Source organism: Schistocerca gregaria, chromosome 4 (assembly GCF_023897955.1).
Source record: "Schistocerca gregaria isolate iqSchGreg1 chromosome 4, iqSchGreg1.2, whole genome shotgun sequence".
NCBI classification, from domain to species: domain Eukaryota; kingdom Metazoa; phylum Arthropoda; class Insecta; order Orthoptera; family Acrididae; genus Schistocerca; species Schistocerca gregaria.
Window position 1 is genome coordinate 131,623,311 of NC_064923.1, and position 144,179 is coordinate 131,767,489.

At 40.9% G+C, this 144,179-nt stretch overlaps 1 protein-coding gene across 2 annotated transcripts; it reads right to left on the reverse strand.

The window, feature by feature from the left end:
• Positions 1-48,694: 48,694 nt before the first annotated feature.
• LOC126266874 (maternal protein exuperantia) lies at positions 48,695-115,547 on the reverse strand. Of its 2 annotated transcripts, none has more exons than XM_049971521.1 (4): positions 115,266-115,547; positions 59,878-60,163; positions 59,243-59,572; positions 48,695-49,901 (listed from the first exon to the last, which is right to left on the reverse strand). In XM_049971521.1, the coding sequence occupies exons 1-4, from the start codon at positions 115,292-115,294 to the stop codon at positions 49,281-49,283; spliced, it is 1,266 nt and encodes a 421-aa protein (XP_049827478.1). In that variant the 5' UTR covers positions 115,295-115,547; the 3' UTR covers positions 48,695-49,280. The 2 variants fall into 2 exon arrangements, with proteins under 2 accessions (XP_049827478.1, XP_049827479.1); XM_049971522.1 differs by lacking the exon at positions 115,266-115,547 and adding an exon at positions 60,736-60,748.
• Between the last annotated feature and the right edge of the window lie 28,632 nt (positions 115,548-144,179).

Here is a 144,179-nt window from a genome sequence, read left to right on the forward strand (position 1 = left end):
GTTCCTAAATTTCTGTCTTACCATTATGTAATCTATCTGATACCTTCTAGTATCTCCAGGATTCTTCCATGTATACAACCTTCTTTTATGATTCTTGAACCAGGTGTTAGCTATGATTAAGTTAAGTCTACCAGACAGCTTCCTCTTTCATTTCTGTCCCCCAATCCATATTCACCCACTATGTTTTCTTCTCTCCCTTTTCCTACTCTCGAATTCCAGTCACCCATGACTATGACATTTTCATCTCCCTTCACTACCTGCATAATTTCTTTTATCTCATCATACATTTCACCAATTTCTTCATCATCTGCAGAGTTAGTTGGCATATAAACTTGTACTACTGTAGTAGGCATGGGCTTCGTGTCTATCTTGGCCACAATAATGCGTTCACTATGCTGTTGGTAGTAGCTTACCCGCACTCCTATTTTTTTATTCATTATTAAACCTACTCCTGCATTACCCCTATTTGATTTTGTATTTATAACCCTGTATTCACCTGACCACAAGTCTTGTCCCTCCTGCCACCGAACTTCACTAATTCCCACTATATCAAACTTGAACCTATCCATTTCCTTTTTTAAATTTTCTAATCTACCTGCCCAGTTAAGGGATCTGACATTCCCCGCTCTGATCCATAGAACGCCAGTTTTCTTTCTCCTGATAACGCTGTCCTCTTGAGTAGCCCTGCCCGGAGATCCGAATGGGGGACTATTTTACGTCCTGAATATTTTACTCAAGAGGACGCTATCATCATTAACCATACAGTAAAGCTGCATGCCCTCGGAAAAAATTACAGCTGTAGTTTCCCCTTGCTTTCAGCTGTTCACAGTACCAGCACAGCAAGGCCGTTTTGGTTAGTGTTGCAAGGCCAGATCAGTCAATCATGCAGACTGTTGCCCCTGCAACTACTGAAAAGGCTGCTGCCCCTCTTCAGGGACCACACGTTTGTCTGGCCCCTCTGTTGTGGTAGCACCTACGGTACGGCTATCTGTATCTTTGAGACACGTAAGCCTCCCCACCAACGGCAAGGTCCATGGTTCATGGGGGTAGGGATATTAAGTAGGTACATCAAAATATGGTTTTGATGTAATGGAATATCTAAGGAAAAAGAAGAAACAATCTGGTACTATACATGCAACTCATGGTGGTTTTAAGAGAAAGTTGAAGGAAACTGTACCATCTGGTGAGTAAGATGTATGAAACAGGCGAAATACCCTCAGACTTCAAGAAGAATATAATAATTCCAATCCCAAAGAAAGCAGGTGTTCACATATGTGAAAATTACCAAACTATCAGTTTAATAAGTCACAGCTGCAAAATACTGACACAAATTCTTTACAGACGAATGGAAAAACTGGTAGAAGCTGACTGCGGGGAAGATCAGCTTGGATTCCATAGAAATGTTGGAACATGTGAGGCAATACTAACCCTACGACTTATTTTAGAAGAAAGATTAAGGAAAGGCAAACCTACATTTCTAGCATTTGTAGACTTACAGAAAGCTTTTGACAATGTTGATTGGAATACTATCTTTCTAATTATGAAGGTGGCAGGGGTAAAATACAGGGAGCGAAAGGCTGCTTACAATTTGTAGAGAAACCAGAAGGCAGTTAAAAGAGTCGAGGGGCATGAAAGGGAAGTAGTGGTTGGGAAGGGAGTGAGACAGGGTTGTAGCCTGTCCCCGATGTTATTCAATCTGTATATTGAGCAAGCAGTAAAGGAAACAAAAGAAAAATTCGGAGTAGGTATTAAAGTCTATGGAGACGCAATAAAAACGTTGAGGTTTGCCGATGACATTATAATTCTTTCAGAGACAGCAAAGGACTTGGAAGAGCAGTTGAATGGAATGGACAGTATCTTGAAAGTAGGATATAAGATGAACATCAACAAAAGCAAAACAACGATAATGGAATGTAGTTGAATTAAGTCAGGTGATGCTGAGGAATTAGATTAGGAAATGAGACATTTAAACTAGTAAAAGAGATTTGGTATTTGGGGAGCAAAATAACTGATGATGGTCGAAGTAGGGAGGATATAAAATGTAAACTGGCAATGGCAAGGGAGGTGTTTCTGAAGAAGAGAAATTTGTTAACATCAAGTATTGATTTAAGTGTCAGGAAGTCGTTTCTGAAAGTATTTGTATGGAGTGTAGCCATGTATGGAAGTGAAACATGGACAATAAGTAGTTTAGACAAGAAGAGAATAGAAGCTTTCGAAATGTGGTGCTACAGAAGAATGCTGAAGATTAGAGGGGTAGATCGCATAACTAATGAGGAGGTGTTGAAGAGATTTGGGGAGAAGAGGAGTTTGTGGCACAACTTGACCAGAAGAAGAGATCAATTGGTAGGACATGTTCTGAGGCATCAAGGGATCACCAATTTAGCATTTGAGGGCAGCGTGGAGGGTAAAAATCGTAGAGGGAGACCAAGAGACGAATACACTAAGCAGATTCAGATGGATGTAGGCTGCAGTAGGTACTGGGAGATGAAGAAGCTTGCACAGGATAGAGTAGCATGGAGAGCTGCATCAAACCAGTCTCAGGACTGAAGACCACAACAACAACAACAACTTAATAACTCATTTTTTATTTCAGTCTGTCCCCCGCCCCCCCCCCCCCCCCCCCAATTCTTTTCCTTTATAAACTTGTTACCTGAAGATGTGCATTCGCAAAACAAATTACAACAAAGACAGGTTCCAAGTTTTGCTTCTTCATATATACTGCGTAATACTTCACTAAACTTATGACTTCCTATACCTCATTATATTTTGTCACTTCACTACCAAACACTTCTCAATTTCGTAATATGTCACTGCTCCATATAATTCATTACTTCATAATGGTATCTAATTAATTCGAAACCAAAATGTCCACTTTGCTTCATTCACCAAAATGACTGCTGAGTGACACTAAACAGCAATAAATAATATTACTGACAAACTTCACTCTATATCATATAACAGAGAAACTAGCAGTTATTGAATACTTACTTCTCTTTAAATCAACACAGTTTTCTGAATTCAAATTTGAAGAGTAATACACCAAAATCCTTCTTTTTCCATATATATTGTTAAAAGCATGTTTATCCATTTTCATTTTTCTTTACTTAGGCCTGAAGGGTTGTAATATGGTGTTTAACCCAGAGCAAAGAGGGTTAGTTTACTTGAAACATATGCCTTTCAGTATACTCCTGCTGCCCTCACATTAATATGTTTTTATGTTATTATTTTTGCATTTTACTAATCTAAAAGGGAATTCTGCAGTTACTCTACAAAAATATCCATTACCAATTTACAAAATATTTTTACCCCAATTTTCATCATTATTATCTTCAAGAGCAGGACAAGATACCTTTCATGAAAATTTAGATGAAATATTATTTTAACAAGGTATACTTCCATCCACTTCACATATGTCATTATAAATTAATGATCATAAGCTCATATAAAAATTGGATTACTAGAGTCTTACGTCTCTCTGCATACTTGTAGATAGTAGAAGATAATTGACCTTTCCTCTAACAAACTCTGTATAGGATAGTTAAAGAATCAGGTGGTTCCAGAAAAGGAAGAGTAGAATCACACAGTTTGGGGAAGCATTATTCACCATGTAATGAAATCACTAATGAGTAGTGAACCCCCACCCCCTAATTCTCAGTGGATGCACAAAGCATCTGACCCACTATTACACCATTTAGTTTTATTACAACAATTGAGACATTACTCTTATTATTCAGTACATTTCCTAAACCAGTTCAAAACACAACAAAACTGTTGAATATTTGACAACCAAAAAACACATGCATTGTAGGTACACTATATTTACCTTGGACATTGTCATTTCTTCATTTACATTGTATGTTAATACCTGCAAATTGTTTACTTCACTGTTAACTCCAAAAATTCTTTCTAGCTTTATTTGCAATCAGTACTATTAACAAGTTCTGTAGAGACACTGTAGTCCTAAAGACTGCATACCATGCTCTTTTCTCCTCTCACTTGAACTACGGTATTTTAATTTGGGGGCCAACAACCAAAGCTAATCTAGATAAGCTACTTATTCTTCAAAAAAGGGGTGTGAGAATAATCTGTGGAGCAAAATATAGGGAATCTTGTCGCAAATTGTTTCCAAAAACAGATGTGTTAACTGTTATAAACACATACATTCTAAAAGCCATATTGCTTGTGAAAAGACTGCACCCAAACACTTATTCAGATTTCCACCAGTACAATACTAGAAATAAAGAAAGATTTTACATTGGCAGCCACAGAACAGCGCTTTACGAAAGGGGCCCTCAGTATGCAGGTATAAAATTAGCTAATGCACTGCCTAGTGCAGTCATGGCTCTTCCTACAATTAAACTGAAACATCAACTTAAGAAATTTTTAGTAAAACACCCTTTCTACTCATTAGAAGAGTACCATACTTATATGAAGAACAACAAATGCTTTGTGAAATTATGTGAATAGAAATCAGTAAACATCTTATTGTAATTTTGTTGTAAATTAATGACATATTCAGAAGAATGTGTCTTGCGTATTATACAAATAACTTTAATCATTACTGTTTCTTTGTACATGTGCAGTGTACCATTCGATGTTGAATAAAGCTATTATTATTATTATTATTATTATTATTATTATTATTATTATTATTATTACATGATAATTATTAACTTCTACTATTTTGAGCATAGCTACTGTTGACAACTTATCAAGTTCCTTTGCTATACCAACATTTCTTCTTTTGACAGTACCACATTTCATAATGAAATTACTTAATTAACTTTCACTAATTGATTATTATTTACCTTATTACTAATTTCAGAAGCTTTACTTTCCTCCTTAATAATATCACTAATTTTGTCAAAAATTCCATTTAATAATCGTTCACAGTTTGTTTCAACACCAACAAAGGCATCAATATTTAAAGCAACAGTTTTTTGATAGACCTCCACATTCCGAATATCAATATTATTTTCTTGCTCTGCCTCAGAAATAAAGCCAGTACCATCATTACAAGAATATTTCTCAATTATATCTGACTTGTCTTGACAGGAATAAACAATAGCAACTCCCACCTCCTTCTTTCATAGGTTTTCAATTACATTTCCATTTGACAAATCACAATGGGCATGGGACCATCAGTTCTTCAGCTGAATCATATTTTTGCGACACTAGGTCAATCGTTGTCTCTACAAATGCTGTAATAGTGGTGAAATGAAACTCAAAATGAGCAGCTTTTGAGAGCACTATTACACTATAGGGGACATGGTCCTGTGCTTGCATGGGACCTGTGGTAATAATCAAAGACATGCTGGCAGCTGGGAACAACCTGTATCACTTCATGCCTGATGTCTTTCCCGACAGCAATGTCAACTTTCAGCAGTATAATTGTCCATGTCTTAGAGCCAAAACCATGCTACAATGGTATGAGGAGCGTTATAGTGAATTTTTATTGATGTCTGTGTACCGAGTTCACTTGATGGTAAATCCTATGGAACCCCTCTGTGTTGTTATCCGTTGCCATCACCAGATATGCAAATCAGCAGCTTGTTATTTATGCAAATTACATGAGCTGTAGGTAGACATCTAATGCCATATACCTCCACAAACCTACCAACAAACTGTTGGATCCATGGTACACAGAATCTTTGATACATTTTGTTCCAAAGACACGTAAACAAGCTATTAAGCAGGTGGTCATAATGTTTTGGCTCATCAGTGTATGTGTTTATGTCTACATCTGATATTGAGCCTTGCCCATATAGTCTCACATGCAGCTTCCATTTCTATCTCAAAGGATTTCAGTTTCCTTTCTATATAAAGCTATATTCATGCCAAAAATCCCATTGCAGTCTATTTCAGATTTTAGCCAGCTTCTGTGTTTGCCATTATGTAAACTCCATTGTTTTTTAAGGTTGCTTCATAGTCAAAGACTTGGTTGCAAACATTTCGACAGTTGTTCATTAGGTTTTTAGTAGCACCATTTGTCAGGGATGGGAAGTGCATTTCTTTGGTTCTCTCACTTGTATGGGTCAGTTGTATGAGGTGGTGTGAATTTATCCACTGTTTCAAATACCATATACATTATAGAGCTGCTGAAATAATGATGTAACCACTAAGTTTAAATTTCATGTAGTAGGTGTGGTAACTGGACCACAATAATGGCACAACTACAGAGGGGAGGGGGGGGTGGCTCATTATGGAGAAAAATACTATGGGTCAGTCTGGTATGGCTGATATGAAGACAGCAGAGGATGGTAGATGCCTGCTGCGAGAGGTGGAGGGAAGAATGTCACATGTTGGAAGTCCCATTAATTGCACAGAGTTTATTAGACAGAGGAGTGGCTCCCCAAATGTCAACTGCTGACTGAGTGAAAAGGGATTTGATGTGAAGCCCCAAATCTGGCCCCCAGAGTGGTCATGAAGAATGAGGAGTAGGTGGCCGTCCCCCTAACCAGATGATTGGCAAGCTCATTATGTGGAATACCAATTTCACTGGGAACCCAAGCAAAAATTACTACACTAGCAGCAAGGTCAAGATTAGTGAGAAGGTTGTGGCTTTCAGAGACCAAGGGGTGATGGGAAAAACATCGGGCAACAGCCTGAAGGCCACTCATCAAGTCCTTACATAACAAAACTTGGGTAAGGGAGGATGATTTAATAAAGTATGGGGCCCAGTAAATGGCCATCAGTTCCGCAGTAAACACCTCACACATAACAGTAAGAGATAGTGTTCCATGCCAACAGAAGATGTTAAAACATAACCATGTGAGCAGCAGATTTAGAGTCATCAGTGTAAAAAAACAATAGCACCCTGAAACTCTTGTTAAGAGCGGGTGGATCTAACAATGATACACTGTCAGAGCAATGGGTGCTTTGGGAATCCATAGGTGATGTCCCAAAGCTGTGAAAAGAATAGAATCACAGGTTAAGCCAGGAGAGAGCAGACATCAATGGCATAGAAAACAAGGAGCAGGGACTGCTGAATTGAAAGGGGAGGAATCACAGCATCAACCAGAAGACTATCAACAGGGCTAGTGCAAAAGGCACTGGTGGCGAAACAAATATCACAATTGTGATCAGAGTCCAAGAGGAGCCATGTGGAAGAGGCAGTTGAGCCATAAACTTGACAACCATAGTCCAGACAGAACAGAACTAAGATCCAAAAGAGGCGGAGAAGAGTCAAACAATGTGGACCCCAATAGGTGTGGGCAAGGAAGCAAAGGACATTACGTTTACAGAAACAGACCATCTTTGGAAGGAAGGTATGGCGCAAAAAGCTTGTTGTCAAAAAAAAAAAAAAGCAAGACATAGAATTGGGGGACCACAGTCAGGTGTTGGGTGTCAAAATAGAGCTCTAGCTTGGGATAGACTGTAGTATGGTGAAAGAAATGCACCATCTGCAGTTTAAGGGGGGATAATTGAAAACCATGTGAGAGAGTCCACAGGAAAGCAAGCTGGGTGGCACCTTGGAGCTGTTGCTCTGCAGAGGCCATTATATAGGAACTAGCCCAGATACTGAAATCATCAACAAACAGAACAGGGGAAATCAACGGTCCGACAGAGGCCATGAGTCCATTAATAGTGATGAGGAAAAGAAGGTCACTTAATAGAGAACCTTGTAGAACACCATTGCCCTGGGTCCATGGAGAGATGATAATGGTGCCAACCCAAACTTGGAATGACTGCTGGGATAGACACCGGCTAACAAAAATCAGGACAGGGCCCTCCATGTTATAGGCCTTAAGATGATCAAAGAAAATTCCAATGAGATGTTGGTGCTGAGAAAAGGGCTGGTGAACTGTGGTTTCCAACCAAAGCAGATGATCAATCAGAGACCATCCCTCCCAAAAGGTGCACTGATAAGGAGATGTAAAGTCCTGAGATTTGAGGACTCGGCAGAGCTGATAAGACACCATCTGATCAAATACCTTACAGGCTATGTTGATCAGACTGACTGGCTGGTAACTATCAAAGAAACAATGGATGCTTACCAGACTTAAGAACAGGAACCACAATACTGTCCCTCCACTGAGATGGGAAAACACCTTGGGGTCAAATATGGTGAAACACCTGGAGGAAAGGTGTTGAAGCACAACTGGTTATGGATGGAATCGGTGCCAGAGGCTGAATCATGGGAAGAGGAGATCGCGAGAAGTTCGCATTCAGCAAAAAGTTCATTATAGGATTACGCCTGACAAAGGGTAAAACATAAGTGGGAAGCTTCAGATCACTGTTTCTGTGGGAGGAAGGCAGTTGCATAGGATGCTGATGCTGTCATAAAATGTGCCACAAAGTTTTCTACAAGAACTCGTTCAAAGGCCACCTGGGAGGGCAAAGCCCAGGATGGAAGACAGCTATTGGCAACACTGGAGGGTGTGGAACATAGCCCACACCCATGACACATGGACGTAAGGACCTAGAAAGAGACAAAGTGTTCTCAACTCACTCACTTGCTTTGTTTGATTAACGGGCTTTGGCCCAACAGTGTTTAAAGGTGACAAGGGCAGTGGAGGACTGGTGCTGCTTAAGGCATCGCAAGACTCAACAGTGATCATAGATTGTGTTAGCAATCAATGCACTCCACAATGAGACCAGCTGGCAGTGAAAGGGGTTAGTCAATCTGGGGCGGCACTGCTGCAAGTGCGTAAAAACATATCGAACACGTGAGGGACAATTTCATCAATATAACCTAACAAAGAGGATGTAAACGCGACATGGGAGGTATAAAGAGGCCAGTTGGCATGATGAAAAGCCCAGCAGGGCAACCAGCCATCAGAAGGTGGGAAGGGAACAAGAGAACCAATGGGAAGATGTCACTATCACAGATGTCATTGTGCACTGACCAGTGTAATGAAGGGGAAGGGCAGGGGAAGAGATTGAGAGATCAGTGGCAGAGAAAGGGCCATAAGCAGCACTAAAATGAGTAGGGTAACCATCATTAAGGAGACACAGGTCATGGCCCACAAGAAAATGGTAAAATGGTCTATGAAGAGCCCCGAGTACACAAAAAAGCTCTGCCCAACCCGAGGTGATGGATGTTGAAATCTCCAAGGAGGAGAAAGGGATTTGGGGGGGGGGGGGGGAGTTGTTGAAGGAGGGCAGTTAGGGCATCAGGCACATGTGACCTGTCAAGAGGGACATAGAGATTGCACACCTTGACCACAAGATCCAAGTGGAACTAGATGATGACCGCTTCCAATGTGGTACAAAGAGGGATCCATGTACTAACAATATCCCTACCTATGAACTGCAAATACCATCAAAAGTCCTCAAAATGCTGCTCTTGTTCTGACAGAAAGCACAGAATCAATGAAGGATCAGTGAGTGAACATCAGTAAAATGAGATTCCTGGGAAATGACACAAGCTGTGGAGTAAAAGTAAATATGTGATTGCAACTCCGGAAGACAACGGTAGTTGAGAAAAGGCCACATGCCAGACACACTAAGTAAGGTGTTCTTCCCCAGTTGGCTCACACTAAGGAGACAAAATTTAGAAGGGGAGATCAAACCCTATCCCTAAGAGATAGAAGAAAACAGGAGGATAGCTGGGTCAACATAAGTATTGACACCAAGAGAGGGGAAGGAGGGAGCAGAGGGGACGGAGTGAGACAGGGAGAGAGGGGCAAGAGGAAGGGAATGCAGCCCAAGAAGGAAGATAGGGTTGCAATAGCACAGGTACTATGTGTGCCACACATGAACTTATGAAATAGTTGTGAACCCCCCCCCCCCCCCCCCCCCCGGGGGACTCCCTGAAGCAATGCTGATACAACAAACATGTCAACATGCAAAATATAAATCACCCTCAACAAAGGAGTGAGCTTAGTGATGTGCAATCCAGTGGAACATCAACTAGGACACTTTCCCGATGAAGATATATATGAACAGAGTGCCAGAAGTGGAGGAATAAGATCATTTTTATCGTTATTGCATTCAGATGAAGCACAGCATAGCTTTTTAAATATGACGGACTATATATGTGACAAGTTTGCACAAGGTGATTCATACAAACGAGGCAAGAACAATTGTACACAAATCAGGCAGACAAATAATGAGGCAAATAGGTCTAATATCCAAAGCTGAAGAACATGAATGCGCATTAATGAGGAAACAATATTTGCATGAAAGAACTGCTCAGGAAGCCAGTCATAACTCTCAGGCTCATAAAACGCCAACCAGCTATCATAATGACTGGCACAGTGACCTCTACAGTAACTCATTAAACAAATCAGTAGCCATTGTGCAAAGAGAAGACACTGTAGAGTTATGTTTATGTCCATAACCTTCAGTTCTGTAAATAATTCTTCTTTTTTGACTTTATTTTCCTTTGGCAACAAATGACATTCTTAAATGCACTTTGTAGTAGGTCTAGGTATCAACTGTTTTGTCTGAGAGTGTGATTTTAGTCACGTAAAAAAAAGGAAGTTTCTAAATCATGTTTCTGGATCTAATATACCATGTTTTGTGATTAACTCTCAATAATAACAACAACTGGTCACCCCAGTGTGATCTAAACAAGAAACAAATATAATGGCAGATAGAGGTAATGGTAATATCCCAAACAGTGATGCAAAAATGGAAGTGGTCAAAGTTAGTGTGGAATTTCCTCTGTTCTGGACTGAAATGCCTGGCATATGGTTTTGTCAAGCTGAAGCACAATTTACAATTGCGTGAATACAGACTGAAGCAACCAAATTCAATTACTTGTTATTCCAGTTAGAGCCCCAGTTTGTCAAAAATATCTGGGATCTCATGAACATTGACAAAAACAATAAATACTCATTAGCTAAAGAAAGACTTTTAGTGACTTTTAAGGAAAGTGAAAGCATCTAATTAAGAAACTGATTAACAAATTAGAAATTGGTGATATTAAACCCAATCACTTGCTTCAGGGAATGAAAGGTTATGCAGAAACAAAAGTTTCAGATAAAATTTTAAAGACTCTCTGGTTAGACAATTAGCCTAGAAAATGTGGACAAAGTAGAGCCACTGGCTCATCAGATGACTGAAATGCAAAGCACTCAGGAACTTCAATCATTTTCAACAAAAGTGTTCCATCCAGTGTGTTATTCTTCTGTATCAGTGAAAGATCTTCAGGTAAAGATCAAAGAGCTTGAAAATCCAGATTTAGGGAGTGATAGTATCAATTGTGATGACATTCTTGTAGCAGAGGCAGCAGCATGTTGAGCTACAATAGTTCATAAAAATACTGCTATTTTCATGTTCGTTACAGCTCAAACTGCATACCTGAGAAATGTGTCCAACCTTGCAAACAGAAATGTGAGGGTAACTCAAATCAGCAGACACAGTAGCACCTGCTGTAACAGTTATACAAGGCTGCCAATATTGATAGTTTGTTAGAGATAGAACTTCTGGGTTACAGTTCCTGTTTAATAGCAGCGCTAATGTTTCCACTATGGCAGCATGCCCCAAGGATAAAGTTAAAGAGGCAGACTAAAAACTTATGCTCTACATGACTTTGAGATTAGAATTTATGGATATAAGTTACTGAATCTTGATTCAAGTTTAAAACATAGTTCTGAGTGGCCTTTCATTGTAGCTTACACAACAGAAAGAATAACTGGTGCAGATTTTCTTCATGAGTTTGGCTTACTCACTGACCTGAAAAGAAAATTATTATTTGACAGTAATACTCAGTTACATGTGGCTGCACTACAGTGTGCAGTTCATTTGTCTGATTCTGTTAGTTCACTCTATGTTAACTGTAAATATTCTCAATTACTTAAAAAATTTCCTGACATAACAAAAGGAGAAATTAAGCATTATGTTAAACATTATATTGCAACCAGCAATGACTCACCAGAATACTCAAAAGCCTGCAGTTTAAATCCAAATAAACCGTATTTGCCTAAAAAATGACTTGCAATTCCTAATGAATCATAATATAATACGTTCCTCTAAATCCCAGAGGGCTAGTTCTCCACACATAGTAGAAAATCTGGATGGTCAGTGGCATGTTTGTGGAGACTACTGACATCTTAATGGCCAGACCCTTCCTTACCACTACCCAATTGCTCACATTGTTGTTGTTATTGTTGTTGTTGTTGTTGTTGTTGTGGTCTTCAGTCCTGAGACTGGTTTGATGCAGCTCTCCATGCCACTCTGTCCTGTGCAAGCTTCATCATCTCGCAGTACCTACTGCAGCCCACATCCTTCTGAATCTGCTTAGTGTATTCATCTCTTGATCTCCATCTACGATTTTTACCATCCATGCTGCCCTCCAGTACTAAATTGGTGATCCGTTGATGCCTCAAAACATGTCCTACCAGCCGATCCCTTCTTCTAGTCAAGTTGTGCCACAAACTCCTCTTCTCCCCAATTCTATTCAATACCTCCTCATTAGTTATGTGATCTACCCATCTAATCTTCAGCATTCTTCTGTAGCACCTAATTTCAAAAGCTTCTATTCTCTTCTTGTCTAAACTATTTATCGTCCATGTTTCACATCCATACATGGCTACACTCCATACAAATACTTTCAGAAATGAATTCCTGACACTTAAATCAATACTCGATGTTAACAAATTTCTTTTCTTCAGAAACGCCTTCCTTGCCATTGCCAGTCTACATTTTATATCCTCTCTACTTTGACCATCATCAGTTATTTTGCTCCCCAAATATCAAAACTCCTTTACTACTTCAAGTGTCTCATTTCCTAATCTAATTCCCTCAACATCACACGACTTAATTCGACTACATTCCATTATCCTTGTTTTGCTTTTGTTGATGTTCATCTTATACCCTCCTTTCAAGACACTGTCCATTCCGTTCAACTGCTCTTCCAAGTCCTTTGCTGTCTCTGACAGAATTACAATGTCATTGGCAAACCTAATTCCTCACATATATGATGTAAATTCCTTTCTTGTGAGTAAGAAAATATTCTCTAAAGCTGATCTCCTCAAAGCACATCCAATTAGCTGAAAGCAATAAAGAAAAGAGTGCTATGATCACACCCACTGGACTTTATGAATTCAGTTTCATTCTGCTGGGCCTCAGGAATGCACCAAGTACTTTTCAGAGATTTATTGATGTAGTTTTGAAATATTTAGATTTTTATTTTGCATCTTTGGATACTATACTAATAGCTATCACACGATTCCACACTGTACTTAGTTTATATCCTTCATCCCTGTTGACCAGTTTGTCATGAAAGGAAGAACACACCTTCACCTTTGAAAACAAGAAGGTGCTGTGCCAAGCATCTGGCTTCTGCAAAAGTATTATCAAAGAATCCCTAGAAATAAGGATTCATGACAACCTGGTCTATAGGGATTAAGGATACCAACTAAGCACAACATGATAGCAGAAATCCATCAGGATTTCACACGCCAACATCCTCCATTGCAGACTCAGACAGAACGCCCACACCAAGAGCTGAATGGGACCACCAGGAGCAGCCGCTACCGCCAACTTGGCACGCCCATGGCCAGACCACAACAGCCTGCCAAGGACTAGTGGAGGGGGGAGACTGCACATATTCATATCCTGCTCTCCGTGAATCTCAACACTTCGCCAGAAGAAGGGTAGTATGACACTTCCCGAAACCTCTCAATATGTCAACACTACAACACAGTTGGAGACCCGAGAAACCTTCATCTTTTAACTATCCTGTTTGAACAATTGAACAATTTTGTTTTAAGGATTAATGTTGGAAAATATGTGTTTGGGATTTAAAAAATTAATTTTTTAGGTCATGTGATTACTCCTGAAGGTACTAAACCAGACCCAAAAAGAATACAAGTGATGAATAATTTCGAACTTCCAGGAACTGCTATTTAGGTATTTGATTACTCCTGAAGGTACTAAACCAGACCCAAAAAGAGTGCAAATGATGGCTAATTTCAAACTTCCAGGAACTGTGCCATAATTACATCACTTCTTTGGCATACTGAATTTTTACCAAAGTCGTTTGGAACATGCCACAACACATCAAACTATGTAAACAACAATCTTGCATTATATGTAGATGCTTCAGATTTTGTTTCGAGTGCAGTGCTGCAACAGAAAGAAGAAGGAATATGGAAACCAGTTGGTTTGTACTCCAAAAAGTTCTTGGCATCTCAGAAAAAAATGTTCAACATATGCTAGGGAATTCCTCAGCATGTACATGGCAATAAGGTATCTTAAGTACCTCCTCAAAGGATGTTCATCTGCAATGTATGATAACCATGCTCCCTTGACACATGCTTTTAATAACAAAACAATAAGGCTACCCCTATCCCATCGCTTCATCTGCAATTCAAATCCACAATTTATGATAGATATCATACATTTTACTGACAAAGGAAATAGTGTGGCTGACAAACTATCCTGACTGAAAAAAGTAGTATCAATTGATTATGAGAAAATGACAGATGCTCAAATAGTCCTCATACCTCATTGAATGAAAACCCTGGTGGAAGATTATTGTGACATGATGTATCAACAAATAACATTCATCTTTACATTCTCAGCTATTTAGATAATCAGCTTTTCAATATTACTACAGTATGACACACCCTGGTATTAAGTCTTCTGTGAAATTATTCACATGCAGATTTATTTAATCAAATATCAAACAAGATATCCAAAAATTGATAAAATCATTCATAGCAGGCCAAAAGTATAAAGTGACTAGACATACTAAATCTACTATTGGGTAGTTCTCAAGCACAGATGGATGATTTTATGTGGTACACATTGATCTGATTGGCCCCCTGCCTCTATTAGATGAATTCATATATTGTTTAACATGAATTGACAGGTTCAGTAAGTGGACAGAAGTCATTCTACTACATGATGCTTGAGCAGAAAGAGTGGCATAAGCAGTTTATAATTCCTGGAGCACTACATTTTTAGCACCAAACCAAACAATGACTGACTAAGGAGTACCGTTCCAATCAGAGCTGTTCCATACATCAGCTAAGATTTGAGATTCTAAATTAACTCAAAGTATGCCATATCATCCACAATTAAATGGGAAAACAGATGTAGTACATCAAACACTGAAGGCAGCCATCAGAGAACATGGTAAAAATATTGACATTATTTTTACAGTTATCTTAGGACTGCATTGCTGTGTGGGAAAAAAATAGCTCAACAGCTGCTGAGATGTTGTATGGCACAACTCTACTATTGTCTGGTGATTTCATTGTGAGGTTGAAAAACAAAAAAGAAGTAGATTACCAGCATTCAGTTCTCAGTTATTCCAATGTACAGTACTTCACCTGTGAATGAGTTATGTACAGCTCCAAGAGTCCCACGAAAGAAAGTTATCAATTTGATTGAGTTGTAAAATTCTTGGGAAAGTACAAGTAATAGACTTAGATACTGAGGGGGAAGGTGGGGTGTTGTAGGTTATGTTTATGTTCATAAACTATAGTTCTTTAAATAATTCTTTTTTGTGTTCACTTTATTTATTTTTCTTTGAAAACAAATACATTTTGAAATGCGCAGGTTAAGAGGTCCAGGTATCAAATGTTTTGTCTGAGTGTGTGATTATTGTCTTTTAACAAATGGAAGTTTCCAAATAAAATTTTTAATCTAAAATATAATGTTTTCTGATTAATTGTACAACAAAACCAATGGGCATCACTCAAAGTGCCTCCCCATTAGGGTTTCCCATTGTTCCATCTAATGCATCTACCAGCAACCAAGCTGACACATTACAGGGTGAAGGAAACATCCATAGTGCTAATGCATCCCCTCGCCCCAAGTGCTGTACAACACCTACTCTAGTGCGCGGCTACAATTACCTTCTCCTTCATTGTGGAAAGTGACTCACCAAACAACCAACTATCAGGTGGAATCAGAATTAAACCTGCTCCACAGTAACCTTGACATATTCAGCCAAAGAGCAGGCACTGTCTGTCATCCATTTCATGGAAATAGCAGGACACCAAATATTGCAACAGTAATGTCATAAATTATGATAACATAGACAGAATATGAGACTCAGCAAGCTGGGGACTACAAATGTATCCCAAACTGCCCAAAGACTAATAAATGTGGCTGACACGCCACAATGGAGACACGATCTGCTTTCCTAATATCCAGCAGACAGACCAGCTGACACTATGGACATAGAACTTCCAAATCAACCCACGTGAATTTTGTGACCTCCCAGTGAAGGCCTGCGCAAGGCATATGGAAGGACTACACAAAATTTGTAGGGATTTTGTGAGGCCCTATGGCTGTGTGTACTTTGACAGCACAAGAAGTGGGGTGTGTTGCTATGTAGATACCAAGCACACATACTTATGATCCTATAGTGAAATGCTATGAGGAGCATGCAGACATGGTGTGCCGGCAAGAGCCCTAGACTCAGGATGGGCAGTTAACTTGTTTCCCACTGACAGTCAAGACACTAGTTCATGGCAATAATCCCGAAGGGGCAACTGCCATTCCAAATAACACTTATTATCTGACATGTATATTACATGACTGTGCATAGATCATGTGGTCACTGTAGAAATCATTCACGGAAGGGAAACATGTGTGATTTCCTCCATTTACACCCAATTCTCACAAAATATAGAGCCATAAGTTCATATCATGAAAGAAATAGCACAGTTTGCATCAAACAAGAAACTTATCATGGCAGACATAAATGCCTGCTCAAAATAATGACACACAGACAGAACAGGCAGAATGAGTCAAACAGTTGCGGGCTCAAACAAACTTAGGCAATATATAGTTAACAGAAAGGCGCAATAAAATACTTCATAAAATCAAGCAAGCCCATGTACTACGAAAGACAGCAATGACAAACAATTGAATGTCCATCAGACATAGCAATTGGACGTGGTGGAGAGACTGACCCAGAGCATTCATAATGCAATCCTATTTGAATCCACCAGTGACATGTGGACAGACAACAATGGAAAGATATTTTATGTTATATAAGCCAGACTGGATGAAACGCAGTATTGTTGTTCCCCATAAGTGCAGTTGTAGAAAGGTGGACAACTGGACACACACGTTGACTAATCTTTAGTTTACCACTCAAGAAACTGCCTTCCAATGCACTACTCAAGACAGAATTACATGGAATAGAGACCTGACAAGATTAAGAAAATACTCCAGAGACAAACTGAATCTGTACGTGCATGCTGGTACAGCAGGAGCTAGATCATACTTTAACATTACACACAGGTAAAGCAAGGTACCAAAAAGCACAGTTTCAGAACAAAGAGAAGCATTGGAAGTATTACATACACAAACAGCTAAGATGACGACCACTGGGGACAGCCATATAAACTTCTAATCGAAAGAACAAAGATCCTTTTAGTGTTATTTATGCTAAATCATGACAACAGTGAAATGACCCTGGGATGGAGACACACAGTGGAATATCTGCTACATGAACTCCTCCCTGATGATGATCCACAAAATTAACAACACAGAACACACAGGACTATGGATAAAGCTATATACGCTGTTGTCCACGTTTTGAGGAAGAGTAAATCATTTTAGCAACTAAAATGCTACAGAAAAAGAAGGTTCCTGGACCCTACAGAATTCATTAAAATGTTCTCCAAAAAGTTGCACCAAAGATCATCCCATACATAACTGAACTGTTCAACCACACCTCTGGCTGTGACAAATACCAGTAGCCTGAAAGGTAGCAAACTCAATTATAATCAAATAACCCATGGTCAAAATGCCAATTAAATCTGAATCTGTAGGCCAACATGCCTTCTAAATTAATTGTCTCAGGTCCATAAGCATATCCCACGCAACTGACTCAAGGTGCACAGGGAATTCAGGGATCTTAGCCCATGCAAAGTCAAGTTTATACCTGGAAAACCCACTGATGGCAAGTTCAGTGAGGCTGTCTGATTAGTGCACAGTACAGAAAACTGTGGTATTGCACTGATTTATGCTGCCACTACAAGCATAGAATTCATATTCTGCACCCCTGGTAAGAGACCAATAATGAGAGTGCCTTCTTTGCTCGATGGCAGCAGCACCAACAGCCGAATTGTCCTAGCACCACACTGCAAGTGTGACCTCACTCTCTTCCCTCATCTATGCTTACTGTAGATTCCACTTACTAACTAGAACTGTTCTATGATTTTGTTGCCTATTATTGGATTGTTATTCTACTGTTAATTGTTTGTTGTAACAAAAAACATGATGAGTTTGCTTTGAATCTGTGTAGCAGCAACTTGAACAACAACAGAAGCTGTTATACAGAGTTTTGCAGACAAATTGACCAATTTGGATGTAACTAAACAGACCAAGTCTCTTACTGTAAAACATTTTCAGTCACAACAGTGTGAAACCCTTATGTACTGCCATTTCACGCACTGTTCTTGTTTTGAAAATGATGTCTTGTAGGTGGCCACCACTGTTACATTGACACCAAGACAAACTGAGATATAAATCATTCACAGCACTTTCAACCATAACCTGATTGCATATGTTGATAGAACAGAACCAATCCATCTAAGTTTGAAATGACATGACAGTACTCCCATTTAGCACAAATAGTATCTTTCAGTTCCACAATTGTGTGCAGACATCAAGCTTGCATTGCGTGTTTGAGGAACCCCAAATGAAGTAATCACAGTCTGATAAGTCAGAAGATCTGGGAGACCACTAAATGTCACCATTCCTTGAAATGATGTGGTTGCCAAACACTATGCAGAATGCTGCCATTGAAATTTGAGCACAATGAGATGTAGTGCCATTTTGCTGACACCAGTACTCATTTGCAGGAAACTGTTCAAGTTCAGGTTCAAAACTCCTGCCTAGCTGGAAGAAAGCAGAAGGTCATGTTGAACGACTTTGAGGGATACTCTGTGTCATCTAGCTGAGACTCTATTGGCTGTGGTGTTCCTCAGGGCTCTGTACTTGCCCCCCTTCTCTTCCTCATCTTTATCAATGTCCTTCCTTTGCATACTAGTTTTAAAACTCACTTTACTCTTTTTGCTGATGACACCTCTATCCTCATCAACAAAACTCCCAACCTCAATCTTGAGGAATCGACCAATATTGTCTTTAGTGAAGTATGTAATTGGTTTGTAAATAATGGGTTATTACTAAATGTTAAGAAGACCCAGTCTGTGTATTTCCAAGTAAGGACAAAAGTTGAGGACCAATTAAGTATTACATTGAATGGTAGTGAGTTACTACAAGTTGAGTCAACCCAGTTTCTGGGTGTACATACTGACAACAGTCTAAAATGGTCTGAACATATTTTGCACCTCCACAAAGAACTCAGCTCAGCAACATTTGCTGTTCATATTATTTCCACTGTATGTGACCAAGACACCACAAAAACTGCTTATTTTAGTTATTTCCATGCATTATTGCTGTATGGCATATTTTTCTGGGGTAATCAGCCACTATCTAACAAAAATATTCATTGCCCAAAAGAGAGTTATTAGGATAATGAGTGGAGTCCAGCCTAGACATTCTTGTAGGAACCTTTTCAGAAAATTAGGGATACTGACAACTGCATGCCAATATATCTACTAACTGTTATGTTTCATTGGTAAAAATAGACAATTGTACAAAACCAATGATTCATACCATACCCACAATACCAGGAGGAAAATGGACCTCCATTATGAATCAAAAAACCTTACTACTGTACAAAAAGGAATCCATTACATGAGCTGCAAGGTGCACAATGCTCTCCCACCATCACTGAAATTACTTATCCACCAGCTTCCCGAATTTAAACAACAACTCAAACAGTATTTATTAGATAATTCTTTCTATTCGGTAGTAGAATATTTCAGTAGAGTTAACTGTAATTGATTTTTTCATTTACTAATTTGATGTGCTATTGTGAATTATAATACTCACAATCACTGTTAACATTACTGTGTCTTTCATTTAGCTATTAAGAGCTACCGTATTTTTTAATGTAATTTTTTCTATACCTATTAATGTGTATTTTTTCTTATACCAGATATCCTCTTGCAAGAGGTACTGTTATGTATTCCTTTTGTATTATTTGTAATAATTCTGAGACATCCTACATCCATGCGAATGTCTCGCAGTATTGGATTTATGGGATATAAATAAATACATAAAAAATAAATAAAATAAATAAATAAATAATGTATCAACCTTGACAGCATACTGCTCAGATATGCCTGTAATTGATTTCCCACATGCATCATTAAAAAAAGAAAGGGTCTACTATGCCCATTGAAGAGACAGCACACCACACTGAGACTTTCTGGTTGTGTAAGGGGCATTGGAGTTTGTGAAGATAATCCTCACATCAGTAATGGCAGATTTGTTTGTTGATATAACCACTGAGATGAAAATGTGTCACATCACTTGTCAACAGTTCAACAGGCATAGTCATTCACTATTCATAATCGCTTTCATTTAACTGTTGCACTACATGTATCTTGTACAACTGCAATTTTAAATCATTCCATAAAATTCTGTGCACGGTACAGCTCCATATTACTACTGCTGCCATGATTTGTCTCTCAGAATGCGTTGACTGCTCTATTTGTTTCTGTGGGCAACAGCTTCTACGTCTCCCTAGAAATTTAACCTTAAGTGTGCTTGCTGTTGCTTCGAAGTTTTATTACCCATAACCTGCTTGCATATGCTGATGGTACAGGATCATTCCATCTAAGACTGAAATGACATAACAGTACTCCCATCTAGCAGCACCAATCAAGCCACAATTTTTGTAAAAGGCCTTCACCACCACAGTACATGCAGGCCTGTTCCAGCACTCCATCTCAGCAAATGATGTACCTATCTGAAACACATTACAAACATTCAATGTTGCCAATAATACCATTCCTCTTCTTTTAGAGACCAATTAAAGCAGCCCATTTTTCTGCCACACCCTGTACTTGCTTCATCTGTTGGTTACAATTTCACCGGTTGCCATACAACTGTTCTCTGCAACCCACTCAGTCCCCCAGCTTTCCCACCATTCCAAGAGGCAAAGGAGGATTTGGACTCCGCCATGTGGCATTTGCAACAGCACCTTACATGGATTAAGCCCAAAATATTTCATTTGCTTCAGAAACTTGCTCCATTAACAGACCCAGTGGTGTTGCCATTTCCTGAAATGTGTGAGTTGGTCTGTGTTTATTACCTTAGGCACACCCATATTTTGAGTTTCCTTATGGAGCGTCACCAGCAACAAAAGACACTGGTCTGGTCCTATCAAATGTGGATAGTTAACCTCCAAGATTGAAGTTGGAAGTACATATTTATTTTTGTTCTTGTAATCAATCCCCTGCCAACTCTTTGAGGTACAATGCCATCATCTATTCTGATCTGGACAGAGAGGTGCATCAGGAGACATTGCACTTATAAAATCCTACAGATGAGGAGGTCCTTTCTATTGCTCAGGCCTTCCACGTGTCACAGACTGGGACTAAACAGTCTGAGGAGGTAACGAACATAGTATCGGTACATTAGGTTCCACAGTAACAGCATAATTCACTGACACCCTCTTTGACCTCATCTTGTTCACCCCATTCACAATCACACTTGACTCTTCCCAAAACAGGTTCCCCTTGTACCGGGATTGTTTCCAGGTGCAAACCCATAGGCACTGCCCACACCAGTGGGCACAATGGCCAGTTTGCCATGAACACAGCTAAGTGGCAGCTGTCTGTCCTAGCTGCCCACACAGTCAGTTTTGGGATGCATATGTGGAGTTTATGGAAGGTCATAGTGTCACATCATTAAATGACCAGAAGCTCAATGTTTCCAAAAAGATCTATGTTATGTTGCAAATTCAGTAACAGCCATTACAATTCCAGGTCAACACTGGAGCCTCTGTGTCTCTTGTGAATCCTGAAACCAGTCACTGCAGGAGCCACCCTCCCTTCGCCTATCATTGTTTGGTCAGTTACAGCAGTCAACTGATTGCTGTTCATAGCCAGTTAATGATTGACACTGGGCATCAGCATGTCACAAGGCCAATCAGGTCTTTGGCTGTTGACAGTGCAACACTGGGAAACATTTTTTATCTTGAAGCATTAGTGGATTTTGGGTTTCAAATTTAGAATGCTGTGCGTCTTGTTTCTGACTCCATGCCATTCCACGCATCTTGTTTCTGGCTCCATACCATTCGAGGCATTGGACAACCTCTGCCACAAGTTTGGGTCCATTGTTCTTGCCTGGACTGGGTGCTACAAAACACTATGAAGCTCACATCACTCTTAAATCAAATACCATGCCAAAATTTTGTCATGCATAACTTATTCCTATTGCTCTGCAAGCAGCTTTCACGGACAAAATGGACAGGTTGCATGGCCTGGACATCACTGGGCTACACCTCTGGTTGTTATTTATAAGCCTAGGGCGGCACTTCATTTGTGCAGAGATTTTCTGCTCACCATTAACACCCAATCAATAACAGATTGCTAACCTATTCCCTGCCCGAAGAAATATTCACAAAGCTGGTGGGCAGTGAGCGTTTCTTGAAAACTGATTTCGCAGAGTTGTACCTGCAGCTATGTCTAATTTCTTCCTCTCAACAGATTATGGTCATCTACCTGTCTTTTTGGCTGTAACATGTGCGTGCCTCCCATTTGACAGTGTGAGTGCTCCCACCATTTTCCAGACATTTATTAAAAAGTTAATGCCAGATGCTCCATCTGTGTAAACTATCTTGATAACATTATCATCACATTTTCCTCAAGGCTGAAATATCCCACTAACTCTCAGATTCTGTTCACTATACTGCATGTTGCAGACCTTAAGTGCAGTCTGCAGAAATCGAAGTTTACTTTTAGACAGAAATCAAATATTTGGGCTCCTTCTTTAGGAGGATGGTGCCAAACCTATGAAGCACTACATAGTGGCTACTGACAATCCCCATCCCATGGGACCTGGAGGAACTCCGATTATTTCTGGGTGATGTCAGTTACTGTTCAAAATTTCCTCTCAATGTGGCATATATCATTCATTAATTAAACAATTTGTGTAAAAAGAGGTGTTCCCTTGATTTGGCCGAAAGAGTGTGATAGAGAGCGTTTACCCACATCATGTTGCTACTTAAGTCATCACCATGCTCCGGTACTTTTACACCAAGTGAAGAGCTTATCTTTGCAATAGATGCCTCCCAGTGCAAGGTGGTTGTGGCTCACAGAGATGCTGAGGGCTCTGAACAGTCATTGGCAATGTCTCTGATATTGACAGCCTCACAAAGCAGTTATTCTCAGATAGAAAAAGGAGCTTTGGCCACTGGATACACAGTCCAGAATTTCCTTGTTTTCCTGTACAGGTACAAATTCCATCTCATCACTGATCATAAACTGGTCCCCATTTGCAGCTCCCTAACAGGACTGCATGACTCCAGTGTGGGGCTTTGTTTTTGAGTGTGCATCACTATGAGATTCATCATAGATCAACAATGCAGCACACTAACACAGACACACTGATGTGCTTGCTCATGGGAACCGACAAAGCTGAAGTTGTCGGTTTTCAGATCGAAAATCAGTTGCCTCAGAGTTGGTAAACTCCCAGTGACAGCCCATCATATAGTGCAAGCCACCTGCCAAGGTCCCATACTCTGACAGGTTGTTCATTTTGATTGCAATGGTTGGCTCAAGCAACAGTTCACCAAGGAATCTGGTCTGCTCCACAACTATTTCCTCCTCCATCATTGGCTGGCAGTTATCGATGGCACACTACTCCTTAGCACTGACTGACATGGATGATCCCTCCCTAACCTGCAACCTTGCATCCTTGCTCTTCTGCTTCATGGATGTTGGAGGGTGTGATCCACATGAATATACTGGCATATTTTCTACTCATCTGTCATTAATTCAGCTATTGAGAGAATTGTCTGAACAGCAGGCAGCACTGAGGCAAAAATTTGCTCCATGGCCCATACTGAACCAGTCAAGGGACTATGTTCATACCAACTTTGCTTGCCCCGTCTGTAATTCTGTGTGGTTTTGTGGGGTCAACATGTTTTCCAATTATCCGTATGTCATGCACATCTGTTCCACCATGATAGAAATGAGTGTGCGGACTCTAATCCACGTCTTCAGAAAGGGTTTCCCCAGAAAATCACCTTCGATAATGGTTCACAGTTCACTTCAGCACTGTTTCACAGTTTCTGTGTCCACAATGGTATTACTCACCTAAAGTCTGCACCATTTCGCCTGTAATGAAAAGGGAAGATGGAGTCTGTAGTTTGTACTTTTAAGGTGTAGTTAAAAAAGTGCTTGGTAGATTCATCAGCTGAATCAGTATTGCCTCTGTTTATCAGCATCAACAAGACAGAAGCCTAGTGGAGATTCTCCATCACTGACAGCCCTGGACACTGCTCTGCTGCACCATTTCAGCTCTGCACCATGGCCCAAGGTGTCTTTGTTCCTTCGCAATATGTCCCATTTGTCCCTGTATGGGCTCAAATCTTCGGTTGGTGGCCTGGATGGATGCTGGAGAAACTTCAGGTGATGCACAGTTTCAAAATATTCACCATTGATACTGGTGAGGTGTTGCTCTCTTTCCAGCAGAACCAACAACTTCAGTGGGCCACCATCCCACCATGGCAGCAGCTGCAGCAACTGCTCTTAGGAAGCCTGCCTGCGAACACCACTCCACTCTGAAGGCTGGGCCCCAAGGAATGACTCTGGTTGATGTAATAGATGCAGCTGCCGGCCACAATGAGCACTAAGTTGATGTTTGACAACAACTGCTTGGTCGCCGCCCTCCCACAGGAACACCAAGTAGTCCCTCCACAGTCGTTGCTGGAGCCATAATCCATAACTAACCACACTTTTCATGCTGCCTGTGCGTGCAGGGTCATTTCTGTGCCCAATTCGCCATCATCCTATCCACTTCCAGCCATATATCCTGCCAGGTGGAGACAGGTGAGGGATCAGCCCCCACAATGACAATCCCTCTTTGGATGCAGACAAGCCAATGGATGTGAATATTGACAATGCGCAGCTGCTGTCATGGCACCATTGTGCCTCCCATCATGTCTTCAGCCGCATCAGCCCATCTCCAACAGCAGTCCCACCAGATTCGCCCTTCTCCTTCTTCCACCAATGTCTGTGGTGCTGGCTTCCCAGAGGGGAGGGAGTTGTGTTGACTTACACCACCATTATAACCACAGACTTCTTATTCTGCAGAGAGACTGAAATGAGAGTGCCTGCTTTGTTCACCATCATTGCCACTGCTGGCGGAGTCAATCCAGTGACCTCACTCTCTTGCCTCGGCCATGCTCAGCAAAGGTTCCACTAATTGACCAGGACTGTTTAGTGATTTTGTTATAATGAATGTTGCCTGTTATTAGACTTTGCCTGGGCTCTTATTCTTCTGTTAATGTTCTCATGTGTCTGAGTAATTCTGGTGCTCTCTCACTGCCATTGTACTTCTTGTGCAATTGGTTGTTATAATAAAAAAAATGTGGATACTGCAAAAACAAATATGGAGGAGCTCTATTAACACACATTATGGCTCCATTTGAAAATCTGTGATAGCCAGCAATGTTTGCATGATTTTGAGACCTGTGGGTTCCAGCAGCCTGTGAGTTACTGTCTAGGAGACAACTGTGAGAGAGGTTCACTGAGTAGTGGGGTGGAGATTGTAAACTGATCAATATAATCAAGAAGGGTACCCACAGGGATCAATCTGTGAACACATTTTCAGGTACATTACCGTCAAACCCTCCTGACACTAGTGAATGGGAACAACTGCAAGAAGTGTGATTCTATGTGTTGATTACCTCCTACTTGTGATCTCTGACAACTCAAGAAAGCAGCTAGAAACCAAGGCATGTGTAATCCCCCACACAATGATCAATTGGTGCACAAGAAATAAACGCAATATATACAGAACACTGTATGTACGAAACCAGAACAGAAACCTCATCATCAGACTGAATGTAAGTGCAATAAAAGGAACTCTGTTACAAGGCAATTAGATTTACACCTTGGCCAGAAACTGAGTTTCAATGTGCTTATTAGAATTTCAACAGAAGAATCATGCAAGGTGCTACATAAGTTAGTAAGAATAACACAATCAATTACAGGCTTCCAATGACCATCATCAGACCATATCACTGTGCTCTCTGTAAGTCTAAATTACACTTTGCAGCTAGTGCATGGACACATATAGAGGGTGGTTATAATTAAAGTTAAACTTTCAAAATGCTGTATAAATAACACCACTGGTCAGCATGATGTCAAATTGCAATGGAACATTATTGGAGAAGGGGGAAAACATACGGCAGAAGAAAAAAAATAGTGTGAAAATTGATCAATAGATGGCATTGTATGTGTCAGAATACATAAATGAAAACACCTGTCACACACATGACCCATTGAAGATTGTATAAACACACCAAGTACATAGCTTTTCCTCCTATTGCATCTATGACATTTGCCATAACTGTCTCAGTGCAGGATCACCCTCTGGTTGTAAAGCTGTATTACACGAATGATGACCGTGTACACATCACTCTGCAGAAGTTCTGGACACTGAAGATGTCTGATGACTGCCGTGGGTCTGGAGAAAATGATTTAGAAATTTGAAAAGATGGATTCTTTTGGTGTGCAACCTGGTACAGGGAACAAACGAATTGATTCAATGTCAGTGGAAGCAGCAATGCAGGAGGAGATGAGTAGTGGTGTGCAAACGTGTAGCGCATAGAGAATTGCCCAAACATTGGACATACCCATCAGCACAGTGTGTAAAAATCTATGAAACATCCTTCTTAGCTGTCCATTGAAAATTATCCATGTGCATGAGTTGCTTCCTGTTGACCTACCAGCAAGACAGACCTCTGCTTTAGAATTTCTTGCTCACATGGAAGTGGACAATAATTGGCCATGGAAGATTTTCTAGACAGACAAAGCCCACTTCCATCAAACAGGATATGTCAATACACAGAATTGTCGAATATGGGCAACTGAAAACCCACAAGCAGATCAGCCCATACCACTTCATCCTGAAAAGGTCACTGTGTGGTGTGGGTTTACAGCATCTTTTATATTAGTGTCATATTTCTTCAAGAGACTGGTGCTTATGGTCCTGTTACCTATACCATAACTGGTAAGCGCTGTAAGCGTCTTTTGCGCAACTATGTCATTCCAGCTCTCCAACAGCATGGATATGTGGATGGGGTCATTTTTATGCAAGATGGTGCACCTCTGCACATTGCAAATCTAGTTCAGCAGCTGCTGAAGTACCATTTTGGAAATGATAGAATTATCAGCTGCTATATCCCTACAGCCTGGTCATCCCAGTCACCTGATCTTAATCTGTTTGACTTCTGGCTGTGGGGCTATCTGAAAGATGTTGTGTTCAGTGTTCCAATTGGGAACTTAACTGCATTAAAAGCACACCAACAGATTCTGAACATGACCCCCGAAATACTTCAATCAGTTGTGGAAAATGCTGTTTCTCTCTTTTCAACTTGTTGCAGAAAATGTGGACAGCATATTGAACATGTTTTACACCAGCCACATGTAAATTAATAATCTGATCTGATTTTGATTGATGCAATTTATGTGGTTTTTGGCCTCAGGATAATTAAAAACCGATTTTTCCCATCCAGCATGATATAACCTTGCCATGGTGGATGGGCTTAACAGGATGTATACGTAGACAAGGATTTCCTGGTTAAAAATACACTTTCTCCTGGGCGAAAATACACTTTTTCCGTGTTAAGTGACAGTATACGCTTATTCGGCAAAGTTTTGAAAGACCTTTGATGTGCAGTAACATGTACGCTGCATATTTTCGTATTACGAAGGTATAAATTCGAATTCCACCCAAACATTGCATGTCACTTTCCGAAGCATTGATATCGAGGTTGCGATGTGATTTTGTAAGCCAGTCATAGCTCATGTCACGTGGTCTCTCCAGCTGATGACAGCATAGAACACGCGATGTAGTCAGCCAATTGCAAGATCACTCTTAAGTAGCGCGAACACACAAATAAGTTAGTGGTTTAAATTAGTATACATAGCATTCACATATAATATTGGTCTCGAAGATTAATAAGCTGGAAGAGAAGCTAAGCTTCCACATATCATGGTGATCTTTTTTGCGCTTGCCACACGTTAAGATACATCACACAAACGCCAGTAAATTTCTTTAACAACCACGTTAATGTCTGATCTTCTGGGCTCGAAATAGCTCTAAACGGTCGTCCTCAAAGAGTTGATTTTTAAATGAGAGTCAAACGCTTTGTGATTTAAGAAATTCATCACACATTCTCGCACATAGCTCATCTTACGGAAAAGGAAATCTGCTTTGAATGTAGCGCTTTTCAAATCACCATTCGCAATATTTTCCCGCGACCTGTTAGAAATAGGTTCGTTTCAGTAGTTGCAAGAGAGCGACAGATAAACGTCACCGCGCTTGCGCAGCTACGACGACGCAGGAAAGCCATATGCTCGTACGTGTAAAACATTAAAAGATTTTACATTATGTCATAAAAGAAACAAGACATCAGAGGATTCTTCAAGAGCGTCGGAATTTCGTGAACCATACTAAAACGCATTATTCGGCTTAAAATGCACATTCATGTGTAAATTTTCTAGGAGTACCAGTACTGTGTTATCTAATGTTTGATTCTTTATTATGGCATAATACCATACGTGCTCTGAGGGAATTAGATTAGGAAATGAGACACTTAAAGTAGTAAAGGAGTTTTGCTATTTAGGAAGTAAAATAACTGATGATGGTCGAAGTAGAGAGGATATAAAATGTAGACTGGCAATGGCAAGGAAAGCGTTTCTGAAGAAGAGAAATTTGTTAACATCGAATATAGATTTATGTATCAGGAAGTCGTTTCTGAAAGTATTTGTTTGGAGTGTACCCATGTATGGAAGTGAAACATGGACGATAACTAGTTTGGACAAGAAGAGAATAGAAGCTTTCGAAATGTGGTGCTACAGAAGAATACTGAAGATAAGGTGGATAGATCACGTAACTAATGAGGAGGTATTGAATAGGATTGGGGAGAAGAGAAGTTTGTGGCACAACTTGACTAGAAGAAGGGATCGGTTGGTATGACATGTTTTGAGGCATCAAGGGATCACAAATTTAGCATTGGAGGGCAGCGTGGAGGGTAAAAATCGTAGAGGGAGACCGAGAGATGAGTACACTAAGCAGATTCAGAAGGATTAGGTTGCAGTAGGTACTGGGAGATGAAGCAGCTTGCACAGGATAGAGTAGCATGGAGAGCTGCATCAAACCAGTCTCAGGACTGAAGACAACAACAACAACCATACGTGCACTTGAAATGCAGCAAACAGTTGAAACTAGCCAATAGTGTGAAATTTAACATTTCGTTTCAAATAAATGGACTGCCTCAACAGAAATGATAAATAAAAGCCAAATCTCTTTAGCAAACCGGCAAAAATAACTTCATTGTTCTGTAAGGCGATTAATGTTTTGCTGTCAGAAAGGTGGAAATAAAATCTAAAACTAAAAACATATTTTAGCCTTCCGTAATTACGCGTACGTATTTTAATGCATTTGATAGCTCCAGGCCACAAAAATATGTTTTGTTATCATTTAACATGAGAGTATTAAACGAAGAGGAAACAACAAAATCTCTGAACGTAAACACAGGTCACATGGAGACGGCCCACTCCCCACCACAACTGAGACTGCTCTGTGCATCAGCCCCGGATTTACTAATTTCCAAACCGGGGCAATATTAAGTAGTCCACGCGACTCAACTGCGCATGCGCAAAAGTCCGCCCGCAACTGCTCAAACTAATCTAATTTGAACAGTTGTCACGCCACGCTCATCGTAGGCAATTTGTTGTTACAACACATTGCATAGTCTTCCTAAAGCCTTTGGCACACTTTGCTGTTGGCAGACGCTTGTATAAGCACTGTTTTGTTGTTGTATACGGCGCATTTCATTTGCAACTCAAGTTTTAATTCTTTTTTTTTTCTCTCGCTCATGTTTTATTACTGCTGTATTATTCTGCAGTAGCGGGATACAATAATATCCTTTGTGAGAGAATTGGTTCTTACCAGTTAAAATCACAAAAATTTAACTGAAAACTAAAGCAATGAAAATTTCCCGGAATTCCAAACAATTCCCGGGTTTTTCCCGGTTTTATCCCGGATGGGAAAATTCCCGGCTTTCTCCCAGATCTCCTGATTGTCCCGGGTCGTATACACCCTGGCTTAGGTAGCTAACAGTATCACACCTGTATACCCATGCACACTGAGTAGTACAATTTGTTTAACATCAAATGTACAACTGAGGCATTGTTGTATGATTCATTTGTCATTTGTAGTTGACCACTATTAGATTATGATGCTTACAGCGCCATCAATTGCTACATTTTGCAACTATTTATGTTTCTTCTGTCATACGTTTTCCCACTTCTCCGATAATATTCTGTTGCAATTTGACATCATTCTGATCATAAACAAAACACTGATTAAAACTAAATCACATAGACCAATATGTCTTCTAATTAACTGACTTAGGTTCAGGATCATATCCCACGAAATTGACTTCAGGTTCACAGGAAGCTCATGGGTCTTACGCCACACATTGGCTGACCAGATTTAAAAGAGAAAAAATTGGAACACTTGACTTTGTACTTAACGTATTACTATACTTTAACTTACCTTTCTTGTCAGTTATTGTCACATTTTCAAATCTATAATAGGCCTTATGAAGATGCAACAGCTGTAAATCCTATAGCAAGAATGTATCTTCATTCTGTGAACTGGCAAGACAAATGTAGATACATTACATATAAATAAAATTATTTTCTTCTGAAACAAAAAGACTGACATATGCTTTTTTTATTGTATTTGACTAGATATAGTTTCTGCAATGTACTTAAGTACAATTTTTTAATCCAAATAATTATGTAATATTACTAATCAGTAACCAGATACAAATATGTCATACTAAAATTTAATGTTTCATTTCACTGCAGACTGTTAGGGCAAGCATGCATACAACCCAAACAATATTCAATAAGGATTGCTCTCACACGCTGCATTGCTCACATTCTTCACACAATTAACCTCCATATAGCTGTAGTTCCTTTAGGAGCAACTTCTTTATACCTCCTTTGGTTCAGGTTTTACTTGTCAGAGCCTGTAAAATGGAAGGTCAGCAAGTCATAGGTGGCAGTAGATAATATTTGCTTTTCTTTTGAACGTATCTCTTACTGTTTCTTTAGGCATAAGACTAGTAAACAATATAGTATGCCTGTTGTTGTTGTTGTGGTCTTCAGTCCTGAGACTGGTTTGATGCAGCTCTCCATGCTAATCTATCCTGTGCAAATTCCTTCATCTCCCAGTACCTAATGCAACCTACATCCTTCTGAATCTACTTATTGTATTCATCTCTTCGTCTCCCTGTATGATTTGTACCCTCCACACTGCCCTCCAATACTAAATTGGTGATCCCTCGATGTCTCAGAACATGTCCTACCAACCAATCCCTTCTTCTAGTCAAGTTGTGCCACAAACTTCTCTTCTCCCCAATCCTATTCAATACCTCCTCATTAGTTATGTGATCTACCTACCTAATCTTCAACGTTCTTCTGTAGCACCACATTTCGAAAGCTTCTATTCTCTTCTTGTCCAAACTACTTATTGTCCACGTTTCACTTCCATACATGGCTACACTCCATACAAATACTTTCAGAAACGACTTCCTGACACTTAAATCTATGCTCAATGTTAACAAATTTCTCTTCTTCAGAAACGCTTTCCTTGCCATTGGCAGTCTACATTTTATATCCTCTCTACTTCGACCATCATCAGTTATTTTGCTCCCAAAATAGCAAAACTCCTTTACTACTTTAAGTGTCTCATTTCCTAATCTAATTCCCTCAGCATCATCCGACTTAATTTGACTACATTCCATTATCCTTGTTTTGCTTTTGCTGATGTTCATCTTATATCCTCCCTTCAAGACACTATCCATTCCATTCAACTGCTCTTCCAAGTCCTTTGCTGTCTGTGACAGAATTACAATGTCATCGGCGAACCTCAAAGTTTTTATTTCTTCTCCATGGATGTTAATTCCTACTCCAAATTTTTCTTTTGTTTCCTTCACTGCTTGCTCAATATACAGATTAAATAACATCGGGGAAAGGCTACAACCCTGTCTCACTCCCTTCCCAGCCACTGCTTCTCTTTCATGTCCCTCAGCTCTTATAATTGCCATCTGGTTTCTGTACAAATTGTAAGCCTATACACTGTGAAAATATATGTTCTATTTCCAGGAAACTTGTTTTTCACAAGAGGCCGGCTGTGCTCACACCCATCCCCTCCACACAAGTGCACGCTCCACTGCCGTAAGAGACATGTGACTTTCATGCTACCTTTCCCCACTCACGCTAACGGCTACGCCTCGTCGCGCCCTACTTGTCTGAAGACCCAGCACCAGGATGTTAACCAATCTCACGTGTAGTTCTCAGTTTCTTCCGTCACTGATGGAAAGACACACAAGATAGTTACCACTGCTGGCCCTCCTATTAGGCATAAGGTCTGACACCTCAGCCCTATCAAGTTGTGCATGACCTGGCAGCAGATTAATGAACTTTTGGCGGCATGTGTTCTGCAACCTTCAGACAGCAATTGGTCTTCACCAATCTGTCTCGTCCCCAAACACCAACTATCAACCACAAAACTTAATATCAGTGAACTCTAAGTGCTCTGTTGAGCCTCCATCTTAACTTTACTTTAGCCTGTTCTTTGTTATACTTCATTCTGTACGGATACAGTGTCAGGTGTAAATATACAAGAGCTATGACATATATGGGAATTAAGTTTTCTATATCCTGATTACCAATCCCATTCCTATATGCTCTCCTGCTCCATCAATGAATCGCCTAACTTCATATGAATACCAGAACTGCGCAGACTGTGTTATCTGAAAGTGCTTTTTGTTATTTCTTTGTGTAGCCCTTCATTGGGATTCTATGGAAATAGCATTCTTTCAGTAGAGCTATGGCCACCACTTCTTAAGATTTAGCACCCCATTCATATTTTGGTATTTTCACTTCAAATTTCATCTTTGTACTGGACTCAGTTATCAGTTCTGCATATTCATCCAATAAATATATCCTCTCCACTGTTCTAATTTTCCTTTTTACTATGCTGAAATCTCTCTCACATGTTAGGTACAAGTGGCTTCTTATTCGAAAGTAATGAGTATGAATGTACTGAAAGTAATAAGTATGAACTGAACTCTTCTCTGTACCACAAGCATGAAACAAAATTTCACCATCGCATGGTTTTATTTCGGCCTCCACAAGAGATGGAGAACAAGTAGAGGTGTTTAAAATCTTATCCAACATTTTTAATTGTATGATCAAAAAGAAATGAACATACTCCACTGGGGTTTCTTTGTGCTATTCCTTTATTTCACTCCACAATCCATGCACATTAAAGACATAATGCAAGAAATACCTGTCCTGTATCAGTATCTGAGTTCTGCATAAAATTAAAAGGAAAGGCTGCATTGATAGAATCTGTTTCATTTTTCTGTTTAATTCCTTGTAATTTCTTGAAGGATTTATCAGCATGCCTCTTGGGCACTATGAACTCTTCTGCCGCTGCCCTTGTAGCAATGATAATTAAACCTTAATTTTGATGCAATATTAAGTTTCAGGTTCAAGCTCACCTGCAATCATAAACATGTTGTTTTGGTTGAACACCATTCCCTTTACAATTAATGCAGACTTCAGTTTTTACTCTTGCTTATTTTATGGCTGTATGTTTCGAAAACTCCACTGCATATTTCCTTTTCTTTATTGTCACTGCCATCACCACTAACATTTTACCACCAATAACGACAGAAATTGATTAAACCAAAGAGTAAGAGGGGTGTTGGGTTACTCTCTCTGTTTAAATCAATGCTGCCAACTTAAAATTTTGATAAGGCCCATATCTTTTATACATGTGAGGTTTGTCTGTAGTTTAGGTGATTACAATGGCTACGTAAAACCACAGAAAACATCAGAACACACGGTGTTTCTCTATATCATGATCAGCCTATACATGTAACATACAAAACCACAGGCAACTCAATTTTGTGAAAAAATGAACCTCTGGGGTTTCACAATAATCCTGTTCAACTGGTCTTACATCACAGTGTGTCTTTACCACTATAATTTGTAATTAAAGTATGTTGGTCCACTAATTGCCAAGTTTTTTATTTTGACAAACTTGCCATTCAGTGCAACAATACAGTTTATAAGATTCCATAACAGGTAAAAATATTCGGCAATTTTTTTCCATCTTCTCCTTGTGGAACAGACATTTACATTCCCTAAAGTACATTCTAAAATATTTTTGTGGTTTCTGCTATGATATGTTTAATAGTGGTTTCACTTCATGCATAGTACTATGAAAGTGAAACAAATGCACAGACTGTAAACAAGTATACATCCACAAATGAAAAACTTTGCATAACCTTATACTATTCATTTATGTTGTAATTCTCCCTTTATTATTTACTGGGAGTGAGGTGACATTCCTGCTTAAGTGCAATGATAATAGAGTCACTAACACACTGTCTTTGTTCAGAGTATAAAAGCTTTACTTAAATGCTGTGTGTGTAAATTAAATCAACACTTTCTTTTCTCAGTAGAGTTAATCACCCTCCCCTGTAGTAATGCATTCTCTCATGAGTATATTACATGGTATAACTGTGTGAGAAATCAACTAAACAAAATCATTGTAACAATAATTTAGCCAACCTATAAAAAATACAGCTTCGCAGCTCCTTTGTTGTTACAATTAGCTTGCAGTTTATGATTTACAGTTCTTTTCCCTGCATCTTTTATAATAATTGTACAATACCATGTCTTCCTCCAAGGAACCTGAACTCAACACACTGATTGTAACTGAAAAACGATTGAGCATAATAACAAGTAGTGCCCTTTGCCTTCCTTACTCACATATTTCAACTCCATTTTACATCCCTTCAAAGTAGTGTCACATGCAGAAGTGCATACTGCTGACAATCAGTCAACAATTTTGGGTCATTTACCAGTTCTTCTTCTTTTTAATGGCTCTGTGTGCAAATTTCCCAGCAGTGAGGGGCTTGAAGTTATACTGAGGTCTTCGGCCATGAGTAGCATCAGTATTGGTTAGGTTCTGATCCCCACTCTTTCTTGTCTGCAAACATCAATAATTGTACAAGAATTTACTTCAGTCTTTCTGAATTTCCATAAGTATAAAATTCTGCAGTAAGATGAAAACAGAAACAACAGCTATTTTCTGGTCCAACTTTACATTGCCAGACATGATAATGGTGCACCCCAACTACAGCCACACACAATCTGTCATCAAGTGCAACAGCTAAGAGTCCAGGCAGCAGTTTACCTATCAGCTTTAAATTACTCAGGTAGCTTGCCTTGAATTGCTCAGTAGCGGGGTCAGATACTATTCCTGGCCAAACATTTAACCCTTCCACTGCGCATTTACCCTCGGCGGCTCCCACCCTGTGCGCGTTATTTTCACCCGGTGCGCATATATACGACTGTAGCAGTCTACCGTTATTATTGAGATAAAAATGAGACGCAAAATCCAGTATTGTCGGTGTAAATCGTTTCCTTTTTTTTAAATCTTTGTTCAGAATGTCTTCTTTTGTTCAAAACAGGTACTTTATTAGGAGACAAAAAATACAAAACATGTTACATTAGTAATACATCCAAGAGTGATATCTCTCGAAACAAAAATTCAATCATAAAGGCACATTACATTTTACATAAATGTATCTTGTGTCACTTCGTTTATCATATACAATACACCTTCTCTGGGCGCTCTTCTTCTTTGAAGTCCCTGGGATTAGCGCGATAAAGCGGCACTCGGTTAGGCGTAGGGGATTGCCACCATCAGCCGATCACCTTCCACGACGTCCGTCTGCGGTTGGTCTGTTGAAAATCAGGTACTGAAATATTTCGTTCCGTTTGAGTTTTATATAATGCATGTGCATTGAGCAGAGACATATCCACCAAATGAAAAAATACTTTTTTATATCATTTTACGGTTTTTCGTACACATTCTACTGAACTTGGCATCATGTCGACGGCCCCCGTATTTTCAGTGTAGCTTACGATGCTAGCTGGTTTTGTTTTTGGTTCATTCGTGGTTCTGTCAATTTTGTCAGTCGCTGTAATTTCGTTAGTATGAAGAGTTGATAGCATCCTCAGTTCCCGCTTGTCCAGCCACTTCAGAGCAAGAAGTTTATCTGTTGACATAAACTCGATCTCGCCTTTTCTAAGCTTTTTTGATAAAGCAGGCGTGCCTTTGCGGTTTGTTCTCACAGTTCCACAGGCATTAGTCACTCTATCATGCAAATAAGAAAATAACGTTGGGCTAGGGTACCAATTGTCAACATATAGTGTGTGACCTTTACCAAGGTAACGTTCAAGTGAAGTGAGAACAATGCCTCCAGGTGTTCCAACATTTACACCAAAGTCAGTTTCTTTTTTTTTTTTTGCGTCTGTTGTTGCACCCATATAAATAATGAAGTCAAGAATATAACCAGTTTCACAATCACATAACACAAAAATTTTTACACCAAATCTGTGGAATTTGAAGAAATGTACTGCTTGAACAAGACACGACCTTTGAAGGGAACTAAACTTTCGTCAATGCACAAATTTTTAAAAGGATAGAATACACCTGGAAATACTTTTCTTAAGTGATCCACAATTCGACGTAATTTCCAGATTTTGTCATCTCCAGGGTCCTTCTGTTATCATCAAAATGTAACATTCTAAGTAACAGAAGATATCTATCTCTCGGCATGATTTGCGCAAACATTGGAGTAGACAGTGACTGATCATTGGTCCAATAACTGTTTCATTTTTTCTCACTTGAGCCATCAGCAAGTTTACAGCAAGGAAACAGTAAACTTCGTCACTGTTTGTGTTTTTCCAACGTCGCAGTCTTGATTTTTCTCTCGCGTAATTTCAAAGGTGTTCATAATATAAATTGCATTGCTCAGCTATGTAGCTCACAATTTCTTGGCTAAAAAAACTTGGAAGCAGTCGTTTACAGTATATAAATCATCTAAATTGACGATTTAGCAACCGGAACCACTGTTATGGAAATTATACACTTTAGGATCCAATTAAGAGTGTTTCCATCTAAAATCAACTGTTTTGTGTATCTTAGGAGATTTTTTCAGGCATACGCTCAGGTTCTTCTTCGGAATCGGAGAAAGAATCGAAGATAACATCAAAATCTGGATCTTCATTTACTGGTTCAGCGTTTGTTGGTTCACAGATTTTTTTCATATTTGTGGTGACAGATTTATCTGCCAGCTCGTCGTCATCATTATCTGTCCACCCATAATCAGCTGGATTGGGCATGATGATGTCCTCGTCGTCACTTTGGTTTAGAATACTCAGCAGCTCATCGTCCGTAAACGGGCGGTAACGTCGCGTCATTTTATTCAGTAACGCGGAAACGGCCGCACACAAACTAGGTAATCTAGCGATACGAATGACTTAGCAGAAAGAGAATTCAGCATTCAATACTCGTTCAGGTATTTCCTAGTAGGCTATTCCAACAATTAAACTGCATACTTGCGCAACAATTACCTCAGACTCGCTGGCCCGATTGTCGGCGTTATACGTAACTATACGATTAGATTAGATTAGATTAGATTAGATTAATACTTGTTCCATAGATCATGAATACGACACTTCGTAATGATGTGGAACGTGTCAGGTTAATAAAAGATGTCTGTACAAGAAATTACATTACACAAAATATTGCATGACACTAATGATTAAGTTTTTTTTTTTTTACTTACTTTATATCTAAAAATTCAGCCAATGAGTAGAAGGAGTTGTCATCTAGAAATTCTTTTAATTTATTTTTAAATGTTAGTTGGCTATCTGTCAGGCTTTTGATGCTGTTTGGTAGGTGCCCAAAGACTTTTGTGGCAGCATAATTTACCCCTTTCTGTGCCAAAGTCAGATTTAACCCTGCATAGTGAAGATCATCCTTTCTCCTGGTGTTATAGGTATGCACACTGCTATTACTTTTGAATTGGGTTGGATTATTATCAACAAATTTCATAAGGGAATATATATACTGTGAGGTTACTGTGAGGATCCCTAGATCCTTAAATAGATGTCTGCAGGATGACCGTGGGTGGGCTCCAGCAATTATTCTGATTACACGTTTTTGTGCAATGAATACTTTTCTACTCAACGATGAATTACCCCAGAATATGATGCCATACGAAAGCAGTGAATGAAAGTAGGCATAGTAAGCTAATTTACTGAGATTCTTATCACCAAAATTTGCAATAACCCTAATAGCATACGTAGCTGAACTCAGACGTTTCAGCAGACCATCAATGTGTTGCTTCCAGTTTAACCTCTCATCAATGGACACACCTAAAAATTTTGAAAATTCTACCTTAGCTACAGACTTCTGTTCAAATTCTATATTTATTACTGGAGTTTTGCCATTTACTGTACGGAACTGTATATACTGTGTTTTATCAAAATTTAAAGAGAGTCCGTTTGCTGAGAACCACTTAATAATTTTGTGAAAAACATCATTTACAATTACATCACTTAGTTCTTGGTTTTTGGATGTTATTACTATACTTGTATCATCAGCAAAAAGAACTAACTTTGCATCTTCATCAATGTGGAATGGTAAGTCATTAATGTATATCAAGAACAGTAAAGGACCTAAGACCGAACCCTGTGGGACCCCGTGCTTGATAGCACCCCAGTTTGAGGAATCAGCTGTTTTAACATTACACGAACCACTTATTTCAACTTTCTGCATTCTTCCAGTTAAGTATGAATTAAACCATTTGTGCACTGCCCCACTCAAACCATAATGATTTAGCTTATCTAAAAGAATTCCATGATTTACACAATCAAAGGCCTTTGAGAGATCACAAAAAATACCAATGGGTGATGTCCGGTTATTCAGAGCATTTAATATTTGATCAGTGAAAGCATATATAGCATTTTCTGTTGAAAAGCCTTTCTGAAAACCAAACTGACATTTTGTTAGTACTTTATTTTTACAAATATGGGAGGCTACTCTTGAATACATTACTTTCTCAAAAATTTTTGACAGAGCTGTCAGAAGAGAGATTGGGCGGTAGTTGTTGACATCCGACATATCCCCCTTTTTATGCAATGGTTTTACAATGGCATATTTCAGTCTATCAGGGAAAACACCCTGCTCCAAAGAGCTATTACATACGTGGCTGAGAATTCTACTTATCTGTGGGGAACAAGCTTTAAGTACTTTGCTGGAAATGCCATCAATTCCGTAAGAGCTTTTACTTTTCAGTGAGTTTATTATTTTACTGATTTCAGAGGGAGAGGTTGGTGGAATTACAGCTGTTTCAAACTGTGCAGGTATGGCCTCTTCTATTAATAGCCTTGCCTCTTCTAGTGAAGATCTAGATCCTATTTTCTCCACAACATTTAAAAAATGATTATTCAAAATATTTTCAATTTCTGATTGTTTGTTAGTGCACTTGTCATTCAATTTTATTGCACTAAAGTCTTCCTGTGCTCTTGGTTGCCCTGTTTCCCTTTCAATAATATTCCAAATTGCTTCTGTAGCAGGGAACCGCTGCAAGTATTTTTTTTTTTTTTTTTAATAGCAAATAGTATATATACGTCTGGAGCACTGAAACGATTGGCGTATATTTACGTCTGGAGCAGTGAAAGGGTTAAAGAGCTGGTGATTAACCCTTTCACTCCTGTTGACATGTATACACATCCTGCTACAGTGTTTCCCAGGTGTTGTAGACTTGTATCCATGAGCCACTTAGGTTTTCCTACAGTGATATGAATGTGTGAATGCGTCCTGAGCCGCTGACCTACACTGCTGTGGGCAATTACTTCCATATCTCAGCACATAAAAAATATGAAGTATTTATCATATAACATATGTCCTTCATTGTGTGCTACATAAGCAAAAAATCTCATTTCGAAATCTCAAAGTCGTTTATGAGATACGACAGTTGTTCTGACCTCATGATTTGCAATGTGCAGGGATGTGAATGGGTGCTTCACAGGTGACTTTCCTTCAGATATGAAACCCAATAACTTGAGAATAGCCTTCTGCTCTCAATTTTAAATAAAATTCCGATATCTTATCCACATTCCAATAACCAGCTTTGCAAAATATTTACAATTTCACACAATATTTTACTTAATCAGATGCAGCGTACTAAGTATGACAGATAACAAAAAGGAATTGAGTTCTTTATCGAGTGAAGACAGGAGATGTACAAAGTCAAATTTTTTTCACAAAATAGTTTTTGAAAAATAGGATGATATGTGCTTCCTCCTGACACATAACGCAACAGGCTTCCCGACACTAGAAGTGTTTCAGACTAACTCAGTTTGTTTTATTTTCCACTGAAGACACCACCTCAAACTTGTAGGGACAGTGTCCACAGGAGAGGATACTACTTGACGAACCTTAGGTATGTGACTAAACACACCCATTCCAAGCAGCTTCCAATCATTTGACATCAGTGAGAGTGAATTCCAGCTGCTTATTAACAGCAACTTACTCATTCCGTGCCCAAGAACAGCATACACAATGGGACTGAATTGTAACAGCTGAATTGTTTTCCTGAGCAGTAAATAAACATCTTTAGTAAATCCCAAGATTCATAATATATACAGCATGGTAATTACAAGTTTCGCGTAATAACTGAAGTGACAATGTCAAAGAATGTTATTTGTGTTATATGAGAAAAACCTGGGATAAAGTTAATGATTCCATGAAGCTAACTTGGTGTCTCAAACTTTTATTTGTCAAGGTTATGATCACTACCACATTAGCATTTACAAACACAAAAATGCCCTAAATTTATGACAAATAATTTGCAAGACAGAAATCAACATGTTTACTAGTTAAAAATTATGAACGCCATTGAAAGACTTGTCTGCATCTGTACCATAGAAGTTTTGAAAGGTAATCCACACAAATTTTGCTTTGCTATTCATGTGTTCTATGTGATTGGTGGTGGCATTTGTGCACTCCAACTTGCTGTATATTGCCAGAATGCAGCCTGTCACTATCAAAGCCACAACCCAAACATTAAGCAAAATTACTGGAGTTGCCACACACATCCATGACAGATAGTAGGAAATAGTTCAAGGCTGAGGGAGTCTGCAAATTCTGTGCAAAAAGATTGCATAAGAGAGATTTGATGTTTGCATTGTTCTAGTCATGGAGGAATGGGGAAGCAGCACAATTGGTGTCAACATTTAGCAAGTGGACTGCCACTTGTTTACCAAAGGATGTTTCACTGCCAGGTCAGGCACACACTGTGAGGTACTGCCATGGCCGCTGTCAGCCACGCAGCAGTCAATGTGTTAAACAGAAAATAACCAAAACTTTGGAAATGTCCCGACAGAGGCAGCACTGTGTATATTCCTCAGTACATGAGTCAGAGAAGCAGAATACAAAGTTCCAAGATACTTCACAGAAGACTTTCATGGAAATGCACATCCTATATTTTCAGCTTGCACTTTCCCATGTGCTGAACTTAATCGATTCTGGATTGGCACTGTGCCATGTGGATACACCACTTCAGGCATCATCATATTGGACATCAGCCTAGATGGAAGTCACCCACAGGTGGGGAAAAGATGACATGGCCAAGAAGGACATCTGGTGCCACCAAAACATACAGCAGCCACAGTGTGCCATCAAAATATACTGTGGCCATGGTGGTCTCCCAGCAAGCATCCCAGCTAGACAGTGGGAACCAGCACAAATGCCAACAACAGGCCAACATCTATATATACACTCCATACTCTGCAAACCACTGTGATGCACATGGAAAAAGATACTTCCCATTGCAACAAATATTGGAGTTTCTTCCCATTTCATATACGTATGTAAGGTGGGGAGAATAACTACTTAAATGCCTCTGTACACAATGTAATTTGTGGAACATTGGCTTGGTGGTTCCTAAAGAAAGGATACATAAGACACTGGTATATTATAAGGAGCCACAATTTATATGGATATTGTGGGAGGTCTTTTGATAAGATTAATGCTACAGTACTTGTTTAACAAAGCAGAAGATGCCAGCCAGTGCCTCTGAAAGCCAAAGTTGCAACATCTTACAGTTGTGGCAGGGATTTTGGAGGAACTGACTAAAAGGGAAAACACGGGTAAATGAAATCATCACCCAACGATGACATTCAGTCATTCCAATCTGCTGTGCTTCGAGGGTGTGAATGCTGTAGTTGGAGAAGCATTATTCAGCTGGCTCACATATAGACCACCCAAATCTGACCCTCATTCTCAAACTGAGTTTAGTAGTATCCATCCGGGTGGGTACGATACACCTAGTGATGCCATCAATGCCAGCCAATACAAGAATACCATTTGCAGTTCAAGTGGAACAGTCAGCCACCACCAGATTTCGCTGTCCACAGCTGCAGGCTTCCACCTGAGCTGAAGTCTGCACGCGGTCAATTTGGTGCCACACACTGCAGAGTCATCTGCTGAGTGACTACCTTTTGCTGACAGCCCCCTCTCGGGTGAACCGTGGGTTCAGCCTGAGCCACTTAGCTGCACTGTCACTGTCTGCCAGCCTCTGCATATTGTTGCTGTCCAGTACCCAGAGTAGGTGCACACCATTGTCTCCAGCCATGCTGGATGCCACGATCCAGCACTGCCTGATGTGCTGTGTTGCACACTGTCACTACATTGCACACTGGCACTACGGGAACAACCAAGCAGCCAGGGCTGTTCTCCATTACTCATCACTAACAACCCAGTGCCTGGCATCAGCTCTCTGCAGCTGTCTTGACACCAGCACACACCACCTCCGGCATACATCACCTTTCTGCCAGACTTCCGCTGATGTCAGCATGATCCAAGTGACCATGGCCGATGATGATATTGAGGGCACCGACCTCCTTTCCAGCTACAACTCCATCTCTAATTGTCACGAATATAGGCTTTCTTAAGCAGGGATCTCTTCGTGGCCCTTCACCGTTAAGACTCCGGCTCACCATCACCATGACACCATCACAACATCCACATGCAGGAGGGAGAGCAACATTCCATCCATCTTGCTGTAGCCATTGTCCTTTTTGGCAAGCTGAAAAAGCTAAATACAATTAAGTCTCACACATCTCAGACAGTTATCCTGTAACATGTGAAGGGTTTATATTTAAATTTTTATGGATGTTCATTCAGTTTTAGCAAACCAATTGGTTAAGTCAAGATTTGCATTGCCTGTGGTTAACAATGTTTCCAGACACCATAGTCCTAGTTCCGCATGTGGACTTTACTCAGATCTAAGAAACTCAGATTCACAAAATCCTGCCAAGAATGGTAGAGTAGAAGCACTCCCGCTTTAGTACCATGTGGAAGGCACATTCATTAATGCCACAGACACAGAAAGCATTACACTCTACCCTAGGAATGACAGACAGGAGGACTGGAGCAGAAGTGGTCCAGATACTGAAAGGAATTTTGTACCTTGTGTGAAACAGAATACCACTTCAAATATCATGAGGCAAATAGTCTATATTTTAACACACTGACTGCTGCACACTAAGAGATGGACATTTCACCACCAGGCCAGGTGCGTGACGTTAGTTGAGAGGCTCTGCTATGGCTGCCAAGGGCCACACAGCGGTCAACATTTAAGACACAACAGAGAGATTTCAAAGCCCTGGTGAAAACTTCCTTTGGTTGTTCCAATCCCAGCTGGTACCAACTGATGACTGGGGTAGTCTTTTATGCCTTTTTATAAGGTATCCAGTACCTAGTGTGTGTGGAGATAAGCCATGGATATTTTTCTAGATAAAATGGTCAGGATAGCTTCAGTTAGCTAAGGCTTCAGCACGATGTGCAAGTGAAGACTTAAGTTTGGAAAGAGGTGGTCATGCTACGAGATGGACCTTCTGATATCTAATCTATGACAGCTGGTAAAGTAGTGATATTGTTAGCAAAATGGTTCAAATGGCTCTAAGTACTATGGGACTTAACATCTGAGATCATCAGTCCCCTGGACTTAGAACTACTTAAAACCTAACTAACCTAAGGGCATCACACACATCCATGCCCGAAGCAGGATTCGAACCTGTGACCGTAGTAGCAGTGCGGTTCTGGACTGAAGTGCCTAGAAACGCTTGGCCGCTATTGTTAGCAGCTGTCAAGTTTGGTATCAACAGATGATCTTACAGAGGCACTGTTGCATTTATTTTTCAGACAGTGGGTCATTGCACCAAAGTATGCTACATGAAAAACAGGAATGAAATGTAATAAGACTGTAGAAGAGTGAATATGGATATCCTTTTCCTGGCTCCAAATCAAACATTAACAATCAGTCAGGTGAGAGGTTTATGGTTTTGGGTAGCTAAAAATAATTCATTATGGTCCATATACAGGCATGAAAGTACATTCAGTACTTGGACTAGATAACTTAACCTTAATTCTCCAAAATTAAAAAAAAAAAAATTGTTAGAGTGACACCTGGCAACCTTCTATACTTTTTTAAACAAATCTCAAGATACAATAATGAAAACCAAAGAAACAAGAGTGCCAGAACAGGCTACTGTAAGCAACACAATGATGAAAAACGCAACACTAATACATACACTTCACTAATAACTGAGAAAATTTAAAACTGTATTTTGCTTTTAATTTAAAATCTAATCCTCTGTGTTCCTGTATAAACTTTACCAGCTAAAAATCATTATGGACAAGTGAGGAAACGGTCACACAGTAGCAAAAAATGATTAACAGTGTCTCCAATAGATTGGCAACTCTGAATACCATGCACAAAAGTGTGCAGACAGCCTGAGAAGTTTGGGAACATTTTGACAAAAAAGTTAAAAGTTTTGATTATTAGCAGTTATCCTAGTTAAAACAGACCAAGATTCTTCCAGTAAGTAGTCACGCAGTGGGTTGTCTGAAATAGTAAAGAAAGCCCAAGGTAGGGAAGACAACTATCATTTTTAAACCAAATGCATGACTCAGCTGGATACAAGTTAATATTACGAAACAGAGAATTGCTATATTCATAAACAGTAGTGTCTGGGCCACAGTTCTAATTAAGCATTGCATTGAACACCTGAGTGTTGTACTAAAGTAATAGGTTTAGAAATACAAACAGCAGTTTTGAGAGAACAGCCTGCTGCTCCCCCCCCCCCCCCCCCCCCCAAACAACATCAACAGAAAATGTTTTGATTTTATTAACTGGAGACTAATGGAAAGTCCAGATTGGAATATCAACAATGGTGAAAACGATAGATTTCTATATACTGTAAAGACGATAATTTACAGACAGGTGCTGTGAGAAGACTGTTAAACACTGAGCTTTCAGGCAAAGCCTTCTTTAAGAAAACAAACGACGAAGGAGAAGGAGGAGGAACATATTCACACAAGCAGGCACACCTCATCAACACTTGACTGCTACCTCCGGCCGCTCTGGCTGAGTCAACTTTATTTTTCTTTTTTTTTTTAGCAATCCACTCTTTTCATAACTATTGATAATTAGAGAATACTTTCATAACAGTGGCAGGAAACTACTAAGAGACTTACACAAATCAGCATTGCATACTTTGCCAGGACACATCAGTTGTACCAAATTAACTATATGAGGTCGTAAGTCATTAGGTCATGGACATTTCGAGGGCATTAATGCACACAAGCGACTTTTCAAAAATTGTAAAATATTTTTTGACAACTGGTTGTGTAGATTAGATTTATAAATTGAACTAGAGGAAAAACTTATCAGGATGGATTGTGAAAGTTTGACTGTTCCATGAGAAATTTACATTACCAGAATGAGATTTTCACTCTGCAGCGGAGTGTGCGATGATATGAAACTTCCTGGCATGTGCCCGACCGACTCGGTAGCTCAGATGGTAGAGCAGTTGCCCGCGAAACGCAAAGGTCCCGAGTTCAAGTGTTGGTCGGGCACACAGTTTTAATCTGCCAGGAAGTTTCAAATTTACATTATTCTGCTATAAAGCAGCATGATAACAGATCTGTGACATTGTTCAGAAATGTTAGAAAGCAAACCTAATGACTGATGTGGAAATTTATTGCACAAAGTTACAGAATTCATTCAAAGTGGCTTACCCCAAGGCAATCGAACAATATAATCGGGGTTCATAGAAGTGCAGATCCTGTTGATTCAGTAGTAGCCTTACAGATTCTGGATACATTTAAGAAAGTTGTACCATGGAATATTTTCTCATGTAGTTTATCTGATTACTGAATGCTTTGTTTTCGACAGAGGAGAAGCACTGTCAAGAAGAATACAGAGTTCCAGAAGGCCACATGTAGAGACGGAGGCTTGCTGTTCTCAGGGAAAAGTGAGGCAAGAAATCAAGGAAGTGATCTAAGTAGCTCTATTGAGAGCTCCTATATTAAAAAGGGAAGAAAGGGCCAACTGCTGTACTGGATGAAAAAGACATTCAAACATTTGCCTATTGTGTATATGTAAGGATGGAGCAAGGTTCCATCATGCTATTGGCTAGTCACAGTAAAGTGTGTGAAATGCAAAGTGATTTTATATTTCACTGCAAGCAAGAATGATTTTTTTGACCACTGATGGCTCATATCATTGGATTTTTTTTGCCATGTGGTAACAAACCTAAACTAATACTAAATAAATCAAAAGTTCAAAGTTTAAAGTGTTATAATTTATGTTCCTATTTGTAAATTTCTTACTGGGGTTCGAGCCTAAACACAATCACAAGAATAACAGAATAGGCTTCCAAGTGTAATCTTACAGTCATTGTGCAGTTCCCCCCACAAACAACACAGGTAGCAGAGCTCTAGGGCAACACACTAGTAAGAGGCTCACTCTGTGGTATTCTTACAAACAGAAGAGTAATTCCTCCACACTGATAAGGGAGGTAAAAAGCCCAGTTCATCTTTTTTTTTCATTTTATAATTGAGTGGGCACACGATTTTCATAACGAGCACTCTGTACACACAAAAATAGTTGTCTTATGCTACCACAGTAAAGATGTACGAGCAAAATCATTTTAAACAATAAAACAAGCAGAATATACAAGATAAAACATGGTTTAAATAAATAACAATAAAGTAAACTCATATTGTCTCTGCATACAAGTGTTATCCCACTGTAATGACCCAATAGCATTAAACTGTGTACCCACATCACATACACATGCCACTTCCCTCCCCCCCTGCAGAGCCAACCGCACTGCCCCAAGCAGTCAGCCCACACACATTTGTTCATTTCTTTCATCAGTGACTTAACTGAATTGAGTTTTTTGTACTTTCCTAAGTAGCTCACACATCTGGTCATGGTATTGTATGTCTGTCAGGCACATAGCTAACATACACCTACAAGAAGAGTCTCAACCATTCTAGTGAGTTTAATACGTTACTCCGTCTGGCATTTATTTGATAGAAGTTGTGAATATTACTTTTTTGTACAGAGAACATACAACATCAGTTTAAATGGAACTTTCTTAAACTCTGCATGCGACTTTAATTACGGTTAGGGTAATGGTAGCTCAAGATATCTTTAGCAACCCTCCCTTAAGCTTCCTGTGTCCATCAATGCTGATGAGATACCCCCCCCTCCACCGATTTAGGTATTCGTACGAATGAGAATGCCAGCACTCCAATAATGAAAATTACCACATAAGTTGCAAGACAAACACTTTCACCATCACAGATTATCAGTGATCTGCAAATCGTTTATGTTTAACATTTTTGAAGTTGCATTCCATTTCAGACATTTTGACATTTCCTTTGTTGTGATATAGTTCACCTCCATTTATTTGTAGCTGACATCCATTTATCTGTTTTCAATTCTATGTGGTATCTTACCTGCTCTCACTATTCATCACATTTTCTTGCAACGGTAATGTGTTCTTACATGACATTCTATAACCAATGTATAGTATGAACTACCAACACTACAGAAAGAACACATTTCAGTGACCAGACAGTACATAAAGCTGTGAAGAAAAACAGCACAGGAAAGGTGTTCAGAACCCAGCTTTGCAGTCGACAACCGTGACCACTTAATCACGATGCTATGGTTCTTACATTTAACTGAATGTTGCACTTGAGCTTTGACCATTCATCGTTTCTATTTATCTTTTTTCATGGTTCAGTACACCTGCCCGTCTTCATGCATTGTGTGTTTATGGGCTATACACTGGCCCATCTTACCATTACATCAGAGGCTGCAATGGGCAGGTTTCCTTGCCAGCACACAATATCCATAGCATTGAAACTTCCCAATAACACAAAAGTTATGTTACTGCAGTGACTGCAAACAAGTTGTCACTGTTCTTACTATTGCACATATTTGTGGCATTATTGCATTTGTGTACTATTTTGAATAAGGACTGTAAGGCCCAAATCTTTAGAGCACATTCAGGTTTTTGGCTGCATGTAAATTTTACTCAGCTGATGTGTGTTCATTATCTAACACCATTCTGTATACTTTTGTGCCTGAATAGTAGCTTATTGTTTACTTATTGATTCACTAAAAGGAAAAACATTTGTAATGGAATATGTCAAGCCCCAAAGGAAAACTACATTCATGCCTTTGGGCAAATAATTTACTGGACTCCTGCATCTGACAATTTTCCAAAAATCAATACCTTATTTGTCAACATAAATGAAAATTTACATGACAAGAAAAAATTTGTGAAACTGAATAACTAGTTGATCTTCACTGAAAATTTGGACTCCACATTTAGTGACAGGGTTTAAAAACAAATACTGCTGTGTGATGCATGTTATATAATTGAAAAGCAATTGCTACAAAAGTTATACATTAAAACTAATACCTCTGCTTTAATGTACAAGCTTTCAGAATACGCATCCAATTTGAAGGTCTCTGTATATTTCTGATAAACACTAAAGGCAGCAGAAACTTAAAGCTTTATATATTTATAAATAATATGAAAATTAACATTAAATAAAAAATTTCCTTAGTACATATGTACATATTGCTTTTATTTAACAGTTTTTACAATGAGATCTGAAGAAAAAACCATTTCCTGGCGTTTACAGTACACAGTGAGTACTTCATTTAAATCAGTGAATCAATGAACAGTCTAGCAGAACTGTAGCAAACTTAATTCATCTGTATTTGAGATTGAAAATAAAATATAAATGATGAATCTTACTTCTCATTCCACCAAGATCAAAGCAAATTATTCTTCTGACAAATTAATGTTCTCTTAACTAAATACTTTAATAGAGACCTAACAATTTAACTGATTAAGGCAACACTGGCATAAATGATGCATTTCTGGTAAACAAAACATCTCTGGAAAGTAAGGCACTCATTAGATGTCTCATTACTACTAATAGTTTGATTCCGGAGTAGCTGGAGAGGATGCACCAGTGTTAACACTTTTCTGAGGTGAGGTGTCATTGCTCTGAGACGAGGCAGTAGCAGAAGTATTATTAGCACCAGTGCTCGGCTCCTTCACTGGAGAGTTATTTGTATCAGGTGTACTTGATGCACTTGCACCTTCAGAGACTGATTTTTCAGGGGCAACTTTCTGAGGTGTTTCATCAGATTTCTTCTTAGATTCAGGATTAAAATGTCCATTCACAATTTTCTTCAATTCTTCCAGTTCATTGGGCTTCATATTAGTTACTTTTGATGTTATCAATTCATTTATACCATTACTTCCATCTTTGGAATGTGCGGCTGAAAGATCTTCGTAGTTTACACCAGCCTGCGCCAGAGCCCTACGAAGTGCAGATGCCTTCGCCGACTCCTTTCTGTCAATACGCATCATAGGCCTGAATATTGGCCTCAAAGAGTTCTGTCGCTCAATAAACTTTTTTAACAAGGCAATGTGTTCCTCCTCTTTATCCAGTGTCCAAATGAATTCTTTTAAGCTTTCCACTATAGCAACAGATGCATCTCCACTACCTTTATTTTCCTGTCGCTCATCAAATAAGTGGTGCACAATCTGTAACAAACAATATGTTCGTATGTTCAGCAGATTCTGAAAACAGTTAAGTTCACAAAATCAAAAAGATTACAGTGACATATTCAAGTCTAGCTCCTGTATATGGCAAGCTGCCGATTTTGTCCTTAAGAGACAATATTAACACAGCTCTAAATATCTCTCTACAATAAACTTGCCGTGTAAACTTACTGCAGTGATATGATTGGAACAAATGATTTGCGGGACCAGATGTATGGACCTAATTATTGAGGTGTCTCGTGGAGCAAAAAAAGTTACCACCACTCAGTTATAGGTAATGTGGGCAAGTGCAAAATAAGGTAATATTAACATTAGATACTGAAGATTTCTTTCCACCACTTCCCACACTTCAAGTTGAAAAAGAGTTATTTTTACAGTAACAACAATGCACATTGAGAAAGTTTCAGAATTATTTCTTTGTGTATACCTGCCCTTTATCAATAAAAGGTTTGTTTTTTGTTCATTGACCCAGTACTTCAGAGACATTTATATGCCTTATATCAGTATTATTCTTTGCGAAGGACGATAAGAAAATTTAAGTTCTAGTTACAGCACCCAATCTATTTTCCACTTTCATCACACAACCAAGCCTCAATCTCAACAACAGAACATTTCACAGCACTGCTCTTGTGAGGTGTGCTCCATCTGGCCAAGTTCTATGTCAACAGCTATTTACATGTAAGCTGTTTTGATTAGAAACACCAAACTTAACAAGCAACCCTTTATGCAGCTCCAATATCTCCTTCCATTTGCACCCATTTTTTAAAATCATATTCAAAGTTTGAAACATGTAAAATGTATTTCCCACAGGAAGAGCTTTACTAATCTTATTCCAATTCATCTTTTGCCCTCAATCACTTCTGCCAAGCAGTTTTAAAACGATGTGCACACTTTTGTACAGTTAAAGGAATCATGACAAACAGATCTGCACTATGATAATGGAAAGCTCAAGATGTAAACTGTCAATGTTTTGATCAAAGGAGATTCCATTTATACTGCCAAACCTATTTAAAAAACATGGAAAAATATACTTGACCTGAATGGAAGAGATCAATAACAACTGGCAATACTTGTTTCAAGGCACTTAACATCTTATTAAGTCTACCACCACTATCTCACTCCCCCCCCCCCCCCCCCCCCCCAATGACAAATTTCAGTGAGCAGAGGCTGTGGGGGGTTGCCAATATGCAACCAGCAAAGTTTGGTAAGGCAGTGCATGCACCTACAAAACAGCCAACACAGCAGGCCATGTGCCAAATGAGAATTAAATACATTAGGCTGGTCATCAGCACCTCTACTTCCCAAAACACCAAAATTTTTATCTCTGTATGCTTGTCACTCCTGACTCCTAAGCAGCAGTAACAAGAAAATCTTAGTAGGCAGCAACACACACAATTACTGATCTATTACTGGGAATGTCACAGGGATGAGATTTAATTTCCTATGCTTTTGATAAATACATCTAAGAAATTTTATCAAAACTATGCAGTAAATGATTGTTTGAAACTAATGATTAAATATGTGAAAGACAATACTACCACTTCTCACATTAAAGAGCGGGCATCTGAACTCTTAACTGGAAGTTCTCAATTACACTAGCATCCCTTAAAGCAGTCATGGGCAATCTTTGGTGACCCACAACCTTTACTCAAATACTTAAACTGTCAGGTCACCTTATCACTTGAAGCAACAATAGCACTCATAGCAGTTAAGTACAGCCTCAATGACAGTTTGAGGTACCCCTTCCCAATAAGCCACATGAACAAATTCTTCTGCCAAATGTGTTTTTGAAAATATATCCATGTTTTCTGAGGCATGACAGCTTGTCATACTTTATAGACATCTATATGCTCTTGTCTTTGTCTCTTAACACTTGCCCATTAGAGCAACTCCCTCTGGTGTGGCCTGGAGGGCTGCTTGCTGTGCCCATAAGAGTAGACTAATCCTCACAGTATTGGTTAATGTTCAATATTATTGGAGATTGTCTATTCCTGGTGTGAAAGCGGACTCTGGTGTTGTGAAAATGTTATCGGGGTCTTGAACTTTGTGACTTCTGTTTGATTTAAACACCCTGGATAAATGCTGTGCTCAAATCGTAGTTTTCATTTGGCAGAATATTAACCATCTTCCTAGACTGCTAAATTATGTCATTTGTGGAGGATAATGTACTGTTTATTCCACTTCAGATCACGTATATCTTGTTTTATTTAAGTGGTTTATATGAAAATTTAAGTTTTAGTTGTGATGTCAAATTTGTTAACTTCTTAGAAGTCGAATTTCTTAAGTATAATTGTGAGAAATTCCATGAACTATTGGGAGAGTAATAATTATAATCTTCGCTGTGACCTGAGCTTGCACTTACTGGAATGTTGCTACAGGGAATTCGTTAAGACTGCTTGCATTTTGACACCAGTGCTTTTTACCAATCCTTGTTAGACCTACTCATTCTGGCCCCAGATAGCTTTCAAAGCAACCTATTTATGCGATTCTGGGTGCACAAGCCATGGGCAGCGAAAGCTCCCACTGTCCTATGCAATGCTACTACTTCCAAGCACAGCCATGGCTTCTAACGCTGCAATTTAAATTTTTAGTTGAAATTTTAGAAGAGTGCTGTCATTGTATTTGTTAATTAGAAGAGGCTTCCTTTTTATAACCTTTTCGCTTTTTCAAATTATTTAAACATTTTACCAGTGGTTGAGATCTCAATGGTCATTCTTATTTAATGTAAATTTCAGTAATTTGAATATTATCGTGGAACCCTGTAAACCTTACTATATGTCTGTTTTATGAGGTTTTAAATCTTATCTCCCTTGGTTAGTTTGTATTTTAGAATAATAATTTTTGGCAGTTGCCTATTATGTAGCCACTAGAGTATCATTAAATTTTTACTGGTGCCTTCTGCTCATGAAGTTTTGGTCATTTATGGTTGTTTAAATGTGGCTTGAATTTGTATCAGTCTGGCAAACAGCAATTTTGTCCAAGTTATAATCGACATGAAAATGAAATGATCGTATGGCATATAATCGACATTATCTGTCATAACTTACATTCGGTATTTAAATTCTTAATTGGATTAATGTTATTTAGTCTGTCTAAAATTTGTTGCAACAGTGAGAATTTTGACAAATACCATTGGTCTGGCCCTTCCTCTTTCCTTTCTGGCTAAATTAAGAGGTCGAATGTTCACTTTTCATTATGTTCACCCACCTCATGTTCACATTTATTTACACGCTGTGAACATTATTTACTTATGACCTTTTACTATAGTGATCTTAACACTCATTGAAAAACTCTACAACACTATTAAAAACCATTTCACAAATGCAAACAAAAATTAACACCTGAACATGGGATGCTTCCACCTGCATCTCTTCAAGGTGGCAAGCTGTTCCCACACTCTGTATACAAATCAGCACACTATTACTTCATCCTCAACCTGTAAACATGTCTGTTGTTCAAATCCATCTGCTGCAAAAGGTAACAACCTTCACTGGTCTGTGTTATGAGCTGCAAACCCACAGCAAGCTGAGCATCAGCAGACATCCGAGAATTCATTCCGGGCAGATTACAACTGGGCACTTTCACACTACTACTACCACTACTACTAACCAGATTGAAACCAATAGCCAAATCAAGCCCACAGGCCACCACTTTCCACCTGCACACACAGTGTAAAATTTTTAGATATGTATCCCATTATAAAATATGCAATTTTCAAAGAAGTCTTCTATTTATTTTTAATAATGTTTGTACATGCTTAAAATGCTAAAAATGTTACATGCATTACTTCAGATCAAAGTAACCCATGAGATAAGAGTATGGATTGCAGTATTACAAACATAAAATTACACTGTTTCTATTGGTAACAAAAAACGAAGTCAGTGTGGATCTCTGACAAGTAAGATACTTTCAAATTCTAACAAAATGTTATAGATTTAGAGCACAAAACCAAGCCTTTGTTTTATGGTGAATCTTAAAACAAAAACTGAAATTGTATGGGTCACATCCAGAAGAGGATGGCTATCCGGTCCAGGAAGTTTCAACCGAGTTTAAAAAACTTATAATAAAATGTTAGGGGTAGCCTGACAGACAAAATTAGTGACGAATTGCAACAATACTATGGCATGATCATTAAGAATAACATCCAAGTGTTCAAAATGAGGCCCACAATGTGTCAACTTACAACAAACCAATACACGAATTGTGCCCTCCCAGACCATATTCATGTGTCCGAGCACTGCAAGCTACAATACTCAAAAACTTTATACTCCCAGGAACAATCCAAACCAGCAGCTGTCATGGAGTTCTCAAGCTCTTTACAGTGACCTGGTACATCCTGACTTCTTGAAAGTGCCTAAAGGGGCAGACCCAAAAGCCAAAGAAAAATTTCATATGGACTATCAAAAATCTTTTCGCTGGAAGGCTAAACTGGGAGTCTGTCACACTGTATTGCTTTTAATAATGGCAACAGCAGCAGGGTGATAGTGATTGATCCTGGAGTACAGTGCACCAGAGAACTGCCCTTTGACAAGGTTTGCACAGAAAGCACAGTATGCAGCAAATACAGCTACTAAGGAGTCCTCAACTGAGAAAAAATCTTCAGAAAATCTTCAAGAGGACAATACACAGTATGGTACAGCATGCAAGTGAATAAAAGTAATACGTAAATTTTCAGGTACACAGATATTGTCACTAGCTATAAAATTAGTTTCAACCTATATTGTTAAATTTACTTAGACATTAAGAAAATTGAACTTTTCTAAGCTACACATCTGTGCACCAAGTGTTTCCAGAGCAGTCTGTCCCTTTTCCTTGTTACTTTCTAACGAATGACGTAGCTGACATACGTACTTTGTTCTGATATTACACCGACAATCACAGCATCTATAAATATTTGTTTACCCTTATCCTGCATCCTAGATTGTGGTCAGCAACAGGATTAATGGCCTGTGTTGCAGCTCCCAAGGAAAGCTACTTTTGTTAAACCGGCAGAAAGTGCGCCGACAGTATGTTACACTGATGCACCTTGGCAATGTCACACACTGGCTTCCATGAATTTGCCTTACATTTGAAGACAGAGTTCACTTTGAAAGTAAGATCCCTTGCCTGTCCATGAAACACTTAGCATCTCAGTGTTTCACCCATTATGAGAAAGCTCGCAGAAAAGAAAAGATGCTACAAAAATCAGCCAATCTCAATTTCACACCCATAAAACAGAATGCTCAAATATGCCTGAAGTTTTCACAGTACATTAAGCAGAAACAAACTTAGCACTAATTGGCTAGCTGCAGTAGTCTGTGCATCCCTGGCACACAGGCCAACATTGTCTCAGATTAAAACACACTGCAAAATTTTCAGTCATGTTTATTGAAGATTATTGTAAAAACTTGAGGCCACAACTATCTGAATCTTAATTTAATAGCATCAAGATTTGATTGCTCCAGTGCTACACTATTAAGACATCTGCTTTTATGAAGAGTCAGTTTGGGTCAATTACATGTGATGTGTGCTAAATTATCTAACAAGACAGTAGTGATGAGATCCTACCAACATACTAAAAAGGGATGATCACTGAATAACTTATCTAAAGCACACCATGTTCAACAAGCATGTAATACATGTCCAGGTAACAGTGCTTCAACATTGCAACCAGTGAATCTTTTTGAAGCACCGTATTCCACATTTTCAACAGTGCTAACGGGTCAACCGGGTGCTCTTTGGTGGTGTGTTAGGTGATGTTTTTGGTTTAGCTTGAGTGTGTGACGTGTTTGTAGGTGGCATATTGTTGCGGTCGGTGGTTCTCTGGTGGTGTGTTTATGGGTAACGTGTTATGCGACATACGGGGTTCATTTGCGCGATAGCATTGCACATGTGTGGTATCTGAACAGTGCTTTCAGAGGAATATTTTTTCAGTGAGTTAACAATTTTAGTTTTGTTATTTCAACATTATTTTTGTTTTTCTGTTCTTCGTGTGTAAATTTTGGTATATTGCTTTATGTCTTTTGTAGGTATAGATGTAACTGACAAGGTCAACAGTTTTCAATTGTCAGTGATGTCAGGGAACAGTGCATTGTCTCTAATAAAATTTCTTCAATCATTCGGATTTTTTGATGAAGTCTTGAAATGTTCAGTATGTCATAAAGAAATGAGGCTTACTAAAGTTCCAGCGGCTCAGACCAGGGACGGCTGTATGTGGAGATGTCTTAAGGAAAACAGGGCAAGAGAAGTGTTCGATTCCACTATGTGGTTGTGGGTACTCCGGTATCTGGAGTTGCTGTTGAGCTATGTAGGTGAAGGGAAGTGTTTGATTCTAATTTATGGGATCGGGAGCTTATATTGAGCTATATAGGTCAAGAGAAGTGTCTACAATTCCAGAGCATGTTGTGTTTAGTGGAATTTGGGAGTTTTATGTTGTCTGTTTATATTTACTTTGTCATCACCCAAAAACCCCCAATTTCCCCACATCTTTTTAGTTTCATTAGGTTTTTGTGGAAAGTGTGTGGGTTTTTCCAACGTATTTTCGTGTTTGTGGGCATGTTCACGTAATGTCATAGGTGCCATTTAAGAGTATTAGTGTATGGTCGCTTCTGCCGTATTAGTGACATGTGTCAAAGCAGATGGATGGAATCTGACGCTTCTGTATTTCCGTGAAAAATTACTCGAACCCATAAAAACTTGTGAGCCTACATAACTAAGGGCAGATAATTCACAATGCTTTTTCATTATCATGTGACAAATTCCCTAATTCCACTTTTAAAACAGTTTCTGCTTTGTCATTTTGTTACACAGTGTTAAATGATAAGCCCCAATTACTTAATATGTTGTTTGTACTTTGCATGATCCATACACAATCTAGTTCTGAATCTGCAGTCCATGGCAGTCTTAAGATTCCAGAGTACTTTTGTTTCTAGCTGAAGTGCACTTACAGCGTACATTGCTCTTGTTGGGTGCTGCACATGATGAAGGGCAAGAAGTGAACACAATTAAGTCTTTATAGGTAGCCAATGAGAACCACTAAATGTAATTATATCTTTCAAATGAAGATTCAAACTGATTTCAATATGAAGACCAGTGAAGCCAATGACAATACAAAATTACGACTGCTTTAACAGACTGCAGCAACAACATATGTTCATGTTCAATATCCTAATGTTATGCCTTATTTCTGGTTTTGCCAACAATTCTGATATGGTTAAATATCCTAAACCAATGGAATAAATTTTTACCCTTATTTAAGAAGCATACCCAATAACTAATGAGAACAGCTACCAACAACTGCCTGACAATGTACTTAAGGCAGAATTAAAAGGGTAGATGAGAAGAATCATTGTTTTAACAATTTGTAATTATAAATCCACTAACAGAAGTAGTTTCTATGTTAATTATGCATAACAGTAGCTATTTCCACAACAGTGTGCCAAGGCAGCAGTTAGAACAATTTCCTACAAGATGAAACCGACTTCTTTTAAAAACCCACAAGAATTTTAATCACAGAACAGTTCTGGAGGAAGTACAAAAATGTGTGTGATAGAAATTAAGCTTCAGCCTATCATTCCTCGACACACACACACACACACACACACACACACACACACACACACACACACACACACACACACACACACACACACCTGAAACAACATGTAACCTCTCCAAAGAATTGCAGTCTGTCAAATTATACTTATCTTTTAGACAATTTATGAAAGAATCTGGCCAGGAAATCAATACCCATATAAAATTAGTAAGTGGAATTTGAGGAGTACAGATCATAATCACAATATTGAAGGGAAAGTAAATTTACATTAATTATCAAAGTGCAAGAGAAAAATGGGGCCAGCTGTGTTCACGATTAGACGATTAATAAGTACTTTGCTGACTGCACATCTGAAAGTATATGAAAAACAAAGTTTCACCCTTTCTGTGCATGAAACATACATTTTTTCCAACTATAAATGAAAATTGCTCATCACTATCATCAATGAAAACTCTTAAGGCTATACTGCAAATCAATTTGTTACTACAAATGTGACATTCATCTTCCAACCTAGCCTAGACCACAGGTTAAGAAAGTTTCTCAACCTATTTTTTGTTTAGGAAAGGGTTTGCACAACAGTATTTGAAAATTATTCTCACAGCCTTTATTTCATCACTCCCTCTCCACTGTTAATTCGAGCTTGCCACAAACTGCTAAAATTATAATTTTTCCTATGTGACAACAGATTTAATTGTTCGTGCCCCATGCAGTCTAGTAACATGCAAATTTCATTGCACACCAAGATATATACATTCACTGTTGACAACAGTTCTTTTATTTACTGCTATAATTCTGACAATATGAACAATGTAAACATTTTCAGAATAATCCTACCAATCCTAACATTCCCTCAAACATTCTAAGTGAAACTGCAAGGTATGTTTGAAAGTTATTTTGTTACACAAGAGAAAAACTTTAGTTTCATGGACATAACTTCAATTTCAGTGTAATCTACCATCCAGTGAAAAACTGAGGAGTTTAGGAGCTCTGAAACATTATCTACCTACATGGATTAATTTGTAATGCATCCCTGAGTTTCAGAGTCCCCGCATTGGAGGACTTACTGCGTCAGCATACAGCCACAATGGGAAAGAGTTTTTAGTGTACGTTTATCAATACCAGTCTCCAATAATATCTTGGATCAAATTCCAAACCTTTATCAAGTGAATGGAGGCAGGTACATGATGACCCATCTGTCAGATGTGATTTTTAACCTAACAGCCTCTTGGTGCAATATGAAAGAAGTATCTAGTAGCCAGCACTACATTTCATCCAGTCCTCTTATTACACACACAAAACCCTCAATCAATATACCCACCTGAATCACCAATCAGAAAAAAGAACCATTGTGGAGAAAAGTTTTGTGATTAGGAATAATAACAACCCATCATGGTGCCCATCCAACAATGCTACATGGCCTTAACTTCTTTCATCATTGTTCATTCAAAGTCTAAACACAATAACCAATAAATGTTTGGTCATGTACCATGATAAATCTGACATACCTCCACCTGCAAACTAGTTCCTAGTAATTCACTACGCTGTGACAACCCTCTGATTACTCACATAGCACTATGAATAACAATGGACTGCCCCAATTGTTTTAATAAACAGAAAAATTTAAATATCCTACTGGAAAATGAAATGCTATAATCTTGAGTGCAACAATTCTTATGTTATCCCTTGGCAGTAGTGCAGAACTGCAACATTAACTGATGCAACACTGAAGCTAGACAGCCAAAATCCAGATTCTGTAACTGAATAAACAAAAACTTTGTTTAATGTTTACCTGATAAGCAAGGCGTGCCCTATCAACAGCACTACTTAAGTCTTCTTCCTTGTCCAGAAGCACCCGAGATAATGTACGAAGTGTAAAAGCCTTAACAGTTTTTGCACATTTCACTTCTGCAACAGAAAAACCATTGACGAATCCTTTCACTACTGCACAAAACCTATCCAGCAGGTTGTACTTTCTCAATGCCTCCAACAGCAACGATGACGCCAATTTTTGGTTTTCATGGCTAACCAGAATAAGACTCTGCTTTGTCTTTCCACTTATCTGCTCCAGCCAATGCACGAAATCAGTAAGGGCGGAAATTTCACTCTTCGTTTTTAAAACCTGAAAAACGAATTTGATTCAAAATACTAATCAAGAACAAATATTTTATACAAAAGGACATGAGGATTTATATAACATTCTGAACATAAACGTAGCTGTACAAATTAATACTTCTCAGCATGACATAACTCTCTTACAATGAGATTTATCGTTATACGGAAATATACAGCCAATAGAATGACAGTCAAATTCACTACACACGGAGAAAATTTGAAAATATACAAGTGTCTTATACCCGGCATCGCCACAAATCTTCCGGAAATTATGAGGGAGGAAAAATGGGTAACAAATTTACATAATCTTACCTTTCCAGCTTTAATATCCTTCAGCATTCTATATCGTCCAATTGTCACCACTGCCATATTATGCCTGTTCCGGGAAGCAGGATTCAAATCTCCGAAGGGCATAATGTACTGAGAGAACTTGTCAGTTGGCGTGTACGCAGCAACTTGACAAATTTCGTCAATTAGTGTACGTCCAGTTGCATCCACATCCCAACCGATCAACCTGTATTCACCTCCAGCAGAAAGATCCACCGTCTTTCCGCTCTCTGTGCCATTCTCTGATACTGTTGTTGACACCATCACTCTCCTATAAGCGAAACATGAGAAATTTAAATCTAATACACCACTGAAACAATTGTCTAATATCTTGTATTTATACAACTCAGCAATAAAGGTTGTCATCTGTTTAGAAATAATATTTCTTCAGTTGAAATGTGACAACTGGTTACGTCTATTTTCCAACGCTAGTTAAGTCTGGTCCGATGACAAACTTTTTCAGGAATCTTGGCACCCACACACAGCGGACTGAGTATCACGTGTTTGTAATAACACTACTTCTCAATAAATGATGAATAATGCAATATGGCATTGTGCAAGAGTTCTACGACCGATATGATAGACAAACGTTATTCCTTCACACTTAAATAATTATAAACAGCGAAGTCCATGGTGCTGATTGTACGGCATGTGCAACATCCCCATTTAACCACAGTGTCCTATCCTAGGTAACAATCACTCTCTGCTTTCACGAACAGGAAAGCCAGGAAAAGTAACATGTTTTTCTCCGGCAACAATCTATTCTTAGAAAAATTAACAGCCCCGCCCCTTCATCATGCAAACAGTATAAATAATCATCGTTAACGACAATGTCTCGCTTACCAGTGGGTGGTCAATGCCTAAACTATCAGACAGCGCGTCCAAAACGTTACCAATTATTCTCACTACTGACAATCTTCACACATTCGACTCTCATACGTCACTATACGTTTCACTACACAATGCACGTGGAGGATAGAAATGGGTGCCTTCTGAAAGTTACGTATGCAATACGCAAATAGTGCGCGGCGAGATTCTTATTAGTATCGATAGAATCGCATCGATTAAAATCTTTATAACTGAAAAGACATGCTAAATGTAGACGTTTATATTTAATGCGATCATGTTGCTTTTAAGAACTGCTGAAGAAATATATTAAATTCAGTGAAATAAGTTTTATTAACAAATCATTATACTCTTTGGACAGCAAACCTCAAAAACAAGAACGAACGTCAATAAACGGAAAATAGAGGGCGTTTGTTATTAAAAGTTATGATACAATATAAGAGATGGGGCAAGTGCTTCTTTTTACGGAATCATTCCTTTTGAGAAGGCTCTTCTCACTGAACTAGTTCAGATGAACTGTATCTTTAAAGTACCAATAAAAAGAGGAGCACGTAGAAAAACTCTTACACTAATAAATCAGGAGCAAACGTTTACTGCCTAAAAAATTGGATGAGCTATAGAAATAAACATAAAATGAACATTTCTAATAACGTTTTATATGTGTAAGTACAATTTTAATGTTAGTATGGGCTGACTGCTTTCGATTTTAACCCATGTCCTTACTTGGGAACCCGGGTAGAGGGAAACACTAAAGATTAAATTATCCTCATTGTCACCAAGGACGTTTATCTGATTTTTCTTATCTGATAGGATATGAAAAAGGAAAAAATTCGTTCCTATTTCCCACTTCACAAAAATTAATTTTTAAAATGGGAAAGAAACATTTATATGCTGGGGAAATGTGTAGACAAACAATAAAATCATGTAGTAGGTATAAAGAAGCGTCAAGGGAGAGGAGGAACGCAAATGGAGATTGAAATAACGGAACGATTTCGATCTTCAGATCCGACGCAGTTCTCACAGTTTGGAGCTGGACCCTGAACTGAATTGAGTGAACTAAACAGTTTCGATATTCCGATCTGACGCACGTCGCACAGTTCGGAATTGGAGCCTGAACTGAATTATATGAACTGACGGAACGGCTTCGGTCTTCGGATCGGACGCAGTTCGCACAATTCCATTAGGAATTCAGAAATACAGATTCTTTGGTCCAAGTTCATTTGAACTAGCCTGTACATGAGCTGCACATCCCTAATACAAATCTTAAAGATTGTTATGACTGCATTTACAGGAACGCAATTCGGTAATGAAGAAATACACTCTCCTCTTGGAATACCTTGTTATGTGACTGGTCACAATAAAGGCCAGTTAAAATAGACCGTCATTTTACGTCACGTCACATCACGTCAAAAAGTTTCACAATGCATTTCAAATGGTGGCATTAACTCGAGCCATCACGTCACACCAAGCCACGTCATTGTGTCTCAGGAAGAAAGTATTGAAGGGGTCGTCTGCTAACATTGGAAGTTAACCTTTTGTCACCATGCTCACTCATTCTATATAGTACTAGAAGATTTCACACTTCTTAATTTTTATTTTGATACTAGTTATACCAGGAAAACTATGTTCCACACCTGAAAATCTTTATATTAGCTGACCCGGCAAACTGTTTTGCCATGTAAATTATCTCTAGTCTATAAGAATAATGTAAACGTGCAACACAACGAATACGTGTAACAGAATTGTTGGCGGGAGCTCGCGATACAAACAATAATAATCACGGAAAACTGTGTAGGGTGTGAGATAAGGCTGAGGGAGAAGTCCGGAAGTATCAGCCACTATTAGTTCTAGCGTTTCTATGGTAAATCGCGCGGATTTAACAATTGCAGTCGACACACGGCTCATCTACGAGCATACAAATACAAACATAACGGTAATTTTGTGTCGAAATGTGTTCGCCAGCATTATGAATAATGCCTAGTGCACACGCATCGATTATTATCGTACGTAAAAATATTGTACGATTAAATTCTTTTAGAGGAACAGAGGAGACCATAGGAACTTCTTTATTTCCATACAATAAAAATCGATGCATGTGCACTAGGCCTAAATGTCGGTTTGGTGAGTGATGCATGCTACCTCGTTAAACTTCTCGGTCTATTTAGGTCGATTCAAAGAGGGATATTCGAGTCGTTGCTTTTGGCACGTATTTTTCAGTTACCTATCTATCGAATAGTGAAAGACTATCACTGGTAGACAGCACGGATAACTGATTAAGTGATAATTGATCAGTTATCGACTGGGATTGAAAATTATTAAATTACTAAAATCGCTATTAAAAATAGGGGTTGGAGGTAAAAGGGTAAAAATTTATGGTTGCATGTATTTTGTAATGCCACATCATAAAAAATAAAAATAAAATGTTCTGTCCAAAAAATAAGAAAAAAAATTTGTAGTGGACCACCCTTACTGCTTACGGGTATGAAAAACAGATTATGACCGATTCTCAGACCTATCGAATATACATGTAAAATTTCATCAGAATCGATCAAGCCATTTTGGAGGAGTATGGCAAATAACACTGCAACACGAGAATTTTATATATAAGGATTATACATTGCTTCCGTGGCAAATAACAAATGTTCCATGATATTTTTTCCCTTAGTGTTCTTCCACAAGCGACATCATAAATCTGAAAGGGAGAAATTATTTAGATTTTATTTAACAGAACAGAACCGACATTGTTCAGACACTTGATCATTGATCAGACAATCAAAAAAACATGAGGAGTCTTCTATCGAAAGAATCTATCGGACTGGATAGCAACAACAAGAGTATCCCAACAAAGATACCATCTGGTCATGATTGGATGTCACATATAGCACTAAGTCGAGTTCGAGCATCTGGTGATGAGCTGAATAAACAAACAAATATGCAATATATTCCATTCAAGACAAGACTGAAATTTAACAAACCATGACTCTTTTAGTATATTGCAACAGTAAATATCAATTCTTTAAGGAAAGTCAGTAAGTTGAAACATTTTATAGCTGTCTTAGATCAACACAACAGAGTTATCACAAACCTTCAAGAGTTACATAATACTGATCAGGACCCAATCAAACTGGGAGGATATTGGTTTTACAAAGGACCACTAGGAGAAAGGAGAATGGAAAATGTTCCCCAATTCAAGGTAGGTTTTTTGGACCACAACTGAATATTGGATCCCAATTGAGATTTTTCATCTAATGCCCCAAAAAATGCATTGTTAACCATTAAGGAGGAAAACAAAATCCACACATGGATAAATGTTCATGTTTTGACTAATATCATTAATAAGGATGGAACATAAAAAATCTGGAATAAACTTGACCAATTGGTAACGGCCATACTAATATTAAAATCATACTTGGAAACTTTAATGTGAAAACGGAACAAGAAAACAAATTTTAAAGCATGGTGAGTCGATGTTTAATGCAGAAAATTACAAACAGGAATGGAGAACAGTTAACTGAATTTTGCATGACACATCGACTGGTTCTGGATACAATGACATTTAAGAGAAGAGCACATAACTTAATGATTTGGAAATGTCCCAGTCTCAAGCTAGGAGAGTTTCAGATACATCATGTGGCCATGGATTGGAAATTTCATAAATAAATCTGTAATGTTAATGCCGATGACATTGTAATTCTGTCAGAGACAGCAAAGGACCCGGAAGAGAAGTTGAACGGAATGGACAGTGTCTTCAAAGGAGGATATAAGATGAACATCAACAAAAGCAAAACAAGGATAATGAAATGTAGTCTAATTAAATCGGGTGATGCTGCCAGAATTAAGTTAGGAAATGAGACACTTAAAGTAGTAAAGAAGTTTTGATATTTGGGGAGCAAAATAACTGGTGATGGTCGAAGTAGAGAGGATATAAAATGTAGACTAGCAATAGCAAGCAAAGCTTTTCTGAAGAAGAGAAATTTGTTAACATCGAGTATAGATTTAAGTGTCAGGAAGTCGTATCTGTAAAGTATTTGTGTAGAGTGTAGCCATGTATGGAAGTGAAATGTGGACGATAAATAGTTTAGACAAGAAGAGAATAGAAGCTTTCGAAATGTGGTGCTACAGAAGAATGCTGAAGATTAGATGGGTAGATCACATAACTAATGAGGAGGCACTGAATAGAAGTGAAGAGAATCAAATAGTGACAGAACTTTGGAGGTATGTAAATGTACAAACTTGTCCGACTTTACATAAGCATCTTCATGAGATTTGGAATACTGAGAAATTTCCAAAGGATTGGAAAACTGCAATAATCCATCCACTTCACAAAAATGGAGATAGGCTGAATCCAAATAACTATAGTAGTATATCTTTGCTGGTTAATTCTTGTAAATTTTTCTCTAAGCTTTTGTAGTTCAGAATTCATAAACAGCTTGAAGATGAATTAGGTGGAGGTTTTCATTCAGGATGAAGCTGCCCTAATTAAATTATTGGTGTTCAATGGGTAATGAAACACCAAAAGATCAGGAGCAAGAACATAGTGATCACATTCATCACTTAAAAAAAGAAACCTGTGATAGTATCCATTGTGAATGTCTACTGTCTATCCTAACGGTATTTGGTTTACACCAGCGAAAACTTGTCAGCCTCATTGCAGTCTCCCTTCGAAATATTAAACCTAGAGTAAATTTAATAACTCTGAATCTTTTGAGAGTCTTACTGGCCTTTGACAAGTTGATGAATTGTCTCCCTTACTGTTTAATTGTGTGCTGGAAAAAAATCATGCACAAATGGAACGAGATCTGTCCACCATCTGTTAAGATTGGAAGAAAGATCGACTTGACTGCCTTGCATTTGCAGATGATCTGGCGTTGTTAGCAAGCAGTATCAATGAAGAAAAGTTTCAGATAAACGAACTAGGATGATTAGTGGCAATGATGGGGCTGCTAATTTCGTTTGATAAAACAGAAATGATACCCACCTTCCCAACTGACACACCCATATTATTTCCCATAATGGTCAAAAAATTAAGGTGGTAAAAAAGTTTAAATATATTGGTGAGATTGTAACTTGGAATTCCAATGAAAGAGCATCAAGAGATATGGGAACATTAAAACTACAAAGAGCACAGAGTCGTCTGTCATTAGACTGGGGGCAACATATGCTATTGAAGCACTATTTAAACTAAACACCCAAGCAACAACTGATAACCTGGAGAAAGTTGACAATACTCTGAAAGATTATCAATTAAAAAAAACCAAGTTTATGGTCAATGTAGAATGCCCAATTCGATTGTGTACAAAGAAAATGAATCCATTATTGATACAATGCTAAAAAGAAGGGTTGCATTTTTCGGCCACATTTATTGTTTACTCAATAACAGACTCCTAAAAACTTTTTGACTACTTTTGAAACAGTAAGACACAGCTAGTTTAAAGAAGTAAAAATCGATTTGAATGAACTGAACGTTACCAAACATCAAACTGGATGTAAAGAAGAGAAGCTGCTCCTAAAGAACGAATGTATATCACTGTCATTCACAGAAGAAGTATGTTATATCTGCAGAAGAGCGAGCTGCCAGATCACTCTGGATGAAGATGTTTTGGGAAAGGAAGAAACTGTTGACTTCTAAATTCTGATTCCTTAATGACTCTGTCACATAAGGTTCGATTTTAGTGCTCTGATGTGGATGTATACTATGGAAACAAATAACTAGAAGAGAGCTAATATCCACACTGTATATAATAAGAACATATGTTGATGAAGCAATTTTCATTAAATAAGATTTTAAGTGAAAAAGTGATCTCTAATGAAGCAGAAAAATACGGTTCTTTATGATATTATTAGTTATGTAAGAAAAAGAATATTAATGGATAAGGTAAACAGGGGTTGATTTTGTTTGTATTTATGTACTTTCAGTAGCAAATAAATGTTCATATTTGCTAATGTTCAACTTCTCAGCACTTTACCATGCCTAAAAACCATCCACAGACTGGCCGGTTCACCGGACCTCGACACAAATCCGCCCGGGGACCAAGTGCTCCTTCCCGCCCAGAAAGTAATAAATGTTGTTAGTTATTCAATTCTGATACTATACTCCAACTTTTTATAACACGTATGATACTGCAACTCATAATCTTACTTTCACCATTCGGTACTGGGCTAAGTGGATTGACAGAACATGACAGAATGGGAAGTGGAATATATCCTGACATGACAGTGTTGTGACATGACATGACTTTCAGTGTGAATTGTAGTATCACGTCGAGAGAATTTGATATTTCATTGTATTCCCTGTCTTATAACACATGTGTGAAAGTGGTGAAACTGTCAGTGGGGTGGAAATGTTTTTTATTTTGTTAAAGGCTGGTAGTGGCCAAATTCTTACTTTGCATATGTTTTGAAATGTGAAGCATAATTGTTTCTTTACATCAGATCTGGACAGACTAAAAAAGCTGTATATTTCTTTATATGCTAAAAACTACGACAGTAATACTAACACTCAAAGGTATTGTGACTGCGAGTGGTAGCAGCGATGCTAAGAACAGACTGTTGTACATTGTATCTCTGGCTTTGTTTGCCGACTTGGATGTAATTTCTAATTTTTTTTGTTGGTTGTTGTCTTCCTAGGGACAGTCCGCCTTTGCAATCAGAATGGTGACTTTAATGTTTGGTGTCTACATAGAAAAGAAGGAAGGATTAAAAACCATTAATTCAAAAGAGCTTATCTTGATGAATAAACAGCGTATATAATCATTGTCAAAGACAGCAAATCGGGAAAAGGTAATTCATTCTTTTAAAAACCTGACACTTGACACTGAACGTTACATATGTTTAAGTTTTACCAGCAAGATTTACATCTTGTGGCGAAAATAATGTCAAGAGCCTGCATCAAATTTACAATAACACAGATCAGAATCAACGACGTGCGACATTGCCTTCTTTTCTCAAAAGTAACATTCAACAGCCTGGATGTGTATTTATTCCCACCACAACGATTAAGGATCTGCTGCCATTTTCATTCACCTTCGATTTTTCTTTGAGATCATGCAGAACCATCAAAACTAAATCGTCGATCGCCACAGCTGTGGAGTCCTGCGATCGAAGTCACCAAGATTCAGAATGAGAATTCTTCCTCCAGCGAATTTCTATTCCTGGAGTTACAATAATAATACTTATTATTTTCAGAGAATATTAAAAAATTTCTTAGGAAAAGTCCTGCAATTAAATTCACAAACATTCACAGTATTCTTATTTTTTATTTTTTTATCTGCACTGTTGCTCAGTACAGAGATTTAGTACATCGATGCAATTAGCTTGTGGAACAGATATCTTAATCGATGTAGGAAGTATTTTGGATTGAGTTACATGACAAAATTTATTTGCAATTTTAGTCCTTTACACAATGCTTGCCACAAATACGGATATGAATGTTTCACCACCAGGTGATGGCCACAACATTAGGTGTGACGCTCTGCTGTTGCTGCTGGGGCCGCATGACAGCAGTCGTGTTGTTCTGTTGTGGACATTGGTGCCACGTGAAGTCAACGTGTTAATTCAAAAGTCAAAATCACGTTAAATTTATTATATTTCGCTTTAGATTGCTTACATTTAATTTCATCATATATACTGGAAAGAATTCAATGAGTTTACAAAAGATACCTTTGGGCAAAAAAACTCAAATAACTATGTGCAATACAATGAAATAAAAATACAAAGTAAGGTAATGTAATGAAGATTATGCAGGACTAGACTGCACATAGTACTATAATAAGTTATAACAGATATGCTGCTGAATCAAACACAGATATTTAATTATTTGAAATCCTGTATATCTCATTAGTGAGTGAGTCAGCTGGAGGTTAGGATGAGTCAAAACTACACTCCTGGAAATTGAAATAAGAACACTGTGAATTCATTGTCCCAGGAAGGTGAAACTTTATTGACACATTCCTGGGGTCAGATATATCACATGATCACACTGACAGAACCACAGGCACATAGACACAGGCAACAGAGCATGCACAATGTCGGCACTAGTACAGTGTATATCCACCTTCGCAGCAATGCAGGCTGCTATTCTCCCATGGAGACGATCGTAAAGATGCTGGATGTAGTCCTGTGGAACGGCTTGCCATGCCATTTCCACCTGGCGCCTCAGTTGGACAAGCGTTCGTGCTGGACGTGCAGACCGCGTGAGACGACGCTTCATCCAGTCCCAAACAGGCTCAATGGGGGACAGATCCGGAGATCTTGCTGGCCAGGGTAGTTGACTTACACCTTCTAGAGCACGTTGGGTGGCACGGGATACATGCGGACGTGCATTGTCCTGTTGGAACAGCAAGTTCCCTTGCCGGTCTAGGAATGGTAGAACGATGGGTTCGCTGACGGTTTGGATGTACCGTGCACTATTCAGTGTCCCCTCGACGATCACCAGAGGTGTACGGCCAGTGTAGGAGATCGCTCCCCACACCATGATGCCAGGTGTTGGCCCTGTGTGCCTCGGTCGTATGCAGTCCTGATTGTGGCGCTCACCTGCACGGCGCCAAACACGCATACGACCATCATTGGCACCAAGGCAGAAGCGACTCTCATCGCTGAAGACGACACGTCTCCATTCGTCCCTCCATTCACGCCTGTCGCGACACCACTGGACGCGGGCTGCACGATGGTGGGGCGTGAGCGGAAGACGGCCTAACGGTGTGCGGGACCGTAGCCCAGCTTCATGGAGACGGTTGCGAATGGTCCTCGCCGATACCCCAGGAGCAACAGTGTCCCTAATTTGCTGTGAAGTGGCGGTGCGGTCCCCTACGGCACTGCGTAGGATCCTACGGTCTTGGCGTGAATCAGTGCGTCGCTGCGGTCCGGTCCCAGGTCGACGGGCACGTGCACCTTCCGCCGACCACTGGCGACAACATCGATGTACTGTGGAGACCTCACGCCCCACGTGTTGAGCAATTCGGCGGTACGTCCACCCGGCCTCCCGCATGCCCACTATACACCCTTGCTCAAAGTCCGTCAACTGCACAAACGGTTCACGTCCACGCTGTCGTGGCATGCTACCAGTGTTAAAAACTGTGATGGAGCTCCATATGCCACGGCAAACTGGCTGACACTGACGGCGGCGGTGCACAAATGCTGCGCAGCTAGCGCCATTCGACGGCATAAGAAGTACAAAATCAAGAACTGCTTGGCAAACACAGTACAGTACATCAGATAACTAACACGACAATAAAAAATAATGAATGTAAAATGAATAAATAAAAAAGTTAACAGATATTTTGAAGACAGTGGAGAATTTATAAAACTGAAGAACAATTAGTGAGCATAAATGTTTCACTGGTAATATATTGATTCTACTGAAGAGCATTTTATTATGTTGCACCAAATAATTTTGTGGGTTACAGTCACAAGTGTACTGGCATCGGATTGTTCTCACTTAACCTTACCAAATCAGGAAACAAATTTGAGATCATTAAATTACTACAGATGGTGCAGAGCTCCAGATTTAACAACAACTAATAGAAATTATTCCTGTTGGTTTCAATATTCACCTAAAGTATAAATGGATTTTTCTATTAGGAACTCCTTAAGAAGCTCTTTAACTTTTGACAGTTGATTGACAGTTAATTTAATCTCAGGAGAATGGTTGTTGAACACTTTTGTGCTTGAGTAATGCACTCCTTTCTTTTAGTTTACAGTGTAGCCCAAGTTTGCTCTTTGTATTATGAGTGTTGTGTCAGATGTTTGATCTGTATAAATTCTCATTCTTACAAAAGAAACACATCACAGCACAGCATATATGTTGTGATTCATTGTCAGAAATCCTATTTCTCTAAACGGGTTTCTACATGAACATCTAGGATGAACCCTGTACATGCCTCTCAACACTGTCTTTTGAGCAATGAAAATTTTTGTTGTTTGTGGCTGGTTTCCCCAGTATATTATTTTGTATCGTCATATTGTACTGTATTGAACAGGGGACCCAGAGACGATGGAGAGGCTTTGTCCTCACCGTAGCCCTAAGTGGTTCACAACCCCACAACAGGCTACAGCAGTCCACTCACCCCACCGCCGCCTCACACTGATCCCAGCGTTAATGTGCAGTTAGACCCACAGTGGAACCCTAGGAACAACTCATACCAGACGAGTGTAACCCCATTGTTTGTGTGGTAGAGTATTGATGGTGTACGCGTATGTGGAGCTAGTGTTTGTGCAGCAATCGATTACATAGCGTAACTGAGGAGGAATAAGGGGAACCAGCCCGCATTCACCAAGGCAGATGGAAAAAAGCCTTAAAAACCGTCTACAGACTGACCGGCACACTGGCCCTCGACACTAATCTGCTGCGCGGATTCGTGCCGGGGGCAGGCACGCTTTAGTGCCTGGAAAGCATTGCATTAGACCACATGGCGAACTGGGCAGCCACTTTGTATCATAGTAGCGAATGATAACATCTGAAATATTCAGTTTTGAGAGCATCAGTATCACAAATAGAAATAATAATATGGAAAGCATAAGAGATTGAACTAAGCTTGTTTTGAAAGTCAAGAAATTGATCAGTCCATTTAAGACATACACACCCAGAAATTAGGAGAGTCCACACTTATCAGGTCTTTATCATTATATGTAATGTCACTGCAATTTTTTACTTTCATGGAAATAAATGAACTGTGTTTTACATTTTCAGTGAGTCCATTTGAATAAAACCTCTTTACAACTTCTCTAGAGATAGTATTTGCAGTTTCCTCTTGTTGTCTACTTTGTTAACTGTAATGGTTCTGTCACCAATTAAAAGTGTAAAAATTAGCCTCAAGGGTGGCGAAAACTGGAAAGTCATAAGCAAAAATTAAGAACAAAAGGGGATCAAGTACACTGCCCTATGGGATTTAATAGCTGACAATGCCCCTCCTAGGTAATAACAGTAATTCCATCTGTGAAAGCCATTAAAATTTCTGCTTTCTGTTGTTCAGCCTCGATTTAATTTATATTTCAGACTCACCCAATTAACCTGCATAACTCTGCCTTTCTTTAAAAGAGCCTGATGAATGACATGGTCAACAGCTTTGGATAGGTCACAAAAGATTCCAGTTAGAGACATATTACTATTAACTGGGTCTAATATTTGGTTGGTAAATAGATCACAGCCTGTGCAGTTTGTTATACCTTGCTGGAAGGCAAATTGACTTTTGTTCAGTAAGTTATGGTGTTGAGGTAATTAACTAGCCTTCTATGAACAAGTTTTTCTAAAACTGTTCAGATGCATGTTACAAAGGCAATTGGAAATAATTAGGTACTTCACTTTATCGCCCTTTTCATAATGAAACTTAATACTTGTCTATTCAAGTCTATCTGAGACTGTTCCTTGTTGTAACATTTCTTTGAAGATAAGGCACTATGTCCTACTTATAAGATAATAACACTAACTACAAATTTTTATGGGTATTTATTCAAGACCAGTAGAGGTTTTAATTTTTATTTCCCCTATTACCCTCTCAGTTTCATTTATCTGATTTTTGTTTTATGACACGGAAGTTATTGTGCTGAAGGTCGCAAATGTGAAATCTGTTTGGCTGACAGGTACATGTACCCTAAAAATAATTATCGATGACAGAACACAGCCCTTCAAATTTCATGTTTTAACAGAATGCAGTTATGATGTTATTCTTGGATGGGACTTCTTGCAGGCATCACAAGAAGTCTTGGACTAACGAAAATCAGAACTCCAGACTGAGGAAGCTATTAAACAAGCACACATAACAAGGATTACTATGGGTGTTTGTTTCCCATTGAAGAACTTGTCAGTCAAGATGCTCAGTTAAAATGTAAAGATTTTGTAGATTGCAAAAAGCTACTCAAGTTCACAAAATAAATCTACATTTTAGGGACAATTATAAGTAGTGTAGGTGGTCAAGGAGAACTTAGCCTCACTAATTGTCATGAGCAGCTATAAATCATCCCTAATGGAGTATGTGTAGGGACAGCCGAATCAATCCAGACAGCGCAATCTAGTGTCATTTATGAAGAATCACACTCTGTTACCACTACATAAAAAGCAAAGGGGGAAGCTACTATCGAATTACCAAATGTTCTGCCCTGACCAAATTACAATGTCGTCAAATGTTAGCTGTTCTCCGCCAATTTGCTTTCAAACACAGAGCGGAGGAAAGGAGGACCAAGGGGCTCATGATAAAACAACATTTCCACACTGGGGATCATCCACCAATTAACCGTTACTCATATAGTGTGTCTTCAGCTGAGCAACATATAATAATGGAAGAAATGAAAAACATGCTGCACAGTGATATCACTGAACCTTCAGAGGGTCCTTGGTCTTCACTTATGGCCATTGTGAAGAAGAAGAATGGAACAAGGCGTTTCTGTGTCGACAACCGATGACTGAACAACATCACAAAAAAGGAAGTCTACCCAGAGCCACACATTGATGTCACCCTAACTGTATTGAATAGAGCAAAGAATTTCTCAACTAGGGACATGCAGAAAGGCTGCTGGCAAATCAAGATTGATGACGTTGACTAGGAAAAGACTACACTGATGGCCTCTAACAGTTCAGAGTTATACCATTAGGACTGTGTAATACTCCAGCTAACTTCAAACGTATGAGTGACAGTCTGCTTTGACACCTTAAATGGAAGACGTGTCTTTGCTCCCTAGATGACACCATCATTTTTCAAAGACATTTGAAGATCATCTAAGCTGCCTGACAACAGTGCTGAGGTGTATTCAGACCACAGGCCTTTGTCTGAATCCGTAAAGGTGCCTCTTTATTGACCAAGAAAAATCTAAGCTGCCTGACAACAGTGCTGAGGTGTGTTCAGACCACAGGCCTTTGTCTGAATCCGTAAAGGTGCCTCTTTATTGACCAAGAAAAAAATCCTGGGGCATCTGGTGAATGGTAATGGAGATCATCCCAACTCAGAGAAAATAAGAGCAGTCACTGATTTTCCTACTCCTCAGGACATTTCTCATATGTAACTTTTCTAAGATTATGCTCGTACTACTGGCGATTCATAAAAAATTTCCGACCCAGTCACTCACTTGCAAAAACAGTTGCAAGGAGACGCCAAAATTTCCTGGAACTAAGTGCAAAAAAGTCTTTTCCTTTGCCTCAAAGTCGGTAACACCATCTCCAGTTCTAGGATTGTATGACAAGAACTTCGAGACAGAACTTGACATCGATGCTAGCAGTTATGGGCTAGGTGTAGTAGTAGTAGTACAAACTCAGGAATGTGCTGAAAAGATGATAGCTTATGTTTCCAAAAGACTGTCCATATCTGAGATGAGCTACTCTACAATTGAAAAGGCGTGTCTTGCAGCATTTTGTGCATCAAAAACTTCTATCACATTTATTTGGCAAACCATTCACCAGTGTGACAAACATATTATTCTCTATGCTGACTGACTAGCTTTAGAAGAATCCATTGCATCGAATGTCAAGAGGGGTAGTGAGATTTCAGGAGTACAGTATCATAGTATCATATAAAAATGGATGCAAACACATGGACACTGAACGCTTTTCAAGGAATCGTTTCTCGGAATACAACACTATGGATTAAATCTGTCATCATTCCATTAAATGATCCAGCAATGCTTAAAGCTAAAGATGCTTCATAGAAGAAGAACTGTTAAAAGGAGAAATTCCAGTTATCAAATGGAATGTTGTAGAAGAGAAACTATGACCATGGGACAGGGAAGGTTGCTTGTCATCCCAGTTTATCTGTGGCTATCTATGCTAAAGTAACTGCATGATGCTCCAACCTCTGGCCACGGATTTGTGAAGACTCTAGACGAAATCAGAAGCTGGTATCACTGGCCTCATCTCCTCTGACTCACTACAAGTAATGTGATCCACTACAAGGAATCCCAACTATGGAAGCAAATGGTGTACTTACCTAGAGGCATCAGGTATTAGTTCCGCCTGCACTGTTGCCATTCCACTGAATTGGAAACCACTTGTTGGGGAGATTACTGAACTCAACAAAGGAAAATCTACAGATAATCGTCGAACAGAGAGAAATGGAAACAAAACTGCTTATTGTGAGCTTCGTGTACATCACAGCAAAACAAGAAACTACATGTTTTCCTGCTCCATGGTCGCAAGACCGAAACAGAAATGCATACACTGTTCCCATTTCAAATGGTCAGTACTCAGTATGACTACTTGAAACATGTGATTTAAGATGTATTCTAGCGAACTGCCAGTTGGGTAAAATTATTAACATCATGGAGTTGTAAGTATTTGCTTGGCTGATGGACCGAGGTTAGGAGAAGTGCCTTCACTGTCCACAGTAGCCATGCTGCTGCTAGAGAAGAAGCGACCAGCGACAGGGGTTGGGGAAAGGTAATTAGCCATTTGGAAACCATGGATTGAGCCTGCGTCTTCAAATATGGCTGCTTTCACAATATGGCAGACTATGGCTACTTAGTAACACTCTGAAGTACTAGTTCACTGATAGATTTCATCACAAAGCCAATCACATTAGCAGTACTGCAGCAATGAGGCGCACAATGTGAGACTTCAACATCATGTATATTGTAAAAAATACGTAAGTTGAACCGATGCTATCAATGAATAATCGAGTTAAGAGACTCCTACAGAAGCAAAGGGAACTTCACAGCAAACATAAACATAGCCAAAGCCTTGCAGACAAACAAAAGTTACACATGTAGTGTGAGAAGGGCTATGCGAGAGGCATTCAACGAATTCGAAAGTAAAATTCTATGTACTGACTTGGAAGAAAATCCTAAGAAGTTTTGGTCTTGTGTCAAAGCGGTAGGTGGATCAAAATAAAAGTCCAGACACTCTGTGACCAAAATGGTACTGAAAGAGAGGATGACAGACTAAAGGCCGAAATACTAAATGTCTTTTTCCAAAGCTGTTTCACAGAGCAAGATTGCACTATAGTTCCTTCTCTAGATTGTCACGCAGATGACAAAATGGTAGATACAACAGAGGAATAGAGAAACGATTAAATTTGCTCAAAAGAGGAAAGGTCACTGGACCTGATGGGATACCAGTTCGATTTTACACAGAGTACGCGAAGGAACTTGCCCCCTTCTTGCAGCGGTGTATCGTAGGTCTGTAGAAGAGCGTAGTGTTCCAAAGGATTGGAAAAGGGCACAGGCCAACCCTGTTTTCAAGAAAGGACGTCGAACAGATGTGCGGAATTATAGACCTATATCTCTAACGTCGATCAGTTGTAGAATTTTGGAACACGTATTATGTTCGAGTATAATGACTTTTCTGGAGACTACAAATCTACTTCGTAGGAATCAGCATGGGATTCGAAAAAGACGATTGTGTGAAACCCAGCTCGCGCTATTTGTCCACGAGACTCAGAGGGCTATAGACATGGGTTCACAGGTAGATGCCGTGTTTCTTGACTTCAGCAAGGCAGTTGATACAGTTCCCCACAGTCGTTTAATGAACAAAGTAAGAGCATATGGGCTATCAGACCAATTGTGTGATTGGATTGAAGAGTTCCTAGATAACAGAACGCAGCATGTCATTATCAATGGAGAGAAGTCTTCCAAAGTAAGAGTGATTTCAGGTGTGCCACAGGGGAGTGTCGTAAGACTGCTGCCATTCACAACATATATAAATTACCTTGTGGATAACATCGAAGTTCACTGAAGCTTTTTGAGGATGATGCTGTACTATATCTAGAGGTTGTAACAATGGAAAATTGTAGTGAAATGCAGGAAGATCTGCAATGAATTGACCCATGGTGCAGGGAATGGCAATTGAATCTCTATATAGACAAGTGAAATGTGCTGCAAATACATAGAAAGAAAGATCGTTTATTATGTAGCTATAATATAGCAGGTCAGCAACTGGAAGTAGCTGATTCCATAAATTATCTGGGAGTGTGAATTAGAAGTGATTTAAAATGGAATGACCATATAAAATTAATCGTCGGTAAAGCAGATGCCAGACTGGGATTAATTGGAAGACTCCTAAGGAAATGCTGCCCAAAAACGAAGGAAGTAGGTTACAGTACAGTTGTTCGCCCACTGCTTGAATGCTGCTCACGGGTGTGGGATCCATACCATATAGGGTTGATAGAAAAGATAGCGAAGATCCAACAGAGAGTAGCACACTTCATTACAGGATCATTTAGTAATTGCGAAAGCGTTACAGAGATGACAGATAAACTCCAGTGGAAGACTCTGCAAGAGTGACGCTCAGTAGCTCGGTATGGGCTTTTGTTGAAGTTTCGGGAACATACCTTCACCGAGGAGTCAAGCAGTATATTGCTCCCTCCTACGTATATCTCGCGAAGAGACCATGAGGATAAAATTAGAAAGATTAGAGCTCACATAGAGGCATACCGACAATCTTTCTTTCCACAAACAATACGAGATGGGAATAGAAGGGAGAACCGATAGAGGTACTTAAGGTACCCTCAGCCACACACTATCAGGTGGGTTGCGGAGTATGGATGTAGATGTAGATGTAGAATAATAACACACAAACGATTATATGCAAAGTAAATTTTTATGTGAAAATTATTGAAGCTTTTTAAACAACAGTCTTTATTAATATTCTACATCTTTACTCCTCATGTCTACCACATTTATTTCGCAACATAAGCAGCCTGGTGATGTAGGCATTTCTCCCAATGAGAGTCCAGTTTTTGGTACCGCCACTGTAGAATGTTTGACTTTTTCGATGGAGCCACGATCTCACTTGTGCTTCTACCACTTTATCACTATCAAAATGAAGTCCTCAACACTGCTCTTTAGGTTTTGGAGACAGATGAAAATCAGATGGGAATAAGTTGGAACCGTATGGAGCATGATCAGTGACAATGAACCCAACATGTCAAATTGTTACAGATGTCACAATGCTCCTGTGTGGTCTGGCATTGTCATTCTGAAGGAGGGGGTGTTCCATGTGTGGACGAACTCTTTGGTTAGAAACTCGATTACAGCACGCTGTTTCTGATGCAGTGACGTAGCTATATTACACATTGTCATGTTACATGCTACAATTCGGAGCCCTCTAGCGGCGGAGGGTTGCAACTTACGTCAGTGAAGGTGGAAAGTCAGTTTAATAATATGCATGACATTTGGAAGCACTACTGTGCGGCACGCCCTCGTAAATTAATAACTGTTGAGTGAGTTACGAGACCTTTACAAACAAGCTGTTCAATGACAACAGAGGACACTAGTTGTCATCACAAAAAGTCATATGTCTGTATATATTTTATTTATTGAATAATTACATGTTTTATATCCTTTTAAGTATGTAGACCTATAGTTTACACTTACACTAAGAGTGAATGCAACATGATATTCCTTGCACCTCTCCCTATGTAATAATGTCTCATGTTTATATTTTATCAGGTTATTTCTTGTTTACTCAATTAAACGTTAATTCAGCCTATAATATAGGCAATAATCACTTGAAAGTGGTACTTTGAATGAAATATCTGATACAACCATTGAAAAGAGCACAAAGAGACCCTTCTATTGAGCAAGCCATCTTTACAGTTCATCATACATGAACTACAATTTTTGATACTGTGTATGGTCTGAGTGGACCTGGAAGAGAAAGGCAGCTCATTTAACACTTATAATTGTGATTTATGTATAGTCCAAAAGGTGTTCTTTGTGAATTTTGGTGGGCAAATTGAGGGCTTATAAGTGCACGCAAACGATCTCTCCTGATCACCCTGCACTGAACAGGCAGTGATGTAATGCGTATGTTGGAGAGCAGTTAGCGTCGTTTATAACTTCTGAAATGATACATTATCAAGCAGGAAATGGCTGTGAAAATACTTTAACATTCATTGGTATATAGAAAAATTTCAGGCTGAATGGAATTTATAATTTGTAGGGCAGTTGGAACTCTACCTTTTCGCAAGTGTTAGGTGATAAGCACCTTTGCTCTGTGATTTATTTCATTCACATTTTGGAATCGTTACTGGTTAGCCCATTGGAATTTATGCATGATTGTGGGAGTTTTGATAGAGTGATCTTAACAGTGAACTTTCTTCATTTGCGGACTCACGAATCATTTGTTAATAGTTTAACAAATGGAATTCTGTTTTATGTGAACCATTGTTGTGTAATTGATATCTTGGGAATCTGTTACAAGTTAAAAATCTAATTATGCAATCTTTACTGATCTGATTACTATTTTATTTCATGGTTAGATGCATATCTGTGGTACCACCATTTTAACTGTGTTTTTAACTGACTGACTAAAACATCAGTTCATTCAATACACATCGTTTGATGTTTACATCAGTTATTCGAAAGAATATAACCTTTCTCATCATTTTATTAATATTTTATGCTGTTTAAACTTGTATTTTTGTCTAAATTCTTATAGTTTGCTGATCCTCAGAAATTTGGACTAAAATTTACAAGTTGTAACTATTTTTGCAGAGAATTTATCTTCTGGGCATGAAAAGATGCTTCCCAACTCGATCCTGCCACAATATCGAGCAAATATTCCAGAGTCATGCATTTACCTAACTGTGTGCATTGTAGTTTTCTCTCACGTTAATCATATTTGTTGCAAGGTGGCACATACTATTTCAGTCGCAAACACTTCAACAGCGGGACCAAAGAAGCAAGACAGTTGGCTCACACAAGGATCCTGTACGCCTAGGAGAGAGAGCGAGAGGGCTGTAAGACCACACTGCGAAGAGTGGGACTATCGAAAAGTTATTAAAGTTGTGCTTTGGACTGTGTAGTATCCTTCGTCGCTTGTCGGATACCATGTACAAAGACGACGACTATGACCCCTCAGAAAGAAGCCTTTCTTGTGAAGCCCTACTGCAGTCCAGAGCCGCAGATCGCTGATGGAGGCTTCCCGTTCAAGAAAATAAAGATCGGCTCAACAACTGTGAAGCTTTGATGAGACGACTTACCCTAAATACTCATCCTGGTGAAGAGGATGAGACAATACAACCGGAACGCGAGGATCCACTGGCGCTGCCTTACACAGGACCACTGACAAGATCTAAATCCAGGGCGCTGGAGTTGGTTCCACTGAGAACTTTGGAAATAGTGAGACTGTTTCTCCATGAATGGCGTGGCAATGGAGCGAGCTGTGGTGCATGAAGTGTGGCGTAGTGATCATCGTCGCTGGCTGACGTGCTGTGGACCGCCAATACAAACCCGATCACCAGCATTTATCATTTCTAGAAGATTCTGGAAATGTCTTAAGGTTGTAATAGTTATACACTCTGGAATTTTCGATATTTGTATCAACAGCAACACTTCCCATCCAGAAATTCAGTTCTGTTCAGGCTGTAAGTTGGTGTCTGTAACAAACACGCTTTAAGTGCTAAGCGTAGTATTTCCTTCATGACCTAGCTTATGGGTTCAGGCTTGAATGTGGTTACAACACGACAATATTTTTGTTTACTGGATTTCCTGCCTGTACGAGGAAGATGACAGATTTTCAGTAGTTTTGCCACTGCAGGTTCATCTAGAAGCACAGAACTTGGTTTTGATTGTGTTTACATGGATATGGTGGTCTTTCTTCATGAATGACAAAAAAATAGTTTTCGCAGGGCCTAATATTCCTTATTAGAGTCTGAGGTATTGGATTAATTTTGATTTAATGTATTTCTATTCCTCTGAAAACGTTTAGCAGCTCCTGTTCCAAAGACGTTGAATACCTGGGCAATTAAGGCAAGTCTCTAGCGTCAGACAAGAGGACCTTTCATTGTGCCCATCCTAAACGCTGTGACCATGCAATGGGTTGACGTTAGTTATGTGACCATGTCTGTGACATCTGTTGCATAATATCAGATTAGGGAAATAAGATCTTACCTTCATTTCGATAAAGCTAGAGTTACTGCGAGGAAGTATTGTTATTTAGTCTTCTCTTAGGGCTCATGAAAGCGTGGTCGTCGGCGCTTGTACACTAATACTAAAATTTTCACAGAAAATGAAATACATAAAAATAATATGTTAGTAAATACTGTTCAAAAATATGTAAAGAACGATGAAAATAATTCTAAATAAATACAGGGTGATTATAACTAAACTTAAACTTTCAAAACTCTGTAGAAATAACACCACTATTTAGAGTGACGTCAAATTGCAACGGAATATTATCGGAGAAGAGAGAAAACGTATGGCAGAAGAAAGTTAGTTAGTTACTTTCATGTTCCATGGATGATTTTGCACGATAAATCGTCATGATGTGAAACGAGTCATTTTACATTCATATTGCAAATTAATTTGTACTCTAAACATCACCATATAATTTTTTTCCCTGAAATGAAAGCAGGGTATACAGGTTGAATTAGCAGTTCGTACCCACCACCTTTTACTCATTACAAACATAGAAATTCTTCCACGGAATAGAAGGAGTTGTCAAGAAGAAACTTTTTCAATTTAGTTTCAAATTTTACCTTTCTATCTATTAGACATTTTATATCACAGGGTAAGTGGTCAAAAATTATTATTGCAGCATTGTGCACCCCTTTCTGTGCTAAAGACAACCTTAATGTTGAATAATGAATGTCATTTTTTTCTTCTAGTATTGTAATTATGTGCCTTATTGTCCCTTTTGAACTATAGTGGATTATTTACAATAAACTTCATGAGGAAATGAATACGCTGAGAAGCAGTAGCCAGAATGTCCAACTCCTTAAACAGATGTCCACAAAATTATCGCAGGTGGGCACCACATATTATTCTTAGAGCACGTTTTTGGGCAATGAAAACCTTCTTTCTTTAAGATGAGTTACCCCATAACATTATTGCATACGACATTACTGAATGAAAATAAGCAAAATATACCAGCTTTTTGACCTCTCAAAGTTTGTTCTTTCTGATGTCCTCCTCATGGAACTTACTAGCCGGCCTCTGTGACCGAGTGGTTCTAGGCGCTTCAGTCCGGAACCGCGCTTCTGTTACGGTCGCAGGTTCGAATCCTGCCTCGGGCATGGATGTGTGTGATGTCCTTAGCTTAGTTAGGTTTAAGTAGTTCTAAGTCTAGGAGACTGATGACCTCAGATGTTAAGACCCATAGTGCTTAGAGCCATATTTTTGTCACCTTACTGATTTCTCTCTCCCCAAAATTTGCTATGATTCTAAGTGCAAATGTGACTGAACTAAGTTGTTTTACGAGTTCCAAAATGTGTTTTTTTTTCAACCTCTCCGTAGTTACTGACGTGTCTCTTATCACCTTTCTTAAAGAGCGGTTTAACAACGACATATTTTAGTCTCTCTGGAAAACTGCCTTGAGTTAGTGATGCATTACATATTTCGGACAATGCCGGACATATTAGTGTGAAAATTGATCTATAGATGGTGCTGTATGTATCAGAATACGTAAATGAAAACACCTGTCATGCGCACGACCCATTGAAATTAGTATAAACATGCCGGGTACACGGCTTTTCCTCCTTTCGCGTCTCTGATGTTTGTCATGACTGTCTCAATACAGGATCGCCCCCTGCTACTAAAGCTGTATTACAAGAATGATGACTGTGCACACGTCGCTTTGCAGGGGTTCCGGGCACTGAAGGGTTTGATAAAAGGCGTTGGGCCAATGACTGCCGTGGGTCTGGAGAAAATGATTCGGAAATTCGAAAAGACGGATTCTTTTGGTGTGCAGCCTGGTAGAGGGAGGAAACGAATTGATTCGACGTCAGTGGAAGCAGCAAACGTGTAGTGCACAGAGAATTGCCCGAACATTGGACATACCCGTCAAAACGGTGCGTAAAATCCTACGAAGCATCCTTCTTTGTATCCATTCAAAATCACCCATGTGCGCGAGTTGCTTCCTAGTGACCTATGCTTGCTTTAGAATTTCTTGTTCGCTTGGAAGTGGACAATGATTGGCCGTGGAACATTTTGTGGACAGACGAAGCCCACTTCCATCTGACAGGACATGCCAATACACAGAAATGTCGAACATGGGCAACGGAAAATCCACATGCAAATCAACACGTACCACTTCATCTTAAAAAGGTTACCGTGTAGTGCGGGTTTACAGCATCATTTACCACAGGGTCATATTTTTTCAAAAGACAAGTGCTTCTGGTTCTGTTTCCTGTACCGTCACTGGTAAGCGCTATGAATGTCTTTTGCGCAACTGCGTCATTCCAGCTCTCCAACAGCATGGATGTGTGCATGGGATCATTTTTATGCAAGATGGCGCACCTCCGCACATTGCAAATCCAGTTAAGCAGCTGCGGAAATGATAGAATTATCAGCCGCCATTTCCCTGCAGCCTGGCCATTCCGATCACCTGATCTTAATCCGTGTGACTTCTGGCTGTGGGGCCATATGAAAGATGTGTCCAGTGATCCGACTGCAAACTTAGCTGCACTGAAGGCACGCATTTCGCGACACATTCTTAACGTGACCCCGAAAACGCTTCCTTCAGTTGAGGGACATACTGTTTCTCGATTTCAACTTGTTGCAGAAAACGGTGGACAGCATATTGAACATGTTTTGCGCCAGTCACATGGAAATTAATAATCCAATCTGATTTTCGTTTATGCTTTTTATGCGGTTTTTGGGCTCAGGACAATTAAAAACCGATTTTTCCCATCCAATGTGATATAACCTTGCCGTGGTGGATGGCCTTACATAACTAACAGTATCACACCTGTACACCCATGCACACTGAGTGGTACAGTCTGTTTAACATCAAACGTACACCTTACGCATTTTTGTATGATTCATTTGTCATTTTTAGTTGACCACTATTAAATTATGATGCTTACAGCGCCATCTATTGCTACATTTTGCAAACTACTTATTTTTCTTCCGCCATACGTTTTCCACCTTCTCTGATAACATTTCGTTGCAATTTGACGTCATTCTGACCAGTGGTGTTATTTCTACAGGTGTTTGAAAGGTTAACTTTAATTATAATCACCCTGTATATGAAAGAAGATTGGTGGAAAACACCTTTCAAGTTGCAAACAACAACAATGAAATTGTATCACGGCTGAAGCATGGTTATTGGTGCAGTGTCGACGAGAGGTGTTATCATCATCCATTGGTCCTCATAGCAAGGCACCTGGAAGGAGACTAATATCGGTGGCCGATGGTAGCTGATAAAAACTGATGCACAGAACAGTTCAGAACTGGATCATCTTTGACAAAATATGTGCTTTAGCTGCTCTATCGCAACACTTTGGGAAAGTTGAGAAGACACTTAAAAGGACTGTACACAAATCATGAGCTACCCTCTAATTAACAAACAGGATGGTGTAGATTGGATGAGGAACAAGAGTCTGTCTCCTCCTCCCACCTCCCCCCCCTTCCTTCTCTTCTCCTCCTCCTCCCATCACTTTGTAATGACACAAGCTAATGTGTGTATCAGCTGTGTTGACATTTCTCACTTTCATTACAATCACTCTCGAAATTGATGGCAGGCCTGTACACAAATCATGAGCTACCCTCTAATTAAGTGAGTGCTCTAGGTTGGATGAGAAACAGGAATGTAATGAAGTTTTGTGAGAGTCTATCAGGTACAGAGATTTGTGTGAGACCTTGCGTGGACATGGAGAAGGAGAAGTTCGTTTGCATCTTTGTGGTGACGAACACGCTGAAGCCATTTGTTCAGTTTCCTGAGAGTTGTACAATAAACTTCAGACCTTTGAGAGTTCAAAAAAAAAACCGTCGCCATGATTTTTACTGGCTGAGGGTGCAGCTTTGAACTTTTTCTTCAGAGGAGAGGTAGTGTGCCACCACTCCGTCGATTGTCGTTTTGTTTCTGGTTCGAAGTGATGAACCCATTTTTCATTGTCTGTGACAGTGTTCGACCAAAAGATGTTACCATGAACCTCGTAACGCAGAAGCAATTCCGCACAGATGGTCCTTTGTTGCTCTTTACGGTCTCCTGTCAGGCAGCGAGCAATCCAGAAGGCACACATCTTTGAGCACCCCAAATGAAGGACGAGTGTGACAGCACTGCGAACAGTACGTCCATTCGAACAGTGAAGTCTTTGATTGTAAAATGTCGACCACCTCGAATGAGAGTATCTGCACGTTGTAACATTGCAGGAATCACAGCTGTGTAGACAGGTTTGCACGTCCTTGCTGCAATGATGACTGATGCCTTGCCCAACAATTCACAGTGTTTTTGTTTTGTGGCGGGTCTTGGTGGACATTCTGCAAGCGCCCATGAGTATGAGTGATGCACTGGTTTTCCGCCAGAAGAAACTTAGTGACAGCTCTCTGCACGGAACACGCCTCTGTTACAGACATGGATCCATGGAACTGCTTGCTGATAAAGGGGATTAACATACTGTAATCCTAGTGATGATTTGTGTCATTGTCAACCTGCCCTCCTAATTATTTTCTGGTTTGTACCCGACCCTCAGAGTTTTACTCAGTCGGATCTTTGGTCGTAAATATAGGCCGTAGTATTGTACAAAGACACTAGTTGTCACTTAAAAATTTGTCCCACCATTACACACATTAAAAAAAGTTTTGCACCACTCCGATTCCCAGAACTCCTGAAGATAGACTTTGACTATAAGTATTGTATCACAGATACAGTCCCTTTGACTGTTCAAAGATGTCACTAATCCCGCCCAAAGATGTAAACAACCATGCATGATCAAGCGCCTGTTAGACGGAGGGGATCCGACAGCTGATCAGATCCAGTCTTTTCACCAGGAAGGAGGTATACGTCTCGTGTTGTCTGTAGTTCAACCATGCCTAGACGGTCAATGCTGCGGTTCGATCGCGTCAGCATTGTTACTTTCTGCCAGGAAGGGTTCTCAACATGGGAGGTATAAATCCTCTCGCCGGAGGTTCGAGTCCTCCCTCGGGCACGGGTGTGTGTGTTGTTCTTAGAATAAGGTAGTTTAAGTAATGTGTAAGTCTAGGGAACGATGACCGTAGCAGATTGGTCCCTTAGGAACTCACAAACATTTGAACATTTGGAAGTGTCCAGGCGTCCTGGAGTGAACCAAAGCGAAGTTGTTTGGAAATGGAGGAGATACAGAGAGCCAGGGACCGACCATGACAAGCCTCGCTCAGGCTGCTCAAGAGCTATTACTGCAGTAGATGACCGCTGCCTACGGATTATGGCTCAGAGGAACTCTGACAGCAACGCCACCATGTTGAATAATGCTTTTCGTGCAGTCACAGAACGTCGTTTACAACTCAGACTGTGCGCAATAGGCTGCAGGACGACGCAGCTTCACTCCCGACGTCCTCGGCGAGGTCAATGATTGCAACCACAACACCATGCAGCGCCGTACAGATGGGCTCAACAACATGCAGAATGGAACTCTCAGGATTAGCATCACGTTCTCTTCACCGATGAGTGTCGCATATGCCTTCATCCAGTCAATAGTCGGAGACATGTTTGGAGGCAACCCGGTCAGGCTGAACGCCTTAAACACACTATCCAGCGAGTGCAGCAAGGTGGAGGTTCTCTGACGTTTTGGGGTGGCATTATGTGGGCCGACGTACGTCCCTGGTGGTCAAGGAAGGCCCCATAACGGCTGCACGATACGTGAATGCCTTCCTCCGACCGATAGTGCAACTATACCGGCGGCATATTGGCGAGGCATTCGTCTTCATGGACGACAATTCGCGTCTCCCATCGTGCACATCTCCGCATGACTTCCTTGAGGATAACGAAATCGCTCGACTAGAGTGGCCTGCATATTTTCCAGACATGAACCCTGTCGAGCATGCCTAGGATAGATTGAAAAGGGTTGTTTATGGACGACGTGACCCACCAACCAATCTGAGGGATCTACGCCGAATCGCCGTTGAGGAGTGGGACAATCTGGACAAACAATGCTTTGATGAACTTGTGGGTAGTATGCTTCGACGAATACAGATATGCATCAATGCAAGAAGACGTGCTACTGGGTATTCGAGGTACTGGTGTGTACAGCAATCTGGACCACCACCTCTGAAGGTCTCGTTGTATGGTGGTCCAACATGCAACATGCAATGTGTGGTTTTCATGAGCAATAAAAAGGGCGGAAATGGTGTTTACGTTCATCTCTATTCCAATTTTCTGTACAGGTTCCGGAACCGAGGTGATGCAAAACCTTTTTCGATGTGTGTATATTGCCTTACCTTTCTGGTTTAGACCCGATCATTAATGTTCTAATAAATCAGCTCCGAGTCGTACATACAGCTGGAACAGTTGTATTAAGGCACAAGTCGCAGTTAAACCAAAACAGGGGTTTTTTGGTTCAATTTGGATGTTAACCGGTTGAAATGTTTGATTGTAATTGCTTTAGTTATAATCTGAAAAACCTGTTGTACTAAGCTGTGCGTTGCTGTCTTTGAAAGACCGGGTCATTAATGGTGTATTTTTAGCTGGTTCTTGTGGTTCCACCGAGTGAGTTCTCTTGTAATATTTTAACACGTTCCTTCAGAGCGGTCTTAATAACTGACACTCAGTTTAACATTGAAAATATTAACAGCCAACTGTCATCAGGGCTTTAGTCAAAAAAAGATTGTCAAAAGAGATGGGTTAGTATCCAGTTGCAGCTTGTTTGTCGATTGACATTAAGAGGTTGGTTGCTTTGAAGAAAGCCTTATCATTGTCATATTGTTTCCTAATCTGTTTAACCTGTAAGCATAGGCGCGCATCTTAACTCCGAACCTCTCCATATACAGCTTTCAAATTAAAAGTTACGTCATCTGTTTTGAATAATTGAATCGCTATTGTTATCAATGGTGCTTATATAGTTTTTACGTGTTGCAGAAATCCTGGAGTCCAGGAAGCTGCGCGTTAGCTCTTTCTGCTATCCTGGCAGGTGTAGCTCTCACAATCTCTGTTGGGTAAAATTAGAGAATCTATTCGAAGAACGCTGTGTGACCATTATATGTATCCGCTGTTCATTTCGCGCAGGGATCATGCACATAAGAAAAGACACATTAGGACATGTACACAGCTACACAAGAGCCATTTTGCCCGTCCTCCACCATGCACTTAATAGTGGCCTCTCGAGTGTACAGGGTATAGGGGTATAAGTGGAGATATTTTTATTGATAACTGAGGACAGTGTACTGATCAACATTTCATCAGTATTTACTTCATTTGAAACTTCATAATAATAGTTATTATGAGTACTAAGTGTTTAGGTTGGCTAATATGCTTGGCACAAGCAAGTCATTAAAGTTTATTTTCCTCTAGGCACCAGGACCTCCTACCAACAAATAGACCTGAACCTATCGAATCAGTTAACGTAAAGGGAGGTACCAGTGATCAGTGATCATAAGGTTGTGATAGCAGGTTTTCAAGGAATGTTAAGAACGGTGGAAGATACTTTAGCTTAGCAAGAATGACATGGTACAAACTGTAGAATATCTGTGTACGTAGCATCAAATATTCAGTGCTGAGGACGAAGATGTGGAGCACAAATGGCAAAATTTCGAAAGCACTATACAAGTTTATTCTGAGCAAGGTCTTCAGAGATGGGAAAGACCCAACGTTGTTTAATAGCCGTGTTAGAAAACTGATACCTAAACAAAGAAAGATTCAGCACAGATTCAGGAGAAGTCAAAACCTAGCTGAGAAACAAAAGCTGAAAGAAGTGAAACTGAGTAGATGGACAGCAATGAGAGAAGCGTTCAGTGACTTTGAAAGTATAGTTTTGTCAACCGATCCGAGTAAAAACCCTAAGAGGTTTTGTATGTCAATTTAAACGCCATTCAGCCGTTAATTTTCTGCCTGATTTTTTGGGCAACCAGTTTCAGCGTTTTACTACGCCATCATCATGCCTCTGACCGAAGTGTAGGAATAATCTACCTGGCTTGTGACCAAAACAAGGGCCATTGTTGCAGTGACCACTTCAACCATCACCCGCCGATTGTTGATGGACATACAGAGACTAAGATGGTTCAAATGGCTCTGAGCACTATGGGACTTAGTATCTGACGTCATCAGTCCCCTATAACTTAGAACTACTGAAACCTAACCATCCTAAGGACATCACACACATCCATGCCCGAGGCAGAATTGGAACCTGCGACCGTAGCGGTCGTGCGGTTCCAGGCTGAAGCGCCTAGAACAGCTCGGTCACACCGGCCGGCAGAGACTAAGAGGTTTTGGTCTTACGTAAAATCAGTAAGCGGTACAAAATCATCTATGCAGTCACTCAGTGATCATACTGGCACCGAAACTAAAAATGACAGAGAGAAGACCAGAATACTGATTTCCGTCTTCCCCATTTGTTCCACCACGGAAGATCGTAATGCAGTCCCTTCTTTCAATCATCGTATGAACGTCGAAATGACAGATATTGAGATAACTGATAGTGGAACAAAACAGCAAGTATAATCGCTTGTTGGTGGAAAGGCATCAGAACCAGATGAGACACCTGTAAGATTTACAAAGATTGTGCGAAAAAGCTTGCTCCCCGTTTGGCAGCAGTTTATCATAGATCGCAGGAGCAAAGGTGGATACCTCGCAACTAGAAAAAGCGCCGGTCATCCCCGTTTTCAAGAAGGATAGTGGGACAGATGCGCATAATCATAGGCCGATATAGTTGACGCCAAATTGTTATAGAATTGTGGCACATGTTTTATGCTCAAGAACTGTGACATTTTGGAGCACGAAAACCTCCTCTATAAAATTCAACATGCACTCCGTTAGCAGAAATCTTCCGAAACTTAGCTCGCTCTGTTACCCCACGAAATCCATAGCGTTGTAGATAACGACGCTCAGGTTGATGCCATGTTCGTTGACTTCAGCTATTCTACACAACGTTTTACCACAGGGAAAGATGCACGTTTTCCCCAAGGGCAAACAGGCAGGGATACCGCACGAAATGTCGAGACGTGGTTGCTACTCCACACAGCAAGCAGGTGCTGACAGATGTGAAAATTACCGAACTATCAGTTTAATAAGCCACGGCTGCAAAATACTAACGCGAATTCTTTACAGACGAATGGAAAAACTGGTAGATGCAGACCTCGGGGAGGATCAGTTTGGATTCCGTCGAAATGTTGGAACACGTGAGGCAATACTGACCTTACGACTTATCTTAGAAGAAAGATTAAGAAAAGGCAAACCTACGTTTCTAGCATTTGTAGACTTAGAGAAAGCTTTTGACAATGTTGACTGGAGTACTCTTTTTCAAATTCTAAAGGTGGCAGGGGTAAAATACAGGGAGCGAAAGGCTATTTATAATTTGTACAGAAACCAGATGGCAGTTATAAGAGTCGAGGGGCATGAAAGGGAAGCAGTGGTTGGGAAAGGAGTGAGACAGGGTTGTAGCCTCTCCCCGATGTTATTCAATCTGTATATTGAGCAAGCAGTAAAGGAAACAAAAGAAAAATTTGGAGTAGGTATTAAAATTCATGGAGACGAAGTAAAAACTTTGAGGTTCGCCGATGACATTGTAATTCTGTCAGAGACGGCAAAGGACTTGGAAGAGCAGTTGAACGGAATGGACAGTGTCTTGAAAGGAGGATATAAGATGAACATTAACAAAAGCAAAACGAGGATAATGGAATGTAGTCAAATTAAATCGGGTGATGCTGAGGGAATTAGATTAGGAAATCAGACACTTAAAGTAGTAAAGGAGTTTTGCTATTTAGGAAGTAAAATAACTGATGATGGTCGAAGTAGAGAGGATATAAAATGTAGACTGGCAATGGCAAGGAAAGCGTTTCTGAAGAAGAGAAATTTGTTAACATCGAATATAGATTTATGTATCAGGAAGTCGTTTCTGAAAGTATTTGTTTGGAGTGTACCCATGTATGGAAGTGAAACATGGACGATAACTAGTTTGGACAAGAAGAGAATAGAAGCTTTCGAAATGTGGTGCTACAGAAGAATACTGAAGATAAGGTGGATAGATCACGTAACTAATGAGGAGGTATTGAATAGGATTGGGGAGAAGAGAAGTTTGTGGCACAACTTGACTAGAAGAAGGGATCGGTTGGTAGGACATGTTTTGAGGCATCAAGGGATCACAAATTTAGCATTGGAGGGCAGCGTGGAGGGTAAAAATCGTAGAGGGAGACCGAGAGATGAGTACACTAAACAGATTCAGAAGGATGTAGGTTGCAGTAGGTACTGGGAGATGAAGCAGCTTGCACAGGATAGAGTAGCATGGAGAGCTGCATCAAACCAGTCTCAGGACTGAAGACAACAACAACAACAACAACAACAGCGTTTTACCACGGGATAAGGCGCGCAGCTTCTCCGCGGAGAAGCTGTCGTGTGGAATAGCAATAAAATACACGTTTTGCCCGTCCTCGAGCATATCGGCCGTGACCGCTTTCGCATGGCTTCTCGCGCGGTAAGCTGCTCGTTTTCCCCCGTGTGGAGTATAGCAACGCACATCTTCTCCCAAAGCTTTGCATTACTGCGCATGCACAATACAGCAACAGTGAATTGTTATTGCTCACTAAGTTCACATGGGACACATTTTTCGAAAGACGAAAACCGAATTTCGGAAACCGTTTTTCGCTCTCGTGTTTGCATGCCAAGGTCTGAAGCGGATTTGCTAGCTCAGTTAAATATAGCCCCTGGAAAACAGCTGATCCAATTTCTGACTGAGTCAGCGTAATGGTTATTTCTCTTCACTTAAATATTACAGGTAGACAGCTTCACGCTCAGTCTAAATATCTGCTTGTCCTTCACTATTATTAACCAAATATTCTTAAAACAAGACGTAACTTGACAACCCTAGCACGTTTTAAAACCAGTTGCGTTTACAGGGGCGCGAAAATCGATTGTGGAATTGGAAAATTGGCAATAGAAGAGGATTTCCAGAATCGTTTTTGAAGTGTTTACATGACCACCCAGAAGCGATTTTGGTAAATTGATTTACGTAATCCTGTTTTGGAAGCTCCATGTAAACGAGGTGATTAACTACGAGTCTTTCACTGCGAAAGTATCTTCTGGAATATGAGTGACTTGCGGAACTACTCTCAAGAGTTCGTAACAGATGCATGGAATTGTATAAGGCCTTTCCTTGCCTGTCGAAAATTAAAAGTGCTTCTAATAGAAACGGTCAGTTAAAGGATAGTGCTCGCGCAGCGCTAGTGAAAAAGTTACAATAAATTTATCCCAGCGCAGACAAACAGATCGTGATCAAGAGATTTGCATCTTGGCAAAATCCCGTAAGTCTGGTACTGGTACAGAACACGTGTATCAGCCTACTCTGTGGTACTTTTAACTTTTCAGTTTCCTCACAGATCAAGGGATTCCACGTCAGTCTCTTTCCACCCTAGCTGATGAGTTAAGTGACCATTTGTTTATGCGTTTTTGTTTTATTGATTTACAAAAATTAATAAATAATGCAACTGAAGTTCAGGCATAATATGCGCACCGGCTGTTCAAATATGTAATTTTGTTTAAAAGCACGACATGTTTCGTGAGCCAAAATCGAATTTTTATTTATTGAAAGCTTCATACAATTACGTGTAAAAATGTGAAAGTTGCCTACCGCTGACGTCAATATGTCATGGTACACATACATATCAGTTGCATGTAACTGTCTCAAAGAATTGTGTCCAATGACAGCGTATTTGTTTGTCCTCTCTGAACACAATGTGATACAGCGGAACACAAAGGCTGCACAATAGGTATTGTTATTTGATATTACGCGACTGCTGACTGCTTGCGATATTGCGCATTCTTCTACGCCTTTCTTGTACTGTTTTATGTGCTTTGTGTCACAATATAAGACTACGACAAAATGCACACGTTATTTCACCTCAGAATTTTCTCTTTTCTCTTTGGCTGTTCCTACGGTCTGTCCTAAACTTTTCCTGATCCGCAAGATCCCAGGTACTGTAAGTCATTCGTCAGTTGAATTATAATGTTTCCTAGCGTTTGCCCCACGAACCATGGACCTTGCCGTTGGTGGAGAGGCTTGTGTGCCTCAGCGATACAGATAGCCGTACCGTAGGTTCAACCACAACGGAGGAGTATCTGTTGAGAGGCCAGACAAACGTGTGGTTCCTGAAGAGGGGCAGCAGCCTTTTCAGTAGTTGCAGGGGCAACATTCTGGATGATTGACTGATCTGGCCTTGTAACATTAACCAAAACGGCCTTGCTGTGCTGGTACTGCGAACGGCTGAAAGCAAGGGGAAACTACGGCTGTAATTTTTCCCGAGGGCGTGCAGCTTTACTGTATGATTAAATGATGATGGCGTCCTCTTGGCTAAAATATTCCGGAGGTAAAATAGTCCCCCATTCGGATCTCCGGGCGAGGACTACTCAAGAGGATGTCGTTATCAGGAGAAAGAAAACTGGCGTTCTACGGATCGGAGCGTGGAATGTCAGATCCCTTAATCGGACAGGTAGGTTAGAAAATTTAAAAAGGGAAATGGATAGGTTAAAGTTAGATATAGTGGGAATTAGTGAAGTTCGTTGGCAGGAGGAACAAGACTTCTGGTCAGGTGACTACAGGGTTATAAACACAAAATCAAATAGGGGTAATGCAGTAGTAGGTTTAATAATGAATAAAAAATAGGAGTGCGGGTAAGCTACTACAAACAGCATAGTGAACGCATTATTGTGACTAAAACAGATCCGAAGCCCACATCTACTACAGTAGAACAAGTTTATATGCCAACTAGATCTGCAGATGACGAAGAAACTGAAGAAATGTATGATCAAATAAAAGAAATTATTCAGAAAGTGAAATGAGATGAAAATTTAATACTCATGGGTGACTGGAATTCGAGTGTAGGAAAAGGGAGAGAAGGAATCGTAGTAGGTGGATATGGATTGGGGCTAAGAAATGAAAGAGGAAGCCGCCTGGTAGAATTTTGCACAGAGCACAACTTAATCATAGGTAACACTTGGTTCAATAATCGTAAAAGAAGGCTGAATACATGGAAGAAGCCTGGAGATACTGACAAGTTTCAGATAGATTATATAATGGTAAGACAGAGATTTAGGAACCAAGTTTTAAATTGTAAGACATTTCTAGGGGCAGATGTGGACTCTGACCACAATCTATCTGTAGATTAAAACTGATGAAACTGCAAAAAGGTGGGAATTTAAGGAGATGGGACATGGATAAACTAAAAGAAGCAGAGGATGTACAGAGTTTCAGGGAGAGCATAAGGGAGCAATTGACAGGAATGGGGGGAAGAAATACAGTAGAAGAAGAATGGGTAGCTTTGAGGGATGAAGTTGTGAAGGCAGCAGAGGATCAAGTAGGTAAAAAGACGAGGGCTAGTAGAAATACTCGGGTAACACAAGAAATATTGAATTTAATTGATGAAAGGAGAAAATATAAAAATGCAGTAAATGAAGCAGGCAAAAAGGAATACAGACGTCTCAAAAATGAGATCGACAGGAATTGCAAAATGGCTAAGCAGGGATGGCTAGAGGACAAATGTAAGGATGTAGAGGCTTCTCTCACTAGAGGTGAGATAGATACTGCCTACATGAAAATTAAAGAGACCTTTGGAGATAAGAGAACCACTTGTATGAACATCAAGAGCTCTGATGGAAACCCATTTCTAAGCAAAGAAGGGAAGGCAGAAAGGTGGAAGGAGTATATAGAGGGTCTATACAAGGGCGATGTACTTGAGGACAATATTATAGAAATAGAAGAGGATGTAGATGAAGATGAAATGGGAGATACGACACTATGTGAATAGTTTGACAGAGCAGTGAAAGACCTGAGTCGAAACAAGGCTCCCGGAATAGACAACATTCCATTGGAACTACTGACGGCCTTGGGAGAGCCAGTCATGATAAAACTCTACCATCTGGTGAGCAAGAGTTATGAGACAGGAGAAATACCCTCAGACTTCAAGAAGAATATAATAATTCCAATCCCAAAGAAAGCAGGTGTTGACAGATGTGAAAATTACCAAACTATCAGTTTAATAAGTCACAGCTGCAAAATACTAACGCGAATTCTTTACAGACGAATGGAAAAACTGGTGGAAGCCAACCTCGGGGAAGATCAGTTTGGATTCCGTAGAAGTGTTGGAACACGGGAAGCAATACTGACCCTACGACTTATCTTAGAAGCTAGATTAAGGAAGGGCAAACCTACGTTTCTAGCATTTGTAGACTTAGAGAAAGCTTTTGACAATGTTGACTGGAATACACTCTTTCAAATTCTGAAGGTGGTAGGGGTAAAATACAGGGAACGAAAGGCTATTTATAATTTGTACAGAAACCAGATGGCAGTTATAAGAGTCGAGGGACACGAAAGGGAAACAGTGGTTGGGAAGGGAGTGAGACAGGGTTGTAGTCTCTCCCCGATGTTATTCAATCTGTATATTGAGCAAGCAGTAAAGGAAACAAAAAAATTCGGTGTAGGTATTAAAATCCATGGAGAAGAAATAAAAACTTTGAGGTTCGCCGATGACATTGTAATTCTGTCAGAGACAACGAAGGACTTGGAAGAGTAGTTGAACGGAATGGATAGTGTCTTGAAAGGAGGATATAAGATAAACATCAACAAAAGCAAAACGAATGTAATGGAATGTAGTCGAATTAAGTCGGGTGATGCTGAGGGAATTAGATTAGGAAATGAGACACTTAAAGTGGTAAAGGAGTTTTGCTATTTGGGGCGCAAAATAACTGATGATGGTCGAAGTAGAGAGGATATAAAATGTAGACTGGCAATGGCAAGGAAAGCGTTTCTGAAGAAGAAAAATTTGTTGAGATCGAGTATAGATTTAAGTGTCAGGAAGACATTTATGAAAGTATTTGTATGGAGTGTAGCCATGTATGGAAGTGAAACATGGACGATAAATAGTGAGGACAAGAAGAGAATAGAAGCTTTCGAAATGTGGTGCTACAGAAGAATGCTGAAGATTAGATGGGTAGATCACATAATTAATGAGGAAGTATTGAATAGGATTGGGGAGAAGAGAAGTTTGTGGCACAACTTGACCAGAAGAAGGGATCGGTTGGTAGGACATGTTCTGAGGCATCAAGGGATCACCAATTTAGTATTGGAGGGCAGCGTGGAGGGTAAAAATCGTGGAGGGTGACCAAGAGATGACTACACTAAGCAGATTCAGAAGGATGTAGGTTGCAGTAGGTACTGGGATATGAAGAAGCTTGCACAGGATGGAGTAGAGCATGGAGAGCTGCATCAAACCAGTCTCGGGACTGAAGACCACAACAACAGCGTTTGCCACTGTTGCCGATCTATAGGAGCTGACAGTAGGATAGTGCAGCAGTAGCCATTATGCTGTGAACAGCATATTAATTAAATGGCTCTGAGCACTATGGGACTTAACATCTGAGGTCATCATTCCCCTAGACTTAGAACTATTAAAATCTAACTAACCTAACGACGTCACACACATCCATGCCCGAGGCAGGATTCTAACCTGCGACCGTAGCAACAGCGCGATTCCGGGCTGAACTGCTCGGCCACAGCCGGCCGCGGTGGTCTCGCGGTTCTAGGCGCGCAGTCCGGAACCGTGCGACTGCTACGGTCGCAGGTTCGAATCCTGCCTAGGGCATGGATGTGTGTGATGTCCTTAGGTTAGTGAGGTTTAAGTAGTTCTAAGTTCTAGGGGACTAATGACCACAGCAGTTGAGTCCCATAGTGCTCAGAGCCATTTTTTTGCTCGGCCACAGCGGCCGGCGAACAGCATATTGTTTGACGTTGAGCTGTAATATTAATTTAATTATATTTCATATTCATTGCTACATGTAAGTATCACCTGTAACGAACTCTCTCGGAACCTTGTTACTTTTCTGAGTCATACATCACAGCAAGTGGCCAGAACGTAGCGCAAGCTGAAAATATTTTCAGCGTTATAGATGATCTCACCCCGCAACATTACTTAGTAGCCGTTGGCCTTAATGATTATGCCTTCCCTCACTACGTACCCCGCAGCTCATTCCTCAAGAATGGCGCATCAGTCTGGAACCGCGCGACCGCTACGGCGCAGGTTCGAATCCTGCCTCGGGCATGGATGTGTGTGATGTCCTTAGGTTAGTTAGGTTTAAGTAGTTCTAAGTTCTAGGGGACTGATGACCTCAGATGTTAAGTCCCGTAGTGCTCAGAGCCATTTGAACCATTTTTGAAAGATGTTCAGATTATACGTGTATGGATTTTAGTGAGCCGTAAAGATGAACGAGATGTGTTGTACCACACTGTGGCCAATACTTGTGTCTTCTTAAAATCAATGACATGTTATCTCCTCCTCATGTGTGTCTGGCCACTGTAGAATTCTTCGTTTGTTAATTATGTTTTGTCAAATTAAATTATATTATGCCAAACGAGAAGTTCAAGTTTCCGTTAGCTTAACATTATCGAAGACTATTCTATTGAAAAAACACATTAGGTCTGTGGACATAAAAATTCGTGACCAAAGGCGTGGAGAAAGGATTTTTTTTGTGGTAGTGATATGTTTGTTTCGCGTAACTTGCATTAGTGTCCAGTCGCTTCACCGAAGAATTTTTTTAAAATGATTATTTCAGGAAAAGACAGACACCGATGGAGATGAAGAAACAGTGGAAGTAGAAGCCGAACAGCAGTCCCGTGCTGGTGCCGTACTACAAGCATTACAGACTCCAATACACTACGTTTACATGTGACACATCTTCCGAAAGACGAAAATCGAATTTCTGAAACCGTTTTTCGCTGTTGTGTTTACGTGTTAATGTCTGAAACGGATTTGTTAGCACAGTTAAATGAGGCGCCTAGAAAACAGCTGTAGCAGTTTTAGATTTAATCAGCACAATCACTATTTATCTTCAATTAGCAGAGGTGTAAACAGCTTCAGTCTAATATTTCAACTTCTCCTTCACTGTAGAAAAAACCACTCCATCCATATTACCCGAAAATTTTTGAAAACAAGGTTTAACGTGACAACTCAAGTACGTTTCAAACCCGGTTGCGCTTACAAGGGAACGAAAACCGATTGCGGAATTGGAAAAGCGGAAACAAGAAGCGGATTTCCGGAATCGGTTTTGAAGCGTTTATATGGCCCCTAGAAGCGGTATTGGGAAATCGGTTTGCAAAATCCGATTTTGAGAGCCCCATGTAAATCGAGTAACAGAGGCAGCGAATGACGAGAGTTTGTTGCTCCCAGTAGGCCTCCTTCGGTTTCTTGCAACCAGAGTAAAACGGGAAGCGTCAGGTAGCACACCTAATGCAGAAAATGGTAAAGAGGAGGTCGGTAATATGCCAAAAATGATACGATCAAAACTGGAAGACTGAAACAGTACCACTGAAAGGTTTGATTATGTTGCGAAGAACGTGGCGGAGAAAATTAGATGTGTGGACCATAATCAAGGAAGTTTTGTAGAAAAGTTCGTAGGTGATGTGTTGTTTGAGGGAGACTTGCAAATTTTTTCAAGAAATTCAAGACTCAAAAATTGATTCTCCACAAGTACATGTTTATCCACAAAGCACGCTCCTTTGTTTGCATCCAATCAGAATGCACAAACGTTCAGTCCATTTATACTAGTTTCTTCTCCACAAGCATTCCAAACTACAAGTCAGTCACTGGAAATGACTCTCTCAATTTTCGAGAGATATTATTGAAAAATAAGCACAAGAATTTAAACTTATAAAAACAAGTACACGATTTGTATTACAGTTTGTATGCTACAAACAAAATTTACATGTTTTGCAAGTACTAAGGTAATTTACTTATGCTAAAAATTTGCTCTTGAAAATAAAAGATTGTATGTGAATATTTTCACTGAACACTGGCGTTCCTATTTATGTACAAAAGTTGCGTCCGATATAACACTTTGTGTACTGTCTGACAAAATTTCTTCGAAGCAATTATGCGTTCGAGAAGATAACCCAATTGATCGTATCTTTATTATGTGTTAGCATATGGTTTAGTTTCGAAAGCCTTTCGAAACCTAGGAACTTAAAAAAATCGAATTGTTTCACGCTAGTGGTAACTCTGACTTGCTTCCCCCGTCATGCTGCTGACAATGGAATCTCCCCATCACAGCCCCCTCAGATTTAGTGGTAAGAGGGCCGAGTGGGAAGCCAGTCAAAAACTGAACACAGATCAAGCATGAAAACAGGAAGAAGTCGTACTGAACTGTAAAAAAAAAAGCAAAATTGAAACAGTGAACGGTCCAAGACAATAAATGCAATATTGAGCAGAGTGAAACAGCGCTGGCGTCATGATTAAATGGTCACGGTGTTTGACTACCAGGCGAGCGAGTGGTGTTGAATACTCCATCGTCCCGATTATTATTATTTTTTTCCTCTGTTCACTGTATTCAAATACGTGTCTATGTCGTGGTGTAACGTCCGTTTGCAACAGCGTGGTGTAAGGTAAGGACCTATAATGACAGTTGATTCTGCACAACTACTCTATGAGGAGCCAAAAGAAAGTGGCTTTCGAATAGGAACTGCAAACGTTTGATGACAAGGTGACAAGTCAACCGAATCCCCAACCGGAAAACGCGTCTGGTGTATCATACACGGCATAGGGATCTCTTATCGATGCACCCAAACTGTACGCCTGGTATGTGAATAGAATATGCCTCCTTGCCCGATATGGGTGTTCGAATGAATGTGAATCTGATCACATAATTTGCAACAAATGAACTGCAACAGTTACACAATTACACAGTTTCTCTGTGCTCTGTCAAAACATGAGGTTTTAACGTTTATGCAATTGGGTTTCTCTTTTGGAAGTTCTGACTCTTTAATTCCGTTATTGAAACATAGTTCACACCCGTTTACTAAATAGCTTTCATTTCTGTGAGACGTCTATGTGGTATCTCGCCTGCTCTCACTGTTTATCACGTTTATTTGCGACAGTAACGTGTTCTTACCACATGACTCAAATTCTGTAACCAATGTATAACTGCTAAGGCTACAGAAAGAGTCAATGCCTGGGCGGACAGTTCGTTGTTGTTGTTGTGGTAGAGACTGGTCTGATGCAGCTCTTCATGCTACTCTATCCTGTGCAAGGTTCTTCATCTTCCAGTTCCTACTGCAATCTACATCCCTCTGAATCTGTTAAGTGTATTCACCTGTTGGTTTCCCTCTGCGATTTTTACCCTCCACGCTGCCCTCCAATGTTCATGTTGTGAAAATAAATGACACGAGAGAGTTTTGAACTCGGCTTGTCCTCTCTAGTCAAACACCGCGACCACGTAACCACGACGCCGCGGCTGTTCAATTTCCCTCAATATTGCACTAAAGCTTGGATCGATCACTGTTTCTATTTTGCCTTTTTTTCAAAGTTCAGTTTACCTTCTTCCTGTTTTCACGCTTGATCTTTGTTTACCTTTTGACGGGCTATCAAATGGGCATCTCGCCACTAAATCCGAAGTGTGCGATGGGAAGTTTCTCTTGTGAGTAGCACTACCGTCTCTTTCGACGAGTTTTGAGTCTCAAGAAGCATGAATAAAAATGTGGAAGCAAGAACGATGACGATATACGTCAATCACAATGATGATACGAGAGAATTTCAACAAGTAAGTTACCGCGTCGTCCCACGCTAAAACCATTGCGCAAAAAGAAAAGAAAGAAAATATGCATTGTCAGAAGAGAATGCACGTTCTGGCTTTCCTGCAGACATAGCTTTGCTGCAATATGATTAAGAGGTGCATCTCGCGTTCGGGCGAAACGCACTCGAAAATTGAAGAGCGCGGAACAGTATGATTCTTTTGGACAAAAAATCTAAACTGAGCACAGAGTCACCGAGAAATTCTGATGGTAAATGGATCAAATGCAATGGCGCGTACACCCTAGTGAAATGGTGTCAACAATTTGACCAAGGCTGCACAGACGTGGGTGATTGTGTTGAAAGATAAGAGTCACGTGTCTGTGTTACTTCGAAGTATAGTGCGGCATTCAATAAAGTTACTTGACCTGCCGTGAAAATGTGTACTTTTTTAAGTCCCCTAGTATCATTCTTGTGCTCTCAGGAGAGCTACAAAGAGATAGACAGTGAAATTTGGGAAGTCCCGAGATGTTGTGAAGCACAATAGGAAGATAAAATCAGTAGATAGAATTCTTCTGCGATAAAGTAGTTTACTCGAGATCAGCGCGATCTCACGTGGACGGTGAATACCCGATTTCTCAAGGAGGTGACTCAGCGAGTGAACACACCCGTCGTGTACTGATGCGCAGCGATACCTCAGCACTCAAATTACATTGAAAATAACTTTTTTTTATACGTCGTGCGTAAATTTTGTTCTTTGTACTTAAAGCGCGATTCTTCAAGAACCTTTTCTTTTTCAGATATATACAGTAGATTTTAAAAGTTACGAAAAAGAAGGTAAGAGGAAAACAGAAGGAAGAATGGTGATGAAGCACAGTAATGACCATCAGATGTCCCCACGAAGTGAGGTAATGTTGTCTGTCTAGGAAAGGAGTATTCTGATTCCAATATTCATGCGATTAGTAGGTAACAAAAACAGTGAACTACGCCCGCGATGTAATCAACAAAGACACTGTTCGCAGCCAGTTTCGCTCAGTAGAATTCTCGGATACGTTGAATCAGGATGGTCCCGACAATGGTCTCAGAAACACTGAAGATGTCCACAGAGAGTTGTTTCAGAGCTTTCGTGACGGCTGCGAGACGCAGAAAATGGTCGTCGTAAGCAAGTAATGTGACTGTACACTGAGATCGCAGAACTCAAGGGCTCCTCCTAACATCGCGGCGGACTTTTGCCTGTCGTAGTGCAGCAAACTGAAGGTGACATGAACAAGTCGTTGGAAGTCCCCTGCCAATATACTGAGCCATTCTGCCTGTATAGCCGTCCATAACTGCGAAAGTGTTGCCGGTGCAAGGGCTTTGTGTACGAACTGATCTCTCGATTAAGTCTCATAAATGTTCGATGGGATTCATGTCGGGCGATCTGGGTGGCCACATTATTCACTTGAATTGTGCAAAATGTTCATCAAACCAATCGCGAACAGCTGTGGCCCAGTTACATGGCGCATTGTCATACATGAAAATTCCATCGTTGTTTGGGAACATGAAGTCCATGAATGGTTGCAGGTGGTCTCCAAGAAGTCGAACATAATCATTTTCAGTTAAATTTTGTGCGCCCATTTGACATAGCCACCACCAGCTTCCACGGTGCCTTGTTGACAACTTGGGTCCATGGCTTTGTGGGGTCTGCGCCACACTCGAACCCTACCATCAGCTCTTACCAACTGAAATCGGGGCTCATCTGACAAGGCCACGATTTTTCAGTCGTCTGAGGTGCAGCCGATATGGTCTCGAGCCCAGGAGAGGCGCTGCAGGCGATGTGCTGTTAGCAAAGGCACTCACTTTGACGCTGCTGTAGCCCATTAACGCCAAATTTCGACGCACGTCGCACTGTCCTAACGGATAAATCGTTCAAATGGCTTTGAGCACTATGGGACTTAACTTCTGAGGTCATCAGTCCCCTACAACTTAAAACTACTTAAACGTAACTAACCTAAGGACATCACACACATCCATGCCCGAGGCAGGATTCGAAACGGCGACCGTAGCGGACGCGCGGTTCCAGACTGTAGCGCCTAGAACCGCTCGACCACCTCGGCCGGCTCCTAACGGATAGATGCGTAGTACGTCCCACATTTATTTCTGCTGCTGTTTCACGCAGTGTTGCTTGTCTGTTAGCAATAATAACTCTACGCAAACGACGCTGCTCTGAAGGCTTGTCAGCCACTGAAGGTAATGCCTGAAATTTGATATTCTAGGAGCGCTCTTGATGCTGTGGATCTCGGAATGCTGAATTCCTTAACGATTTGCGAAGTGGAATATCCGATGCGTCTACTTCCAGTTACGTCACAATCCCGTCGAAAACCTTTTCACATGGCCGGCCGCTGTGGCCGAGCGATTCTAGGCGCTTCAGTTCGGAACCGTGCTGCTGCTACGGTCGCAGGTTGGCATCCTGCCTCGGGCATGGAATATGGATATGTGTGATATCCTTAGGTTAGTTAGGTTTAAGTAGTTTTAAGTTCTACGGGACTGATGGCCTCAGATGTTAAGTTCCATAGTGCTTAGAGCCATTTGAACCTTTTCACATGAACCGCCTGAGTACAAATGACAGCTCCGCCAACACACTGCCCTTTCATACATTGTGACCGCGATATTACAGCCGTATGCATATGTGAATATCGCTAGCACATGATTTTTGTCATATCAGTGTAACTTAATGTGAAGAATTCGGAAAACAAAAGGATGTCGTACGGAGAGATTAAGAATGGCCAAAATAACTTCTGTAAAAATTAAAGGCAAAGGCGTCAGCATTATACAGCGTAGAGGGGGAGAAACTGTCTGCAGACGAGACTGAATCAATGGCTGTCGATCTGGAAGACTTAGTGGTTACAGTATCCAGAGTCGGACAGACGTTTGGCAGACTCGTGATCACATAAGGCAGAAAGAATAGATGATTTTCCTTCGGAATTTCTAAAGTCGTCGGGGAAATGGCAACCAAAAGATTATTACAGTTAGAGTCTATAATTTACGTGTCTGAAGGCATATCATTGGCCTTTCATTAGAATATTTCTCAAACAATCCAGTAGATAGCGAGGGCAGATAAACGTGACAGCTATCGCACAATCAGTTAACGCGTATGCACTTTCACAACAGGAACGTCAATTATATCGTAGCCCACAGAATGACACGACAATGAATGCTACCACGGCTGTAACTTTCTATCCACGTTTGTATGTTAACTCATAAGGTTGGACGCACAGGAACTTAAAGGAGCGCATTTTCTTTTGGTAATGATGTATTTCCTCTAATTATCGTGGCAGATCGGAATAATATTTGCAGAATTATGCGAGTATCTGATCAAAACTATCCTGACACTCCTAAGTAGACTGTTGGTGACATGACTGCGAGTTGAAACGCAAAGGAACAACCAATGCTAAGCCAAGAGCAGGCAGTTGCAGACCTTATTTACTGACGGGCAGGGACCGTCCAGGACAGTGGAGAGTAGCTGTAAAGAATCGCATGCAGTCAGCAGAAGAAAGCGCTCGTGAGTTTCAGATTACTACCAGCAATCCATCTAGCACAATGACTTTGCGTGCGGAAAGACTGGGGTAAGGTGGTCGAGCAGCTTCTCATAAGCCACACATTAATGTAGTCAGTGCTAAGCGCCGTTTGAGGTGGCCTAAAGTGCGACGCTGCTGGGAAGTGGATGACTACGAACGAGTGATTTGGAGTGATGAATCGCGCCATTCGCCGTAACAGTCCGATGTAAGAGTTTAAATAGGCGATTGTCTGGAGAACGTTACTTGTCATCAAATGTAGTGCTAATAGTAAGGTGCGGAGGAGGTGGTGTACTTGTATAGGAGATGGGAGTGTTTTTACTGGTTTGGGTGTGGGGCCTCACTGCGCCTAAGAAAACGCCAAGTGCGGTAGGATACAAATACATTTTATAGCAGGGATGTCCAACCCGCGGCCTGCGGGCCGCATGCGGTTCGAAGCAATTGTCAGAGTGACCCAAGAAGTATCTATCATACGATCGAAAGAAAAAGAGGCCGTAATATTCCGTTCATATAAAGTTACGATAAACTGCATATTTTCAGACTGAAATCCCCCCCCCCCCCCAATACACACACACACACACACACACACACACACACACACACACACACACACACACGATCCTATTCTCTCTCTCCTTTTTTTTTATCGGCGGTTATTGTTAGTGTTAAGTGCATTACGTGCGGCCCATAATTACTCGTCTTCTTCCAGTGTAGCCCAGGTAAGCTAGAGTGTTGGACACCGCTGTTGTAGAGCACTGTGTACTGCATTTAGAAGAGGAATATTTTGGGGACGATGGTTATTTCAGCATGACAACGCACCCTGTCATCAAGGAGCATCTGTGAAGCAATGCTTTGCGGACAACAGCATTCCTGAAACGGACTAGCCTCCCCGCACTTCCAACTTGAACTCAATGGAACACCTTTAGGATAAATTACGAGGGTAATCCCAAAATAAGGTCTCCTATTTTTTTATAAGTACATAGACCTGTTTATTTCTACAATGATTTACGTCAGTTTACAGCTTGAACATTTAGCTATTTTTCGACTTAATCACCATTTCCGTCGACGCATTTTTGTAGACGCTGTGGCAGTTTTTGTATGCCCATGTCATATCAGCTCGCTGTTCAGAAAGTTATGAACCTCTTCTTTCTCCTCGTCGTCGGAGCTGAATCGCTTTCCGGCCAAATGTTCTTTTAACCTAGGGAACAGGTGAGAGTCACTGGGCGTCAAGTCAGGACTATAGGGTGGGTGGGTGATTGTGTTCCGCTGAAACTGCTGCAGGAGAGCAACGGTTTGCCGAGCGATGTGTGGGCGAGCGTTGACATGGAGAATGTGTACACCCTTGCTCAACAATCCTCTTCTCCGGTTCTGAACGGCCCGTTTGGGTTTTTTCAGATCACAGTACCTGTCTGCGTTAATTGTGGTCCCAGCGATTCAGCTCCGACGACGAGGTGAAAGAAGACGTTCATAACTTTCTGAACAGCATGGCGGCGAGCTGGTGTGACATGGGCATACAAAAACTGCCACAGCGTCTACAAAAATGCATCGACAGAAATGGTGATTATGTCGAAAAATAGCTAAATGTTTAAGCTGTAAACTGATGTAAACCATTGTTGAAATAAACAGGTCTATGTACTTATAAAAAATAGAAACCTTACTTTTGGGATTACCCTCGTAAAACGTCGATTACTCTCCAGACTCCAGCGTCCAACATCACTGCCTTCTCTCGTTTCGGCTCTTGCGGGAGAATGGACTGCCGTTGCTACACAGTTATTCAGACACCTCACCGCAAATGTCCCCATCAGAGTTCAGTCCATCATAAAGGCCAAGGATGGATACATTCCACATTAATATTCGGATACTTTTGATCCGATACTGTGTATGTTAGTGAGCTGCGAGGTGGTAAACTTACCCACGTTCCATTGAAAGCTTTGTTCTACAATCAAAACGTAGGAAACACGTTGACTCCACAGCTCGGACGCAGCTGAGGTGTGGGGCTCGCTTCTGCGGGGTTCCCCCACCGCTGTTACCGCCAAACACTGGCACGTTATTTCATTACGCTGTCCTGACAATGCGAGCGAATCTACATGCTCGGCAAGATACGAGACTCACATTTAAGTTTTTACACGTGACCATTGTTAAATCAAAGGCAGTTCAAAGAGTGCAGAGTAGCTTGTTTAGAGTGAGTGATTGATGAAACATTATTGAAAAAAGATATAAATGTCACGGGTAGTATTTCGTTGGATGTTTTTTTTACGATTTTTGTAAATGCCTAAAGCATTTTTAACGCCTCGAAACGCTTCGTTTAACTTTTAACTTCGTTTAACACCTTCATAAGAGACTGTTCACAATTGGCCTGTAAAATTTCGCTCTGGACGTGCTTTCCCTAGCGACGAAATTTTCGAAAATCGATTGTTGCCTAAAAATACATAGATGCCGCGCGCAGCATAACTGAAGAGTAGCGGCATGTGACGTACATTGAGATAGGGCATATTGAAGAATGCAGTACGTTCGATTTTGAGTGAACGTTTGTGAGAAAGATGTGTTTCCGATGAACTGCATGGAATGTGGCCTCCAGTCTCAACTGATGTAAGGAAACCTCAAAAAATTCGGCCGAGGAAATACGAAGTCTATATATGATGTCGTAACAGAAGAGAGAACCTGGATATATTCGTACGAGCCGGAAACTAAGCAGCAATCAACGGTTTGTGTCGACTTCCCGCGTAGTGTTACATTTTGGATGCGAAAGGGATACTTTCTAAGGAAACGCAATTGCCATTTTCACCTGATAGTAATAATAATAACAATGAAACAAATCTGACCGAAAGAAAAGAACAATCTTACGAGCGGCATTTTTCTGTTTACATTCAATAGTTCGTTTTGCACCACTCACGGTTAGCTTCTTCCCACCGCTCGTCGTGTTCGATTGTCTACTGTTTTAAAAAATAATAATCGATAAACGCGCTGTGATTTTAAAAACTATCCCTTATTGACCTTGTACCGGACGCTAACCCCCCCCCCCCCCCTTTTGTCGTTGATTTACCTTATTCGTATCGCTCAATTGCCGAAATTGCGTGCCGCGCGGCATTAGCCGAGCGGTCTCGGGCGCTGTAGTCATGGAAGTGCGGCTGGTCCTGGCGGAGGTTCGAGTCCTCCCTCGGGAATTGGTGTTTGTGTTTGTACTTAGGTTAATTTAGGTAAAGTAGTATGTAAGCTTAGGGACATTTGAACATTTTCGAAATTGCATGCTCGCTATATACTGAAGTATGAATTTGTCTCGTAAGACGTTTGCCGGAATCACATACGGTACAGCGTAGTAATTATTTATTTTTACGCAATCCCTTTAAGCCTGAATTTATTTTATTTTAGAGCAGCCTGAATCAGTTATCAAAGCAATTCAATACTATGTATGTGTTTCTCTACTGTGTATATATTTCTCTACAACTCTTTGAAGTGTAAAAAGTTACAACAATGAACAATGCTTTATTTAAACGAACCAATACTAGCGGCAGCTTCTAACCAGCAGCAATTAGGCTGTATTCACACGGAGGGCTCTACTCATAGACGCAATCGCCAACAGTCGACATTAGTTGATTGTTGTACAAATACAAGCAATATCAAAATAATTACGTCAAATTCACCTCCTAAGCGAGTTCAAAGGCTAGATGTTTCATTACAAGGGTGGGTGACGATACATCATTGGCTAGCACTCGTCACTAACAATTCGTTTGAGGCGAAATACGTAAGCCGTAACTTGTAGTTATCAGGATTTTTTTGGAATTTTCAAGAATGACAACAAACTTGACTAAAGAAAAGAAGTAAATAAATACGATTTTGCATGAGATTTGTCTCGTGATGGAATGATATGTTAATGTTCCATGTTTTAACATTTTCAATATTTTGTAGTTGTTTACACAAACTCTGTAGTATTTACGGCACACTCAAAATTATTAGTACAGTATTTTACATCAAACCGATTAACATAAGTTTATTGTTACTATATTATGTATATCCTTCCCTTAATAATGTAACATCCAATCGGGGTAAAAATTTGGGGTTATGATTGGTATCTCTTATTGGTGTGTAAGAAAGGCTGGTAACCCTAGATGGCGACTAAAGCAATGTAAATCGATACAAAACACAATAACACAGCTGTTGCGACTAGTGACATTAAAAATCCCTCTCCGGCTGATCTCAGCAACAAACTAAATGCTACGCTGGTAGCGGCAATGCTGTTGAATTTGTTTCCATGTTTTCGCGTTGCCCTCCTCGCCTGGCGAGGATATCATGCAGTACCATATCCGCGCTGTGATCATAGCCACCCCTCCTGAAACTTGAGGTGTGATTGGCTCCTTGAAGGTAACTCTAGCAGAGGCTTGGTTAAAAAAAACTGCTCGATGTTTACGTGGTTTCTTGCACAGCATAAGGCACACCTTCATCTCCTTCCACATCCACGTCCATATTCAGCAAACCATTTTCATGAGCAGGGCATAGGGTACTTCCTAGTGTACCACATATTAAGGTTTCTTCCGTTCCGTTTGCGTATGAAGCGCGGGAAAAATGACTGCGTACTTGCCTCTTAGAAGCCGTAATTGGTTTAACCTTGTCTTCACGATTCCCACAAGAGTGATCCGTTGGAGGGGAGGAAGGAGGAGGGGTGGTTTTAGTATATTTATACATTCCTTACTTAATACTGGTACTTGAAACATTGTTAAGTAGTCTTCCGCGACTTTACTTCTGTCTTCAGACATCTGCCAGCTCAGGTTTTTTTGCATTTCCTTGGCGCTCTCAAGTGGATTAAACAAACATGTGGTCATTGGTGATGCTGTTCTTTGTATACGTTCAGTATCAATATCTGCAGACAGCGCTGTCTGGTATGTGTCCCACACACATTAGCAATATTCTAAGTAAGAAGGCTTCCGTTGAGCACCTAGATCCGATACGCCACCAGAGAGTAGTCGTTGTCAAGCGTCAACTTATAGCATTAGAGAGAAATAGGATAAAAAAGTTGATTTTATTTCTTATTATGTAATTCCACAGAAAAATATAAAAAGAACAGTTATCATCCAAGATACACAAAGGACCTATTTTTAGTTTGTTACCAGAGTTGCTTTATATACGAACATGAGTCTTAACCGTTTGTGACGAGAGTATTCCATACTCACCGTCATCCCCGTGTGATATAAGCAGTTTGTTTTCGTGCTGTACAGTTTTTCATTTATACTTTTTACGATGCTGTAGAATTGAAATTTTTTAAGGGCTCGGTAGCGAAAATGTGATCTGCGTCTACATTAAGCAGTTGCAAGTTATGTAGTCCTGAGAGCGACCAAGAGTTTACTGAGCCATTTGTAATTTATGGTTCAAATGGCTCTGAGCACTATGGGACTTAACATCTGTGGTCATCAGTCCCCTAGAACTTAGAACTACTTAAACCTAACTAACCTAAGGACATTACAAACATCCATGCCCGAGGCAGGATTCGAACCTGCGACCGTAGCAGTCGCGCGATTCCGGACTGAGCGCCTAGAACCTCGAGACCACCGCGGCCGGCTGTAATTTATGTATCAAGCTTCATTCTAGGTGCATAGCCCTTTCGTTCTTTGTCTCGCTTTTTTTGTTAGCTTTCGGAATCCACGAAAGAACTGGGAAATTTCTTGTTCCAGTTTACTATTCATACAGTTAGCTACCTAGGCGTTTACGTCGAGCTCCACTGAAGAGTGTGCATTAACGATTAACTCATGAAGTGACTTTTCTGTGATGTATACTAGGAAGTGGGCTCTTGGGGACCCCACGTTTACCGATATTTAAGACACAAATCATACGAAAATATTAATTTAAGTTATATAACACATATTTTTACAGTTAGGTAAGGGTTGTTTAAACACACCTTGATGGTTTTACTGCACTAAATAAAGCCTGCAGTATTTTAGCTTTTATCACACAAAATCACATACTTTTATGCGTTTTTTGATTAAATAGGACACATAAAGGAACTGTTAAGAGAGATGAATTTCACATTCTGAAAAATTATAGTATTTCTGTAGCAAATACAAATTTTCACATCGAAAAACTAAATTCCAGGGTTTAAACTGGCCCAAAAAAATTGGGCTCCACAACTACAAAAAAAAGTCTGTAAAACTGACATTCAGTCCTGGGACCTACATTTTTCTGTATCACCAGTCTGAACACAAATCATCTGATTTTAACTAAAACTTTAAGTATTTCATTGGAGAAAAAGAAAGATCCCCATCACGACTATCCTGAAGTTCTTCCTCAGAATGATTCTCCGCTGGCAGAGCTGTGATCACTGGCTATTGTAAAATAGTCCTATTTTTGATCAATTTCTTGGTTTACATCAGTAACACCTTCCTCCATCCACTGGCTAACATTAATATGAAACTTAGGATCGTAAAAACCGACATGTTCCTGCAAAAAAATTTGTGCTGTACTGAAGAAAATTGGTACGTGGTCCACAAGGCGTGTTCTAGAAGACCCATACATGTATCTATAACATCTGTAAACAACAATCAAACAAGTCAATAATGCAACCAACAACAAAACATTTTAGGGTTGGCCATTTAAGGTGGGTAGGGAGGGTATCGAAAGGTCCGACCAGAATTGACATTGCACAGGGAGTTTGAAAATTTCCGCACGGTCTGAGAGACCACACCTCGTTGGTTACGGGTTAATGTAACAAGGCTCCCTATGAGCAGTGATGTGTCTATTGGCACTGAAGCTGCAGCGTAAACGTACCCGTTCGGCTCAGGTGTACCTGACCTATACGAAAATCCAGGCTTGCACAAGACGAGAAATGAGCAATGTGAAAGCGTCTGGACTTACAGACGCTAATACACTCTCAAACGATGGGTGTCGTTATTGCGAACCTGCGCTATACCTTTCGTCGCTCTGTCTCAATCCAGAAATGTGTACCAGAAATACCTGGTCGTTTCAGCTGCCATAACAGGCGTGGCGGCGTGCTTGTAACATCATTGTGTAGCTATTCTTTTTACATGATAATAGGAAATATGAAACGCTATATGAATATTTTGCTATAGCATCCATAGCATACATGGTTAAATGTTAGAGTACATTTCCCATTACAAAAACAATTCCAGCTAAACGTTGACCGCAAGGCAAAAACTCCTCAAAGAAATTAATAACGAGGGTAATACGGATGCATTTCAATCATGGATAGTTCCCAGCACATCTCCATCGGTTTGAAACGTTGATTTCTTATTGTCATTGTGGCGATATCTCCTGTGCTGATGTGAATCATATTTTCTTCCTTGTTCTAAGCACATTGTTCCTTCCTTTACAATAGCTTTGTCCATATATGCATGACGATATTTAAATTCTTGACATTTTCTCAAATTACAGTACACCTCTTATTGATAACACTCAGGTATTCTGTTTTCAGAAAGTTAATATTGAAGATATTTAAGATCATATTTGCGAAAAACTATTGAAATTCACGGTATTTGTAACTCGTATGGCTGCATGGTGTTTCGTCTGCTAAATACAAAATATAATAAACTTTAGAAAGAATTTTCGGGTTGAAGACAGCTTCACTTTGTTGTTAAGTGTGATTGATTTCTCTGTTTTAACTTATCACGTCAATAGTTAGGGTTGAGGAGTTGGTTACAATTACGTTTGTGACTAAGGTTGCCAGATGGCCAGCTTATTACGAACGTGTGCGGCCAAATATGTAAAAGTCCGGCTCGTTCGGCTTTTTAGCGATGAATTAGAGAACGCACAACTACGTCCCTTTGAAAGATGCGCCCACGGGAAGTAAGGGCTCCCACAACGAGCTTGTGACGTCACACTAGTTGCCTTGCCCGCGGACGTACATCGCGAAAGCTCAGTTGCGACCAGGGCCAGTCTGGAAATCAGTAACTCGTCGAGAGATGCCCACTGAAGTCCTTAAAGTGGTCGTGTATTATCGAGAGTGTGAGCGTACTTAAACGCGCACCTACGACATATTAAACTAGTCTGAACAGTAACTGACTTAGTGCCAGAACTGGTCGCTGCAACTCTTTAAGCCCTGTTGTGTCATGTGTTGACACACACGTTGGCCCTGCGTTGAAAGCTAGTGACGTAAGCACGAGGAATATGTATAAGGAGGAATAAGGAGATATACCATAGGGATACATAGATATGCTAAACAATATTATTCTTATCGCCGTCTGCTATGTTCTTCTTCGTAGGCTGAAGGAGCCTAACATACAAACCACGCTACGCTAAGCGCGAGAGAGGCAAAACGGAATGTGCCGATCAGCCAATGCCAACCCACCCGCCCCCTTCGCTTGCGTGTCGTTTCTACAGTAGTGGAAATCCGGGTAAAGACATGGATATTTGTAGGAAAATTAACATTTTCTGTTAGAATAGCTGTGCACAGTGTATACGCAGTAGTATGAGATCCAGTATACCGACAAATGCAGTCAAATGTGATCGTATTTCATGCCAGTAGTACAATATATAACAAGTCGTTAACGATTCAGGTGGTAGAGGCTGGAACTTGGTATGAAGGCAGTCGACTCTGTGTGAAGTAGGTGTGTGTGTGTGTGTGTGTGTGTGTGTGTGTGTGTGTGTGTGTGTGTACATGTCTTTACTGCAGGTAGAAAACAGATACCACTAATGACAGTACGTGTTGTGTACATAAATCATGATTGTGACAATACCACGCAGAAAACAGCAAAAAGGAAATAGGATTCACTTGTCGTCAAATCACCAAGAAGGTCAACCTTTCACATACAGTGGTTGATAATTTCGTTAGACTGGGCGGAAGTTAGGGACATAATGGAAAATATGGGCAACGTAGAAACTTATCTGAGACATCGAAATGGTTACTTTTGTGCAAAGCAAGGGCCAAAAATCGTTATTCTTCTCAACTTACTGCTGACGGACTGTTGTCACTAACTGCCAGAAGTGTAAAACAAATTTTGTCAAATGACAAATATTTTGCATTTAAGAAACGACAGTAGAACCCTGCTGTAACACGCAAACGTAAACAGGTTCGATTGGAGTTTCCTGGAAAACAGACGCCACGGACTTCAGAGTGGGATAAAGTGATCTACAGTGGTGAGAAGTTTAATTTAGATGGCTCATATCGATTTCGATATTATTGGCATGATCTGAGAACAGAGCGGCAAATAAGAATGGGCAGAAATGTTGTTGGTGTGTTATGATTTTGGCAGCCTTCGTTTCAACAAGACAATGCACCTGTGCATGTTTCTGCTACAACCAGAAAGTCGTTTGAAGATAAAAGACATCGTTGTCTTGTCCTGCCTGCGCTTAGCCCGGATTTGAACTCCGTGGGAAATCTTTAGGGAACACTTTCAAGGCGTGGTTATCGCAATGGTAGGCAGTCTGAGGCCACGATACGAGAAGAGTGGACAAGAATCCTACCAAAATCAATGTCTAAGAGAATTTTGAGGTAATTTGGAAGAACGGAGGTTGGACAAAGTACTAAGAATGCAATAATACAACATGACAGTGAGTGCCTTTGTACTAGTTTCCATACGGGAAGAGCAAAGCCTTATTTTGTTACTCGCGTTACGAAAGAAACTTTGTAATTCTGTGATGATTGTTTTTTATTTATATGTATCTACTAATTTCATAATTATTCGATGCATGTATCTTTCACATATTATACTATTACGTTCGCAGGCACTCTGCCTTTATTACTGTATACTGTATAGCCATGTTGAGACACGGATATCTCAACGAGAGCCAAGGTGCCCCTACATCTTTGCCCCCTGCGACTAGTCGGCGTGCGACTATAGCTTACCCCAAACGGAAGTAGTGTGAACACAGGTGTGAATGGAATCACTCGAACACGCATGTTGAGGAAGAGGCATGCACATTCACGCCTGCCTCTACTTGTGTATGGGGCAAGCACAGCAAGGCGCACATGTGTAAACTTATAAAAATTTGTTTACTCGTGTTAAACACTTTACACTATTTTCTTTTTCAAAGCCGTAATGCTAGCGTCGAAATGGTGGTCTCTTTCATAACCGCCTAACGGACAAAGGAATGCAACAAACTGCAAACCGACACAATCAGTTGTTGTTTAATTTAAAATTATCCTAGGAAGAGTTCTACGAAATGATTTCCAAGAAAAATAACGTTCTTGATAAAGTTGCTTCATACGAGGAATACTAAAACTTAAATACAGAGTATCGTTACTTCCTTATAAGCATAACTGGAATATCCGAAGTTATTGAATATATTTTGTTCTCCGTCCCAGAAGAATAAACTTTTTAACTTACTTAATGAACAACTTTTTGTTTATTTAGATATGATTATCTTAGGAGGAAGACTGAGAAATTAAAGTGACAAAGCATTTAGTTACTATCATAAATGTCAAACTGCCATGGCCAAGGGAGTGTGCTTTTGCGTGTCTGTGTGGTTGTGTATGTGAATGTATGGACTACTGCTGGAATAAAAGCTAGTGCTAGAAAGCTTGTGTAAATGCTATTTTCTGTCATACCTTTCCGTGTTCCACAAATCGATCCGCTATGGGTGAGTAGCTGCCTTTCACTTATTTCACGCATTGCTCTGTCCAGGAATTTCCATTATTATTATGCCAAATCATAAGGCTTTTTACTCATTTTTATTTAACTACCTTTAAGGATGATCTCGCAAACAACGGACTGTAGCTGATAGTTAATAAACGATTAAAATAGTAACTGATTCTATTTCTATTTTATGTAAGTAGTGCGCCTTTAGATAAAAATATTCGGCTAAACACAACGCCAAGTCAGGCTTTTGTATTTTTGAACCATGTATCACTACTTCTGGAACTAAATAAATTAATTCTCGTTCATCCCATGAATAATATAAAAGTATAATATTAATCACTTACAAGGGCACCACTTGAAACAATGAATTTGGATGCTGATGTCACGTGATTCATTATTCAGCCTGTTGCGTAATTTTGTTTAAACCAGTCATTTAGACAAGCACAAGAGGAAGTTGTTCTCCTTTTACAATAAGGTAAACTACATTTTCACATAGATAAAATAAAGTATGCCATAAATCCTAAAGCAATAATTCCCACACATGTTCTACTTTTCTCCGTAAATAAAATTAAATCGCGGAAGCAGCAAGAAATTTGCTAATTCAGATTGGCATACGCAAACAGAATGCATTCATTGGAGCAGATTAATAGAATGCGTAAAAACCAATAAAGAAATTAAAAGCATTGACACTGATGTTGATGCAAAAGAAAATTAAATATTATTAGCATTTTTCTTTAAATGTAGATCAATCTTTTTTACGTCACGGAGACGGCATAAAGACGGTTAACTTTAGAACACTGTCAAAAGTAGTTTGAAAACCGCACTCGGCATTCACAGCAACTGGCTTGTTACTGACTGCGGGAAGAGAAGTAATTCTTATCTTTCTATGTAAAATCGTTGCAGAGATATTTGTATACGAAACACAGCAGTTTATGCACGTAAAGTGCATACATATGACAAAACGCAGCGACCTGGAAAAATTTCCTAACGGAATATCCTATCCCCCCATTTTTCATACCGTGCAGCATGTGAAACTATAATTAGTGCAAGGAACATTAAATGTAAAAACTAAAAAGCGTTGTCGCAATACAGTAGCATTAGTGGTTACAATAAATACAAAGGGAAGCATGCACTTTACCCTGCGCGGCGTCTTCGGGACGTGTACATACTTCTCACTCTCCCGTACTTTTTAATCGCAATCGGAAGACTTCCTCGAACTCTTTCTCCACCTTTCGAATACTGAGTACTCTTCAACTACTCAACTGCGAAACTAATTAATATTTGTCTCGCAAATAAAACTGTACAGTCAAGTACTAATATTCGTTTGCGCTTCGTGTAGAAGTAGGTAATAATAGTTGAGAATCGAAAATGGATCGTTAAAGATTGTTGAGACTGTAGTCAAAGATATTGTAGATGAACTGTTGAACAGAACCCAGTGATCTCTATCACTGACAGAAGCGTAGAATTCAGAGTGTGAGCGACAGGTTGATAAAATCGTCTTTGGGAATACAACGAAGAGCTCCCTAAAAACACAGAAGGGGTATAATCTGAAAGCAACTAACATTGCTGAATTAATACCTTCACCCAGTGAATGTTGAAAGTCGTTTAAAAACGAGCCATATTGAATTTATTTAATTTAACGAAAATAAACAAAAGTCCTACAGTACAATCAAGTGAACCCATGGTAGGTGACATCTAACATATAGAGTGTATATATTTTTTCTGCTCACAATAAGCTACTCTGTAGTCTATATTGCATTGCTGCCTGTTGACAGGAGAACCTCTGCAGGAAAAATCATATATACGTTCTTTGTTCTTACAGAAAAAAAAATTCTGTGTGCTCCTACTTGGTCATGTTGTGTATGTTTTACTTTTGGCGGAAGCGAAAAACATTCAGGCCAACCGTCAATACATTTATAATTAATCCAAATAATGCCAGATAAATATGTCACATTTCAAATGTTCTCAAAGATATACGAACGCGCAAAATACGAAAACATGAACAAATTGTCCTTTTGGTCGTCGACACTAAGCATCCCGAACGGCAACTGTAAATGTTCATACTACTGGTGCAAAATTAAGAAAACATTATTGCAGATTGGTTGTTTCTGTTAAGGAAATCTGACTGCCACGGTGCAGGAAAATGATGCTTCAGTCTGAAAAGATAATACAAAACATTGGGCCTGGTTTCCTCATATTTTGTTCTCAAAGAATTCTGCACGTGCTTATAGCGGGGAGGGCGGGGGGGGGGGAGGTGTGCAGCTAATGAATCTTAATGAATCTCAACCAGTAGATCGTTGTAACAAATCTTTTTCTTGTTCTGACATTGTGTGGCTACCTCTTAAAATGTTTATGGAGTTCAAAGTGCTGCATTAGTAAAAGCATAGAAACCTGGGTAGGCCTAAGGGATTTCTTTCCATTTTCGTCGATTGCTACATAAATTGCCACGCTTCTCTATTTTACAGTGCTAATGCATTCTATTTATATGATTCTTTATCCTGTCAAAGATTCCGCTCCGTATCTGCACTGCAACAACAGATACAAAAACGGCTACAGAGAACATGTAGCAATACACAATGCGACAAAAAGTCACGCCAACGGCATTATGTATTCACCAGTAAACCCCCGTTTTCCAAATAATCGATTTCCCATGTACAAAACAGCTTCAAACGTTTGATTACAAATGAGTTAAAGTGTTAAATATTTGCTTGAAACATGCAAGCGAGAAAAAGTTTAGGAAAGGTTTGAAACTGTGCTTCATGTTTGTTAAAAGTCGTTAAGTGGTCTTATTGCGAAACACTGGATGAATGTAAAGTGAGTAATTTGGTCTGCATTTTAAGCAAACTCTAATTTTTCACGCGTCTAAATGACTATGACGTCATGTTTCCTAAACTGTGTGTCGTACAATGATAAATTTTGTATACACATTTGGTGATATACTGTCTCCAAAGTGTGTTGCGAACAGAGTGAATAGTAAACAAGTAATAAATTGAAACGTCATGCCTGATGCTACCGTTTTACCGCATGAGCAGCGGAAATGTGGAAAGCGGTAAACTTTTTTCATTTCGCGATTTTTTTTGGGGTGGGGGAGGGGTGGATGGGGTGTCAGCAAGAATAGCTTTCGAAAAGGTTTTAAATGATGTGTAGAAATAGTTGGAATTCAGTAAGTGCTATTTTTCTCAAATACTAGAGGAATGAAATCCGTACATGTGCGCATTGTTAATTACGATGCCTTGAGATAAACACAGTTTCTAACTGCAATACTTGTCGTACTGTGTTACACTGTTAATATGTGATTGTACCTCTTAATGAGTAAATTACGACAGAATTTTAAAATTTAAAATACGGCCAATAATTACACGAAATATTGAAGATTAAAATTTGTTTGCCCTGGATGCCGCTAGAGTGGCAGCCTGTGAGTGTATCCAGTTATCGTACCCCGGGTTCCGCCATAGTCGTTTAGTATTCGTAATATACAGGTTGAGCAAAAAGTCCCGTAACCCCTACTATAAAGAACTCCTAAACTAACAAGAACAAGAGTTCTTTAGAGGAATCTTCTTGAGATATGAACCATTACTCATCCGGAGGATCAGTTTGTGAACCATAATTCTCATGGTAAAGAATACTACCCCACCAAGTGCTGTGCAACATTCCTAGAGTAACTCTAGTGAAAGCTTTTCTCTCAACACCTTCAGGTCGTAAGTGATATTGTAACGGTTTTGTGAAACAAACCTTTTTTGAACCACATTGCCTGGCCACCATATAGGTCGCACCTCACCACATGTGATATTCACTATGGGAGTTCATAAAACGTATTGTTTCACAAAACTGTTACGATATCACTGACAGCCCGAAAGATTCCGTGAGAGAAGCTTTCACTAACGTTTCACCAACAATTCCCCTAAAAATGTCGTGCAGAATCTGGCGACGTATTATCTTTTACCTTGAGAATGACGGTAAGCAGACTGAGACTATTATACACTGAAGAACCAAAGGCACTGATACACTTTCCTAATATCGTGTAGGGTCTCCGCGAGAACGCATAAGTGCCGCAACACGACGTGGCATGGACTCGACTAATGTCTGAAGGAGTGCTGGAGGGATCTGACACCACGAATCCTGCTGGGCTATCCATAAATCCGTAAGAGTACAAGAGGGTGGAGATCTCTTCTGAATAGCACCTTGCAAAGCATACCAGATATGCTCAATAATGTTCATGTCTTGGGAGTTTGGTGGCCAGCGGAAGTGTTTAAACTCAGAAGAGTGTTCCTGGACCCACTCTGTAACAATTCTGGACTTGTGGGGTGTCGCATTGTCCTGCTGGAATTGCCCAAGTTCGTCGGAATGCACATGAATGGATACAGGTGATCAGACAGGATTCTTACGTACATGTCACCTGTGAGAGTCGTATACAGACGTATCGGGGGTCCCATATCACTCCAACTACATACACCCCACACCATTACAGAGCCTCCACCACCTGTTGTTATGCAGGGCCCATGGTTGTCTCCGTACGCGTGCACGTTCATCCGCTCTATACAATTTTAAACGAGACTCGTCCGATCAGGCAACATGTTTTCAGTCATCAGCAGTCTAATGTCGGTCTTGACGGGTCCAGGCGAAGCGCAAGGCATTGTATCGTGCAGTCATCAAGGGTACATGAGTGGGCCTTCGGTTCCGAAAGCCCATATCCTTGATGTTTCGTTGAATGGTTCGCACGCTGACACTTGTTGATTGCCCAGCATTGAATTCTACAGCAATTTTCGGAAGGGTTGCAGTTCTGTCATCTCGAATGATTCTCTTCAGTCTTCGTTGGTCCCGTTCTTGCAGGATCTTTTTCCGGCCGCAGCGATGTTTTATCGGATTCCTGACATTCACGCAGCGCCGTATTCTACCTATTTACATATCTCCATATTTGAATACGTATGTCTATACCAGTTTCTTTGGTGCTACAGTGTAGATGGTAACGGGACTTTGTGGCCACACTATAGACTATTTTTTCTTGAAAACCATGTAATTCACAACATTAAATGTTACCTCAAAATGAAGTAGGCTAAGAGATATTAAAAAGTTAGAAAACAGTTAGAAGAGGGAGAGGGTTAAAATTTTGCTATGGGGCAAAAATGCCTAATTGGCGATTCTGCTGTTAATGATTTTTTGTGAGTTCACTGTGATACATGTCCTTTGACTTAGGATTCATTCAGGTCATCATTTCTGCAGTTAAGTTTTCACAGACAATGCTGTTTTGTACTGTTGTGGGTTGTGTGCCTACTGCCCACAATGAGGTGTTTTTCAATGAATTCTTGGTGTTTTTAGATATTCATCAGCTGTAATTACTTGGCAGCTCTGCACGCCAATTTGGGTTAATTGGACTCGGGCTTAATTTTTTTAACTCTCAGGAACAAGTAGGCACCGGAATTATAAAATACACTCATGCTCATAAATTAAGGCAACTGCAGAATGTGGTGCCACACAACGTGTCACTACACAAAACTGGCGCTAATAGCATAGGCACATAGGGAACACACACAACACAGATCTGTTAAGTCCACGTTTTTGGTGATAACTTGAGAAAACCGTCCCGAAACACATGTGGTACAAAACGCCACTGTTTCCTGCACATGTACCCCGACATCAATATGGGATATAATCACCATTCACACGTACACATGTCGCACAGCGGGTTGGCATACTTTGGATCAGGTGGTCGAACAGCTGCTTGAGTATAGCCTCCCATTCTTGCACCAGTGCCTGTTAGATCTCCTGAAGTGTGTAGGGGTGTGAAGACGTGCAGCGAAACATCGACCGAGAGCATCCCAGACGTGCTTGACGGGGTTTAGGTCTGGAGAACAGGCAGGCCACTCCATTCACCTGATATCTTGTGTTTCAAGATACTCCTCCACGATGGCAGCTCGGTGGGGCCGTGCGTTATCATCCATCAGAAGGAAGGTGGGACCCACTGCACCCCTGAAAAGGCGGACATACTGGTGCAAAATGACGTCCCGATACACCTGACCTGTTACAGTTCCTCTGTCAAAGACATGCAGGGGTGTTCGTGCACCAATCATAATCCCACTCCACACCATCAAACCACAACCTCCATACAGGTTCCTTTCAAGGACATTAAGGGGTTGGTACCTGCTTCCTGGTTAACGCCAGATGAAAACCCGGCGAGAATAACTGTTCAGATTATACTTGGATTATCCCGTGAACATAACCTGGGACTACTGTTCCCATGACGATGTACTGTGTTTTTGACACCAGGTTTTACGGGATCTCCTGTGCCCAGGGGTCAGTGGAATGCACCTTGCAGGTCTCCAGGCGAATAAACCATGTCCGTTCAGTCGTCTGTAGACTGTGTGTCTGGAGACAACTGTTCCAGTAGCTGCAGTAAGGTCCCGAGTAAGGCTATCTGTAGTACTCTGTGGCCGTCTGCGGGCACTGATGGTGAGATATCGGTCTTCTTGTGGTGTTTTACACTGTGGACGTCCCGAACTCTAGCGCCTGGACACGTTTCAAGGCTGCTGGAATCGTTGCCATAATTCTGAGATCACACTTTTTGGCACACGGAGAGCCCGTGACACGACCTGCTGTGTTTGACCAGCCTCCAGTGGTCTTATTATTCTACCCCTCATAATGTCATCAATATGTGTTCTTTGAACCATTTTCAACACACAGTCACCATAGCACGTCTGAAAACGTCTGCACACTTACTCGCTGTACCATACTCTGACACGCATCAACACACCTCTGCATATGTGGACTGCTGCTAGCGCCACTGTGCGGCGACCGCAGGTCAAATGCACAGCATGGCCATACACGAGGTGATTTAAACCCGCAATCCACCCGCCAGAGCGTTGTTTCACCATGTATCAGCATTATCCTTAATTTATAAGCATGAGTGTAGTACAGGGGGGTTAAATCACAAGGTAACTACGAAAGCGTGCTGAAAAATATGCCTCCAATTTTTTTACCAGGAAACTCTTTCAGCTTTTAGAACAAAACAAACGTTATTAACATTCCACATCTTTATTCTTCATGTCGACACATTTGCAGACTTGTATGGCTGGGGGTCTCCGAATTGTAGCGTGTAACATGGCGTTGTGTAACGCAGCAACAGTGTGACAATTATTGAACTATATGAAAAAAAAATGGAATGTAGTCAAATTAAATCGGGTGATGCTGAGGGAATTAGATTAGGAAATGAGACACTTAAAGTAGTAAAGGAGTTTTGCTATTTAGGAAGTAAAATAACAGATGATGGTCGAAGTAGAGAGGATATAAAATGTAGACTGGCAATGGGAAGGAAAGCGTTTCTGAAGAAGAGAAATTTGTTAACATCGAATATAGATTTATGTACCAGGAAGTCGTTTCTGAAAGAATTTGTTTGGAGTGTAGCCATGTATGGATGTGAAACATGGATGATAACTACACTCCTGGAAATGGAAAAAAGAACACTTTGACACCGGTGTGTCAGACCCACCATACTTGCTCCGGACACTGCGAGAGGGCTGTACAAGCAATGATCACACGCACGGCACAGCGGACACACCAGGAACCGCGGTGTTGGCCGTCGAATGGCACTAGCTGCGCAGCATTTATGCACCGCCGCCGTCAGTGTCAGCCAGTTTGCCGTGGCATACGGAGCTCCATCGCAGTCTTTAACACTGGTAGCATGCCGCGACAGCGTGGACGTGAACCGTATGTGCAGTTGACGGACTTTGAGCGAGGGCGTATAGTGGGCATGCGGGAGGCCGGGTGGACGTACCGCCGAATTGCTCAACACGTGGGGCGTGAGGTCTCCACAGTACATCGATGTTGTCGCCAGTGGTCGGCGGAAGGTGCACGAGCCCGTCGACCTGGGACCGGACCCCAGCGACGCACGGATGCACGCCAAGACCGTAGGATCCTACGCAGTGCCGTAGGGGACCGCACCGCCACTTCCCAGCAAATTAGGGACACTGTTGCTCCTGGGGTATCGGCGAGGACCATTCGCAACCGTCTCCATGAAGCTGGGCTACGGTCCCGCACACCGTTAGGCCGTCTTCTGCACACGCCCCAACATCGTACAGCCCGCCTCCAGTGGTGTCGCGACAGGCGTGAATGGAGGGACGAATGGAGACGTGTCGTCTTCAGCGATGAGAGTCGCTTCTGCCTTGGTGCCAATGATGGTCGTATGCGTGTTTGGCGCCGTGCAGGTGAGCGCCACAATCAGGACTGCATACGACCGAGGCACACAGGGCCAACACCCGGCATCATGGTGTGGGGGGCGATCTCCTACACTGGCCGTACACCTCTGCTGATCGTCGAGGGGACACTGAATAGTGCACGGTACATCCAAACCGTCATCGAACCCATCGTTCTACCATTCCTAGACCGGCAAGGGAACTTGCTGTTCCAACAGGACAATGCACGTCCGCATGTATCCCGTGCCACCCAACGTGCTCTAGAAGGTGTAAGTGAACTACCCTGGCCAGCAAGATATCCGGTGTGTCCCCAATTGAGCATGTTTGGGACTGGATGAAGCGTCGTCTCACGCGGTCTGCACGTCCAGCACGAACGCTGGTCCAACTGAGGCGCCAGGTGGAAATGGCATGGCAAGCCGTTCCACAGGACTACATCCAGCATCTGTACGATCGTCTCCATGGGAGAATAGCAGCCTGCATTGCTGCGAAAGGTGGATATACACTGTACTAGGGCCGACATTGTGCATGCTCTGTTGCCTGTGTCTATGTGCCTGTGGTTCTGTCAGTGTGATCATGTGATGTATCTGACCCCAGGAATGTGTCAATAAAGTTTCCCCTTCCTGGGACAATGAATTCACGGTGTTCTTATTTCAGTTTCCAGGAGTGTAGTTTGGACAAGAAGAGAATAGAAGCTTTCGAAATGTGGTGCTACAGAAGAATGCTGAAGATAAGGTGGATAGATCACGTAACTAATGAGGAGGTATTGAATAGGATTGGGGAGAAGAGAAGTTTGTGGCACAACTTGACTAGAAGAAGGGATCGGTTGATAGGACATGTTTTGAGGCATCAAGGGATCACAAATTTAGCATTGGAGGGCAGCGTGGAGAGTAAAAATCGTAGAGGGAGACCGAGAGATGAGTACACTATCAGATTTAGAAGTATGTAGGTTGCAGTAGGTACTGGGTGATGAAGAAGCTTGCACAGGATAGAGTAGCATGGAGAGCTGCATCAAACCAGTCTCAGGACTGAAGACAACAACAACAACAACATGAAAAAAAGGAAATTAGTTACAAACTGCGGCGTGCACACTTTATTCAACATGTAAACGTCACTACAGATATTCAAATTTAGGTCATGACATGTTCGATATGCCTGCCATCATTGCGATGAGGTGGCGCAGACGAATAGCGAGATTCTGCATGATCGGAACATCGATGCTGTCGACGACCTCCTGAATGCCTGTTTTCAGTTCAGCAGTGGTTTTTGGGTCAGTGCTGTACCATTATCTTTAATATGGACCCATAAAAAGGAGTCGCATGCGTTTAGATCCGGAGAATATGGCGACAAACCGAGGCTTATGGCAGTTGCATCTGGGCACCCTGAGCTAGAATGCGGTCCCCAGAGTGCTCCTCAAGGACATCAAACCCTCTGCTGCTTCAATGGGGTCGACCTCCGTCTTTCATGAACCACATCTTGTCGAAATCAGGGTCACTTTGGATAATGGGGATGAAATCAACTTCCAAAACCTTCACATACCGCTCGGTAATCACCGTGCCATCAAGGAATATCGCATCGATTATTCCGTGACTGGACATCGCACACCACACAGTCACTTGATGAGGGCGGAGAGACTTCTCGATCGCGAAATGCGTATTCTTAGTCCCTCAAACGAGCCAGTTTTGCTTATTGACGAACGCCTCCAAATGAAAGTGGGCTTCGTCACTAAACCAAACCATATTCACATCAAAGTACTGTTCGTGAATTCTGTGGACAACAGTGTTAGCGAAACACAACCGGTGTTCCATGGCCCTGGGGCTTAATGGCTGATGAGTTTGAAATTTGTATGGAAAGAGATGCAGGTTCGGAACAACAATTTGTTGCAGTGTCTCCCGGTGGATTCCCACCTGTTATGCAACTCATCTGATCGATTTCCTGGGCCTGGTTTGAAACACAGCGCGTGTGTTCTCAATGTCTTCAGGCGTTTTCATCCGTTCTGGACGATCGACATTGCCAACACTGTCATCACGAACTCCACCCATTACCTCAAACTTGGGAAACAAATTCTTGACCGTTAGCACACTTGGTCCGGTTGTATTCAGCTTGAACTCGGTCGCAAAACTTCCTTTCAGCCGCAGTAGAGCTGTTATTGAGCGTATAGTAGGACTTCACAAGCGCTATACGCTGTACCGTGACATTTTCATGTACAAATGGCCGACAACAAGTAGCGAGCGCATGTGCATAGTAATTCCCATCATGCCCTGCGGCCAACAGTGCAGTTCAACGTCCTGACGCAAGCCGTTCAGAAGTTATGACGATTTTATTTCATATCATTAAATGAAACAACAAGTTTACTGTTAGCAGTCACCGTTTTATTTATTCCCACGGCGCGTTTCAGAGGTTTAAACCTCCATCATCGGGTGGATTTTCATTAGTTAGTATGACATTTGTGTGTGTGTGTGTGTTGAGTTACGATTTTTTTGGAGGAGCTTGTGGCACTGCCTCCAGTGGTCACAGGTTCCTTTCGCTGTCGTAACACATTACATGTATACTGAAATGTTATTTCATATCGTTCAATAATTGTCACCCTGCATATCGATGCATGAGAAACAGCGTCCTGTAATCGACGTCCGAATTCGAAGAGTTCATCCTCACATGGAGCGTCTTCTCCTTCAGCATGAGAATGCCAGATCATACATGAGCGCTGCGGGATATGCGACAATCAGACGCCTTGGGTTCGCTGTCATCATCATCTCCATACAGCCCCGACTTTGCCACATCCGATTTTCATCTGTTTCCAAAATTTAAAGAACACCTTCGAGGACTGCACTTTGATAGCGATGAAGTGGCGCAAGCAGGGGTGAGGTTGTGTCCATCAACTAAGTCAAATATTTCTACAGTGACCGTATCGACAAATTGGTGTCGCTTTGGGATTAATGTGTTCGTCGCCGTGGTGAGTATATTGAGAATTAATTCGCAGGCATGAAGATGTAGAATGTTAGTAAAATTTGTTTTATTTTTAAAAAACCTTAAGAAGTTTCACAAAAGAAATTCGAGACGTTACTTTTCAGCAAGTCCTCGTATAATTTGCCGCTTCGCCGGCACCAGCAAACGTAACAATGAGTGACCAAAGTGATCCAATGTGCAGGGAAGGAAGGTGGGGCGAGGTACTGTGTATGTGTTTGTGTGTGTGTGTGTGTGTGTGTGTGTGTGTGTGTGTGTGTGTGTATGTGTCTGTGTCTGTGTGTGTACAGTGTACTCAAGATTAGTTCGCCGAGCACCTACAGTGCAACTGTCTGGACGTTGCTGCTGGCAGTAGTTGAAAACGTGAAGCCATAGTCACGAAGACTACGACTTTCGCCCATATGTATATAGCAGTACTCGAAAGCAAACTGCCACTGCCACGGGACATGCAGTAGCAACTGTTGTTCATATTAAATCCTGTGTTTCTATTGTTGTGATTAAAAGAAATTATGTTTCAAAAACCTGAATTTCAGAACAGAAAAAATGATTTAATATTGTAAGTTTCATCACAAGTTTTCAAAAAATTGTGAATTGTGATTTTTGTGGCTGGCGGCTGGGGAGTGGAGTTGCTATGGTTGAACAGGTGCTTTCCAGCACCTAACATTTTAGATATTAAGCACCGGATGGACTAACAACAAGAAACTTGAACTGCTTCCATTAGCGTTCTCACAGGAACCTGAATTTCAGTCCGTCTATTATAATACCCTTTTCGTACTCATCAAGACGGGGTGTTTTTTAGTTCTGACGCATGATAGAGTGGTCGTTTCTTTTCTTTTCCAGGCAAATACCAAATGTGTGTGAAATCTTATGGGACGTAACTGCTAAGGTCATCAGTCCCTAGGCTTACACACTACTTAACCTAAATTATCCTAAGGACAAACACACACACCCACGCCCGAGGGAGGACTCGAACCTCCGCCGGGACCAGCCGCACAGTCCATGACTGCAGCGCCCTCAGACCGCTCGGCTAATTCCGCGCTGGCAAATACCAGAGGATCTGGTGGTGGGACATAGGGTGTCCCAACAAATGCATAACCGCGATCTGCGATGGGATGGGGCAGGTTGGGGCAGCTCATGTCAGTTTCGCATTAAGTGACAGTCCGCCCCCGTTAGCTGAGTGGTCAGCGCGACAGAATGTCAATCCTAAGGGCCCGGATTCGATTCCCGGCTGAGTCGGAGAATTTCTCCGCTCAGGGACTGGGTGTCGTGTTATCATCATCATTTCATCCCCAACGACGCCCAAGTCGCCGAAGTGGCGTGAAATCGGAAGACTTGCACCCGGGGAACGGCCTACCCGACGGGAGGCCCTAGTCACACAACATATATTGAGTGACAAAACAATTATGGGATTTCGCGAGAGATGGCTCTGGGTACACATGCTGCTAGTCACTACCGGTTGCAAGTTCTGGCTTTCTTCAGACTGACACAGACAGAACTCAGTGATGTGGCAGCTGACTCTCGCTGGCTTCCCGTATATCCGCTCATCCCTCTGTCCTACTTTCCAACAACCTCATACAGTATATTACTGGGAGCTGATCTCGTAGGACTCATCAGATCCAGCAGCAGTGTCATACGCATCTTAACACCCAGCCACACCATCGCCACATGTTTTTTAAGCTATATTACGGAAATAAGTAATGCTTGTATTCCAGTCCTCTCATTTCAATCGTTTTAAATGTACAAAAGCTGCAGATGTATATTTTTTTAACCTTACTTGGCTGAAGAGCAGCAATATGGCTGCTGCTGATCACTTCTTTATGTAAAGGGGAGAGGGGCTTGGGGGTAGGGGGGCGGATAGAAAGATCTTCCCCTTCAACTCAAAGTAACAGTGATGTACATACCATAAATACGAAAATATATAGCTGCAGTAGGCACACAGAAGCGAAGAAATTGCAATAACCAAACGGGATTACATCTTTTGACTGAGCATTTACGCTTCTACGGAAAAAACGTTCAATATTTTTATAAACTATTTAAAGAAGCAGTCTATATTAACCTTAAAGCACGTAAAAATAGCGGTAACATCACACTTGCTGCGCATAGAAATACAGGAATTTGTTTCAAGCTCGTGATGAAGACCACAAAATCTTGTCAGACGATACTAAAATGTTCTCTGAAGTACATAATGAGACGAACGAGCATCCTTTGTCAACCACATAACAATTCGTAATCGCAGGAAAGACAGATGACAAACTGAAATTCATTGGAAGAATCCTCACGAAATGTAGTCCGCCAACAAAGGAGGTAGCTTACAAATCCCTCGTTCGACATTTGACTAATACCTGAATACTGCTCGTCAGTGTGGCATCCGTACCAGGTAGGAGTGATAAACGAAATAGTGAAGATCCAAAGAAGGGCCGGCCGCGGTGGTCTCGCCGTTCTAGGCGCTCAGTCCGGAACCGCGCGACTGCTCCGGTCGCAGGTTCGAATCCTGCCTCGGGCATGGATGTGTGTGATGTCCTTAGGTTAGTTAGGTTTAAGTAGTTCTAAGTTCTAGGGGACTGATGACCACAGATGTTAAGTCCCATAGTGCTCAGAGTCATTTGGACCATTTCCAAAGAAGGGCAGCGCGTTTCGTTGCAGGTTCATTTAGTAAGCACGAAAGCTTAACGGAGACGACCAACCAACTCCAGTGGCAGAACGCTGCACGGAGTGGTCTACTGCTGAACTACTGAGAGTGTACATTCTTAGAAGAGTCAACGGATGTATTGCTTCCTGCTACACATATCTCAAGATAACATCGACGATAAAATTAGAGAGAATCGAACTCAAACGGAGGCTTACTGGTAATCATTCTTCACGTGAAGCATTCAGGACTGGAACAGGAAACGGAGAGATGTGACAGTGATACACAAAGTAACCTCCACCACACACCACAAGGGAGCTTGTGGCGTATTTACATAAATTTGGATGGGTGAAAATATTTATAAAATTCGCAACGAGACACTTATACTACAGCACGTAGCTTCCTCTTTAATGTGAAAAACTTCTACAAAGAAATTACACAGCACGTGTAAAACGAGGATAAGGGAGTGCTGAGAATCTTGCATGGGGAGGGGGGCCCCAATCATGTTAGCTTGGCTGTCAAGAGATATCACGAAAAATAGCCCTGGATAAATCTATTATTAATAAACATCCATTGCATGGTCTGGCCTTTTTCAAACTGATATTGAATTGGTCCATTGCCTTTTAGGCGTGGCAGTCTGCAAAGATTTTTGTTTTTCTGTGGAGGATGGGTTTACCGTTAGTTGAGTTGGCTTTATGTTTATCCCTGACAGTTGGAGGGGGCTGGGCGTGGGAGCTTCGCGTCACTATCTGAACCACTAACGTAAGACTATTTTAAACATTTCCATGGCAACGCCACATTGTTGTCATAGCTCTGCAGACAACTACTGTTTTCGACTGCAGCCGTCAGCGCTTCGCAGTTGAAGAAAGCTGGCAACAGTACTGCGATCCGTCAGAGATCTTCTTACGCCGTCTCGACTATAGCTCATCGCCAGGAACGATCTTTAGTAATGAACTGAACGGCGTAGGAAACCAGAGCAATTATGGTAGTAAATAGTCCAATCTTGAAACAGCTATAAAAATACTACAACAATAAGGCGATAGATTATCGTTTCATGTAGAGGCCTCCAGGCAAAACATTCCATATCTTAAAGAATATCTATCGGCTGTATCATGTCGAAAATTGAATACTTGTGGCACTGTGTAAGCAGTGGGTCAGGACAGGTATAGGGACCAAATTCGAGGTCACAGTGTAACCTGGTACGCCAAGCACACCTGTCTGGTAAGTGTGTGACACTGAAGGTCAGAATGTAACGTGGTGCCTGTCATCTGTCATGCCCTCCCCCCCCCCCCTTTCCCCTTCCCCTGATCTCCATTCCACTGCCTACGCCTGTAGGGCACTTTTGTGTGGTACGTTCAAAGTCAGGACGTAACCAGGAACATCGCTCTTGGCTCACCCTTCTCTCTAGACCAACAAGAATTAAGTTCCCCTCATCTCCCCTTTTTAATACTAATACTATTGTGTGTGGTATGTAATACTTGGTCTGTACACTTTAGTGAAAGGATCGTCAGTAGCACAGTTATCCTACTTAAAAATGGTGGTAAATATTACCATAAATTATGAGATACCACACAATACCATTACAGTGTATGACTGGGACATGGCAGAATTTGCTGAAATTTAATAGCATCATGACATATTCTTCAAAACGCCAGGAAATATTAGATCAACAACTTTACTTCCGCCGTTTTGCAATAGACGCCAGTAGCGGCAAATGAGGTTCAAGTGGTTGGTCATAGGTGTAATACAATAAGCCTTGGCATCTGTAAACATAATGCCATAATAGTATTAGTCGATTTGTGATTGCATCATAAGGTTATTCTCGATTAAGAACGTCAACTTACGTAGTCATTTCTCGCCATTTGCGGGAAGTTTTGATTTTCTGCTTTAACATGAAGAAATATGCGGTTGTGGATATTAAAATGCTGGGTAAGACCAATAGTGAGGGAATTATTAGTGGAAGAACGTGGAGAAAATGTTTTCAACTCCTTGAGAACGGTGATTTTCATGTCAGAGACCGGCATGGCGGTGGAAGACAGAACGTTCTCGTAGCTACTCAAACAGACGAAGACAGTCACAGGAGATACAGCGATAGACACGTAAAGGTAATTTTGCAGCAGATCAGTGCTCGACCCCATGTCACAAAACCCGTCAAATTATCCATGGAAACGTTGAAATGAAAAGTTCTATCCCTCCGCCGTATTCTCCATACGTTGCTCTCTCTGACTTCCACCTTTTTCGATCAGTGGCATACAGTCTGGCTGACCAGCACTTCCGATCATATGAACAAGTGCAAAATTGAATCGATTCATGCATCCCCATAAAAGACGCCCAGTTCTTCTGCCACGGGATTCATATGCTATCCGAAATATGGGAGAATGTAGTGGCCAGCGATGGGCAATAATACGAATCATAATTTCTTTATAAGTTTTTCACAATAAAGCCACATGCTTCGAGAAAAAACTGCGGAAGCAAAGTTGTAGATCTAGTATTTTTTTTGGTCATCAGTCTACTGACTGGTTTGATGCGGCCCGCCACGAATTCCTTACCTGTGCTAACCTCTTCATCTCAGAGTAGCACTTGCAACCTACGTCCTCAATTATTTGCTTGACGTATTCCAATCTCTGTCTTCCTCTACAGTTTTTGCCCTCTACAGCTCCCTCCAGTACAATGGAAGTCATTCCCTCATGTCTTAGCAGATGTCCTATCATCCTGTCCCTTCTCCTTATCAGTGTTTTCCACATATTCCTTTCCTCTCCGATTCTGCGTAGAATCTCCTCATTCCTTACCTTATCAGTCCACCTAATTTTCAACATTCGTCTATAGCACCACATCTCAAATGCTTCGATTCTCTTCTGTTCCGGTTTTCCCACAGTCCATGTTTCACTACCATACAATGCTATACTCCAGACGTACCTCCTCAGAAATTTCTTCCTCAAATTAAAGCCGGTATTTGATATTAGTAGACTTCTCTTGGCCAGAAATGCCTTTTTTGCCATAGCGAGTCTGCTTTTGATGTCCTCCTTGCTCCGTCCGTCATTGGTTATTTTACTGCCTAGGTAGCAGAATTCCTTAACTTCATTGACTTTGTGACCATCAATCCTGATGTTAAGTTTCTCGCTGTTCTCATTTCTACTACTTCTCATTACCTTCGTCTTTCTCCGATTTACTCTCTAACCATACTGTGTACTCATTAGACTGTTCATTCCGTTCAGCACCTCATTTAATTCTTCTTCACTTTCACTCATGATAGCAATGTCATCAGCGAATCGTATCATTGACATCCATTCACCTTGTATTTTAATTCCACTCCTGAACCTTTCTTTTATTTCCATCATTGCTTCCTCGATGTACAGATTGAAGAGTAGGGGCGAAAGGCTACAGCCTTGTCTTACACTCTTCTTAATACGAGCACTTCGTTCTTGACCGTCCACTCTTATTATTCCCTCTTGGTTGTTGTACATATTGTTTGTATATGACCCGTCGCTCCCTATAGTTTACCCCTACTTTTTTCAGAATCTCGAACAGCTTGCACCATTTTATATTGTCGAACGCTTTTTCTAGGTCGACAAATCCTATGAACGTGTCTTGATTTTTCTTTAGCCTTGCTTCCATTATTAGCCGTAACGTCAGAATTGCCTCTCTCGTGCCTTTACTTTTCCTAAAGCCAAACTGATCGTCACCTAGCGCATTCTCAATTTTCTTTTCCATTCTTCTGTATATTATTCTTGTAAGCAGCTTCGATGCATGAGCTGTTAAGCTGATTGTGCGATAATTCTCGCACTTGTCAGCTCTTGCCGTCTTCGGAATTGTGTGGATGATGCTTTTCCGAAAGTCAGATGGTATGTCGCCAGACTCATATATTCTACACACCAACGTGAATAGTCGTTTTGTTGCTACTTCCACTAATGATTTTAGAAATTCTGATGGAATGTTATCTATCCCTTCTGCCTTACTCCAAAGCTCTTTCAAATTCCGATTCTAATACTGGATCCCCTATCTTTTCTAAATCGACTCCTGTTTCTTCTTCTATCACATCAGACAAATCTTCACCCTCATAGAGGCTTTCAATGTATTCTTTCCACCTATCTGTTCTCTCCTCTGTATTTAACAGTGGAATTCCCGTTGCACTCTAAATGTTACCACCGTTGCTTTTAACGTCACCAAAGGTTGTTTTGACTTTCCTGTATGCTGAGTCTGTCCTCCCGACAATCATATCTTTTTCGATGTCTTCACATTTTTCCTGCAGCCATTTCGTCTTAGCTTCCCTGCACTTCCTATTTATTTCATTCCTCAGCGACTTGTATTTCTGTATTCCTGATTTTCCCGGAATGTGTTTGTACTTCCTCCTTTCATCAATCAACTGAAGTATTTCTTCTGTTACCCATGGTTTCTTTGCAGCTACCTTCTTTGTACCTATGTTTTCCTTCCCAACTTCTGTGATGGCCCTTTTTAGAGATGTCCATCCCTCCTCAACTGTGCTGCCTACTGCGCTATTCCTTATTGCTGTATCTATAGCGTTAGAGAACTTCAAACGTATCTCGTCATTCCTTAGAACTTCCGTATCCCACTTCTTCGCGTATTGATTCTTCCTGACTAATGTCTTGAACTTCAGCCTACTCTTCATCACTACTACACTCCTGGAAATTGAAATAAAAACACCGTGAATTCATTGTCCCAGGAAGGGGAAACTTTATTGACACATTCCTGGGGTCAGATACATCACATGATCACACTGACAGAACCACAGGCACATAGACACAGGCAACAGAGCATGCACAATGTCGGCACTAGTACAGTGTATATCCACCTTTCGCAGCAATGCAGGCTGCTATTCTCCCATGGAGACGATCGTAGAGATGCTGGATGTAGTCCTGTGGAACGGCTTGGCATGCCATTTCCACCTGGCGCCTCAGTTGGACCAGCGTTCGTGCTGGACGTGCAGACCGCGTGAGACGACGCTTCATCCAGTCCCAAACATGCTCAATGGGGGACAGATCCGGAGATCTTGCTGGCCAGGGTAGTTGACTTACACCTTCTAGAGCACGTTGGGTGGCACGGGATACATGCGGACGTGCGTTGTCCTGTTGGAACAGCAAGTTCCCTTGCCGGTCTAGGAATGGTAGAACGATGGGTTCGATGACGGTTTGGATGTACCGTGCACTATTCAGTGTCCCCTCGACGATCACCAGAGGTGTACGGCCAGTGTAGGAGATCGCTCCCCACACCATGATGCCGGGTGTTGGCCCTGTGTGCCTCGGTCGTATGCAGTCCTGATTGTGGCGCTCACCTGCACGGCGCCAAACACGCGTACGACCATCATTGGCACCAAGGCAGAAGCGACTCTCATCGCTGAAGACGACACGTCTCCATTCGTCCCTCCATTCACGCCTGTCGCGACACCACTGGAGGCGGGCTGCACGATGTTGGGGCGTGAGCGGAAGACGGCCTAACGGTGTGCGGGACCGTAGCCCAGCTTCATGGAGACGGTTGCGAATGGTCCTCACCGATACCCCAGGAGCAACAGTGTCCCTAATTTGCTGGGAAGTGGCGGTGCGGTCCCCTACGGCACTGCGTAGGATCCTACGGTCTTGGCGTGCATCCATGCGTCGCTGCGGTCCGGTCCCAGGTCGACGGGCACGTGCACCTTCCGCCGACCACTGGCGACAACATCGATGTACTGTGGAGACCTCACGCCCCACGTGTTAAGCAATTCGGCGGTACATCCACCCGGCCTCCCGCATGCCCACTATACGCCCTCACTCAAAGTCCGTCAACTGCACATACGGTTCACGTCCACGCTGTCGCGGCATGCTACCAGTGTTAAAGACTGCGATGGAGCTCCGTATGCCACGGCAAACTGGCTGACACTGACGGCGGCGGTGCACAAATGCTGCGCAGCTAGCGTCATTCGACGGCCAATACCGCGGTTCCTGGTGTGTCCGCTGTGCCGTGCGTGTGATCATTGCTTGTACAGCCCTATCGCAGTGTCCGGAGCAAGTATGGTGGGTCTGACACACCGGTGTCAATGTGTTCTTTTTTCCATTTCCAGGAGTGTATATTGTAATCTGAGTCTATATCTGCTTCTGGGTAGGCCTTACAATCCAGTATCTGATTTCGGAATCTCTGTCTGACCATGATGTAATGTAATTGAAATCTTCCCTATCTCCCGGCCTTTTCCAAGTATACCTCCTCCTCTTGTGATTCTTGAACAGGGTATTCGCTATTACTAGCTGAAACTTGTTACAGAACTCAATTAGTCTTTCTCCTCTTTCATTCCTTGTCCCAAGCCCATATTCTTCTGTAACCTTTTCTTCTACTCCTTCCCCTACAACTGCATTCCAGTTGCCCATGACTATTAGATTTTCGTCCCCCTTTACATACTGCACTACCCTTTCAGTATCCTCATACACTTTCTATATCTGTTCATCTTCAGCTTGTGACGTCGGCATGTATACCTGTCGGTGTTGGTCTGCTGTCGATTCTGATTAGAATAACCCGGTCACTGAACTGTTCACAGTAACACAGCCTCTGCCCTACCTTGCTATTCATAAAGAATCCTACACCTGTTATACCATTTTCTCCTGCTGTTGATATTACGCGATACTCATCTGACCAGAAATCCTTGTCTTCCTTCCACTTCACTTCACTAGTATTAACATAACATATAACGGAAGACACTTTGAAATTAAAGTGTGTGACTGGGCCATAAATGAATTAATGATACCAAGACCCTTTTTCTGTAAATACTCTGAAGTACATGTACAACAACCTCTCATTGCTATTTGGAATTTGTTCTAATATTTTGACCAATTTTACCCAAATACACACTTTTCGCCATCTGAAAGTTCACTCATAACACAATGCTAAATTTAGACAGTAAGCAATATATCATCTTACAACGCTCCACATTAGTATCTAGACACCTTCTAGTAGACATCAATATTGGGAGTGTCTTCTAGTCGAAATGCAGACCCTATTTAAAAACTGAAAATTGTATCTGGCAACGTTAGGACATGTGTGCAGGATTTGCGACTGTTGTTTGTTTCACAATTGAGTCTGGTAGTTTTTGGGACATGCAGAGTATATCGCATGCCCGTTCCCACCCACATGGACTATGCACAAACTCGTCCCCTTTAGTTGCGGATAGTGTGCTGTGTGACCTACATATGTTTACATATGTACCTTCTACATCCTGTACTCGTACGACTAATCATCTTATCAAAACATCATGATGCGTCCAACACAGTGCTCTCCACCAGAAGCTCTACTACTACTACTGCTACTACTACTACACATACACACACACACACACACACACACACACACACACACACACACACACACATCAGCAAGTGAATTCGTCTCCACACTCACTTCATGTACTGACACTAAGTAATGTTCCGGTGTCATATAGTAATTTATTATGTGAACTGAGCTTTGCCTGCAGTTCTCTTGGATCTTCCAGCTTCACAGATGAGGCTTGGAAGCATATTTGACTCTACTATGGAGAAGAATGTCCTAGGACCTAGACTGAGATAATGAAAGAGGCTTATTCGTCATAACTGTTAATATACATATCCCATTGTGAGACAAGACTGTCTGTGCCTCCATGTAAAAAGTTTGCTGTTGCCTGCTGAACTATGATTGTACCAAGGCGTGCACCTCTTTGTCCGAAGCAAATCGACAACCATGATTGTCTTTCTACAAGGGTAAAAAAACGTGTAAATCACATGGGGAGAGATCAGGACTGTTTGGAAGATGCGTAAGGGCTTCGCAGTGAAACTTCTGCTGTGTATCTAAATAATCCTGGCACGTGTGCAAAGATGCAACGCTTCTAAATACACTGAAGTGAATGCAGGTGGTGAGACTTGGTAGGGAACTCATTGTGGAGACTCGTGGAGAAACAGGGTTTTGAAACAGTTGTTTATTCCAGACAGGACTAACTAATACACTGGACGCTAGTTCTAGGGTTAGAAAAAGCATGAATAACACTGTTACAGGAGAAGCCAGTGCAGAAGTCCCAGGAGTTGATGCTAACCACGGTAGCAAACGCTAGCAGCATCTTAAGGCAACAACTTCGTTGTAAAACAAAACATACTGAATGTGCCACTGTTCATTGAGGCACTCCAAGTGAAAGAGCAGACGGAGCTGGACCGAGCTAGAGTCGACGGACGCGGATTCGGCGCCCAGATCGTCTGACTGAGAACTCCGTCAAAATGCGGAACCTGGGGGTTTTAAAGAGTCGCATGGGGCCACTGTTTTTCCCACTTAAAGCCTCCCAGACAATCCCGCAGGTCTCTTGCACGCGCCTGCCAATCACAGTTTAGTTAGGTCCCCTCTACTGCTCCTAAGGCGGGGATGTTAACGCAGTTGCACTAAGTCCGTATTTGGTATCAACATTGTTCAGCTGGAAGCTAAACATAACTGCTCTGCCAAATAAGGCTTGCAACATTATTGTTACACGTCATTTAGCCCCGCCCCTCGGGCTCCTCAGAGCAGGGACTTCTAGGTCAACAGTGTTTTGGCGTTTTCGCTCTTTTTCTAAACCTTGTGAGCCTATCGACGTTGCTGTTCTCAGGGCTGGTATCGAACTGGCTTTATACGCTAATACATGCCCGTTGGTTACAAAGTTCTACGGTGGCAACCTACCACAGCGTCTAGACGACATATGAAGTTACATGTTAATTCCTTGAAGAGTAACTAGCCCCCTGGGACCGCATCTGGGGGCATCTGCAATTTCGCAAGGCTCTCCCCTTACGGTTTACTTGATGTAACAATATCTCTCCTAGTTTCGTCTGCCCTCAGCATCGTCTCTGCTTCCGCACCTTGGAGCGCCGGTCTTCTTTTCTCACGGCTTCAAGATAACACTACAGTAGCAAGGAGTAATCAGTATATTACAGCATGACGGGAACTAACAGACTGTTAACATGGAATGGTGTTTGGAGCTACATCAATGAGACATTTCATTTCGGAAATCGTTAGAGAATTTGGTATTCCGAGATCCACAGTGTCAAGAGTATGCCCAGTATTCGAAATTTCAGGCTTTATTTCTCACCACGGACAACGCAGTGACCAACGAACTCCATTTAACGACCGAGAGCAGCGGCGTTTGCGTGGAGTTGTCAGTGCTAACAGAAAAGTAACACTGCGCGAATTAACCCCAGAAATAAATATGAGACTATTATCGGTTAGGACAGTGCGGTGGTTCTAGGCGCTTCAGTCCGGAGCCGCGGTGCTGCTATGGTCGCAGGTTCGAATCCCACCTCGGGCATGGATGTTTGTGAGGTCCTTAGGTTAGTTAGGTTTAAGTAGTTCTAAGTCTAGGGGACTGATTGCCTCAGATGTTGACTCCCATAGTGCTTAGAGCCATTTGAACCATTTGACAGTGCGGCGAAATTTGGTGTTAATGCGCTATGGCAGCAGATGACCGACACGAGTGCCTTTGCTAAAAGCCCGACATCGCCTGGATCACCTCTCCTGGGCTAGTGATCATATCGGTTGGCCCTATACGACTGGAAAACCGTGGCCCAGTCAGATGAGTCCCGATTTCAGTTGGTAAGAGCTGACGGTACGGTTCGTGAGTGACGCAGACGTTACAAAGCCATGGATACAAGTTGTCAACAAGGTACTTTGCAAGTTTTTGGTGGCTCCACAATGGTGTGGACTCTGTTTACTTGGAATGTACTGGACTCTCTCGTCCAACTGAACCAATCATTGCCTGGAAATTGTTATGTTCGGCTGCTTGGAGACCATTTGCAGCCATTCATGCACTTCATGTTCCCAAAAAAACGATGGAATTTTTATGCATGACAAGGCGCCATGTCACTGGGCTTGAAGAACATTCTGGACAATGAGCTGGCCACCCAACATGAATCCCATCAAACATTTATGGGACATAATCGGAAGGTCAGTTTCTGTACAAAATCCTGCACTAGCAACACTTTCGCAATTATGGACGGCTATAGAGGCAACATGGCTAAGTATTTCTGGAAGGGACTTCCAACAACTTGTTGAGTTCATGACAAGTCGAGTTGCTGCACTACATCGGCCAAAAGTGGTTCGACACATTATTTGAATGTATGCAATGATTTTTGTTACCTCAGTGTACACAGGGTGATTAAAAAGTCATGTCCCATAGGACAAAGTGTACATTGGTGATTCAATAGTTGGTTGGTTTGGGGGATTAAAGGCATCAGACTGCTATGATTCATTAGTCTTGTACCATAGGGCAAAGATGTAATTAGTGGAGATAGGAACATAGAAAGAGACGAGCATATGCTACACATGTGCTTTATTTTACAAACAAAATTTTACATCATCAGCCAATAACGACCTGTAATTTAACAGTACAATTCAACCACCATCCACTACCAGCTGTTTCCATGTACCTTTCATGTAGAAGGTGTTCGAACTGACTGCTATCTTGCAGATGACACTTCTGAACATGGCGACGGACACTGGCCATAACATTGTTCTTGGTATTTCTGAACTGGTGCTAGTGATAATCCCCTGAAGGTCAATTAATATTCACATCGAATGAAATCACAATTGCGAATAAGAACTACCATCAGCTGTAGAATGGAATTATGACAATGAAAATTTGTGCTGGGCTGGGACTCGAACCCGAACTTGCCGCTCACTGAGAGTGGTCACCTTTCCATTTAGCTATCTGCACGACCCACAGTCACACCCAAACTTCCATACGTCGTTAACCATCCATCTACGACCTGTACTATTACAGGCACTGCAATATCATATCATATCAATTAATATTCTTGGTGTGTTGGCGTACACTGGACTTGAGGTACCCCCAGAGGAAATAGTCCAATGGCATAAGGTCTGGTGGCTTAGACATTGCAATGGATTTCATGAGTAGTTATCCAGGGCCAGTTCTGGGAGTGGACACCTTTGGGCGACCTATCACTTTCAGTAACAAACGTAAATGTCGTGTGACTAGGGCCACTCGTCAGGTAGACCGTTCGCCGGGTGCAAGTCTTTAGATCTGACGCCACTTTGGCGACTTGCGCGTCGATGGGGATGAAATGATGATGATTAGTACAACACAACACCCAGTCCCTGAGCGGAGAAAATCTCCAACCCAGCCAGGAATCGAACCGGGGCCCTTAGGATTGACATTCTGTCAAGAGGACCACTGAACAACCAGGGGCAGACATTATTTTCAGTGATATGATAATGTCATAATTGATATGCACTAAGTTATCAGTTCCAATTCAAGCACAGATAATGACCTTATGTCAAGGTCACTGGTAACATAAGGGGAATATTAGGTTACACATCCAGTTAAACATTGTGTGTCAGGTTTCACACTTGGACGACTTATGTTGAAGGTCAACCCCCCCCCCCCCCCCCCCCCAAGGGAACCATCGGCATTAGATCACAGTCATCCAGGGGAAACCCCTATACACCTTAGGCAGTTGTGAGAGCTAGATTTCAGGCCATGAAGGAACTTGATTCTGGTCCGGTGGCCCTACCTACACACCTTATGCAAGTGGAGTACTTGTACTGAGGGTAATGAAATAATTCGATGCTGGGTACCCGATATAAAATTGCTGGGAAAACGCTGGATCTATAGAAGCATGATAAAAAGGCAGGAAACTGGATGGACCAATAAGTTTCGATTTCCCCTCTTCACCCTCATCATCTTTTATCTACATCTACATCTACATCCATACTCCACAAGCCACCTGACGGTGTGTGGCGGAGGGTACCCTGAGTACCTCTATCGGTTCTCCCTTCTATTCCAGTCTCGTATTGTACGTGGAAAGAAGGATTGTCGGTATGCTTCTGTGTGGGCTCTAATCTCTCTGATTTTATCCTCATGGTCACTTCGCGAGATATACATAGGAGGGAGCAATATACTGCTTGACTCTTCGGTGAAGGTATGTTCTCGAAACTTTAACAAAAGCACGTACCGAGCTACTGAGCGTCTCTCCTCCAGAGTCTTCCACTGGAGTTTATCTATCATCTCAGTAACGCTTTCGCGGTTACTAAATGATCCTGTAACGAAGCGCGCTGCTCTCCGTTGGATCTTCTCTATCTCTTCTATCAACCCTATCTGGTGCGGATCCCACACTGCTGAGCAGTATTCAAGCAGTGGGCGAACAAGCGTACTGTAACCTACTTCCTTTGTTTTCGGATTGCATTTCCTTAGGATTCTTCCAATTAATCTCAGTCTGGCATCTGCTTTACCGACGATCAACTTTGTATGATCATTCCACTTTAAATCACTCCTAATGCGTACTCCCAGATAATTTATGGAATTAACTGCTTCCGGTTGCTGACCTGCTATTTTGTAGCTAAATGATAAGGGACCTATCTTTCTATGTATTCGCATCACATTACACTTGTCTACATTGAGATTCAATTGCCATTCCGTGCACCATGCGTCAATTCGCTGCAGATCCTCCTGCATTTCAGTACAATTTTCCATTGTTGCAACATCTCGATACACCACAGCATCATCTGCAAAAAGCCTCAGTGAACTTCCGATGTCATCCACCAGGTCATTTACGTATATTGTGAATAGCAACGGTCCTATGACACTCCCCTGCGGCACACCTGAAATCACTCTTACTTCGGAAGACTTCCTCCATTGAGAATGACATGCTGCGTTCTGTTATCTATCCAATCACACAATTGAACTAATAGTCCGTATGCTCTTACTTTGTTCATTAAAAGACTGTGGAGAACTGTGTCAAACGCCTTGCGGAAGTCAAGAAACACGGCATCTACCTGTGAACCCGTGTCTAAGGCCCTCTGAGTCTCGTGGGCGAATAGCGCGAGTTGGGTTTCAACGACCGTCTTTTTCGAAACCCATGCTGATTCCTACAGAGTAGATTTCTAGTCTCCAGAAAAGACATTATACTCGAACATAATACGTGTTCCAAAATTCTACAACTGATCAACGTTAGAGATATAGGTCTATAGTTCTGCACATCTGTTCGACGTCCCTTCTTGAAAACGGGGATGACCTGTGCCCTTTTCCAATCCTTTGGAACGCTTCGCTCTTCTAGAGACCTACGGTACACCGCTGCAAGAAGGGGGGCAAGTTCCTTCGCGTACTCTGTGTAAAATCGAACTGGTATCCCATCAGGACCAGCGGCCTTTCCTCTTTTGAGCGATTTTCATTGTTTCTCTATCCCTCTGTCGTCTATTTCGATATCTACCATTTTGTCAACTGTGCGACAATCTAGAGAAGGAAGCACAGTGCAGTCTTCCTCTGTGAAACAGCTTTGGAAGAAGACTTTTAGTACTTTGGCCTTTAGCCTGTCATCCTCTGTTTCAGTACCATTTTGGTCACAGAGTGTCTGGACATTTTGTTTTGATCCACCTACCGCTTTGACGTAGGACCAAATCTTCTTAGGATTTTCTGCCAAGTCAGTACATAGAACTTTACTTTCGAATTCATTGAAAGCCTCTCGCATAGCCCTCCTCACACTACATTTCGCTTCGCGTAATTTTTGTTTGTCTGCAAGGCTTTGGCTATGTTTATGTTTGCTGTGAAGTTCCCTTTGCTTCCGCAGCAGTTTTCTAACTCGGTTGTTGTACCACGGTGGCTCTTTTCCATCTCTTACGATCTTGCTTGGCACATACTCATCTAACGCACATTGTACGATGGTTTTGAACTTTGTCCACTGATACTCAACACTATCTGTACTTGAGACAAAACTTTTGTGTTGAGCCGTCAGGTACTCTGTAATCTGCTTTTTGTCACTTTTGCTAAACAGAAAAATCTTTCTACCTTTTTTTAATATTTCTATTTACGGCTGAAATCATCGATGCAGTAACCGCTTTATGATCGCTCATTCCCTGTTCTGCATTAACTGATTCAAATAGTTCGGGTCTGTTTGTCACCAGATGGTCTAATATGTTATCGCCACGAGTCGGTTCTCTGTTTAAGTGCTCAAGGTAGTTTTCAGATAAAGCACTTAAAAATATTTCACTGGATTCTTTGTCCCTGCCACCCGTTATGAACGTTTGAGTCTCCCAGTCTATATCCGGCAAATTAAAATCTCCACCCAGAACTATAACATGGTGGGGAAACCTACTCGAAATATTTTCCAAATTATTCTTCAGGTGCTGAGCCACAACAGCTGCTGAGCCCGGGGGCCTATAGAGACATCCAATTACCATGTCTGAGCCTGCTTTAACCGTGACCTTCACCCAAATCATTTCACAATTCGAATCTCCGACAATTTCCTTCGATACTATTGCACTTCTTATCGCTATAAACACGCCTCCCCCTTCACTGTCCAGCCTGTCTCTGCGGTATACATTCCAAACTGAGTTTAGGATTTCATTACTGTTTACATGTGGTTTCAGCCAACTTTCTGTCCGTAGTACTATATGGGCGTTAATGAGAGCAGTTCTGGGACCTTTCTATAGACGCTCCTGCAGTTTTCTATTAGCACATTAATATTGATATTCCCTGTTGCATTTTGCCTACTCCTGCCTTGCCGCGTCTCAGGAGGCGTCTTGTCGGGCCTAGGGAGGGAATTCTCTAACCTAAAAAAAACCCATGTGCACTCCACACGTATTCCGCTACCCTCGTAGCCGCTTCCGGAGTGTAGTGCACGCCTGACCTATTCAGGGGACCCTACATTTCTCCACCCGATAGCGGAGGTCGAGAAATTTGCACCCCAGCTCTCCGCAGAATCGTCTGAGCCTCTGGTTTAAGCCTTCCACTCGGCTCCAAACCAGAGGACCGCGATCGGTTCTGGGAACGATACTACAAATAGTTAGCTCTGATTCCATCCCGCGAGCGAGACTTTCCGCCTTCACCAACTCCGCCAACCGCCTGTACGAACTGAGGATGACCTGTGAACCCAGACGGCAGGAGTCATTGTTGCCGACATGAGCAACAATTTGCAGTCGGTGCACCCAGTGCTCTCTATCGCCGCCGGTAGGGCCTCCTCCACATGTCGGATGAGACCCCCCGGCAAGCAGACAGAGTGAACACTGGCCTTCTTCCCCGACCTTTCCGCCATTTCCCTAAGGGGCCCCATCACCCGCCTAACGTTGGAGCTCCCAATAACTAATATACCCCTCCCCCCGTGTGCCTGCTCGGACCTTGCTGAATAGCTGAACTTATGAATAGCTGAACTGTGAACATCTCTTAAGTTCAGGTCTGTGGATCATGGGAAGAGGTTCACATTTGTTATAAAGTGAAAAGCTTTCGATATAATAACAATCGTATAACAAATTAACTTCATAGTTTATTATTGACAATTTTTATTTGTAATACAACTTAACAATACTTTTTCGTTGTTTTTTAACAGTTTTTTTCTTCTATTTACGAAGCTATTTGTTGCTGATGACATAAGTCACAGTCGGTTTTTCACTAAACTATTTTTTCCTATATACAGTAACTTGCAAAGCGAATTCTTTTACAGTTTTGTTGATCAATTTACACAACCATTTTTCCTTGCATATTTATATACATTGGTTTTATTTGTTAAGTTATTTTTTTGTTATTACTTATGACTATCAGATATGTTTATTTACACTAAAGCTAGTGTAGCGAAGAGGAACTTAGATATACACCAAGACAAAAAAATAAATGCACTATGAAGAAATTATCTGAATGCAATGGAAATCGACAAATGTGAACCGCAGGTATAGAGAAACAAATGATTACAGTTTCAGAAAAAATGGATAATTTATTCAAGAGAAAAAACTTCACAAATTGACCACATCTATAACGAGTTGGTCCGTCTCTGGCCCTTATGCAGGAAGTTATTCGGCTTGGCATTGATTGACTGAGTTTTTTGAAGTCCTCTTGAAGGATGCGGAGGAAAATTCTGTCCAATTGGAGCGTCGGATCGTCAAAACCCCAAGCTGGTTGGGGTGCTCTGCCCATAATGCTCCAAATGTACTCAATAGGGGAGAGATAGCAACATTGCTAGCCAAGATAGAGTAGGATAAGCATGAGGAGAAGCAGCAGGCACTCTCACCAACTGTAGGTGAGAATTATCTTGCAGAAAATCAGCCCAGAATGGTTTTCCACGACGGTCAACAAAACGGGACATAGAATATCGTCGATGTACCGCTGTCCTGTAATGGTGCTACAGATGACAACCAAATGGATCCTGCTACGAAGGGAAAATTCACCTCAGACCATCACTCCTGATTGTGGAGCAGTATAATGAGCGAGAGTCACGTTGGTATCCCACCTCAGTCTGGGCCATCCCCAGACACATCATTCTGAAATCTCATTGACTGGAGTAGATTGGTCTCCCATGATGAATCCCAGTTC

Excerpts from the sequence above, each read along its gene's own strand:
- LOC126266874 (XM_049971521.1), bottom strand. The coding sequence starts at position 115,294 with ATGTACACGTCCCGAAGACGCCGCGCAGG. Across the intron at positions 59,573-59,877 it reads AGGATATTAAAGCTGGAAAG|GTTTTAAAAACGAAGAGTGA; the intron begins GTAAGATTATGT and ends TTCGTTTTTCAG. Across the intron at positions 49,902-59,242 it reads GGGCACGCCTTGCTTATCAG|ATTGTGCACCACTTATTTGA; the intron begins GTAAACATTAAA and ends TGTTTGTTACAG.